Below are 144,179 nucleotides of genomic sequence, written 5' to 3' on the forward strand. Positions count from 1 at the left end.
ACTGACTTTCAGTTATTAAGACCGCTCTGAAGGAACTTCTTAAAACATTACTTGTGAACACTTATTATAAGAGAACTCTCTCGACGTTGCCAAAAGATCCAGCTAAAATACATCAATAATGACCTGGGCTTTCAAACACGGAAATGAACAGCTTAGTACAACAGGCTGTTCAGATTATAACTAATGACCGAGAAATGTAATTACAATCAGAAGATTGAACCGGTTAACAGAAAAATTAACCACAAGGTCCCTCTTTTGTTTAACGGCAACCTGTACCTCAGTACAATTATTCCGGCTGTATTTACGACCAAGAGCTGATTAATTAGAACATTAATGATCGGGAACAAACCAGAAATGAAAGGCAATATTATAGCGGGATAAATTTTCAAACGACAAGTAGTGTCTTAGTACAATACTATTGCCTTTATTTATGACCAAAGAGCCGACCAAGTAAAACTCTTAGGGTCGGGTATAAACCTGAAAATAATAAGTAGGGCAGGTAGACAATGAAACAAATCACCACGGGGATTATAGAATGTTACTCCCCTTTTATCAGCAAGCAGTTCCATGGATTGACGGTGCGTCGCTGCGGTTACTGATTGGTGCCGCTGAAAGCCAGGTAGAAGAGGGCAGCCAGGTCACAAGCAGTCGTCTGACACGAATGTTGCCAACCAACCGACAGGATGTCGGCCTGCTGCTTGTAGTCGACGCTGACCCCAGTGAAGTACTCTGGTATCTTGGCTCTGCGCAGGCTCTCCTTGCGCAGCTTGTGGCTTCAGCTGCTAGGACCTCGTGACCACCTCTTGTCGCGACGCTACCGCCAATCCCCAAACTTCGTGCCTCCCTTTCGGGCCAGCAAACCCTGTATATATATCGGCAAGCAAAGACCTTCTAAGGACACAACACAATGATACCAACTCTTCCTCATAGATATTGGCAATGGAGCCGCAAGAGGGATAGTCGATACTATACCTGAGCCAGTGGCGCTAGACAGGTGAGTCTACTAACCTAATGGCGCACGGTTCAGGAATCTCTGCTCGACCATGATGTATCTAACTGTATCTTCGTGCATTTTCCAAGTATACTACCTCCTCTTGTGATTCTTGACTGGAGTATTCATTGTCACTAGCTGAAATTTATTGCAGAACTCAATTAGTCTTTCTCCTCTCTCATCCCTCCTACCAAGCCCATATTCTCCTGCAACCCTCTCTTTTATTCCTTCCCTACAACCGCGTTCCAATCCTCTGTAACTACTGGATTTTTATCTCCCTTAACTTACTGAATTACCCATTTGAATACCTCACATACGAGGCACATTCAAGTTCTAAGGCCTCCGATTTTTTTTCTCTGGACTGGAAAGAGATAGAAACATATGCATTGTTTTAAAATGAGGCCGCGTTCATTGTCCATATGTCCCAGAGATGGCAGCACCGTACGGCAGATGGAATTTTACCGCCAGCGGCGAGAATGAGAACTGTTTTAAATACTTAAAATGGCGACGTTTTCCTTACTTGAACAGCGTGCAATCATTCGTTTTCTGAATTTGCGTGGTGTGAAACCAATTGAAATTCATCGATAGTTGAAGGAGACATGTGGTGATGGAGTTATGGATGTGTCGAAAGTGCGTTCGTGGGTGCGACAGTTTAATGAAGGCAGAACATCATGTGACAACAAACCGAAATAACCTCGGGCTCGCACATGCTGGTCTGATGACATGATCAAGAAAGTGGAGAGAATTGTTTTGGGGGATCACCGAATGACTGTTGAACAGATCGCCTCCAGATTTGGCATTTCTGTGGGTTCTGTGCACACAATCCTGCATGACCACCTGAAAATCCGAAAAGTGTCATCCAGGTGGGTGCCACTAATGCTGACGTACGACCACATGGCTGCCCGTGTGGCATGTTGTCAAGCAATGTTGATGCGCAACGACAGCATGAATGGGACTTTCTTTTCGTCTGTTGTGACAGTGGATGAGACATGGATGCCATTTTTCAATCCAGAAACAAAGCGCCAGTCAGCGCAATGGAAGCACACAGATTCACCACCACCAAAAAAATTTCGGGTAACCGCCAGTGCTGAAAAAATGATGGTGTCCATGTTCTGGGACAGCGAGGGCGTAATCCTTACCCATTGCATTCCAAAGGGCACTACAGTAACAAGTGCATCCTACGAAAATGTTTTGAAGAACAAATTCCTTCCTGCACTGCAACAAAAACGTCCGGGAAGGGCTGCACGTGTGCTGTTTCACCAAGACAACGCACCCGCACATCGAGCTAACGTTACGCAACAGTTTCTTCGTGATAACAACTTTGAAGTGATTCCTCATGCTCCCTACTCACCTGACCTGGCTCCTAGTGACTTTTGGCTTTTTCCGACAATGAAAGACACTCTCCGTGGCCGCACATTCACCAACCATGCTGCTATTGCCTCAGCGATTTTCCAGTGGTCAAAACAGACTCCTAAAGAAGCCTTCGCCGCTGCCGTGGAATCATGGCGTCAGCGTTGTAAAAAATGTGTACGTCTGCAGGGCGATTACGTCGAGAAGTAACGCCAGTTTCATCGATTTCGGGTGAGTAGTTAATTAGAAAAAAAATCGGAGGCCTTAGAACTTGAATGCACCTCATACTTTCTGCATCTCTTCATCTTCGGCTTGCGACGTCGGCATGTGCACCTAAACTATCATTATTATATCTATGGTGACACCATTTTTGATTCAGCAGCCATATGTTCACATGGCGTAAGAGGACTCAGAGCTCATTCACAATCGGGTATTGAAATATATCGAAAGGTGAGAAGTGAAAATTTGTGGGGGACCGGTTCTTGAACCCAAATTTCCTGCTTTACGTGAACAGTTGCCTTAAGCGCTTCGGCTATCCGAGCACGTCTCCCATCCAGCCCACATTCTCAACTTGTCACAGACCACAAACGTGGAGTCCACTGTCCATTACTTTCACTGCTCGCAACTTCACCAGATTCCAGAAAGAGTTCAGACGCAATGTGCATCCACACTGAAAACATTATTATTTGCCGTCAGGCACATACCTATTGTTATACGGTGTGTATTCTTTTGTACATGCCCCAGTCCTGGTACACAATGAAATCCCTATACCACAATATCGTAAAACAAAATGGCCCAGTCCCTTGGTAAAATTAAGTATTTCTTCATTTTAAGACGAACAGTGTTGCAATAATTATGCTTGTTTGGTAGAAGGACACACAAACAATGCAGCCTCACATGACATAGTGATTGTGTGGCGCAGGTTCTTCGAGTATGATCGGACGAACATGAATGACAAAGACCGTCTCTCTGCAAATCACCGGGAATCGCATGAGAAGTGTATCTCAGAGTGCCCAAACGCTGGAGTGTCACAGTCGAGATGATAGTGAAAAAAGTGGGAATACGTCATGGATCAGTTTTCAATATCTTTCACGACGTTTTGAATATGACGATGGCACCATTCAATGGTTCTACAACTGCTTACACCTACTTAAAAAGCTTAGCGGAATGAGAGAGCAGTGAAAATGTTGCAACTGTGTCAGGCCAATGCAGATGACTTTCTTAGTTGCCTAAGCACGACATAGAGAGTATGGAGCAGCAGGGGAAACATTTGGACTCACTACTGCTGAAAAAGGCGAAGATCCAAACATCACTAGACCTGTGCTAACATATTTTGATTGTAAGTAGCAAACCTTTACAAGAGCATATATCTAAATTCCGTTAGGAGATTATGGGAGGCTGTGAAAACGAAGCGTAATGAGAAACAGCTCTGGGGTTGTTTCTGCTCCATGACAGTGGTCAAGGCAGCTCATTACGGACAGGACACAGTCACACATGCTACTTCTTTGCGTTAACAACTTTTGCCTCAACACCATATTCTCCTGATGTGGCACCCAGTAACTTGTTCCTCTTTCTTAGGATCAAGAAAGGTAGGGCAGGCATTTCCAGAACGACAACGAGATGATTTTCGATGTAGAACATTTCCCGAACAGCTAAAATGCAGACTTCTGCAACCAAGGTCTCCACCAACATTGAGTGCCCACAGAAATTTATTCAGGAAGGGGGAGGCAAGAATCTAAAATTGCCATTTTTGATGTAAATGAGTTAATCAGTTTCGAGACGTATCATGCCACAAGAAATAAGTTTTATATATGACACGAAAAATTATATTATATCCCAAACAATCGATGGCTTTCTTCTGTTTATTACCGAGTGGTGCCACCAGCCAGAATTGACGTACAGACGTAGTAGTAACGACTGTTTGTGTATTGAAGTTGTGTCAGACCATACCGCGCAGAAGTGGCTATTAGTACTAAAGGACCTCTCAAGCACGTTGACGCATTGCGCTCTGAAATTAAGTGAATTTGATTTTGAAGTGGTAAATACGCAGAATTCAAAACAGTTTCTGTGGATAAATGTCCACTCGATTACAAACTGAAGTATCAGTCGTTGATGTTGCCCAGAACGTGCTCACAATGACAAAGCCCACGAAAACCGTAGTGGTGACAAAGAAGAGTAACAGCCCATCCCCAAGAGGCTGTGTTTCGTGGGTATTAAACTAATGAGCAGTAAGATAACTTGGTCCTATGAGACTAATGACCTCGGCGTAGACGAGACGTTAAACATTAGGAGTAGCGACATGGTCCTATGAGGCTGCGAGCTCGTAGACAGTCAAGATGCAGTTCCTGTGAAGCAGTGAGCGATACAGTCCCATGATGGTCTGAGCTCTCTAGGCAGTCAACAGGCAGGTCCAGTAAAGCGACGCTCTAGGGCGTGGCTGACGGAAGTCCTTTGTTGTACGATGCACTTGACGAGAACGAGACGACACTGCCGTATGAGGAACAGCTGCGGTAGATATTGAGTCATAGACATATAGTCAACTGAAACCGAGCGAGGTGGCGCAGTGGTTAGCACACTGGACTCGCATTCGGGAGGACGACGGTTCAAACCCGCGTCCAGCCATCCAGATGTAGGTTTTCTGTAATTTCCCTATATCGGTTCAGGCAAATGCCGGGGTGGATCCTTTGAAAGGACACGGCAGATTTCATTCCCCATCCTTCCCTAATCCGAGCTTGTGCTCCGTTGACCTCATTGTCGACGGAACGTTGAACATTAATCTCCTTCTCCTCCTCCTCCTCCATAGACTCGAGAATGGCTGACAGAATTCCAATAACCGGTGTGGACCCTGGATCATAACTGACCGAGCGGTAACGTGAATTCCTGTCATTGGAACCGGCAGGGGTGGCCGAGCGGTTCTAGGCGCTACAGTCTGGAACCGCGGGACCGCTACAGTCGCAGGTTCGAATCCTGCCTCGGGGATGGATGTGTGTGATGTCGTTAGGTTTAAGTAGTTCTAAGTTCTAGGGGACTGACGACCCCAGCAGTTAAGTCCCATAGTGCTCAGAGCCATTTGAACCTGTCAGTGGATGAAAACTGGTGCAGTGCCACTCGAACACGTCATCGCGTGTAACCTTCAAACATAGAGAAAATTTCTTATGTAACATCATTTTCTCGCGGTGATAATTAAAACTTAATCACTACTCTTCTTGTAAAGAAGGCTGCCCCAATCCGTTAAGTCAAAGATAGGAGCCCGTCGGCTAATGGGCTACATTTCCAATGTAGCTAATTCTGGAATTGTAATTTGAAAAAAATATAATGTGCCTTCATTATTCTGTGTTAATCACTTTTAATGTTAGGGAAGCAAATCGGCCATGCCTTTTCAAAATAACTACCCTGGCATTTGCCAGGAGCTATTTACTGAAATCATGAGAAACTTATTTCTGGACGGTCGAACACGGATTTGAATTTTTGTTTTCCTGAACCTGAGTCCATTGTGCTATCCACTGTGTCGTTGCGCTGCGTGTCCAAAGGCTACCCATGCCCCCTCACCAGCTTGAGTTTTACCGAATATTTTTATGTATTATTTCTAGTATGAGTTTTTTAAGGCGTACCTGGAGGAGGCCGCTAAGGTGGTATGCTGGAGGCTTTATATTGCTGATATCTTTGCTCTGTGTGGAGGCAGCAAGGAAGAACATGGTAAATGATATAACTAACTTAATATGAAACGTCCCCTTCAAAAATTATAAATGACTGTGCTGATAAACCTCTTACGTTATTTGATTTTCAAGCAGATGAGCAAAACTGAACGTAGGCCTACTCAGACATTTCTCTCTTTACTTTTTCTGATCATCACTAAACTGACACACAATATTTTTGGCGCAACCAAATCTGACTTTCAATAATCCCTACAAAAGAATGGCCCTGACTAACAACAACTTATACCTTTCATGAATCACTTACCTCACAAAAATCTTTGTTACTCGAACTACTGCAATACAGTGAGCGCCAATACTGCCAGCTAAATAAAAGATTCTAACTACTGATAGGCGTACTTCACAAATGAAAGATTTTGATAGAGAACAAACAATGTATTTACCTTAATAGTGTTCAAAAGTCATTATATATATATATATATCAGTTCATGACATCCAGTCTTACAAATTTACTCTTTCTGATGGACACACGTCCAGATTATGTGCTCTCAAAACTCCGCCATCTCTCTCCGCACATCCACCACTGCTGCCAACTCACCTCCAACTGTGCAACGCCACGCGCTGTTCACATACAACTGCCCAACACTACAATAGCAAATATTCCAACAATGCAAACCAGCCACAGACTGCACACGGCACAGTCAGTGATTTTCATACAGAGCGCTACATGGCATTACCAACATAAAAACCAAAACAGCCTACTTACATAGCCCCCACGCTCCCCACAAAAAATTTTACAAATTGTTTTGGGCATTGGCCAATATATATTTGTTAAAAAATTTTATATTAACACTAACAAATATATCAAATGCACACACTTATCAATACAATGTTGGTCAAAAGCAAAAATTTTCTCACAGTCCATAAAGACAGTCCTGATCATTCATCACAGTAGTAATTGCAGTTTTTTTTTCTTTTTTGAAGGTCTGGACAGTTGTCCTTCCAACAGAAAGACAGAGCTAACTCTTGACAAGCAGACAGATAATGGGTCACAACAGAGCAAACCCACTGCAGAGTCAGTCGAAGTTTTGAAGTAGATTGGTAGGTATGCCATCACAGAGCAGACCCACTGTAGTCCTGGTAGAGATTATGGTATTGGTGGGCCGTCAGAGGTGCAGACCCACTGCAGTTGTTGCAGAAATATGGTATTAGTGGGCCATCAAAGATGCAGACCCACTGTAGTCCTTGTAGAGATTATGGTATTGGTGGGCCATCAAAGGTGCAGACCCACTGTAGTCCTTGTAGAGATGGCTAGCAGCCATCCGTTGCGACTGTGTGGGTGCACAATCACCATCGAAGAGTCTTGCGGATAATATAGCGAGTCCATGAACCACCACTTGTGCAATCACGAATAATTTTTTTGAAATGTCCTTAAAACCAGCAATGCTGTTAACCAGTCCCTTGCTGAATTATCAACACACATGCAGACACTGATAGGTCTTCTTTTCTCACATATTGTCTTTGCACTATGACCAACAGAAATGTGTGCAGTGAAATGAAACTTAATTTGAAGAACTGGTGTCTATACGATTACAAATTTATGGCATAAGAATACAATTACAAAGATACAGAATACATCATTAAAGAACATAATAGTACAGATAACATTTGTAGTAATACAGGCTTTACAAAAGAATAGAAATAAACATATACATCAGTGTTACAGAAACTTTGACATAAGTAAATAAAATTTAAAAAATGAGAAGAGCTATTGAAAGATTAACTTCACACATGAGCATTAAAACAGAACAGAATAAATGATGTCTAAACATCTTTACAAAGTAAATAACATATTATTAGAAAAATTCTACAACATAACTCTTATCAGATAAACACATAAAGACAGGAAGAAACGCAAATACACAGGGTGCACAAACACATAGCGGAATAACACAAAAGGAAAGGACAGGGTTTGTTTTACTGCAGTATTTATAGTATTTGATTTGCAAATAAAACTTTCTTTACTTCTTGGAGATCTCCCTTCGTTCATTATTATTCCCAAAAAGTCCTATCTTTACCTGTTATCCCTAAACCCTACTGTTTTGTTCATATCCTCTTTCAAAATAATTATTTCCCATTGTACAATACTCATTTTGGCCCAAATCTTTTTCATATAACTTCTCAATGCATTTCCTCCAATTCATCACAACTCATTCTCTTATATAGCCTACCCCATCTTAAGCTAACTTTAATCTACTGAGCTCGGATATATATACTAAGGGACGAGGCAATGCAGCAGCACAAAACAATTAACACAAACAGCAATGACAAAAAAATGCAAATTGGCAAAGCAAGCAGCAGTATATCTAAATTAACAAAGTAAATACAACATTACAACTAATATGAGCCAATGTGCAGCAATAAGAAAAATAAATCAGTAGTAAAACTGGCATAATACAATCTAAAATTCAGTAGAACTATGCCTGGAAAATGGCAGCAGCAAATGCAATTACTTATACCTAAACATGATAAAGCTCAAGCAGAAAAAAAAATTCAGTTTAGATAGGTAATGTCTAATACCTACGTCAGATCTTAACACTAGAGTGATGCATCCCAAAAACTTACTCTACAAAACAAGTTACCGAATTGTTGAAAAAATTATATATGCAATTCCTGTGAAGGGAAATGTCTATTTGTGCTCCCTTTTTTAAGAAAGTAGATCATGAAATTATTATTTAATGGATCTGTAGGCATAAAATAGTGATATTAGTACATCTATTAATTTTTATTTTAACCAATGCTGCTGTGCAACTAGAAACTAGATATTAAACAAAATAGGAAAATATATACATAAAGCAAGGCATGAAACGTCATTCACTATCCATATGGCATCTCCTAAGACAGTAAAATATCTTTCAACTAGAAAGACATTAGTCAAAAAATGTTTCTCATCATTTCATTAGGCATTTCAGTAAATATCAGAAAGTACAAGCTCCAAACTGTAATCATATGTTTTCAAGTATGAGCGTGTCATATTTGCGATGCTTTCTACAAAGCAATGTAAATAGTAGGTTAATGGCCTCTTTTTTTTCCCCACATAATGGCTTTTTCTCCAGGCCACTGGCGCTGCTGGGCATCCACAACACATTACGTCAAGGTCACTTACCTTTCTCACTGAGACATTTACGACAGCTGTCCCTGCTACAGTGACAGTTTGATACCAATAAAATTTCACAGGTCGAAGAATTACAGTAGAAATGTGCAGAAACGAAATCTCATGAATAGCAGTGTTGTGATACATTCACGCATGTACACACGTTTCATAACTCTTAAAGTACGATTCTTGGTTTCCAACATCCTTTTTCATAAATCAGAGTCACTACTCATTATTCCTTACCTTATTGCATATATATGCATTCGTCACAACTTCTTCAATATTTCATCATAATAAATACTTAGCATAATCAAATCCCTCATATAGCATCAGCTTATTGATCATAAACATACCTCAACAACATAATAAACATAGTCGTCATAATAATAACATCATAACACCTCAATCAAATCTCGAAAATGTCATAGCTTTCTGCAATAATTTCAAAACCTACAAAAAATTCTCTGCTCATTCCAGTAGTGTCATCTACCTCAAACGTACTTTAAAAATCATGATCCCATACCAAATACAGCATTCAAAGTTCTCATAGTATCACAATGGTTCCGAAAAAATGTGAACAGTTCACAAAGTACAGACAAAATACAATTTCATAAGTGTGAAGTTATCCAACTGTGTAATTGTATAAACATGTGTCACTGACGTAGTAAAAAAAATGTTTGTCTCTCTCAGTTAAAAGATCAGATAGCTGTGTAATTCTGTGTTGGAGAAATATGGTACCAATGTGTAAAGTTGTATAAGCAAATACCATATTAGCTCGGGCTCCTAGCACTTGCCCCACACTTAGTGCACAAAGTAGGCATGTACCCCCTGAGAATAAATGTAATTATACCCTCAAATGTCACAGATTGCAGCAATGGAATGAAATGTATCACAGAAAACTTTCTTTGTATCTTTGTAATTCAAAAATCTTTAAAAATAAATGTTTTAAGTACAAAAATTAATCACTCAAATGCGTGTCCTCTAGCGCTACACTGTGCGTCTTGCTGTAAGATAATTCTGTGGAAGTGTCGTAATTATCGTCCTCCATAAGCAAAGTTCTGCAGAAGTCAATGTACTTACCTTATCATAAACAAAAGTGAAATGCTTTGCATATAGATATTGTAGTTATTACAATTATTGCCTTGATGAAGAAAGTACTGTACTGTAACGTACTGTTGTGCTACGGAAGAGGCTGTCTCATTGTAGCTATACCACAAAGTTACTACTAAAACATGTTTTACTTTTCAGAAGAATTCAGAAAAACTGTGCAGATATGAAACAGATACAGCGCAAAAGCAATAATATAAATTGTGTCACTCATTAGTAGCGTCATGATATAATCATGTAACTGTCAAATAAACTAATCACTGTGTCATCTGGTATTTCTCAGAAAGTACTTTAAATCCAGAATGTATTTACAAGTAAACCAAAATGTTGCATTAAAATCTCATTAGCAGTACCGGTATATGTTCTAAGTATGTAGGCCTTATAGTTGTTATGTACTAGTGCAATGAACAAGGAAGAATGTACACACAATAACACTGTGTCGTCTGTTCACAAAAAAAATGCATTCGGAATTACTGTCTAAATAATTTCCCTAGGTTCTTGCCTGTATAGTTGACTTCAAAACATTGTTGCATGTTAACAGTTTCTAAGCATGACAAAGCATATTAGTAACGTGAAGTCAAAAATTTTATGGCAAAGACTAAGTTAAAAAGCAGATTATCTCTCAATAAACAGTTTTACATGTGAAATGTGGTGCAATCCTTTCCTCTTCCTCGTACGCAGAGTTTCAACTTCAACGCAATTATCATGTGGTATACATCAGATTCATTGTAAATCAAAAAGAATTTGTGACGCCAGTGTTTCTTCTTATGTGTCAATGAATGAGCTTTAATGAGAACTTTCTGGCCAATATATAATTTCTTTGCATTTGCTTTACCCTGTAGTTTTCTCCTTTTGTCTGCAGCAGAATTTATGTTTTTAATAGCCAAATCAATTATGTCTTTGTGTCAAAGTTTATGTGTATTCGGATAAGGTACAAGCTCTCTGATTCATCTCATGTTTTGACAGTTTAAATAAGTAACTGTCATATTATTAAACATAGCTGAGTTAACCAGATTTGAAGCAAATTCTGTGCTCTTTTGTTTCTGTCCTAATTTTAGTCACTGACTAAATTAAGTTTGGAAAAGATTCATTACATATGTCATTTTAATTTTTTTTTTCCTTTGTGGTTATGCTACTGCAAAATACAGGGTGGTGCACGAAATGTGTTACAAATTGTTTCTTTCACAATTTACAATGCACATTAGATATACTGCTGGGATCTCTACAGCAGTACCAGCAGCGCTTGGAAAAACAAATGAGCTACAAAACGACGTGTAATTCACGATACTGCCGCTAAGGAGACTAGTAAGCAGCAACGGCTGACAATGGAAGACTGACGACACAGCAACGATTGGCAATTGTATTACTTTTTCATGAAATGAAAACCTTGTTCTGACTCAGAGGCATTTTCGACAACAGTTTAACACATGATGGGTCCCTTGCAAGAAGACCATCCACAGGTTGTATGATAAATTTGTACAGGAAGGAACAGTATTGGAAGTGAAGCGACCTCGGCCTAAGCCTGTTTGTTCGCCAGAGAATATTGAAGCGGTATGAGTTGCTGTAAGAGAAGTCCCGGGAAATCATGTAGAAAGGCAGCAGTGCAACTGGGAATATCCAGATGCTCCATTCAATGCATTCTTTAAAGTGACCTCCATATGTACCCATACAAGATGACCTGTGCACAGAAGCTCACTGAAGAACACAAGCAGCAGAGACTACTGTTTGCTCAGTGGGCGGAGGATAGGGAAGAAACTCTCAACAATATTTGGTTTTCAGACGAGGGGCATTTTCATTTAGACAGTGTGGTTAACAAACAAAATGTACACTTTTGGGTCACTGAAAACCCACAAGTGCTTCATGAACGACAACATTATGCTCTGGGGATTACAGTGTGGGCAGCAATTTCCAGTCACGGACTTATTAGACGCTTTTGCTTTGCAGAAACTGTGAACAGCGAGTGTTATTTGAGCATGCTTCACAATAGCTTCATTCCACAGCTTCTTGCTATTGCCTTGCCCTTCAACACGCAGTGGTTCATGCAAGATGGAGCAAGGCCACATACTGCAAACACTGCGTTGGAGTTTTTACATGAGCATTTTGACATGCGGATCATTTCACTCATGTTTCCAGGTCACTTCAGTGATGGACAAAATTGGCCCCCCAATAGTCCAGACCTCAATCCATGTGACTTTTTTCTTTGGGTGTACATAAAGGAAAAAAATTTCCCGAAACGTCCATGCGATTTAATGGAGTTCAGAAGACTTATTCTTCAAGCTTGCAGTGAAATTACAGAAGACATGTGCCATATGGTAATCACTAACTTCAGTGTTCGTTTGAAGGATGTCAGGAAATGAAATGGTGGACATATTGAGCATGTGCTGAGTTAGAACAAATCTCCATGGATGGCTCTTCATTGTAGTATATGTTCCTTTCAGATTGTATTGACAATAAAGTTTATATTCAAAAACAAAACGGTAACACATTTCGTGCACCACACTGTATATTTCACAAATACAAATGGGGTTAAGTGACACACTAGTTTTGAGGTTAACTGGTCAATGGTTCAATTAACCCCACTAAAAGATGCATTTTCTGTTATACGTCAACTGAAGCTTTATAAGCATAATAAGTAGGCATACTATGAATTACAGGCTTCATGTACTGTGAGTAAGACAGAACCACCAATCATTAAAATTATCCAGTAGAATTGCTGAAAGATGAAATTGGCTAATATATCCGTGAAAATATTTTTACAGAAATTACATAGAATCACAGGAATTTCTACATCAACCTGTCACGTCCCGGCACAGATCCACATTACCAATATAGTGTTGGTATGGCCTGCATGATGCAAGCAGCACGTTAACAATACTCTGAATGTATGATTACCTCAATGAACCTTCACAATGGAGACAAGAGGGAGTAGAATCTCCCTGTCTACTTGAGGTGGTGTAGGTACAGCTGACAAATTTTTGTAACAAGGCGATAACAACGGGATGTAGGCAGCGCAGGTCTCTTGAAGTACAACTTCTCCCTTAAACCAGTTTATTCGACTATTGACATAGAAGAATGTGAGATGTCATGCCCTTTATCTTTTCTTCGGTATACAGATTCCTACATGTCCTTACAGGTTCAGCCAGAAAATGTCTTCTCAGGGTGTTCCTCATACTTTATCACTATTAACAGAGACAAGTATCTGTAAAATTGAACATGAACAGTCACAGCCACAATAAACTTCTTTTTTTTATATACATACGGTTACCAGTTCCATTGGTGTTAGGCCATCTACAAACTTCACACCAGGCGCTACAACTCCACAAACGCTAACTGCATTTGAAGTGCTGGCTCTGTTCCCAGCCACCATCTAACATCATGGTATGTGGTCTGAAGATGGTTAAACCTTACCAAAACTGGTAACCTCAAACATAAAAACGAAGTTCATTGCAGTTGTGACTACTCATGTTTTTTTTTTTTTTTTTTTTTTTTTTTTTTTTTTTTTTTTTTTTTTAAAAAAAAAAAGAAAAAAAAGCTGTACTCCAAGAGAAATGTCCTCGAAAATTTCAAGTGTCTTTGCTGCAACTTGTTCTAGCAATTGAACCACTGGCCCCATGGCCTAACTATTCAATCACTGGCCCCTTGGCATAATTCACTCTAACTAGGAGACAAGTACTAAACAGTAACTGGTTCCTACCAACACCCAATAAAACTCTATACCACAACTACATGAGACAAAGACAAGCTGTCTCCATTCAGTACTATTCAGATGAAAAGGTAAAGTTATCTAAAAATTGCAGTTGCATCCACCCAAGTACCATCATCTTCTCATGGCTGAAGTCATTATCGTTCCATCTGTAGTGGCTGCTGCTCTCTCCCAGCTGGTCCTGGTTGCCCTTCATATATGCACTTTGAAGGTCTGTCCTGCTCGGACACAGCACTTTGCATCCACTTTCCGCTAGCTTATTTTTCCATCTTCCAGAATATTCCATTGCTCTGGGCCTACATTGGTGTCCTGTCTCTTGTAAAGATCCAGGGTGGAATATTCCTACTCACCCTACAAGGTGCGGAAGCTTCACTGCTCATAGCCTCCCTGACGTTTACCCATTTGTACTATTTACCACTGGCTACACTTTCCCTTGCCAAGCACTCACTTGGCAGTGATGTGCTGCCTGAGAATTACAGGCTGACCCTTTAAAATATGCTTTATTATATCTTTGTGATAGTTAAATAGTCTGGGGCATTGACAAACCCTTAAACAATACACAGGAAAGGTTTTTCCTTCTAAATTTGATAATATCAGTTTTAAGCTCGAATGAGCTCTTAACAAATGTGAAAGAAACAACTTCTAAGTATACGACTTCTTGATAAAATACCCTTTATAGCTTAACCATGAACTCTGCAATGATTGTACCATATTAATTTGCCTATGGAAATGGAAAATGTGTAACAAAGACTTGGCAAAGAGAGCATCTCAAGATGGGAATGGCTCAGTCACTTCTCTCAATTAAAAATTCTCTAGTTGACATGTTCAAAGCCAATGTATTTTAAAATTCTTTGCATTGACGAAGAGCTACCTTTGAAGCCAATTTGCTCCGGCATAACTGTAACAAGTTTTTATGATGTTGGGTATTCCCTTCTTATATGCATTTCAAACACGGAACACTTTAAAACATCATTATCAAAACCATCTGTTTGTGTTACAGGCTTCTTACGATTTCACTGATTTTCAGGCAACATGAAAACAAAATTTCCTGAGTTTTCTACAGCTCCAACGCTTTTGTTTATTATTCTCTGTACAGCTCCAACACTTTTGTTTACTAATCTCTGTACACTTCTCTTGCCAAAGCATGCTTCCACAGTTCGTTCTTGAGTATTGAAAATGTTAAAAATGGAAGTATTGCTTTCCGATTCAAATTTGAAGAAGTTATAAATGAGGGACATAAACCTCCTCAACTAGTTGTAAGGCATCTACATCTACATGATTACTCTGCAGTTCACAATTATGTATCTGGCAGAGCGTTCATAGAACCACTTTAAAGCTATTTCTCTACCGCTCCCCTCTTGAACAGTGTGCAGGAAACACAAATGCTTTTATCTTTCCTTGTGAACTCTAATTTCTGTTATTTTATTATGATGAACATTCCTCCCAATGTAGATGGGCGCCAACAAAGTATTTTCACACCTGAGGAGAAAGTTGGCCACTGAAATTTCATGAGAAAAGACTGCCACAACAAAAAATGCCATTGTTTTGATGATTTCCACCCCAATTCACCTATCATATCCATGGCAGTCTCTCCCCTATTTCACAAAGATTCAAAATGAGCTGCCCTTCTTTGAACTTTTTTGATCAATTCTGTCTGCTGTGGATACCACACCTAAGAGCAATACTCCAGAAGAAGGCGGGAAAGCATCGTGTAAGTAGAACCTATTGTATTTTCTTCTACCAATAAATTGCAGTCTTTGGTTTGCTTCTACATCTACATCTACATGGTTACTCTGTAATTCACACTTAAGTGCCTGGCAGAGAGTTCATCAAACTATTTTCATACTACTTCTCTACCATTCCACTCTCGAATGGTGCGTGGAAAAAAGGAACACCTAAATCGTTCTGTTCGAGCTCTGATTTCTCTTATTTTATTATGATGATGATTTCTCCCCACATAGGTGGGTGTCAACAAAATATATTCGCCTTCGGGAGAGAAAGTTGGTGATTGAAATTCTGTTAATAGATCTCACCACAAAGAAAACCACCTTTGTTTCAGTGACTGCCACCCCAACTTGCGTATAATATCAGTGACACACTCACCCCTATTGTGCGATAACACGAAATGAGCTGCCCTTCTTTGCACTTTTTCGATGTCCTCCATCAATCCTACCTGGTAAGGATCCCACACCGGGCAGCAATATTGCAGCAGAGGATGGACAAGTGTAATGTAGGCTGTCTCTTTAGGTTTGTTGCATCTTCTAAGTGTTCTACCAATAAAGCGCAGTCTTTGTTTCACCTTCCCCACAATATTATCTATGTGATCTTTCCAATTTAAGTTGCTTGTAATTGCATTTAGTCGAATTGACAGCCCTTAGATTTGTGCGATTTATCGTATACCCAAAATTTATCGGATTTCTTTTAGTACTCATGTGGCTGACCTCTCACTTTCCTTCATTTAGTGCCAATTGCCACTTTTTGCACCATACAGAAATTCTCTCTAGATCATTTTGTAATTGGAATTGATAGTCTGATGATTTTACTAGACAGTAAATTACAGCATCATCTGCAATCAGTCTAAAGGGGCTGCTCAGATTGTCACCTAGATCATTTATGTCAATCAGTAACAGCAGAGGGCCTATGACACTACCTTGCGGAAAGCCAGATATCACTTCTGTTCTACTCACTGATTTACCATCTGTCACTACAAACTGTGACCTCTCTGAGAGGAAATCACGAATCCAGTCACACAACTGAGATGATAATCCATATGCACACAATTTGATTAATAGTCGCTTGTGAGGAACAGTTTCATAAGCCTTCTGGAAATCTAGGAATACAGAATCGATCTGAGATCCCGTGTCGACAGCACTCATTACTTCATGGGAATAAAGAGTTATCTGAGTTGCACAAGAAAGATATTTTCTGAATTCGTGTTGGTTATGTATCAAGAAATCATTTTCTTCAAGGTGCTTCATAATGTTTGAGTATGCACAATGTTATCCATGTGATAGTTGCATTTTAAGTTATTTGTAATTATAATCCCTAAGTGTTTAGTTGAATTTACAGCCTTTAGCATCATGTGTTTTATCCAATGAACCAAATTTAGCAATTTCATTTTAGTAATCATGTGGATGGCTTCAGACTTTATTAGAGTCAATTGCCACTCTTCTCACCATACAGATATCTTCTCTAAGCCATTTTCTAATTTGTTTTAATCTCTGATGACTTTATAAGATGGTAAATCATAGCATCATCTGCAAACAGTCTGAAGTAATCAGTTCAGGTGTGAAATCAGCATAATTTGGCACAGAAGCAGAGGCAATATGCAGTAAAAACCATCTGGGATGCTAAGTTCTTAACATTAATTGTGGTATAATAGAAGTGCTTGGGTTCAGTGCAATCAGTATATGGAGATAACTATCTACCCATAGAAGTGTCATGATATAGTCTCTTCTAACATTAAGGAAATACAACTTTAAATGTAGTTGCCTGGATAGAATATCAAGCAATTTAATGGAATACAGTGACATAATAGTTTTTCTAAGTGATAATTTTGTTTAATCAGTAATGAGAGTTAAGTTTGCCTTAGCATAAGGATTTGTTCGCCTGGAATGTTTTTCAGCAGAATCAATTTTGTATTGGATAAGCAGAGCAGGTGTTTATTTACTAGATAATGAAGTAATAATGAAAAAATAAAACAATAACTCATGAAAGGGTCTTAATGGTTAGGGAGCCTGTCTTTGCAGTAGGGATATTTTTTGAGAATGCACTCCACTAGTTAACGAGGTAAGAAAAGTAAATAAAATGATAGAGCTGACAGACATGATTGAGTAATGAAAAAGATAACTGTATACAAACAAATGTGGTGTAACTGTATTGAGGATCTGAATTTTGAACTAGCAACATTGGGTACTGTGTATGTTGTGCAATTCATGACACTGCAGCTGGGTATAAGAGCGTTACAGAAAGAGTAATAGTTTAGTGAGGTACAAGTCATATAATGTTGCATCATTGGATCTAAAGGTTATCTGAAACTTCTATTGGTGTTCTGAGGAATTATGAGTTTAAAGTGGTAATACTAGAATGAGGAAAAGTAATTTTGCTGATTAACTTATAACTGTGGTGCTAGACTGATGTGAGTATTTCTGACAGGTCAACTATTTGGTAACATTTTGTGATTTTGTGAGGATTTAATTTTGTGGTTGAATGGGAGTAGTGCTGCAAGTTGAGTAGAGAAGTGGGGCAATGATTTGGTACAACTTCCATCCCCTTAATTTTGATTTAAGTAGTAATTAAGTTATGTGATGGTGACTCTGTTCTTTTCTCCTAACATAATGATTAGTAAATCTATGCTATTGCACATTTGCAAATGGGAAAGAGACCCAAATCTTTCAAGTTTAACCAGTTTCAGACAGTTATGACTAGAGTAACATTTTGTAGTGTAATGTGCATTTGATTTTAAGTTTTTACTAGTCCACACCCTTCGTACTATAGACAATTTTAGTGCTAATTATTGTGATGTTATGAGAACTATGTAATTTATCTATTTATGAAGTAATGACTATCATTTTTAGTGGGAAACATTTTTTCTTGGACTTAAATTAGAAGAAAAAATTAAGTGTATTAAAGTAGGATATTTTGTTTAATTTTTTCGTGTACAGTGGCAGAGGAGGACCACCTCCAAGGCAACTGATAGTAGTGCATTTCCTTACCAACTGCCATTTGGACCTGTTGAAGGTGTGGGCAACTTGGTGAGAAAATGTGTAAAAGCTCATTAAAAGTGTGAAAGTGCTTGCAAAAAAAAAACTCAACATTGAGCAAGTGAAATTTTCTGTCTAAAAAGTGAACTGCAATGCGCAGTGTAATTTAACTTTTTGCAGCCCATGAGGATATTGTTTAAGCAAGACAGGACTTGTATAAAGTGATATGTACCTTCGAATGTAATCCTTGTTTACCCATGTAACCCTTGTTTACCCAAAAGGGACAACACTTACGACAAAGATGCCTAAATTTTATTAAAAGTATAACTTGTGGATATTTTGTGCCATTGTACAATACACTGTATGTAAATATTTTGTGTGGGGATTTTCATATGGCCAGTTCATATATGTAGGAATTTGAAAAACAAATTTACTGTAGTTTTTGATGATGTAGTATGTTTTGTATGTAGAATGATAAACCCACTTTCTGGGGATCACTAGTGGTCATTGAATTGCCCAGTTAGCTATTTGCAACATCTATCTGGTCAGTTCAACATGGGGGTAATGTGACGAAGCAAGCTGAGATCTTTTTATTTCCTCTCTTGTTTTGCCATCTACCTCCTTAAATTCGTTGCTCCCCCCCCCCCCCCCTCACTTTTAACTGATTACCATTAACATATGTATGCATAATCTGCATTTTCATAAAAGAGGAAGGTTGGCCGTCAGTTTAAAAAAATATAGCACCAGATCTAATTTTGTGCTTAGTTTTATGTATTTAATTGAATTTCTAATTTATTTTGACTATTCCTAGTTAATATCTTTTGTTATAGGGTGAAATCAGTGATTGTTTTGTAGCTTATTCTATTGTTGAGTCGCAGGTTCGAATCCTGCCTCGGGCATGGATGTGTGTGATGTCCTTAGGTTAGTTAGGTTTAAGTAGTTCTAAGTTCTAGGGGACTGATGACCACAGATGTTAAGTCCCATAGTGCTCAGAGCCATTTGAACCATCTATTGTTGACTTATAAACAAATACAGATTCTGTACTAATTATAAACATTTGGAAAAAGAATCACTAGGATTTTTAAAGTATTTATTTGACTCTATTCGAAAACATGTTAGCAAATCCAGCCCTTAATTATTTCCAAAGTAATTACCAGCTTTGTCAAAAGTATAGTTTGTGTAACTATATCTGTTAATTTCATGATTTAAAAAATAATTCGGCTTAACCCTCGTGGTGGAAGAAACTGTTAAAAAGAACCAATTTTTTGATGTATTCAGTTAATTTAAAGAGTTATCTTTTAATTGTAATTTCTATAATTTAAACATCAAACAATGTATAGTTTCAGTACCTATTACCGTGATGATATGCGAGGGTTGGAATTTAAATAGTGGCAACTATTTACTTACAGCTCATACAAAAAAGATACGTGTTTCAAAGTTTTACTGACCTTCTAAGTAGTCACTAGCATTGTGTATAACCTATTGCCAGTGATGTGGAAGGTGTGGGATACTCTTAGCAGTGCCAGTTGTGTTGACAGTTTGCGCAGCGCAGTCTATTGCATGACAAATTTGTAGCAGTTCTGAAGCATATGCCATGAAGTGTTTCCTTCAGTTTAGAAATCAAGTTGAACTTACGAGGGCCTAAATCAGGGGAGTGCAGTAGGTGGTATAGCACTTAGCAGCCCCATCAGTCAAACAAATCAGTAACAGCTTGCATGGTACATGCTTGAGCATTGTCCTGCAAAATGATGATCAGGTGCTGCAGAAAGTGTCATCACTTCTGTCTCTAAGTTGGTCGTAGGTTGTGTTCCAAAAATGAACAGCATAGAGACAGAAGTGGTGACACTTTCTGCAGGACCTGACCATCATTTTGCAGGACAGTGCTCAAGCAAGTACAGGGCAAGCTGTTACTGATTTGTTTGACTGATGGGGCTGCTAAGTGCTATACCATCTACTGCCCTCCCCTAACTTAAGCCCTAGTAAGTTCAACTTGATTTCTAAACTGAAGGAAACACTTCACAGCATTCGCTTCAGAACTGCTACAAATTCGTCAGGCAATATACCGCGCTGCTCGAACTGTCAACACAACTGGCACTGCTAAGAGTATCCTACGACTTCCATATCACTGGCAATGGGTTATACACAATGCTGGTGACTACTTTGAAGGTGAGTAAAACTTTGAAACACTTATCTATTTTATACGAGCTGTAAATAAATAGTTGCCACTATTAAAGTTTCAACCCTTGTATAAAGGCCTGACAGTCAGTCCATGGCCTAGTTTCAGATGAGGAACCCATATCGATTAGATCAACAACAATGCATCAACTTAACTGTGAAATAAGTGTAACACAAGTAGGCCATGTGCTAAAACAATGACAGTGTCTGTTCCATATGTAAAATATTATTTTGCAAGATCTGTAAACTGTGTGGTTTAGTTTATAATGCTCACAGGTAATCAACAGTAAACTATTGTAGCAGTATGCTGATGTTTGCCTGCAACTTCTTAATGAGGCTTATCAAAATTTGCCAATAGTTGACTCGCCACATTAACTATGTAATATTGTGGGGTTGTGAACAGTGAAAGTAAAGAATGAAATGAAATGCAACTGTCAGCTGCATCATTTAAAGTAGTCAGTGTTGAACTTCCACCCCCTATTTGTCAGCCAGTATAGCAATGCAGTACGTCGATACCGAGGACAACTCATAAAGAAATAAAGCAAGCAAACGTCACATGGTCCATTTGGAAGATAAACGATTTTGAAAGTACATCAAAAGCTACACTGCATGTGCATCAACCAACTTGTACCTCCATGAACTACAACATATGCCTGAAGTGGCAACCATGAGTTTTATTGCACAAAGTACCTGCGAACAATGCTCACATGCACATGATCCAAAAGTCCTGGAGTGCCCTGAATGATCTCCATTGTAGCCATTACACAGGCAAGGAGATCATTCTGTGACTCCACAGGAGCCTCGTATACAATATTCTTCATGTAGTCTCAAGGAATAGGCCCAGAGTTGTTAAATTGGGCAATTGCGGTGGCCAATGAATAAGTCGATTGTGCTTTATCCACCCATTCTCGAATGTTTGGTGAAGGCGGTGATGGACATTGTGTGAAAAGTGGGCTGGTGTGTGTTTTCGTGCATGAACCACATTGTATGATGGATATACAATGGAACATCCTCCAAAGGCTGCACCTGTACATCTTGCAGGAAGGCCCATTGTTGGACGGTATGCTAGAGTACGTGGGGCAATCAGACAACCACAGATAATATCAGCCTACACATTAATACAAAAACAATGTTGAAATCCATGAGGACGTGTGACATGAGGGCTTTCCTCATCCCAAGTGTGGCTGTTAAGACAGTTGAGCAGACCCCCTTGTTCTGTGAAAGTCCAAAACATCAACACAGTGGTGTAGGATCCTTCCACAGTAATCAGCATGTAGTGCAAAATCAGCTTAACTCAATTCCTGCACCTTCTGGAGGAGGTATGAAGGAAGTTTCTGTTCATGGAGAACTCACCAAACACTGCACTGGGATACATCCTTAGTAGCTGATATGTTGCAGGTACTCATTGACAGGTTCTGGTTGACCAGCTGTAGGATTTCCTCTTCCTCTTCAACTGTGCAGTGCCTCTGGCACTGACCAAAATTGCCCCTATGAGTATTAGCCTTGAAAGTGATGGTTTCCAGAAGTTATTGTTCCAGTCTTGCCAAAATGGTATGTGATGCACGAGCGTGGCCTGGAAATTACAGGTGTTGTATTAATAGACCATTTCGTCCATTTTCACACTGAATCAGCAACATGCTGGTGTACTGAGAAAATGTGTACTCTGCCATTCTATAATGCACTGTCTTTCTTGATAACTCAGTGGCAGCTGATGCACATGTACTTCAGTTCATTGGATTGTTCTCTGATGACACATGATATGATGTCACACAAGACACCACATGACACAAGACATCGATGTCTGTCAATGTGTGTTGCCTTCCGTCACTCAAAGTCATTTATCTTCCCAATGGTGCATTTTCTGGACATGAGTTTATTACTAAATATTAAATATTGCCATCCCAATTTGCCTCTAAACAGCTACAACTTGTGTAACAGGAATTCTGAACCACCATGTATATCAGTGTTAAAATTAAGACATCTACTGCAATCAGAGTGAGCTACAGTGTATTTAAAATTAGTTGTGACTTTTGACATTTGGCTCAGTGGAAAAGGTGTGACGCTGTTGCCCAGGTAACACCAACGGAAAGGTGGCTTTCTCCACCATGCCACTAGCAGTTCGGTTGGTAAAGTGCTCCTGTTGACATGCCATGCATAAACAGTACCATGTGGCGTCGCGTATTAGATGCACCTATGTTCATTAGCTTCCCTTGTAAAGTGGTATTTTCTGGTGTTCAAGTGTTCTGCAGTAGTCAGGTATTGTGAACCAGTGTTCTACGTATGCGTTGCATTAACAATAACAGTGCAGCATGTCTATTCATCAGTCACAAAAAAAGTGGTTGTCCAAGAACATGTTCACCAGCAGTGAAGATAATGTTCTGCTGAAAAATATTCCTCCAAATTCAACGATAATAATGGAAAATGCATCATACCACTCCATTATGATGGATAAAGCTCCAACAATGCACAGAGGAAAGCGGATATTTTGCTCTGGGTACAAAGAAATGTTCACTGGCTAAATCTGAACCTGGCTTGTTTAAGGCAGAGCTAATGAAACTTTTGTACAAGCCAGAAATTCCACACTACCCAGTCGATGAAGTGGCTAATGCTAAAGGGCCTAGTTTAATCAGGCTTCCTCTGTATCATGCTCATTTAAATCCCACTGAGAATATATGAGCCTAGGTGAAAAGTAAGTGGCAAAAAAAAAACAAGAAATTTACACTTGATGAGGTTGAAGAAAAGCTGACGAAAGAAGCCATTGCAAATGTTGCACAGCAGGATTACGACCAATGAAAGAACAGAACTTTCCACGCTCAATATGATGAAAGAACAGAAAGTGTTCATTGCAAGATTGTCAAAATGTTGAGATGTTATGTAAACAGCCATGAAAACATTTTGGATGTATATCACCTGTAAATCACGTGAGCGTATAACTCTAAAGTACACAGCAGTGTTGGTCTCTCACCACAAAAAACTTGAGTAAAATGGGGCTTAGTAAAGAAATTTGCAAAAATATTATTCAGTATGTGGCACAAGGTGAAAAAAGCAGATACAAGAGCACCTGAGCAACAGGAAATGTGGGACAGTGTACATGAAGTGCTTATCTGCATAGATCACTTTTGTAAAATGATACAATGCAGTTTATTAAATGTTTTTGGGATAATGAAGTGGTGTTCCTCCAGGAGCATCCATGATGTCACAATTCCGGTGATTCAAAACATCTTTAGGGAAGAAGTATTGGACATGTTACAAAACCAGCCACTTGAAATGTGAGTTTTATTTTAAAGAAAAACAGATATCATACTAACTAGTTATTAGTGGACATTAAGTCTAACCTATAATACGTGGGAAGTGAGAAATGAGGTACAAATATTGCAGGCAACATTTGCGGGGCTGTGAAAAATAGAAGAAAAAGGGGGAGTGTTAGCAGAAGTACAAGGAAATATCAGGGTTATGAATTTCATACAAGAAGTTGAGACAGCAGTTACATCAGGTAATCAACTTAGCAGCTGAATGTCAAAGGGAAGGGCACCATAGTTTTTAGAAAGGGGTTGTGCGTTAGGTTTGCTCTTTTTTGTCTGGAAGTGTTGATGGTAAATTGTTGCAAGCAATGAAAGTTGAAGAGCAAGATGATGATGGAATTGCAGGATATCAAAATATTAATCAGTGGTATGATCTGTGCCAAAGCGAGTATGCCATTCCATCTCTTGGCTACTGTAACTGGAATAACTGCTGTAAATCTGATACAGCCTTTGTGGTATTGGCAGGAAGAGCCACAAGATGTGTTGCCAACCCAGAACCCAGCCTTTTTAAATGATACTCTGATACCAGACTTCCTACATTCGTTAGACGAATTCAAAGTGTCACAAAAGGGAGATATCACAGTGTAACAAATGTTTCAACACATATAGCAATATCATGAGAAGTGATGTCACGATATTATGAGTGTAAGTGTAACAGTTTCTATTGCTGTATTGGTTTTGATTGCATTTTGTGTAATCTACATCTACCATAAGTGCAGACCTGTACATCACCCCAAACTGCTGGTGCATCAGATACCAGATAAGTGGATAGTTTAAAGTCCCATCAACAACAAGGCCATTGGAGACAGAGCACAAGCTTGGATTAAGGAAAGATGGAGAAGGGAAGTGGCTGTGCCTGTTCAAAGGGATCATTTGCCTTATGCAATTTAGGAAAATCATGGGGAAACTAACTCAAGATGGCCAGATGCAAGTCTTAACCATCACCCTCCCAAATGCGAGTCCAGGAGCTAACCATTGTGGTACCCTGGACAATTAGAACAGCAGACTACCTGATAAGTGAGTAGGAGTGAGTAAAATTGTGAATTATACAGTGTTGTGACCTGTGTGGTGAAAAAATGATTTATCTAGTATGTAAGTAATGACTTGGAGAATATATGTTTCTCTGGGGATATGAGTTCTGTGGACAGAATGGAGAAAGCACTGTTTTAGGATTAAGAGCATAACTGATGAACCACCTGAGTCAAGCTAGGCCAGAGTAAGGGAGAAATGAAGAGCACTGTGTATAATTGTCAAGTCGTGTATGTATGGGAATAAGTTTCCAGAGACACCTTGAGCAAAATCCGAGGTGAATTTTTTGAAAGAGAGAGGAGTGTTTCTGCCTTGACATAATACACTGGTGCGCAAAACTTAAGAATCAAAGTAACTTTCACTTGATGTGTCACTGCCAAGTAACATAGCTCAGTGAAACACAGCTGGTACAAGTACACAAAAAGAACAGCTACAGTACAGTAAAGAAGGTAACTGAAAGAAACGCCCAACAAGACAAATATAAATGACACTTTTATTCAAAGACAATAATTACACTTAAGTCTCTGCAATACACAATGGCCCCTTGGACAGTAAAAGGTTCTCAATAGGATATGTGATCATCACAGACAGCAGTGCTTGCTTTGCAGTGTGCATCCATGTGGGCCACAAGATTGGTGTGGAGTTCTTGTGGTAGGGCATTTCATTCCTCCATCAACGTGGTTGACACTGTTGGATGGTCATCAGTGTATGTGGGCCTTCACAATGCATCCCACATAGGCTTGATGGGATTTAAGTCAGGTGAAAGGACAGGCTAGTCCATTTGCTGAACATCCTCTCGTTTCAAGACCTCCTCTGTCAGTGCTGATCAATGAGGTCATGCATAAAAATGATGTTAGCACTGAATACATCCCTTAAAAGACACTCAAGGGGAAGGAGTATGGTGTCACAATAATGCTGAGTTAAGTGTACCATGGTCAAAGATTTGGAGATAAATATGCTCATACAAAATTTTGCTTCCCCACATCATAACACTTAGACCACCAAAATGATCATCTTCGACAATGTTCCTGAGTGGGTTACGTGTTCTCACCTCTCGCATATGAGGGCACGTCCAGCATTGTCAAACATGATCATTTTGACACCGCTTGTATGGCTGTTGGCTGCCACTGGTAGAATAACTGATGCCTGCAGCCACCTTGCCTCCTCAGGAGCCTTGTGCCACTCCTATCATCAAATCAGTGTTCATCCAGACAATGCGCTTGCATTGGCATATCCCTGGTAGTGCATACAGTACTTCTATCTTGCTGCCACAGGCAATCTGGGGTGCCATCACATCATCTGTGTGTCGTTCAACAATAAATGTTTGTTTCTTTAACATTTTTTACTAATGTCTAGCATGCTTCAGACAGGCACCCACTCACCAAGCTACAGTTCACCCACATCCTGGGGTGGTAATCCAAGACGTCCTGATCTCAACTAACATACAATCTAACACCTGACCCCCAAGCATTATAGACTGTTCATTATAGTTAACAATAAGCTTGCTCACTCACTGAAGTCGATCACTGATGAAGCCACATGAGCGCCTCCCCTACTTTTTAAACACGGGGGGAACTGGCACTGGACTTGTCTCCCAATTCTCATGAAGCTGTTTGGTGCAGGTATGGGCAGCTCCTGTTCTGCAGGTGTCACTTTAGCATCCTCCATTAGTGCCAAGAGCTGGGCAAAACTGTCTGTAGAAGTGTCAGCCTCAATGTTGGAGTATGGTGTTCCGCACTGAGTAATGAATGCACCATCATACGTGTCGGCAGGTTTGAGCTGCTCTATTGAAACTGTCTCCCATTTATCATTCCTGTCAATTTTAAAATAATTTTTCCTTTGAGATTACCCTGAAGGGTCCAGAGTACTGTGGTGGCACTGCATCATCCCTGAGCCACATGTCTGACGTTTCCTGCAGATCTTTCTACATCTACATCTACATCCATACTCCGCAAGCCACCCGACAGTGTGTGGCGGAGGGTACCTTGAGTACCTCTATCAGTTCTCCCTTCTATTCCAGTCTCGTATCGTTCATGGAAAAAAGGAATGTTGGTATGCCTCTGTGTGGGCTCTAATCTCTCTGATTTTATCCGCAAGGTCTCTTCACGAGATATACGTAGGAGGGAGCAATATACTGCTTGACTTCTCGGTGAAGGTATGTTCTCGAAACTTCAACAAAAGCCCGTACCGAGCTACTGAGCGTCTCTCCTGCAGAGTCTTCCACTGGAGTTTATCTATCATCTCCGTAATGCTTTCGCGATTACTAAATGATCCTGTAACAAAGTGCGCTGCTCTCTGTGCTCTTTGTGCAAACACCCCCCCCCTCCCAGTGGCCATTTCTGAGAAGGGTCTGGATATTTCTCATTCCATTGCAGTATTGTGTGAACTGTGCATATACATCAGGAACAGCCTGCTGTAAAGAAGCTCACATGATTATTTCTCCTAGAACATGCAGCTCCTTACTGTACAACAATTCCTTCAGTCTTTCTCAATCCAAGTACGACGAGAGGCAGTACCTCAGACCCTGATGAATGGCTACATATTAGGGCAGTTTTGAGAATATGGTGCAACCCGTCTACCATCCTGTGTTGGGGGTATGGTAGCTTGTGATGCAGAGGTGATTGTAGCTGCACAGTAGTAAAGTTCGTGGAAAAGTTCATTAGCTTTCATATTGCCTCTCACAGTCTCTGACTATGTTTTGCGGCACACCAGACCTGGAGAACCATAGATGCACTAACATTCCCAACCCATTCAGTAGATTTGGCAGGGATTGTGGAGACTTCTGGCCACCTGGCAAAACAATCACTGATTGTGAGTAAATAGCAGTGTCCCAAGGAGAATGGTGACCACATGTATTTGCAAGATCCTTGCTGATGGCATTAGAAGGTGAGTGATCAGCATGATGACATGCCTAGTGATCTGTTACGCTGGCATATCAGGTATGCACTTGTCCATGCGTGACAGTTTTTTTGTACTCTGGGTCACACTGCTTTGTAAAAGGCTAACTTGGCTCAGATTTCTGGATGGGCTAGGTTATGCAATGCATTGAAAACCTCATGGTGATGATGTTCTGGTATGTAAGGTCACAGCTTACCTTTTGCTGCATCAAACCAAATTCTGTCTGGCACAATAGGAGCTGACATGCATCTGAGCTGGCACACCCTGTTATTGAAGGGAGTGGAAAAGTTGTACAGCTGTTCAAGTTGCTGTTCTACTGAAGTGGGGAATAGTAGAATGTCGTCCACATAGCAGAATACTCATCTATTCTATTGCCTGTAGTCAGACTTTCACACCGCTGTTGTTCCCACCTGAATGAACACAGCAGAGAAGACGAAGTAATACATAGCAGTTTACATATTAAGGTGCTATAACATGCACAAAATTAAGATTTTGTGTCTTCCATTATTTGCGACCAGGAATCGATGACACTTTACTTTTTGTTTCGTGTAGAGCACATGAGTGATACAACATTCCAGCAGCAACTTCTTCCCAGTAAAAGTTATATACATTGAGTCAGCCACTATCGCACAACATAAAAGACAGCCAATGCTAGAAGATCCTGCTGTTCAGTACCAAGGACCTCTATACTTACCATATTCAAATAGATTAGATGAACTTTGCAGTGTCTGTAATTGTAACAATAAGAAAAAATTAAATTATAATATTGTATCATGCTGCGTGTTCAGTTAAAGTTTAGTTATTTCTCTGTTTTCCACTGTTGACAGAAGATATACAGTCCATTACACATGCTGTATTTATATAAGTAATCAAAGTTAATAAATCAAGTTAAGACTGTGAATGTATGAAAAAAAAATATTCATTGATTAAACAATGGAAAACCCAGGATGGAATGTCACAATATTATGAGGAGAAAAGTTGCCTTAATGGCCGAAAGCTATAGTTGTGAGAGTCTTTTTATTGTGCCTATCTGTGACTCAGCATCTCAGATATTGGTGAGTAGCAGCTTTCCTTCTCATATTATTCATTGATTAATATATACAATCTTATTTACTGAAAAGGAAACATAGCTATGGGAAATTAATGCAGTTACAAATGTTGTTGAGTTTTGTGTTAGCTAATTATTGAGGAAGAGCATAATTTGTAATGAAAGCTGATAAGAACTGTAAGATGACCTTCAGGTTGACATGATGAAGCATTTAACAAGCACTGTCAGTCATTAAGTAGTAGCTGAAATTGCAAAAAATGTGAAGCCTCAGGGCCTAATGTAATCCGTGTTAGATTCTATGCAGAATATGTGGTTGAGGTAGCCTCTCATTTAATCGTAATATGCTGTAGATCCCGTGAACTAAACACTATGTCCAGTGGAAACCACAGGTATCACAAGAAGTTAGTGAAAGTGATCTAAATTATCATTCCACATCACTGACATCCATCAGCTGGAAAATCATAAAACTTATTCTGAGCTCAAACATAATGATATATTTCAAACAGAATGACCTACTCTATGCCAACCAGCATGTACTTTGAAAACATTGATCATGCAAAACCCAGCTCATGCTTTTCTCATGAACATCTTGAAAGCTGTGGATCTAGGTAATTACATTAATGTAATGTTTTTTTGACTTCCAGAAGGCATTTGATTCAGTACAACATTTATTTTTATTAAAAAAGATATCACCATATGGAGATTAAAACAAAATTTTATACTGGATAGAGGAATTCTCAGTCTGGAGGATGCAGCATGTTATCTTGTATTGCCATTCACTGCAGCAGTTGCATAGTCAGCACAGTACATTGCTAACCGAAGTGGCCCAGGTTTGATTCCCACCCAGGTCAGAGATTTTCTCTACCCTGGGACTGGGTGTTATACTGTCCTCACATTAATATTGTCATAACCGACATTCCATTTCTGAGGTGGCTGTATGGGCATGTCCCAAAAGCAAAAAAACAAATCTTGTGTGGAGATCCATTGACAAATGAAGTAATTGACATGTTGACTGCCATGTGGTCAGCTATCACTGTGTGCCGTGCCTGGTTTGATGGTGAAACATCCATCATTAAGTAATCAACATGTTACAGGAGTGCCCCAGGAAAGTTTATTGGAACTCTTGCTGCTAATGTTGTATATTAATGAACTGGCAGACAATATTAATAATAACCTCAGACTTTTTGCAGATAATGTCATTATCTCTAACAAAATACTGTGTGAAAACAGGCTGCCCAAATATTTAGTCAGAATTTGGTAGGATTTCAAAGTGGAGCAAAGAACTTGCTTTGAATTCTTGGTATATAAAACAGTGCACATCACAAAATGCAAAACTGTAGTGTCAAAGAACAGAAAATCTGGTCTCAAATACTGACAGTATGCCCAGGATAGATTGCTACTCACCATGTACAGGAGTCACACTGAAAAGCATAATTGCTCTCTCTCTCTCTCTCTCTCTCTCTCTCTCTCTCTCTCTCACACACACACACACACACACACACACACAAACACACAAACACACAAACACTCACTCACTCACTCACCTCCTGGGGGTGAGGCCTCAAGGCCTGGAGAAAATGGGCCATGTATGTGCAAGTTGTGCATGTGTGGATGGATATTTGACTGAGTGCCCACATCAACTACCACTGTAATTTTAGATGGTTGTATTTATTTCTTCACTTTTTTGACAATTCAGTAATAGACTGGCATAAGAAGCTGAAGATAGAGCAACAACTATGTTGTTGTGACCTAACTGGTTTTTGTTTCTCACAAGACTACCTGTAGAAGATCTTAAGGTCAGACAGCCTCTACAGTGCCCATCTTACTCTTAAATTCATCATCAAGATTAGGAGAATTGCTTAACTACCGGTCTCAGATATGATAATTAAGTGGTAGGCACATGATCAACATGCTAAGTCTCCTCTGTTTCCATACATATTAAAATGGCCATTAGAAAAACCAGAAGGGAAAAAATGGGAAAAAGGGATAATATTGAAAATTGCAGGTCAATTTCCTAGCTAACAGTGTTTTCAAATGTCTTTGAGAAAGCAATATACAGGGTGTTGCAGAAGTGATGCTTAATATTCAGAGATATGACAGGAATGATCATTCTAAACAAAAATGTCAAGTAAACATGGGCTCCAAAATGCATACCTTATGAGCTATGAGCAATTCTTGATATTCAATACTGTGAAACAACTCTTCTACTGCAAGCTCTTTGCTTTCCATATTTTGGGAAGTGGTACTATGGACCAAAACAAGAAAAAAATATCCAGTGAACATGTGCTCTAAAATGCATATCTTAAAAGTTATAAGCATATGTTCATCTCCACTACTTTGAAACACAACTCTTCGAATGAACAATTACTCATAACTCTTAAAGTATGCATTTTAGAGCACATGTTTACTGGACATTTTTTCTTGTTTTGCTCCATACCACCACTTCCCAAAATATGGAGAGCAAGGAGCTTGCAGTAGACGAGATTTGTTTCACAGCATCAAAGATCAAGAATTGCTCATAACTTTTAAGGTATGCATTTTGGACCCCATGTTTACTTGGCTTTTTTTGTTTCAAATGATCATTCCTGTCATACCCCTGAGTATTCACCATTAGTTCTGAAACACCCTGTATATTATCTCATTAAATGTAATTTGGCCGACAGACAGTTTGGATTAAGGAAGAGAGTATCAGCAGGTGCCCCCCAGAGGTAAGTGAACAATGAAAGGAGGTATCTTTTTTTATTACAAGAGGGAAAAAAAAAAAAAAAAAACGGTTGGGTGGCCAGGGAAAATTTTTGTCTAAGTTGGATTATTGTGGACTTGGGGGGAGCTCAAAAATAGCTCCTTTTTCAGCTAGCATTCACTTGACTGATTTGTTCTATATATTCCAGTCTCTGTCTTGTACTGTACTTTTTACCCTCTCTGAAGTACTATGGAAGTAATACTCAGATATCATGACTGGTCCCTTCTTCTAATGTTCTTTCATTGCTGATTCTGCAGAGAACCACATCATTTCTTGTCTTGTAAGTCCAGTTAATTTTTAGCACATTTCTGTAACACCATATCTCACATGTTTCAATTCTTGTCTCTTTCATTTTTCCCACAGCTCATGATCCACTTTTAAACAAGGCTGTAATCCAGACATAGATTATCTGAAAATGCTCACTCAAATTAAGGCCTATGTTTGACACTAGTGGATTTATTGTGGCGCAGTTGGCAGAAGTGTCCATGTTAAGTACACAGAATGTAATGTAAATGATTCAGATAATACGAGGGTTGTTTTTTAAGTAAGGCCCGTTTTTATTTTTAAAAAAAGATACAAATACTTTTGTAAAAAAACTTTTATTTTCTGATTCTACACATTTTTACCTATTTTTCTACATAGTTGCCTTGTTTATTTAAGCACTTGTCATACCGTACAACTAAGTTTTTGATTCCCTCTTCAAAGAATTCGGCCGCCTGCTCCAACAGCCAAGAGTTCACGGCCACTTTCACTTCATCGTCATCATTGAAGCGCTGCCTGCCAAGATAGTGTTTCAGGTACCGGAAAAGGTGAAAATCGCTAGGAGCAAGGTCGGGGCTGTATGGTGCATGGTCCAAAACTTCCCAGACAAAAGAATCAATCAAATCCCGAGTCTTTTGAGAGGTGTGAGGCCTAACATTATCGTGCAGGAGCAAAACTCCTTTTGTCAGCATGCCGCACCTTTTGTTTTGAATTGCTCTGCGGAGCTTCTTTAGAGTTGCACAGTAGGCATCTGAGTTGATTGTCGTTCCTCGTGGCATAACGTCCACTAGCAAAACACCGCGCCGGTCCCAGAACACAGTTGCCATAATCTTGCGCTTTGACAGCGTCTGTTTGGCTTTGACCTTGACGGGTGAGGTTGTATGTCGCCATTCCATCGATTGTCGCTTGCTTTCGGGAGTGATATGGGATACCCATGTTTCATCTCCAGTGACAATTTGGCTTAACATGTCATCCCCTTCTTCCTCGAAACGAATCAAAAAGTCCAATGAAGTGGCAAATCTCTTCCCTTTGTTGTCCTCTGTGAGGAGTCTGGGTACCCACCGAGAACACAGTTTCTTAAAGTTTAGGTTTTCAGACACAATTTTGTACAAAACCGATCATGAAACTTGTGGAAATTCCAAAGAAAGAGTGGAAATTGTGAATCTTCTGTCCTCAAGAATCTTTGTTTCGACTGCAGCCACCAAATCATCAGTGATCACAGAGGGCCGGCCTGAGCGTTCTTCGTCATGGACGTTTTGACGGCCATTTTTAAACTCTCTAACTCCATTGACACACTTTACCTTCACTCATTGCATTCAAGCCATAAACTTCTGTTAACTGACGATGAATTTCTGCAGCTGATAGGCTTATCGCGGTCAAAAATCGTATCACTGACCATATCTCACATGCGGCGGGCGATTCAATAATCGTAAACATTATAAAGTAGCACAGTGATGCATACACGTCAGCTACAGAGCTGCAACTTGCATCAGTGTGAACAGGAAGGATGCCGGCAAGTGGCGCGGTGGCTTGTTGCGGCGTCCTCGCGAACTACGGGACTATATGCGCGAACGGGCCTTACTTAAAAAACAACCCTCATAGGTTAGTGGATAACAGCAGATCGTGGTTAATACTTCACAGCAACAAAGTGTACACAGTTTTTGACATGAAACTCTCATAAAAATGGAATGTTTTCATCATGGGCTACTCAAATTATCAATAAAGTTGAATGTTTTTAATGTGCAACTGGTGGAAGTTGACAAACTTTCTGTATCCAATTCAGAATCTTATGCAGAAATTGAATATAAGTATCACTGTTGTCACTGACATTGAAAAATGAAAGCTTGTTTCCTGTCTATTATGGTATCTCCTATGACACATTTTGTGGCAACTGTGCCTCTGAATTCTGGCTCTGTCTTTCCTGTGCATATAGGCCTTCTTGGAATTTCTGATTAATAATACAACCTCAATGAAACTGCATTGTAGCATTCACTCTCAGAACACTCAATACAAAGTCCACTTAGATAACACTTTCTTAATACAATATATTTGATCAGGTGAACATCCGCATTTGAAGAACGTATTTACGGAATAAAAATCTGCTGCAGTTGCTAGTAATTTTCTTAATTTATTCCACGACCAGTTTCGAAGCTTAAAGTTGCATCTTCAGGTGCCACAAAATAATTATGAAAACATGAGTGTGTGGCAGTTGGATCAGTCAGTCATTGGGGATAACACCCACATCAAGCCACTCTATAAAAAGTGAGAAAAGCATAACGTAGACAATTATAGACCTATTTCTATGCCATCATTGTTTGCTAAAGTTATTGAAAAGTCTGTGTATGTAAGGATAATTGATCATTTTATATCATATGATTTGTTATCAAATGTACAGTTCAGCTTTACAAGTCGTTTAACAACTGAAAATGCTATATTCTCTTTTCTCTGTGAGGTGCTGGATGGGTTAAACAAAAGGTTTCAAATGTTGGGCATATTTTTTGATTTAACTAAGGTATTTGATTGTGTTGATCACAAAATATTGCTCCAGAAGTTGAACCATTACGGAATACAGGAAGTAGCTCACAATTGGTTCATCTCTTACTTTAGCAATAGACAGCAAAAGATCATTACTCATTGGCCCAGTTTCAAATAGTGTAGTTCATGACCTACATTCATGGCTTGTAGAAAATAAACTAATGCAAAATCACAGTAAGACTCAGTTTTTACAGTTTCTAACACACAATTCAACAAAATCTGACGTTTTAATTTCACAGAATGGGCATATGATTAGTGAAACTGAACAGTTCAAATTTCTAGGTGTTCAGATAGATAGTAAACTGTCATGGAAAGCCCATGTTCAGGATCTTGTTCAAAGACTTAATGCTGAAATTTTCACTACTCAAACAGTATCTGAAGTGAGCGATCACTCGACATGAAAATTAGTCTACTTTGCTTATTTTCATTCGCTTATGTCCTATGGTATTATATTTTGGGGTAACTCTTCCCTTTGTAAAAGGGTATTTTTGGCTCAGAAATGGGCGGTTCGGGCAATAAGTGATGTACGTTCATGAACCTCTTGTCAATCCCTGTTCATGAATCTGGGTATTCTGACATTGGCCTTTCAATATATATATTCCTTACTGTCAATTCTTGTTAACAATATTAGCTTATTCATAAGAACGAGTGGCTTTCACTCAGTTAATACTAAGCAGAAATCAAACCTGCATTTAGATCGGACTTCCGTAACTTTTTTGCAGGAAGGTGTGTAGTATACTGCTGCATCCATTTTCAATAAGCTACTGTCCAAATTCAAAAATCTTCGCAGTAATCCAAGTGCTTTCAAATCATAACTGAAGAGTTTCCTCATTGGTCACTCCTTCTATTCTGTCGAGAAGTTCCTTGAAAAATTAAGCGATTCTTGTTGTATTGTTGATGACTTTTTTCGGGTTCATACAGATTTTATTTTTATCTGTTATTACTTTTATGTTGTAATTTTATGTACTGACATGTTCTACGACCTTGGAGATTTGTTCCTCAATTTGGTCCTACGGGATTTGATGTGTAAATAAAATAAAATAAAGAAAATGCATGGAAGTGTAGGACCAGCAACTGCAGCACCCACCTGGTCAGCACAACACACACATCCATGTCATGCTGTCCAGGCAGTCACTGTGATTGTTGGTCTTACACTCTTATGTTAGTTTGATCCCCAATGACTGACTGGACTGACCACCATAAATTCATGTTTTCATAATTATTTGGTGGCACCTTAAGATGAAGCTTTAAGCTTCAAAATCAGTTATAGAATAAATTAACAAAATTATTAGCAACTGAAGGGGATTTTTATTCTATAAATATTTTCTTAACAAAAGCATGGACAGGTTCTGTTTGCAAGAAGTTCTGTGTAAAACTGAAAATTATCACAGGATTATCACCAGTTTTCAAAACTAAATTGCAAAGCCATGTTGTAGCATATTTAATTTAAATATTGTGAGTAGCTCCGAGCTTTTCACTGTAATGTGAACTTTAGCTCACAGTCACACAGGAAGTAAGGATAAAATATCAAACACGTCTCCTGTTAAAACCAAGATACAGATAGTTTGAAAGCCAGAAACACTAAGGGAAATATTATTACAAAAGACAAACACAATGTACACGATGTGCATTCTAGATGGAGTCAGGCAGGTGGCTGAGATCAATCCAGAAGCAACTCAAATGTGATATGCAGAGGCATGAAGAAACCTGGACAAGTTGGCATCTACCCACGTGAAGGGATTTGAGGACAACTGTCAGTCCATGTTTATATTCAGTCAACAACTACAGCACATCCAGAACTATGTCAAGTATAAAAGCCAGAGGCTTCGTCACTCACTGTGTTATGCTCTTGGTGTCAGATTACTTTACTTGCTCTATCAGGCGTTTTTTTTTTTTTTTGGTTTTTTTTTTCCTTCCCCCCCCCCCCCCCCCCACACACACACACACACACACACACACACACACTGGTGGAGAATACTGATGGCTGATTGTGAGAGGAGCACATATTTCTGACATTCTAGTGCAAGAAAAATAAAGAATAAATTGCTGCTACATAGAAGAACTAAAAGATCAGACCACAGATTGTATATGAAAGATGAGCATCACATTACCTGTAGTTAAGCTGCCACAGAATTCACTGTTCGAGAACAGAGCATTCTGAGATAACACTGAAGATTCAGATGGCTCCACAAAGTAACACAACCTACAGAATCTCTACAGCCTGGGTCTAAAATATGTTTGTTTTATTTTTTAAAAGTAGCTTAATCACACAAAGATATTTTAGCCCATTGAATATTATCAGGATTTACTAGGTCTATTCAAAATTCCAAAAGTTTGTTCTCACATTTTTTCTATGTTTACCTTTCTCTTATTGTGCTTGGTGTCCTTCAAAATACTCTCCTCCACAATTGATACACCACTCCCAATGCCATTTCCACTTCCGGAAGCAGTCTTGGTACACCCTTTGCTGGATTGCATGAAGCACCATCTGCAAATTTTATTTTATCTCATCTATTGTTGCAAATCTTCATTCTTTCAATGGGGTTTTCAACTTCAGAAATAAAAAAAAAAAAAGTCTGCGGGGACCAGGTCTAAAGAGTATGGAAGATGAGGCAGCACAGTCATTTTGGTTTCTGCACAACAGTCACACACCAAGGGATGAATATGCAGGTGCGTTGTCGTGATGCAGGAGCCATGAATTATCTTGCCACATTTCAGGCCATTTCCTTCTCACATTTTCTTGCAGGCATCGCAACATATCCCAATAATACCATCGATTAACAGTTTATGACTGTGACACAAATTCATGATGAACTAATTCTTCAAAGTCAAAGAAAACTATCAGCATGGCTTTGACATCTGACCTGACCTGATGAGTTTTTTTGTCTTGCAGAACCTTTCCCAATCCATTATGAAGACATCATAACTGTAGACCTACATCTCATCAACAGTTATGCTTCTAGTAAGGAACATCTCATTCTCATTTGTTCAATCCAAAAGCTCTTCACGGATTGCAAAGCAATGATCTTTCTGGTCTTGACTCATGATCCATGGAACGAACTTGGCAGCAACACGATGCATTCCAAGAGGCTGTGTCAGGATTTCATGGCATGATCCAACTGAAATGTTACATTCTTCTACAATCTCTCGGACAGTCAGTCTTCGATAGGTACACACTATTTTGTTTGTTTTCCTGACATCAGCATCATCGGTAGACGTCAAGGGACATCCTGAACTAAGGTCATCTTTAGCTTCCATCTGGCCGTTTTTAAACCGAGTGAACCATTCATAACATCAAGTGTGGCTTAAGCACTCATCACTATAGGCTTCCTGCATCATTTGGTGTATCTCTGTAAACATTTTCTCGAGTTTCATACAAAATTCAATGCAGATGTGTTGCTCCTCTACTCCAACTCCGCCATCTCGATATTCGCAAACTGTGCGACACAACGTTCTACTCAATACTGCACTGAACAATTTACAACAATGAAACATCCACCAGTTGCACATTAAGCATAGGGGTGTGCACAGATGCCAACCACATTTTGCTCCAACACACCATTGGTGTGAAATTATGAATGTTCTAGAAGTTTTTGAACAGACCTTTTGTGTGTCCCACAATAGGTTATCACAGAACCAACTGTAATTTGTTGCTTGTTATTGCTGTGTGTCAGTGTTCCACCAGTAAAGGGAAGCCTGCTAACAGATAGCAGAATGCCTACAACTACAGATTGCACGTGTAGGTTGTGCTGTCCTCACGTTTCATTGTCAACCCTTGTCTCCATATTGTCACATCAAATTAGTTCGCACCTGCAGACAGGCAACCCAATTACCAGATTCACAAAGCAAATTGCCTTCAAGCTTTCATGGACACATCATGTAAACAACTTGCACTTGACACATCACAAATGAAGCCCATGTTGAACACCTGGAGTGCAAGCTACAAACTTGGAAAGATGCTATGTTCACTGATGTGCGAGTGCTTTCAGTACGTCTTGTACATTTTGCACCATTGTCTTCTGAAACCCTGAAGGTATTTATGAGTAATCCTGTAAGTCCTATCCCTCCCCCTTTGAAAAACGAAATGTGAAAAGACAGAAATATTCTCTTTATCTTATTACTTCTTACAAAGACTTAATTAAGATACGCATACATTATTTTTTTTAAAAATAAAACTGGTATTCAAGGAGTTGAAATGTGTGTTCTAAATCCTTTGAGCAGAAACAATTCAGATGCTTGACACTTTTAGAGGGTCAGGAGTGACAGTTTTAAGCACTGTGCCACCTGACTTCACTCAATCCCATAGTGACTTACACTTGGAATGGCTTCTTTTTTGAACAGATAGTCAATTTTTTTTTAAATTCTGGACCCTTTAAGAAGCCAAGTCCCTGATTAACTCCACCCTTAGCATAAAACAAATATTTTTCAAAATTTCTGAAATATGGCCTCATTGCTCATGGACAATTACAGGAAACTCACTACATGGGAAATCAAGCAACAGTATTAAATGAAGGTGTTTGGAGTGCAAAATACATTTTTCATTCTTGTCAGACTTTGAGTGGTTACTGTTTAACGTGAAGTGGATGCTCACCAGCTTCAGTGCAGAGGTGGATGCATGTATGTCAGCTGCATAATCTTCTGGTCTACAGTGAAATCTGGATACCCCACTTACTCTTTATATCAGAGTTCCCCAATTTTAGTTCTGGAAGATTAAAAGCTCTACAGAAATGGTCAAAATACAATACACTCAAACTTTCTTTAAATTCAGTTCTTAGGGTCCTGTCATCTGTAGCTGGCGTCTACTTGCTGCAAGACTAGACAGTGAACTGAAAATTGAAGTAGTTGGACAAGGCAGACTGAGTATTTTGTGTCACTTTTCATTAAATTATTTTTATGTAAATGGTACACCGTGACAATTTTTATATACATTTTGAAGAGAGGAAGTGAATTATCAAATAAAAGATACAAAGTGCTATTTAAGAAAGATGCACTGCTGTTGATATCTTTGCAATGAACAAAGTTACAAGAAAGGAAATCGTGCTGTTTAATGTCTTCCTGTTACTAAACATTTTCTCGATACTTTTTTTATTTTGCTTCTGGATAAAAAGTTATCCGGGGCAGTAAAGATAAATGAGATACCCTGTACTAAAGTGTTGACAGCAAGCATATTGTCTATGAATAGAAATCTGACACTATGAGAATGCTTTCTTTTGAAAAACTTTCAACAACCTTTGGATGCATAATTATTTACCCTTTTATTGGTTAGTTTTAAAAGGGTTGAAGTACAGTTTTTTTGTCTTTTTTCTTCAGTATTGGAATCAAGTGAAATGTGGGACATCAAGAAATGTAATATAATTGATAGATACAAGTTCATATAAATGTCTGCTTGTGTCTGTGTATGTGCGGATGGATATGTGTGCGAGTGTGCGCGCGCGCGCGCGCGCGCGCGCGCGCGCGCGCGCGCGCGCGCGCGCGCGCGCGCGCGAGCGAGTGTATACGTGTCCTTTTTCCCCCTAAGGTAAATCTTTCCGCTCCCGGGATTGGAATGACTCCTTACCCTCTCCCTTAAAACCCACATCCTTTCGTCTTTCCCTCTCCTTTCCTCTTTCCTGACAAAGCAACCATTGGTTGCGAAAGCTAGAATATTGTGTGTATGTATGTGTCTGTTTGTGTTTCTATCGACCTGCCAGCGCTTTCGTATGGTAAGTCACATCATCTTTCTTTTTAAACCGTTGGTTGCGAAAGCTAGAATTTTACCTTGTGTGCATGTTTGTGTGTATCGACGTGCCAGCGCTTTCGTTTGGTAAGTCACATCATCTTTGTTTTATATATATATATATATATATATATATATATATATATATATAATAGAGGGGAACATTCCACATAGGAAATATATATCTAAAAACAAAGATGATGTGACTTACCAAATGAAAGTGCTGGCAGGTCGACAGACACACAAACAAACACAAACATACACACAAAATGCAAGCTTTCGCAACAAACTGTTGCCTCATCAGGAAAGAGGGAAGGAGAGGGAAAGACAAAAGGATGTGGGTTTTAAGGGAGAGGGTAAGGAGTCATTCCAATCCCGGGAGCGGAAAGACTTACCTTAGGGGGAAAAAAGGACGGGTATACACTCGCACGCACACACACACACACACACACACACACACACACACATATCCATCCACACATATACAGACACAAGCAGATGGATATGTGTGGGTGTGCACGAGTGTATACCCGTCCTTTTTTCTCCCTAAGGTAAGTCTTTCCGCTCCCGGGATTGGAATGACTCCTTACCCTCTCCCTTAAAACCCACATCCTTTCGTCTTTCCCTCTCCTTCCCTCTTTCCTGATGAGGCAACAGTTTGTTGCGAAAGCTTGAATTTTGTGTGTGTGTTTGTGTGTCTGTCGACCTGCCAGCACTTTCATTTGGTAAGTCACATCATCTTTGTTATATATATATATATATATATATATATATATATATATATATATATATAATGGAAGGAAACATTCCACGTGGCAAAAATTATATATAAAAACAAAGATGAGGTGACTTACCGAACAAAAGCGTTGGCAGGTCGATAGACACACAAACAAACACAAACACACACACAAAATTCAAGCTTTCGCAACAAACTGTTGCCTCATCAGGAAAGAGGGAAGGAGAGGGGAAGACGAAAGGAAGTGGGTTTTAAGGGAGAGGGTAAGGAGTCATTCCAATCCCGGGAGCGGAAAGACTTACCTTAGGGGGGAAAAAGGACAGGTATACACTCGCACACACGCACATATCCATCCACACATACAGACACAAGCAGACATATTTAAAGACAAAGAGTTTGGGCAGAGATGTCAGTCGAGGCAGAAGTGTAGAGGCAAAGAAGTTGTTGAAAGACAGGTGAGGTATGAGTGGCGGCAACTTGAAATTAGCGGAGATTGAGGCCTGGCGGATGACGAGAAGAGAGGATATACTGAAGGGCAAGTTCCCATCTCCGGAGTTCGGACAGGTTGGTGTTGGTGGGAAGTATCCAGATAACCCGGACGGTGTAACACTGCGCCAAGATGTGCTGGCTGTGCACCAAGGCATCCCTGAATCATTACACCAACAACCTGAAAACAGCTTTCGCATCCCGCAACTACCCTCCCGACCTGGTACAGAAGCAAATAACCAGAGCCACTTCCTCGTCCCCTCAAACCCAGAATCCCCCACAGAAGAACCACAAAAGTGCCCCACTTGTGACAGGATACTTTCTGGGACTGGACCAGACTCTGAATGTGGCTCTCCAGCAGGGATACGACTTCCTCAAATCCTGCCCTGAAATGAGATCCATCCTTCATGAAATCCTCCCCACTCCGCCAAGAGTGTCTTTCCGCCGTCCACCTAACCTTCGTAACCTGTTAGTTCATCCCTATGAAATCCCCAAACCACCTTCCCTACCCTCTGGCTCCTATCCTTGTAACCGCCCCCGATGCAAAACCTGTCCCATGCACCCTCCCACCACCACCTACTCCAGTCCTGTAACCCGGAAGGTGTACACGATCAGAGGCAGAGCCACGTGTGAAAGCACCCACGTGATTTACCAACTGACCTGCCTACACTGTGATGCATTCTATGTGGGAATGACCAGCAACGAACTGTCCATTCGCATGAACGGACACAGGCAGACAGTGTTTGTTGGTAATGAGGATCACCCTGTGGCTAAACATGCCTTGGTGCACAGCCAGCACATCTTGGCACAGTGTTACACCGTCCGGGTTATCTGGATACTTCCCACCAACACCAACCTGTCCGAACTCCGGAGATGGGAACTTGCCCTTCAGTATATCCTCTCTTCTCGTCATCCGCCAGGCCTCAATCTCCGCTAATTTCAAGTTGCCGCCACTCATACCTCACCTGTCTTTCAACAACTTCTTTGCCTCTACACTTCTGCCTCGACTGACATCTCTGCCCAAACTCTTTGTCTTTAAATATGTCTGCTTGTGTCTGTATGTGTGGATGGATATGTGCGTGTGTGCGAGTGTATACCTGTCCTTTTTCCCCCCTAAGGTAAGTCTTTCCGCTCCCGGGATTGGAATGACTCCTTACCCTCTCCCTTAAAACCCACTTCCTTTCGTCTTCCCCTCTCCTTCCCTCTTTCCTGATGAGGCAACAGTTTGTTGCGAAAGCTTGAATTTTGTGTGTGTGTTTGTGTGTCTATCGACCTGCCAACGCTTTTGTTCGGTAAGTCACCTCATCTTTTTTTTTTATATATATATATATATATATATATATATATATATATATATATATATATATATATATATATATATCGGAGCAGTTAGTAGGCCCGCAAACGAGCGCCTCCCCAGGTGGCGGATAGGGGAATGCCTCCTAGATATAGGTGGTACCGAGGAAATGAAATACTCGGGGCGGACCAAAACTACTAGTAGCGTCTGTTCCCACAGTGGGCGGCTACAAAAGGCGTCTGCTCCACATGTCAGTGGCGGCCTCAACCAACCTCCTGATCTGGAAAGTCAGGTTGTACTCGGCAGCATGCCATACATCCAACTACTAAACATCATGATGGTACAACGAGAAAAATCTCATTACTCCGGGCCCCAGTCAATAGACTGGGATTGTCGTGAGCATCGGATTCCGGGGGCTAACGGACATCATGAGAAGAATCGGAGCTTCTCAAACTCCCTCAAGACCAAACGCAAACACTACATCGGCACACTCAACGTGAACACACTGATGAAGACAGGAAAGATGAAACAACTGACAGACACTCTCGAAAAATTTCAAATCAAAATATGTGCACTGCAAGAAACACGATTCACAGACGAAGACCATTTCAACACGGAGAATTTCAGAATATACAAAGGAAAACCATCGAGACAACTGAAAAACCTAAGGCTTTTTGGCACAGGATTTGCAGTACACAGGTCCATCACGGACAGCATAATCTACTTTTCGTCACCAAACGAAAGAATCAGCACCATCACAGTGAAATCAGCCAATAAGTCCTACACAATAATCAACGCACATGCACCAACTAATGACTACAACAGGAAAAACCCGGACGAAATTGATGACTTCTGGACGACAATGGAAGAAACTATCAGAAAAATTCCTGCACATAGAGTCAAAATAATACTGGGAGACTTCAACGCCAAACTCGGAAAAGAAAAGATATACAGACATACCACAGGAAAACATACTCCACACAAGGACACCAACAAAAACGGAAAACATCTGATAGACTACTGCAAAAGCCACGACCTCGCCATTATGTCAACAAAATTCAAGAAACCAACACGAAAACTTCCCACATGGAAATTCCCCAGCGGAAAGCAAGAACTACAAATCGACCACGTAATAGTGCAGAAAGACTCACAAAAAGAAATTTTGAACATAGACACCCGTAAAGGCTACTTTGACTCAGACCACCACCTACTACAGATCAGGATTCGTCCTTTGCCCAAGAAAAAGCTCCAGAAGAACAAAATTGTTAGACCAGATCCAGAATACGTTACTTTAAACCAGACACAAATATTACACAAAATTAAAATGGAGAAAACGACAGACTGGACACAACTTTCACGAAGAATCCGAGAGGCCATGAAACTAGCACAAGCACCACGAACACGGAAACACCGTTGGTGGAACCACACATGTGACCAAGCTATTGACCAACGAATCAGTGCATGGAAAAAATTTAGTTGCCATAAATCCCAAGAGAATTGGATGAACTTCTTGAAAACACAGAAGTAATCAAGCAAAATCATTCGCAGTGAAAAACGACAGTATGACAAACGGCGACTGACAGAGATCGAATCAGACTTCATGAAGAACAATACAAGAAACTTCTACAGAACGTTCAGAGAAAATATGACTGGATATCAACCACCCAACTTGTGCTTCAGAAGACCAGATGGAACCCTAGAAACCAATACCAAAAACAATTGTGACATTCTGGCAAAGTACTTTGAAAAACTGCTCAACACGGACCCCCCCATGGAAGAAATGATGACAGAAACGAGCACATACAATCCAGATAGTGAACCTCCAACTCTAGAAGAAGTTAAAGAAATAATAAAGTCACTCAAGAATCGTAGAGCACCAGGAGAAGATGGCATCATCGCGGAAATCTGAAGTTACAAGACCCAGAACTCACCAAAGACATCCACAGGATCTTGGAAGACATCTGGAAGACCATGAAAATTCCTGACGACTGGAAAACTGCCCTGATACACCCACTACACAAAAAAGGTGACAAGACTAACCCGAACAACTACAGAGGAATATCCCTACTACCAGTCACATACAAGATCCTCTCTAAAGCTTTACTGAACAGACTAGAATGCCAAACCGACCACTTGATTGGGGAATACCAAGCAGGCTTCCGTAAAGGGCGGTCTTGTGCGGAACAAATTTGGAACCTGAAAATGATTTTACAACACAAACAGAACCTGATCATTACCTTTGTTGACTTCAAAAAGGCGTACGACTCTATCGACCGGAAAACTCTCTTCAAAATTCTAGCAGAATACAAAGTAGACAACAAAACACGGGCTATCATAGAGCAAACTTTAACCAACACGACCTCCAAAGTAAAGTTCTGTGGGGAACTATCAGAGCCCTTTGAAATTCGCACAGGTGTCCGACAAGGCGATGGCCTCTCACCTCTCCTTTTCAATCTGTTGTTAGATAAGGTCATAAAAGAATGGGAAACATCACAACAGGGGATAACCTTAGGAAACCTACAGATTAAATGCCTGGCTTTTGCAGACGATTTGGTGATTGTCACGAAAGGTATAAAGGAAACAAAAGACGCTATTGAAAAACTGCACGAAATCGCTTCCAAAACTGGACTACAGATCTCTTACGAAAAGACACAGTTTATGAGCACAAAGAAACTCTCATCTCTTAACACAAAGTATGGCACGATTTACAAAACAGCAAACTTCAAATACCTCGGTGAAACACTACAAATGAGTGGACATAACAGAGACTCAAATGAAGAAAGAAAGACTAAACTGGACAAGGCATACAAAGTAGTGTGGAATCATTACAACAAGAAGTCTATCTCACAAAAAGCCAAATTACGCCATTACGACACGGTGGTGCTCCCCGAGGCACTATATGCAGCAGAGACCACACTAATCCGAGGGCATACACGTATCAGACAATTAGAAAAAGTAGAACGGAAAATACTTAGGAAAATATTTGGCGCAACTAACAACAATGGAATATGGATCAAGAAACCTACAGAGGAACTGTACAAACATACAGAGACAATCACAGAAAAGATTAGAAAACGCAGACTACAATTCTATGGACACCTATACAGAATGCCATCACACAGGCTGACCAAACAGATCTTTGACTGGGTAACCACTAGAAACAACAAATGGGTGGCAGAGGTAGAAAACGACCTGAACCAGCTCAACATAACAGCAGACACAATAAACGACAGAATAAAGTTCAGAAACATCATTAAGAAAAGTAAACTACATGAGATACAATGCGACAAACGAACAGGCATAAAATGGACCGAAGAACGCAAGCAAGATCACAGCCAGAAGATGAAAGAAATATGGGCAACCAAAAAGGCAATCAAGATGAAGCCGAAGACACGAAGCCGACAAGAAGCATGGACAGAGGACCGGAAACAGAAACACAGCGAGCGAATGAGGGAAGTTAGGGCAGCAAGGAAGGCAGCAAAAGGAACTGGCCATGTAGTTTAGTCCAAATGCGCTCTTTAAGGGCAAAACACCAATAATATATATATATATATATATATATATATATATATATATATATATATATATATATATATATATATATATATATATATAACAGTGTGGTAAGACCAAAATGGTCAGAAGATAACTAAAACTGGCTGAAAATAACCCTGCATTGGGCAACAAATGTAATACTGAAATTGGAAAAAAAATGAAATCATTTTTTCCTGTACCTACCTATTTGCTAAATCATTTTACATTATATTCTGTATAATAAGAGCAACACTGAATCTAGATTCAACACCTGTGCTTACTTCGCCTCCTCCCACACCAGAACACAAGTCTGATTCAAGCAAATAGGGCATGAGCATCAGATTGCAACAGGTGAAGAGAGCTGTACTTGCCATAAGACATCAACTCCTTGCCAACAAAGGCTTCAATTTGAGAGAGAAATTTCTGAGACTGTGTGTCCGTATGAAAGTGAGTGACGAACTGTGGGAAAACTGGAAAAGAATATATTCGAAGGCCACTGAAAATTAATTGGACTGATAAGACAATAAATGAGGTGGTTCTCCACAATATCAGTTATGAAAGAAATGTGTGGGACATACTGATCAGAAGAAGGGGCAGGGAATGTGTTTTCTGGGAATAACTTCATGGTATTTCAGGAAGCTGTAATCAGCAATAATCTTAAGGGTAGACAGAGACTAGTACATGCAACAGCTATCTGAGGGTATCTGAATCCTCCCAGAGTTAAGGGGAATGTGTCAGGAAATCATCCAGTTTCCCATATTAAGTTAAAAACTTCAAGGATGATTCACTTTTCAGTCACACTGAGATTCTGCAACTTGCTATAACAAATTTTGTCATGGCCTTGTGCTGTGGCACATTCTGCAGTTACTGATGAATCCCACTCCCACATAGAACAGTCAGCTATAAACTTGACTTTTGATGGAATTTAATTCTCAATTGCTCACCTCAACTAGCACTTTGTAGTGACAAAAATCTGATCCTGGTTAAACATTGGAGGTGAACAGAGTGAGTGAATGCACTGCACAATGTCTCACTTACTGGTACAACATACATTAATAGTGCTTCTCCCACCTCTCCTTGAATACTCGTATTAGCTTTCCGGTTATGGAGGTGTTTAATAAGACAGTTGATTGAGCATGCAAACTGTTTCCAGGGTATCGTTTTACTCTCTCATATTTATGAAAGATTTTAGCCCTTGCACCTGAAAGGCTGTGATGTTCTCAATAAACAAACTTCACTTCTCTGCAGTTGCACACCTGTTCCTAATTCATTATCCTTCCTATGGCGACAGTAATCCTTGAAGACAGGGGAACTAGTTTCTCAGAGATATCTCTTAGAAGCAAACACATGGGCCTCTCTTGTGCCACCTGTTTTAATTCCTCCACATAAATTACTAATACAATGATGTCCCACTGGATTGTGGAACACACATTAATGAGGTTTTCCTGCCTAGGCTATAAGCGTTATTAAGTGTATTGTCATTCAACGACAACTGGGTGTTAACTTAATTACAGTAGCTGATCTGGTTATTTAGCTATCAATGTTTCTATTAGAAGCATTCCATTCCAAAGGTATTTAATGGGCTTCAAATTTGTAGTAATCACTTCTAAAGCATTTTGTACATAAAGGGGGAGGAGGGGTATCTTGTTGAAACTTTTCCTTCCTCCCATTTAATGGCAACACACAGAAAACTGAATTTTTTTTGCTGCCAATACAGACTGCTCTGGACGACTAGCCTGTAGAGTTCTCTGGATGTTCAAACAAAGAGGACGATTTTTGGTTTAGTCATGAGCATTTTTGGTCCCACGAGAAGTTAGGGAAGTAAATACTCATCCAAACACAGCCTTCTGTAGGCAATAATACAACTTGAGTGTGAAAAGTGACTCAGAGATTCCTCACTCACAGCTGCTTTGCCTCAACAGCCATCTACCTGATCAACAGTTTTTTTAGGTCCAGTTTTAAGTGCATTGTAATATACTAACAATCCAGGTGATTATATCAAGATCCCCACTAACTCATTTTTTTACACCTTTTCTAAAAAAAAGTACCCCATTTTTGGCCACATGCAGACAACGAGACATTGGACTGCACTACTCGTGACAGAAAAGCACACCACTGGTAGTAAGCATGCACAAATTTTTGAGGCAATGGATTATACCTTTATTCAGAGGTACCAAGCTCTCATCAACTTTATAAGAAAATTTATTTCAGAAACATTTTTTCTATAACAAATATGCTGTACAATCTATAAATTTCAAGTGTTATAAAACAAATATAACACCAATGATCAGGTACAATTTAAGATGTTACAAACTGTATCAGACTGCATTAACAAAAAAACAAAGTAACAAAAGTAAATAAAAATAGTGAACTACAAATAGTTTTCCAGATGTTGCTACCTCGTAGCCTTTGTATAGTGCAAGTTGTACTCAGTACATTCTTCTATATTCTCTTGATTCAGTTTTCTCACCTTTAGGAAGTGTGTGACAGAAGTTACGTAATTTAGCCTGCCAGCAGGACACAATTCCATCAAGGGTGTATAAATCAATATCATAAAAAACTATATTAACAGTAATACATTCAGTATTCTCAGATAATTTGTGAATTACTTCAACATTAAAAAGTTTTTCAGTGCAACTACAACTGTAAAACACTTCTCAGAACAAAATCAAATTATGCAATTACATTAATTATGACATATTTAAAAAGACTTACAATTAGCCTATACCATTTAGAAATAAATTTCATTCTGGGTTAATGATGATAAATAATGATATTCTGAGTGAGAAAGTTGCATGTCTGCTCTTCATCAATAATGAAGGACATTTACCAGTCTTAAATATTGATTTTCAAATATTAACATTAATTATGTTAATATTTTTATATCATTCTCTACTGTACATTATTATTTCTTTCCTGAAAAGTAACGAGCTTTCTTTGGCTTATATGTACACAAATTCGATTTATCTCTTGCTTTAAAATAAATAAGATAAATGTAAAAATAATACAAGGCCCCAAAAAGTGACCATTCAGGTCAATATTAATGACATTCTACCACAAAACATAATAATCAATGTACATCAAGATAAGGGTAAGTTAGATGAAGAAAATGACTGGAAAGTTATAATTAATATGGAAGAGTAATTAAGCGCTAACTCAAACTTGAGTTATCTGCAAACTCTTTAAGTCTCAAAACTGATTTTTCTTATAGGCATATCAGAGCAGTAAACTCTACATATAAAATATTTCCTTACAATACACAACACAGTACACATCATAGTCATCACTTCAGTGGTCTTACATTTGAATGTATCATGTGAACAACAGCTATTATTTGTTCCAGGCCATCTCAACATGAAGACTGCCGATTCCAGAAATGTAAGACTTGTCAAGCACATTCTCATACTTTACACATAAATCATTTAACTGTTCTTTTATAACTTAAGTTATGCCATGAAAAGTTTACATGTATTCCTCTCTAATAATGAACACTTCTTTTATGTAAAGAGATACACTTCGACTACTTTCCATGCATCATATTGCATAACAATATCCAGAACTAACTCTCACATTTTTCCATTTCTGAATTCACAGAATATTTCTGATACAATTTCAGATAATATATACAACAAAGATAAAATTATCCCAGATAAAGGGCATTTTAGGTACTGACTTAGCCAGTATTGAAAATTGAAATTTCTTCAATTAGTCACCCAGTTTCTTTGCAAGATTAAGTAAATTGGAAACACCTGTGAATAAAATCAGTCTATCCCTCTGTGGTGTCATGAATAAACTGCTACAGACAGAAACAAAATATCAACAACATAGTCAAACAGTTCAATTCACTGTGGGGCAAGGGGTGATATACCAACATTAGTATTTGCACCAACAATAGTGACAGGTCCTGCTTCAAGATTTTTCAGCAGTTGTGTCAACCAGTGTTTTGTTGACTTGTCATCCTGTAGGCAATTTGAGAATGTGGTGTCCCTCAACTGATCAGGCAGACACTGTCGTAGTGCCTCTCTTGCCCTGTAACACAGCTTACATTAATGCACATTTGTAACACAGTACATTCACAATAGCACCTAGAAAAACAATACTGAAAGTAAAGACAAAAGGTCTACAACAGAATGCAGCAGTTTGAAACACACATCTATTCACCTTATCTACTTTACATCATATTTTGAACTGTGATTACTTTTTCAGAATACAGGACATAATAATGGATATTGTACTTCTGCAGTTAAAGCTACGTCTTTTTGTGAATTTGATTCATTCCATTGATATCCAGACATTCCTATAGATACCAACAACTTCCATAAGGTTTTAAAAGTCTTTACATTACTCCCACATCACCCAACACTGTCATGTAATGGTTACAATACCCTACTCTTATTTACTAGGAGTGGGCTTCCAATGTCCATTTGATCATCCTGAATAAAGAATTTCACTGTTTCTCTAAAACACTCCAAACTTTACTTCCAGAATGGCGAAGTGAATGACATAAAAAACTCAGAGTTCTGCCGACATTAAAGTACTCAATCTCTACACAATAATAAAAACTGATTCCAGTTCCTACACTGACTATAACAAAGAAAGGAGTAATGTGCTAATGGTCTTCAACTGGATCAAGTAATTAGTACACTCAAATAACTAGGCAACTAAGCTGCTGATCGACCTCAAAGGGAGCCTCTATTTTCTCATGGTTAAGTTACCGACAACTTTAACGTGTTCCACACCTCACAGTTAACAGTAATTTATTGAAAGTAAAACAACTACACAAATTACCTTATAATCTTTATAATGAGAAAATTAAAAATAATTTTAATGTTTCAAAACAATACACATATAATAGTGGCACTAGCATTATCTTATTTAGAACTTACCTAGGGTTGTCAGAGAGGCGGAGGTAGCATCTCACAACATGTTTAAGCAGCCTTGCTGAAGGATCTTTTGCCAGAGACAATACCATTTTTCCCTAAAATATAATTTCCACAGGTATAAAACAGAAAATTTAAGCTTCAACGTGTAATACATCAATAAGCAATGTTATGCAAACAGAATTTCTGGTGGGTGAAATTATTGCAAAAACAGTGCACTGATCAATTTAAATGAGTCAGGTGAAATATAACTCAGCATACAGCTATTAAGACACTTACAAGGATCATAGCAACATGTGAGAATCTGTCATAAGTCTGACAAATGTATGAGAGGCCACTGTCATCAAGAAGTATCTTCTGTAATATGAAGGTAGCCACAGTCTTTGATAGTTCTGATCCACTTTCCATTATTCGCAGACACAGTGGGATTATCTCAGTTGTCAGAAGGAATGTAATGACCTCTTGTTCATCAGTCTGTGAAAATATCACCATAAAAAATGTGATAATCTGCATTTTGTGTCTAAAGATCTAGATTTTATGTTAAGCACACAAGATTCTTTCAACACACAACATTGAATGGCAAAGTTACACCAAAAATTTTACAATCTGATATGACAAGGACATTGAAATATTCTAATTGGTACAGCACAATTTTTTTTTGTGCATTGCTTTGTCTTGTACGTTTTCCACACTGCCTGGCAGCTATCAGATGCATTTTACAGCTAACTTATAGATAATAAGCACAGAAAATTGTGCTTATTTAAAGGAAACTGTGACTGTCACGGTGCCTGTGAAAACTAGCTAACAAATTATATTTGAAATGAACGATCAAAATTTTGAAGTTAAACTCTTTCCAATCACACTTCATTGGTCTAATTAATCTAGTGTTGCAATGTAGTCACAAGTGCAAATGTAACTCCAGCTCCATATGAGAATGAAGGATATGGGATCTGCACGAAGACTCTTGAAGTGACTCAGTAACATTCTGTATGTTCCTTTATATTTTCACTTTGCCTTTTTGTTTAATTCCTTTACTTCTATGTTTCTCTCTGCCCTTCAAGGTACCCTCACTCAAGCCTTCTTATTAACAGCTATGGACACCAAACTCTTTCCAAAAACTGGAATACATTATCTCTGTGGCAATTCAGAATTCATTTGCTGCCTGCTAAAGAAAATATATATCAAGCCTATGCACTTACGATTTACTATACCTGCACTACTTATTCAGACACTCTTTCATATTTCTTACCCATGGAAGACAACTTTGATTCTGTTGATGACTCAATTTGAGTTTCTATTTGTATTTATGTCTATAACAATTTGCTAACTCCTGAAAATTTCATTATACATGAATAAATCTCCACTTATATGTTCAAATATTCACTGCTGCCATTAACTTTCCATGTTCAGAAAAGTCTTTGAATCCAGCAACCTAAATACAAATTTTTGTATGTTCTTTCACTAGTTAAATCATTTTACAATGTTGCAACTGGGGTTCTTAGTATAACTAACATTAATTGACTAGAAGGGGACACACACACACACACACACACACACACACACACACACACACACACACAGAGTGAGAGAGAGAGAGAGATTTCTTTGACACTTCTTTCTCCTATGTTTGCATTATTGCATTATAACAATTACTGAGTGGTTATAATTACAGTGGAGCTACTCACAGAGGTCCAGTGTCGGCTATAACTATCATATGTATGTATTCCAATGCGTTAATTTTTGCCACCAGGTGTAAATCTGGAACTGTGAATGTAAGAAAGATGTATAGAAATGTTTTCAAATTTACTGGACTCTGGATGGGATGTGAGTAGAAAAGGTCAGACACACGAGAAAGGCATAATGCTGATTTTACTATTGACCGCTACTTACACAGCATGTTCAATATGAGCACTTGAGACATCGACAAAGTGCTGTATCCCTAAAACGACGTGATCAACAGTTGCTTGCAGCAGTTCTGTTGGAAATGGAGGAATGTGATTCCTTATAGTGGCCTTCAGATAAGGTAGACTGAATGTGTCCCTGGTAAACATGTTCCCTTAGATCTACCCCAGAGCTAAAAGTCACATGGATTCAGATCAGTTGATCTTTCAGGCCATGTGTCTGGAAAACCTCTGGAGGTAACAGGTTCATGTAAGGACACATTATTAAGCATTATTTACCGGGCGAGTGACACGAGATGCTGCCCTATCTTGCATGAAAACTGGGGTTTCCACACAGTTATGCTCTTCCAAAGCAGGATTCACATGCCGTACATGGAGGTCTTGATAACATGCACACGCCACTTTACACTTGACAGGCCCTCTGTGTGTATTCTCTTCAAATAATGAATAGAGAATACAGATGCTTGAGAATCCACATAACACAGTCACATGCAGCAACTGCAATGGCTCTTTGTGCACAACATGGTGTTTAATAATACCCCAAATTCGGTAGGCCTGTGTATTCGCTGCACCCTGCAGTGTAAAAATGTGCCTTGTCACCCCATAGAATATTGCTTAGCCACATGTCATCAACTTCAATCTGTGCCAGAAGCCGAAGAGCAAATTCAGAGCATTGCTATGAATCATGAAGCTTAAGTTAATACACCTTCTGTATTTTGTACAGGCACCAGAGTAAGATAGGGTGCAAAATTTTCCATACTGTTGATCATGGGATGGGCAATTCTTGGGACACTGCACAAGCACTAGCGCTACCTGGGGCACGTGTTCCATGGCTAGTTACAGCAATAACAACCTCGTCAATAACTTCCACTGGCATCGGACGGCTTCCTCTTCTAGATGCCACACCAAGCTCACCTGTGTTTTCAAATTTCATTATCTTCTTCTTTAAAACATTTAATGACAGTGGGCCTCTCCTCAGATCTTTTAGTTGACAACAGTTTCTCAATAGAGCACTGTAATTGATGCCCTTCACAAAAGACAGCACTCGGTCTCTCTTCTCGATTACCATCCTATTCACTCACATTATTGCTTTTCAAATGACAGTGTGGATGTCATATCATCATAAGAACAGTGTACAGCACAAGATCTGCACCCGTTAGTCGCAACTGGAACTAATTTGTTTTCCAGCATAAATTGGTTCCATATAACACATTAGCATATCTACCAACTTTTGCTGTAATATGATAATTACAGCTCACACTGGACCTCTGTGAGTAGCTGTACTTTAATTATAACCACTGTGTATTACTTGAGAAAGCATCAGAAAGCAAACTCGGCTGTAACAGAAACTAACTCATTCAAACGGTTTCCTGTAGACAAAAATCCAGTGAAAGACAGTACACATTGTCGTCTTGCAGTCCAAGCAGGGAACGTCAGCAGAAAATATCTTCACTAGCAGCTGTGAAAGCACGCTGTTAACATCATTACATTTAGGAAATACAAATTACTACAGCTTATGTTTGCGATGAAAAAAATGGGAAACACATAACCTGGTTACAAGACAAGTATTTATCTTCAAAACTAATGAAATCTAGCTAAATTGGCATCTTATACAACTTCACTGTTAAGTGCAACAGGAAGAAAAATACTGGAAACATACTGAAGCAAGATATAATATTAACAACACTGCTTTCTAAAAAATGAAAGCACTTTAAAAGCAAATGTGGCCTCAACTTGTATGGCATTTACAAACCAAGCAAGTTCTTGAGAAATGGAAACAAACTAGACGCTTCAATTGCAGCATACAATACATACAAAACACGAAAAATACAAAATATGAAACTAAGGATGACAAAGACGTCTGATTAAAAGGAACATGAAAGAACTGCAGTTCAAATATAAATAGGCAATGAAGCAGTTTCAGCATCCTACCAAACTGCCCATTTGAAAACTGCTTCTGGATCGAGGATCCGGCGTGACCTAAGATGGAATCCATCCTGTGGATTAACAATGAGAGCCTGTGTGCTGGAAGCCTGGATGTGCTTTTTACGCTGTTTGCCACCTCCAGCCAGGTGGATACTGGATTTATGAACATTTAGAAAATGTTCGCACCCGTACACTTGAGAACACTACATGATGATACAGACGCTTTTTCTCCCCCCTATCACCCCCCCCCCCCCCCCCCACACACACACACACAGAGAAAGAGAGACAGACACACTAACATTGCCAAATACCGTAATTAACATGCTAACCCTGTAAAGTTACAGGATAAAGGGCAGCAAAAAGAAAAAGATTATCATTCTGCAGCCAAGAAAGAATTCACTATATGGAATATTACATGGAACAAACTGAGATGAATTAAGTATCAATTTTGGACAAAGTAGAAAAATGTGAATATCTATTTAGAGAGCAAAATCATACGAGGTAACTTAAATACCGGGAAGAAAAATTCAAGGATGGAAAATCCAGGATGGAATGTAACAATGTAAGTGTGGCCTCAGCAGTCAGTGTGTGTGTGTGTGTGTGTGTGTGTGTGTGTGTGGGGGGGGGGGGGGGGGGGGGGGGGGGGGGGCTATCTCTGATGAAGGCCTTGTTGGCTGAAAGCTCATTTTCTGACAGTCTTTTTTGTGGTGCCTATCTGTGACTCAGCATCTCAACTTAATATTGTTAAATACTGGAGTCACACATAACCAATACAGCATGGAAAGGAGAATAATGTTCTACTAAAGATACAGTGTTTTATAATTATATACCACACTGTGACAAAAATGAAATCCAGAAGAGGAGGTTTATAAAAGATTCTCAAATGTGACAGTAAAACTAGTTTATACACTATTGAACAATAATATAAGACATTTTTACAAAATTTTAATGAAAGTGATACCTGTGTAGCATTCTGACACATGGGTATGGAGTACATTGATAGCTATCATCACAGGATAATACACATGAGAGTAATGCAAATTTCCCATACACTACTGCAGTCACAAACCAATTGACCAGTACCTTTAAACCTGACCGACTGAGGTCATTACAGATAGAGCTCTGGACAGGCATGTTGCAGGTTGAAGAAATGATTCCACCATTCATTTAAAGTAATTTAGAAAAACCATGGAATGCATAGTTTGAAGAGTGACGTTTCCACCGTCAACTTTGGTTAAAATAAGTAATGTATTTAGCACTAATGGCTGGTTTCGAGCTTTAACTAGTCATGAAGTGCATGAATGGATGTTGACACTTTCCTCAGTCAGATACTTATGAGGTGGATATGTTTACATTCATTCATACATTTGAAAATGAGCTAAAGCTCGGAACTGGCCAGTTATGCTAAATCAAGTGAGTTCACTTGTTTTATAGGCTACTTAGTGATTTATTACTTGGTCATTAGGTTGTGGACTACTTTTCTGTGCCTACATTTCACCTCCTAATGCTGCAGAAATCTTTAGAGGCCCAACAAAGCAGTTTGTTAATTCTCAAATTTTAGAATCTCAGCTGAACACTTCATAAGTAAAATGCAACAACTAGGCTTGACACCTGACCACTAACTAAATTTCGTTGAACTGTGTGGAGATTATTTATTGTGCTGCAATTCCTAAGGTTTTCCTGGACAGGAGTTACATTTATAGTTTCCAAGCCAAATTTACAACACCAGTTTTCTGCAAAATGATTTGATGACTAAGTTATATGCTTCAAGTAATGGTCTCAGCCACTCTCCCACCATTTGAGGTAAATGACTAGGATACTCTTGAAAATATTGTATGGATGACTGTTGTTATTGTCCACGTGGAGGGAGAAAAATATACCTTTCCACTTCTTGAAATGTTACTCCATGCTGCAGTGGATCATGTCCAACCCAAGAGCAGTAACATGATTCACATAAACTGTGTTTTACATAAAAACTGTATATAGGTATCATTGACGGAAGTGGGATTAATCCTCTTGTCCACAGCTTCACAATACACTTCTATCCTGAAAGTTCTCACTGCTAGTAAAATATTGTGATCACAGTGCACAACTGCTAGAGCTATTCATTCTGGTGAAGTTCTTGAGAAAAACACTTGTTATCTGTGATCAGTGTTCATAATATCCTATTTTGCCACCAATCTACTCTACTGACACTCAAATTTTGTTGACAGGTGTGAAACCATTAATGAGGGCTTAGAAGTCTCCCATCATGAACTTCCTCCTGAATGATTGTGAATTTTAGCCCTTGCAATCTGATATTAGCAGTAGATGGACTGTTCTTGAATGTATTGTGGCCACTAATCCCATGTGTTATTCCAACGATCAGATATTTCATTCTACACTAATTCATCAACCAAAATGAGCACCCATTTGGGGAGCATTGTTTCTACCACTTCATTGGGAATGTGTGTGTGTGTGTGTGTGTGTGTGTGTGTGTGTGTGTGTGTGTGTGTGTGTGTGCGCGCGCGCGCGCGCACACACACTAGATAGTTATGGTTCTCTGTTTAGTTTCTAGGTAAAAAATTATTTATAAAAACAATGATTGTTCTGTCATTTACACATGTTGTCCAATGAAATAACACTACAATACCCATATTTTCAGCTACGTATGGAAAAGGAGCAAAGTACAAGAGCAATGGCAGTTCTTATAATTTAAGTGCAGGTATTTTTTTATATTTAATCTTGACTGCAGTGGAGAACATTACGGCTACAGTAAGTTGTTAGTTAGTAAACTCCATCGTGCTCACAATCAACTTACAAATTATGGTATTTTTGTGGAGTTAGATAACATCTATGGGTTATAATGATAGAAATCTTGAAAATAAAGGGGCAATGTGCTGAAACTACATCCACAAAAATCAGGTTTCGAGAGGGGGAGAGGTGGTAACAAAAGCAGAAAAATCAACACACATTCATGTTAAGAAGGAATGAGCAATATATCAACAATATTAATAAACTTTTATGTTGAAGAACCAGAGATGGGAATTTAGAAAAAAAAAAAAATATTGACAGTATAAATGCAAGAAGAAGAGATACTCATAAGAGAATCAAATACAATGAACTTTCTTAACAGAAAATAATGAAGAATTTGAATAACTGATGAATGGAATGAACAGCAAATCTTCAGTCTCAGAACATTTTCTAGAGTGTTAATAGAGTTGTTTCTAGAGTAGCCAAGGAGAAAGTTCCATACAACACACTGTCTGTGATGAAGAGATAAATGATATGCAAGGTGCAGGTCCCACCTTCATTCAACAAAGTAGCCACAATACCTATGCCTTTGCAGTTTTTCTCGAGTTTCTACCCCTCAGTGTGAGTAATGAAAGTACTAATCCAAGAGGCCTTAATAATAATAATAATAATAATAATAATAATAATAATAATAATGCCTGAGAAAGACAAGAAACTAATTTGCCACTCATTACAACACAGATAGGTATAAATGTGAAATGAAACAAGGCATTCAGCTGTGGATACTACTGTGATATTGCACAAAGTGTTACATATTTAATCACTATGATTGACAGTAACAAGACATTTATAACACCAATAGCCTGAAGTCTTCCAACTTCTACAGATTCAGAGCTAGGGAGGTGAGTGCACTAGAAAGTACAGATTATAACTTTGTTTATATCTAACTCAAATTGTACACTAAGTTGAAGGTAATAAGTACTGCAAAGGAGATGACAAATTTGCTAAATATCCAAATTCAACAAGAGATAGCAGTAGAATTTCAAAACTTCTGTTTCCTAGCAAACAATATTACACAATATATGAGAAATGAAATAAATGCACAGCAACGGTGTAGTGCAAACTGTTCAGATATATAGTGACAACTGACAATTTGTGCCAGACCAGGACGGGAAACGAGATTTCCTGCTTAGCATGAGAAGTTTCCTCAACAATTAGTCAACCTGACTTGACCAAAACTTCCATTATCACTGATGTTACCACAGGTTCTCGCAAGTGAAAAAATATTGAAACTCTAAATCAGGCCACTAGAAGTACTCAGACAGCCTAATGCAACTGCTAGTTGGAAGCCGGAAATTTGAATTTGAGTCCCAGTCTAGCACAAATTTTCAGTTGACACCACATTTTCGTAATATTACACAAAACAACCAAAGTGAGGGAAACATCAGAAATACAGATGCTAGTAAACACATCTTTCACAGAAAAAGCTTCACTGGTATCACATACTGATATGGAACTGAGGAAGTGTTTCCCAGAAACTGTGTCCACATATTTGCATGGAAGTGAGGCATCGACAGTGTAAAAATCATGAAGCACTTTAAATGTGTTACAAAAGAATGTAAGAAAATTACAGGACAGAATGAATAAAATGAAGATACGCAGGAAAAAGAATGCAACGAAAATTTCTGAAAATTTCTATTGGAAATTTTAAGCAGAAGATTAAAAGCAAATTTTGTAAAGTGTTCAGGATATTTAACATCAAAATGGAAAATACAGAGGAGAGGGAAAATTGGAAGGATATGCAAATATCAGACCATGAAGAACGAACAGTGTGTGTCAGGTATAGCAGATATGCATACGTGAAAACAAAAGATATAACAAAAAAACTTCAGTCAGTGACAACAACAGGAAAGTTCAATAACAGCATAGAAGTGACATTAAACTCGGGGTACTCTATAAATTGGTGAAAATTGTTCTAGCACTTCATATATTTTAAATATTTCCTTCAGACAATTTGAAACAAAATCTTATTGTACTACACTGAAAATCCCATGTGAATATCAATACAGCACATCAAATTATGAAATTTCTTTAGAATACTAATGAAATTTTGAAGTCCACGTCTTACAATAACAGAGTGTGTATGAAGACAAGGAAAAAAAAATTCCTGGATTTCCTGCTTTTAATACACTTCTTCCCAGGTTAAAATACACTTTCTTTGCGTTATGACAGTATATTTTCCCTCAGAATGTTAAAACTTATCAATCCTTTGAATGGTAAAAGTTTTATTCACTGGTGCGGAGCTTCCCTGCTCATTAGGAAACACTACCCAGCATAAAAATAACGTGTTTCGGAAAGATCTTTGGTGTGCAGCAACACACACGCTGCATATCTTTGTAATAACAAAGTATAAATACGTTCGTTTTGGAAGCACTGAAATCGAGATTGTGACGCGCATTTCTCAGCCAATCATAGCTCACATCATGTTATCTCAACCACACCTGTAACCATTCGTGCTGCCCCTCTCTGTACACATTCAATATACCTTGTTAGTTCTATCTGGTATAGATCACACACACTTGAGCAATATTCTAGAAAAGGTCGCATGAGTAATTTGTAAGCAATCTCCTTTGTAGACTGTTTGCACTTCCTCAGTATTCAACCAGTAAACTTAAGTCAATCACCTGCTTTACCCATGATTTGACCTATGTGATCATTCCATTTCATATCCCTACTAAGTGTTACACCTAGGTATTTGTACAAGTTGGCAGATTCCAACAGTGACTCATTCATATTACAGTCACAGGATACAATGTTTTTTCGCTTTCTGAAGTGTAAAATTTTAAATTTCTGGCAAGTTGCCAATCTCTGCACCACATTAAAATCTTGTCAAGATCTGGCTGCATATTTATACATCTTCTATCAGATAGTACTTCATTATAGATAATTACATCATCTGCAAAAAAATCTGATTTTATTATTAATACTTTCTGCGAGGTTATTAATATAGACCAAGAACAGCAAGGGTCCCAACACACTTCCCTGGGGCATACTTGAAGTTACCCAAGGTAACTTGCTGTGTCCTCCATACGAAATAGTCCTCAATCCAGTCACAAATTTCACTTGACACGCGATATGATTGTATTTTTAACAATAAACGTAAGCGCATTACCAAGTCAAATGTTTTTCGGAAATCAAGAAATACTGCACCTATCTGGTTGCCATGATCCAAAGCTTTCAGTATTTCATGTGAGAAAAGCAAAGTTGGGTTTCACATAATTGATGTTTTCGAAATCCATGCTGGTTGGCATTGAGAGGTCATTCTGTTCAAGATACTTAATTATATTTGAGTCCAGAATATGTTCTACAATTCTACAACAAACTGATGTCAAGGATATGGCACAGTAGATCTGTGGATCACTTCAACTACCTTTCTTGTAGACAGTTGTGACCTGGCCTTTTTCCAAGAACTGGCCGCAGTTTTTTGATTGGGGGATCTACAATACCTTATAGTTAGAAGAGGGGCTAACTCAGCCACAAATTCAGTATAGAATCTGACAGGGATTCCATCATGTCCCGGAGCTTTGTTCAATTTTAATGATTTCAGCTGTTTCTCAGCACCACTGACACTAGTACTTATTTCATTCATCTTTTCAGTGGTATTAGGATTAAATGGGGGCCAATTCTCCTGCGTTTTCCATTTTAAATTAACACTTGAAAACTGAGTTAAGCATTTCTGCTTCTGCTTTGCCATCCTCAATTTCAGTTCCTATCTCATTCACTAGGGACTGGGCAGTAGCTTTGCTCCCTCTAACAGTCTTTATGTAGGACCAGAATTTCTTGGGGTTCTGTGATAAATCACTTGACAATATTCTGCTACAATGATCACTGAAGGCATCACACACTGCCCTCTTAACAGGAACGCGTGTTTCATTCAGCATCTATCTATAGCACTACGCTTTATTTTATACCTGTTATTCAGTGGTCTCTGTTTCTTTAGAAGTTTCTTTACAGTGACTGTATACCATGTAGGTTCCCTTCCACTATGAACTGTTCTACTGGGTACATCTATCAAGTGCATGGTCAACTATTCTTTTAAACTTGAGCCATAGTTGCTCTACATGCTACTGCCCTGTGCTGGGAGCTTCACATCCATTGAGATATGACACTACTGATTTTTTATCCAGTTTATTGTACATGTATATCTTTCTGCTTGTTTTAGTTGTACTTTGCTAATCATTGCTGTCATAACTACATCATGTTCACTGATAACAGTTTCGATGTGGACATCCTCAATGAGTCCAGATCTATATGTTGCCAATAGGTCCAATGTATTTCCATCGTAAGTGGGGTTCCTAACTATCCATCCTAGGTTGGTTGGTTGCTTGGTGGGGATCAAACAGCAAGGTCATCAGCCCATCTAATTAGGGAAGGAAGGGGAAGGACGTTGGCCCTGCCCCTGAAGCAATGTAGGGAAATCATGAAAAACCTAAATCAGGATGGCCGGACATGGGTTTGAACTGTCGTCCTCCCGAATGCGAATCCAGTGTGCTAATCAATGTGCCACCTTGCTTGGTATCTGTTCTACATAGTTTTCAGGGAAGACATTTAGTAAAGTTTCACAGGGTATCTTTTCATGCCTATGTCTAACAGAATTGTAATTTTCCCAATTGATTGCTAGATGATTAACATTTTCACTGATGATTACAGTTTGATTGGGGAACTTACTTACAAGTGAACCGAGGTTTTCTCTCAAGTTTCCAGTTAGATCAGGAGATGCATCTGGCAGGAGGTAGAAGGATCCAGTCATTTTATGCCCACCCCTAATACTGAGTCTTACCCAAACAATCTCACACGTAGCTTCAATTTCTGTCTTGGTGGATTTGAATTCCTTGTCTACTGCGACAAATACATCACCTCCATTTCCCATTTGCCTATCCTTTTGATATAGGCTTAAATTTTCCCAAAAAATCTCACTACTGATAATTTCAGGTTCCAACAAGCTTTCTGTACCTAGCATTATGTGAGCTTCACTGCTTTTCATGAGCACTTCAAACTCTGCCCCTTTGCTGCAAATGCTTCAACAGTTTACCATTAGGATTTTAATACTCTCACCTGTGGGGGGGGGGGGGGGGGGGGAGAGACACTTTTTCCTACATTACACTGATACTGCTGGGTTTCCTACAGCTATCACTATCTGGACTCAATGGAGAGTCACCTCATCTAAAAAACCCTTGTGTGCACCCCACACACAGTCCGCTAACTGAGTAGCAGCCTCTGATGTGTAGTACACATCTGAACTGTTTAGAGGGACCCTGCAGTCGTCAAACATACGGTGCAAGTCCAGAAAGTCACAGCCTAGCTTGTCACAGAACCTTCGAAGTCTCTGGTTCAGTCATTCCATTTGACTCAAAACCAAAGGGCCACAATCAGTTCTGGGGATAATGCTGCAAATTTAAAGCTTCATTGAAACTCCACATGCAAGGCTGGTTTTCTCAATCTTCTCCACCAGATGTTGGAGTGACTCAAGAATGACCTCAGAGCTCAGACAACAGGCATCATTTGTTCCAATGTGCACCACAATCTGGAGTTGTTGCAGCCTCTTCCCTCAATGGCTGCCAGAATAGCCTCATCATCATGTTGAATGAGGCACCCAGGCATACACAATGAGTACACCTGGTCTCCTTCCCTGTCCCTTGCTGCCATTTCCATAAGGGGTACCGCCATTCATTGTATGTTTGAACTGCCAATGATTGATAGACCCCTACCATTCTTGTATGTGCCTCCTCCTGACACCAAATGAAACAGGTTTCCCAGAACAGATGAAGTGAGTCCCATTGGTTCAGTTTCAGTGAAAGACAGCATCTCAAACATTTTGGTTAGGGGAACTGGTAGAACACCGAGTCCTCCCTGGTCGCCTCCACCTGGTACAGGATGCCTAGGTCTGCCATTGACATGCCATCTGCAGACACATGGATGGATAGTGACAGATCCCTTACTTTCTGCAGGGGATACAGGATCCACAAAAGAGGATAGCAGTTGAGGCACCTTTGGTACAAGTATCACAGGTACACTACTCTCAGAGCTCCTCCAACACACAGATTCACAACAGCTAATTCCCTATAGGAATTGAAAAAAATACACAAAATGACATATCTATTGAGGCAACACAAAAACCTGTGGCAAAAATTTCTAGTTTCCTGAAACAGTTTGATGTTAATTATTGTTGTCAGCAAACTCAAAAACATAATTAATTCACAATAAATGCAGATAATACATAGGGCTACTCCTCTTTAAGGGAAAACTAGATGTAACACAATATGTTAGTTACTAAATCTGCTACAGTAACTGAAACACAAACGCCAATTTGCTACAAACTGCTCGTGGGTTATGCAAAGGACAATGGGAGCTTCTGAAAATTCTCAAAAATGTATGTTTGCTTGCCAGTGACATTTTAAATGATAGCATAAATGTCTGGTCTTCCAGTCCCAAAATTTTTCTGCATGGCTGGTCCTCAAAGCGTTGTTTTGAATGCAAGTCAAACACACTGTGATTTGAGATTTACCACATATTCTCACATGTAACATAATTCATCTTGTGTGAAAGGAAATTTACTTTGAAAGTAACACTTCTCAAACCACCATTTGCAATATTTTCCCATGACCTGTTAGAAATTTTGACAGTTCTTATGCCATGCTCATCAAAAGAAGTTTTTTGTTAAGAAGCATTGCCCATCTTCACCCTAAGGCCTTTGGCAAATTTTGCCACTGGCAAACACTTGTGTGTGCACTATGTTTTGTTGTTGTAAATGGCACATTTTCCTTGCAACTTAAGCTTTATGTTGATGTTTCTCTCTTGTTTATGTTTTATTGCTGCAGTATTATTCTGCAGTGGCAGGTCAAAGTAAAACTCTATGTAACTTAAGTATGTATTAGTTCATACCATCAAAATTACAAAAATTTAACTCATAACTAAAACAATGAAAAATTCCCAGAATTCTAAGGAAATCTTAAGTTTTTCCCATTTTTCTCTTGGATAATAAAATTCCCAGGTTTTTCCAGAATTTCCCAGTTACCCTTGGGTGTATGCATCATGAATATATACATTTGTTATTTTTATAGTTTAATATTGATGACTTTTGTGTAGATTTAAATAACTCTAGACATAGTAGGGTAAACAAAACGACTGTATCAAAAATTACTTCCCGGATATAACACACTTCTCTCTAATCTAACACTATTCCACTGAACCACCACAATACAGTACACATGCAGTTCACAGAGATTGCACAATGTGTGACATGATATATTGCTATTGTAATATAGATCATAAGGCATAACACTTATTGGTGCAACACTCTCATTCCCTGTGGGATGTGATACACAGTGTGATTTGCAATGCAACTCACTGTATGACAAGGAACAAGGCAGCATGAATCATGTTTCTGCTTCAGTTGCAAATCATGAGCTCTTCTAAAGAGGATGTTGCTGTACCTTACTATTTATAGGTCAAAAAATTGAAAAACGAAAGGAAGTACTTGGCGTACCCATGCAGTGCTACAAATATTCAACACACTTCAGCTGTGGTTTCTCGCGGAGCTCTCCCAACGTACCACAAATTCCACAAAGGAGACCGCACAGATTCCACTTCGTGGAACAATAAGTTGTGCGAAGAAACGAGCACTCAGCGTTTTACTACTATTGTCCCAGAATGAACCAGTTAAGTGGCTTCTACTAAGTTTCTATGCACTCTGCCAATGTGGGCTGCTTCTGCATCGTATCTCGGGTTGTATCACATATTGTATCACCTCAGTGAAAACCATGCCTAACACATATCTTTGTTCAATGTAAATAAATGAGATGTGACTTATAGATATAATGCATATTACCTTACAATAATTTTTAATTACAAACATTTAGCATTTCAGTGGTCTGGGCAGCTTCAAGAAGCTTTTGGTATCATAGGCAACACTCCTTGGGTGAAAAATAGAAGAGAAGAGGAAAGCAGATATTACTAAATTTTTACTAGCCTTTAGCTACTTTAAAAACATTTGTCTTTCTCTTTTTCTTTGTTATCTGCGGCAGTAATGGCCAATTGAATGAGCATAATGGTACAGACTTCAGTCAGTGTAGCATACTGCAACATACATGTTTTGCACAGTAGAAGTACCTCTTGTACATATAGATATGTGTTAGAAACATTTTTCGCTTTCATATAATGTGAGCTTTCTTGACATTACTTCACTGGATCTGATAATACTTTTTGGTACAAATCTGCATGCACACAAGAAAAAAGAAAAACAGAAATGGTCATTACACTTTTTACCTGCCTTTTTTAAAATTTTGAAATGTTTAACTTAACTGACAAAATTAAACAATTATTACACTGAATTATTAGTTTTGGTTGTCTAAGCATCTGCTTTCAGATTATGTTACTGTCACAACAAGATACTATTACATTACTGCATGTTCACATACATGAGATGCCAAAACTGAGCAGTACAGTTTTGACATAACGTCTATTTGATCGTGCACTATGTGATAATTTGTTGGGACAGTACCATGGCAATAATATGATCTGAAAAATGGTTGCTATGACAACTGAAATTGGTAACAGATTTTAACTGTGTTATATGGTCATCCACAGAATAAACATATTTTTTAAGAACAAAACATGACAGACTTTTTCATAAGGCTTAATGATTTCTGTACTGCCACAATAAATGTGCAATGATATGAAAGTACAGTTTTATATCTGCCACATACCTGGACAAAACTTATATCTTGCAGCTGCACCTAAGACTGTCACACACATAATGTCCCACAAGAAGAAAATTTCATGCAGTTTCACACATCAGAACAGATTAGAACCAAATCTATAATTTTCACACAATTAAAGCAGTCAACATAATAACAGTTAAATACAGTCACCAGACCACTTAATAAAATACTATTAAATAAAAGCAAACAATTAATCAGCTGCTTTTCAATACATCTAAGCACATACTTAATAATGACTTTATTATATCATTACTGTAAACCTACTAGAATACCAAGACTTGTGGTAATTTAAATTAATGAAATGATCGGTCAGTATCACATGACTGCTAGGTGCAAAGTTCTCTGACATGGAGAGAGATGGCATTGCTATCAACTAAATTTTGCTATTACTGTATCTATACGTACTGCACAATAATGTAATTATAGTGCCACCCTCATTTGTAGAAATGCTCATTTATGAACTTCTTAGATTAGTTGTAGTGCATATGTTATGTCAAAATGAGTAAACAGGAATACTGGTCCCATGCCATCATAAATCTCGGTTTTGGACAGTATGCAGACAACAGAATTTCATCCAAAGGTGGTGAAGGTTTATAAAACATCTACTCCATAATTTTCTACATTAATAAACCAACGAGGTTCAAACATGACAACTCATCTTGCAGATGATAAATGCAAAGGACATTCTAAAACAAGCAGCAAATGAAAATCTAGAGGAACTGCACATTGTATGATCCAGTAATTTACAAGGTTACTGCCATTTGGCCACTGCTAGCCACAGCAGGCAGCTCTGCTGTGCCACCATTGCCTTTGTTGCAGTCAATGTGTTAAAGGTGTGTGGAATATCTGAACCACTGGCACATCTACAGGAATATTGACTTAAGGACTGACTATAAGAAAGCTCTAAGTAAGATGCATATCAATTTTTTTAATACCTAGTGGTTATAATTACAGTCCAGCAACTCTAAGAGTTCCAGTGTGGGTTGTAATTATCAAATGGCAGCGAAACTTTGTACATATTTGAATGCATTTATGTAGAGCTAATTTACGCTGGGGGGGGGGGGGGGGGTGTATAGTTCCAATTTTGGCCACTAGGTGCAAATCTGGCACTGTAAATGCAAGAAAGATGTACAGAAATGTTTCCACACGTAATGGATTATGATCAGCACATGACTAGTAACAGTCAAACAAGTGAGAAATGCATAATACTGATTTTATTATTAACTGCCACTTACACAATTTGTTCAATATGAGCACCAGAGACATCGAGGATATGCTGTACAGCGCCAGATTTACACCAAGTGGTTAAACTTGGAAGAATTTTTTTTTTTATCATGAATCCATTCAGCATTAACGCATTAGCATATCTACCAAGTTTCACTACCATAACGAAATTAAAGCCCACACTGGACAAATGTAACTGCACTTTCATTATAACCATGCAACAGTGACCACATGCTAATGTGAAAATGACTGCCAAAAACGAAATGACAATCAAAGTAGTGGTGGAGGCCTGTGAAACCGCACAAGAAAGGCGGAGTCAGTTTCCATTTACATCTATATTTATACTCTGCAAATCACTCTGTTGTGTATGGCAGAGGGGTACATCCCACTGAACCAGTTATTAGGGTTTATTCCCTGTTCCATTCATGTACAGAGCACAGGAAAAAGGACTGTTTAAATGCCTATGTGCCTGCTGTAATCAATCTAATCTTGTCCTCATGATCCTCATGTAGGGGGTTCTAGTATATTCCTAGAGTCCTCATTTAATGCCAGATCTTAATTTTGTTAGCAAACTTGCTCTGGGCAGTTTCCATCTACCTTAAAGAGTTTGCATGTTCACTTCTTTCAACATCTCTGTGATACTCTCCCATAGGTCGAACAAACCTGTGACCATTCGTGCTGCTCTTCTTTGTTTATGATTAACACCCCTGTCAGTACTATTACGCGTGGGTCACACGAACTTGAGTAGTATTCTAGAATGGGTTGCATGAAAGATTTGTACGCAATCTCCTTTGTAGACTGATTGCATTTCTCAAGTACTCTACGAATAAACCAAAGTCTATCGACTGCTTTACCCATGACTGAACTTCTGTAATTGTTCCATTTCATATCCCTACAAAGTATTACAGCCAGGAATTTAGAAGAGCTGGCAGATTCCTTTGTGATTCACTGGTATTATGATCACAGGACATGGCTTTTTTTTCATTTATTTTGGCAATGCAAAATTTTAAATTTCTGAACATTTAACCCTAATTGCTAATCCTTGCACCACTTTGAAATCTTAAGATCTGACTAGACATTTACACAGTTTCTGTCAGACAATACTTCATTACAGATAACTGCATGATCTGCAAAAAGTCTGAGATTACTATTAATATTGTCTGAAAGGTCAGTAATATACAGAGTCTGTCAAAACGACCTCCCATATTTCGAGAGGCCACTCAGTGAATTGTGGTGGGGATACCGACATGGAGCGGGTATCGATCGAAGGCAATGCACATGCACAGTGGCTCTGCTACATGAGCATCACATTTGTTGTGGAGGAGTTTGTGATGTGGTTCTGCGATTACTACTTAGTAACCATTTCACATTCGGTTGGACCTTTGCCAACTTTATTTTGTTCTTGAATAGAAACAGCTATTCGAGTTTGGGTATTTGTCTTTAGAGCATTAGTTTCTGTACTGAAAAGAAAATGTATTGGCTGACTTCGGGCTATAACAATGGTGGAAAATGTGGCACGTCAGAGTGCCTATCCAGCAATCGCCAAAGCGTTCAGCACTTAAACATGCAGCTGTCCTGGAATAGGCCGAGAGGAGTGTAACAAGTATCCTTCACAGAAATCTTCACATATGCCCATACAAAATGTTGGTTACTCAAGAATTAAGTGAGAGAGCTTCTGAAACTTGCAGACCTGTATGGAAGGAAATTGTGTAAAACATTCCCCCTGATGCTGTTTTGATTTCTTCTGATAAAGTCCCACTGGCACTTGTCATGTAATTTAAACAAACAAATCTTCCACTACTGGGCAGCTGAAAACTATCAGGAAATTCACCAGTGATGTAGGATCCGCATTTTTTCAAAGAACGTGGTGTAACATTAATGATCACTGTCACATGATAAACATCTTCCTTTGACCTATGTTAAATCCATTTGTTGGGGACCATGAACAGGGGGTAGTTTGGTTCTAACCAGACGGAGTCACTGCTCACATCTCTCAGTGTTCTCTGGAAATTTTGAGGTAGTTGTTTCCTGGATGGCCCCTCTCATCACGAGGAGAAATCGCCTGGTCCCCAAGATTACTCGATTTATTAGGTTGTGATTTTTTTCTTTGGGGACAGTTACAGGATGAAGTGTAAAAACATTGTGCCACACTCCTACAAGCTCTTAAGGAGGCAATCACCCAGGCAGTGGCTGCTATACCACCAGAAATGGCACGAATAACTACGGAATCTTCCGGGAAAGGCTTCGCCAATGTATCAACAATGGAGGACGCCACTTACTGGACGTAATTTTTAAAACCAGCTACTGTAAGATGGTGTAGTACTTTTTGTTCACAAATAGAAGTCTCTTCTCTGTATCTTGTAGTTTGTTAGTAACTACCTTTTGAAACACAGGGAGTCTTTTCGCTGGACCCTGTATGACATGAACAGTGAAGTTACTGACACACTCCCTTACGGAACACCCAAAGTTATTTCTACATGTATTGATGACTCTCCATCCAACATGCTGTGTCCTTGCTACGAAAAAATCCTCAATCAAATTACAAATTTCGCTTGAGATCCCATACACTTTTTTAATAATAAGTGTAGATGTGGAACTCAACTGATTTTCAGAAATCAAGAAATACCGCGTCTACCTATCTTCAACCAAAGCTTTCAGTACGTCACGTGAGGAAGCTTAGAGTTGAGTTTTACATGATCGATGTTTGAGATATTTCATTATGTTTGAGCTCAGAATGTGTTCTAAGATTCTACATCAAATCGATATTGCACAGTAGTTTTGTGGATCACTTCTACTACCCTTCTTGCAAATAGGTGTGACCCGTGCTTCTTTCAAAAACTGGGCAAAGTTTTTTGTTCACAGGATCTACTATGGATTATAGTTAAAAGAAGGGCTTACTCAGCTACAAATTCAGTATAGAATCTGATTCCATTCCCCCTAGTGGTTTGTTCAATTTTAAAGATTTCAGCTGTTGCTCAACACCACTGATACCAAATTTATTTCACTAAACTTTTCAGTTGAATGAAGATTAAATTGGGGCAATTCTCCTGAGTTTTCCTTTGTAAAGGACTATGAAAAACCAAGTTACAGATTTCTGCTTTTGCTTTGCTAACATCAATTTCAGTTCCCGTTTCATTCTCGAGTGACTGGGCATTAACTTTGTTGCCACTGCCAGCCTTTATATATGATGAGAATCTCTTTCTGGTTCTGTGAAAGATCATTTGGCCATATTCTGCAAAAGAAATCGCCAAAGGCTTCACACATTACTCTCATGACAGTCAAATGCATTTCATTCAGTACCTCTCTAACTGTAGCCCTATGCTTTTACACCTATTATGCAGTAGTCAGTCTTTCTTTGAACGTTTCTGTACAGAGACTTTATACAATGGAGGACCCCCTCCTATAATGAACTGTTTTAGCGAGTAAATATTTATCCCCATTGCCTGATCAACTATTCTTTTAAACTTGAGCCAGAGTTCCTCTACGTGCTCCTGTCCTGTGCTAAATGTTTCAAGTTTCTAATTGAGATATGACACTACTGCTTTTTTTTATCTAGTTTACTGAAATCATGCAACTTTCTACTTGCTTTAGTTGTCCTTTGTACCTAGTTAATCATTGTTACTAGAGCTGCCTCACTGTCACTGACACCAGTTTCAATGTGAACATCATCAAAGAGGTCAGGTACATTTGTTGTCAACAGATGTAACATATTTCCACCATGAGTGGGGTTCCAATCAATCTGCGAAGTTTTCAGAGAAGATATTTAGTAATGGTTCACAAAATGCCTTGTGCCCATCACTAACAAAACTGTAATTTTCCAAATTGACTGTTGGATGCTTAAAAGTCTTCAATAATGATTGCAGTATGACTGTGGAACTTACTTAGAAGCGAACAGAGATCTTCTCTAACATTTTTGGTTACATTAGATGGCGAGTCTAGTAGTCAACAGAAGGCTCCAATTACCATTTTATGCCCACTGCTGATACTGAATCTTGTCCACACAATCTTGCACATTACTTCAATTTCTGTCTGTGAATTTGAGTGTGTTTTCTGGTGCGACAACTACACCATCTTAATTTCCAACCAGCCTATCCTTTCGACATACAGTTAAATTTTCTCCTAAACTCTCACTGCTATCTTCTTCAGGATTTAACCAGCTTTCTGTGGCTAGTTTTACATGAGGTTCACTCATCTTCAGGAGTGCTTAAAACCCCGGTACTCTGTTGTGAATGCTTCAGCAGTGAACAACTAGGATTTTAATACTGCTGCATAGATTACGATCAGTGTTATCTCACATGCATAAGGGGTTATTTTTCTTGATTGAAATGCTGAGGTATAATGGAGGACATCATGCTAGTTTTCTGAATAGAAAAATATGAGACTACAAGGATTGAACTATCTTTCATGATGATAATTCACCTGTCCATGATTTACATGGTAAAGAGAAGTATCTGCACAATGAATTGGTGGCATATCCATCCTACTTACCAGATTACGGACACTCTGATTTCAAACTAGTCCCATATCTAAATTAATTACTTGTGGCTGGGAAATAGGAGTCAACTGACAAGACTAAAGTAGCAGAAATGGTACTATTTTAAGACCTCCCAGATTAGCAGTTGAAATGTAACCCAATTACTCGAAAAGAAACAAAGTGCAATGACTTAAACAGGGATTACATAACATAACAAGTGAATTTTTTAAATTAAAAACAGTCATTTGAAATCAGGCTGAGAACTCTTTCCACTGACTTCTTCACAACAGAACACTGCAATCACCAGAATCGTTACCGACAATGTAGATGGTACTGAGTAGGTGACTGCCACACAACATGCCTACACCAAGTAAAATACGCTAGTTTCACTACTCACCCTGCATATATACAGTTCTGTATTAATGAACATGTTTAGTAGTTACCTAAAAGTATGTGTGTGCATCTTCCCAACATACAACACATAAATGACACTTTTTTTTCTCTTTGCAATGCTAAAGATTGTTAAATGAAGCTCTAACCATCTGCAATAGAAACTATACTCACTAGCATAATCACTAATGAACACACAACTACATTCACAAAAAATTTATATACATAGATACACAGCTGTGATGTCACTGTCAGTACTGAAACAAATGACTATCTCAAGGTGTCTGCCTGGCACACAAAAAAGGTCAGTTAAAGAAATAAACAGAAATACTACAAGCATTTTATGTCTTCTGGTGAAATTTTACAAGAGCATATTGTCTATTTAGAGCTGTCAGTTCATAGCAATTGTCCACAACATACTCAACTTAAAGAAAATGTTCAAAATATCCTCTGCTTCTACTCATATGAACTCACCAGATCATGAGCAGTTGCTTACATAAAAAAAGGCAAATTTTAATGTTAAGAAAACACCTGCAGCTGTTATTTTAAGAGCTTTTGTGAAGCCGTGACCCGTCTCGTTCAGTGCTGCATATTGATGTGTGTCCAACACATACTGCTGACTGTGCTTAAATCAAGCCAGATTGTTGGGCTATGCTTTCGTCAGACTTGTTACACCATAAGTTGTTCAGCCTATCACTTGGTTTGAATAAGAATCTATGAACTTTTTTTCCAACACAGCTTCAAGGAGTCTGGTAGTGGTGTTCTGTGGAAAGTTTTCTCAAAGGTTTGGACTGGATACACTGATCCTACCACTAAATTCATTCGATAGGTAGCTTTGATATCATTTGCATCACAAAACTTTGTGCATCCTACACTGCACCACCACTTACGGTGAGGAATGCTCAGGCTTGACTTTATGAACATCCAGAAAAAATTCTAAAACTTACTTATGGAACCAATGGTGACGTGTGTCAGTGCTCAAGACCTAATAGTTATTTTTTTCCTCAGTGATTCCATTTCATTTACACTAGTCGTAATTACACTCCTACTTCTGTCTGCTTCTTATTCATTCATTTTCCAGTCTGTCTTAATAATTCTCAATTTGCATCTCTTCACCGTTCTCTGAGCCTCATCATATTCTGAATGGTTTTAAAATTAAAAGTTTATGTCTCACTTATAAATCAAAACTGGAAATAAACACTAATTGTGGACCATATTAATCTTCTGATTTTCATGGTGGTTGTCATAAAGGTAAAACTTCTGGGCGATTAGGCCACATCACGTTCCTCTTCAAAAATTTTCAATATTCAATGCACTGACTGCTCTGTTGGGATCATCTTCATCTTCAGGAGTCTTTCGGTGTCCTTGCACTTGGCTGAACACTACCAAAAATCACACCTGTATTCACTCCCCCAAGCTGGAATTTTTACAGAAAATTTGGAACAGGAAGGAGTAATGTGGATAACATTTGTTATATGTCTGCACAGGAAAGAAGACTGGACAAAATAATCCACAAGCATACTTCTGATTCTGCAAAGAGCATAATATTTTGGTGATTGATCCAGCCACCATCATCAGGAACTCCCACTAACAGCAGCAACAGGAGCAGTGCTCCCAGTAATAAAAGCAACAGAATCAATCGTCAAAATATTATGCCTTTACGCACATCAACAGCTAGCAGTACATCCATAGATTTTTTTTTTTTTTTTACCACAAAATAAGAAATTGAAGAACAACAATTAATTTGAGTGCTACAAACTTTGGTCTTCGATGTGGAATGGATCTAATAGGAACGTAATGGAGTGCGGCAAGATTGGCAACAATTATCCCTATAACAACACAGTAGATCTAAGTTAAGCAACAGTCTACTATGAACAATTTCAATATTTTGTATGAAGGGCTGAAAATCAGCTAGAAGCTAAATACAAACACTGCTATTTTCCATCAATATGTTCTTTGTATACACAACAATCCCAAAATCATCATCATCTTGAAGCTAGAGCGAGAAATATATCTTTCATTCCTAGATGTGTTGATCTATAGAAGACCTGACAATACTCCCAGACAATAGAGTGTAAAGGAAGCCTACAGATTCAAATAGTATTTAGACAGCAACTTGCACCACCACCCAGCCCAAAAAATAGCAGTGCTCAGCACACTTTCCTGACGTGCCTTCCACAGCAGTGACAATTACAGATTGGAATCAAATCTGAATTTCTTAAAAGAAACATTGATGGCCAACAGCTATGATCGCTTTTTCACTGATAGGACCAAGAAACAAAATTATATTAACATTGTGAAAAAAAGGTAATTAGTAACCTCCATCCCACTCAAAGATTACCATTAATTAGTAGAGTAACTGCATAAATAAAATCCTTTCGAAAAATGGTACTGAGACTAAATTTTTCAGCCAGTAGAAAATATAAGACTCACTCTGGTTTACACTGTGGGAGTCTGAGAAATAGCACTGTGTATGCTCATCGCACTCCTAGTGAATAAGTTAATAAATGAAAATATTGAAGGACAGCAATATCATTTGCAATCATAGGTATATGTATGAAGGATTTTATTAGAGTAAGTTTGCTGAAACAGCATCATGATCAGAGTGGTAGATCACGAGATACTTCAATTTTAACTAAGCATGAAATTGAAATTTGTGGGACGCTGTGAAGGCAGAAAGCTAACATTGTCATGTTAGTGGGATGGCAATGCACTATGCCCAAGGGCGCCACATTATCATGGAAGGCTGGAGTACCTGGTTACAAAAGATGTCTGAGGGCTGGCATATGGATACAAATGAGAAGTAAGATGCAATTTTCGAGGGCACTCACCATTTGCAATCAACAAATGGACAAGTCCAAGGAGGGGATGAATGATGAAACAGACCATTCAGAAAACACTTTTTATAAGGATAAGAACAAAGTGATATTTATTTCAAAGTGTGTTTCTAAAAAGTCTTCAATGGAGGAACCAACAGATGACATTTCAATTTTCTTAGAAAAACTATCAAAATTGCTTGTCCAACATCACAGTACACTCAAAAGTTATAAGTAGGACTGATAGACCATTGCGTAGAGGAGAATGCATGGGGGCTTGACTGAGGTTGGACCTATGTCAAATGACAGTCAACCATGGTTACAAAAAAAAAGCTATGTATTAGTTTATTTGATGTTAAACAAATCCGAATTCATTCACTCACACAAGCAGTGCTTTTAATTAGTGTTTAAGAGTGTATTTTTGCTGGTGACAGTATCTGCAGACTTAAATGAAGATAGTTTAATTGAACAAAGTTTATGGCACATCATATGTCATCATTCACTCAACTGTTGATAAGGGGGACACTGCTAACTATTCAGTGGTGTACTGGCTCGCTGTTGCTATTGATTGTCAATAATAGCCATGTGGTCAAGACTAGAGGGATTAGCAGATTCCAACTCTATCTTGGTGTTGTGTGTGTAAGGCCCATGTGGTAGAAGAGCAAAGTAATAGTAAATTTATGTTCAAGTAGATAAATTTTGGTGCTACTGTAAACTTTGCATAAATGCTGTGAATTCTGTGCACCAATTTACGTGGAGGGCAAAGAGCTTAGAGAATTAGCCATTTCTACCTATCAGTTTGTTCTTTATTTAATGGTGTACATACTCCTTTCCAAGTGTTATTGTAGGCACGCAAGATTCAATTAAGTAGACAGATGGGAGTGAGGAGTATCTACAACTGCATCATAGGTAAGGACAGGTGGGTTTAATAGGTCAAAATTGTGCAGCTGGACTTCATGGATGCAGTATCAGGAGGTAGGTCTGAGTCAAAATTAAGTTTTGTATCCCTGTTAGATCATCGTTTACCGCCACAATTTTAATTGCACTGCTAATAGCAAAAGAAAGACCACAGACCTTTTTAGACAAGGAAACTGCTCCACAATAAAAGATATGTCATCTATCTTCATGCTAATCATAGCTTAAGAATGCAACACGTAAGGTGTAACCTAGAACAGATACGAAGAACCTAATCAAATATAAATGAATTTTTGTGACAAATAATGGCTACTCACGGGAAGCTGTGAACCTATTTTAAAAAACACCAATAATAAATAGTTCTTACACAAGAAATGGTGAGTGCTTGACCCACAGCATACCATGAACAGACAACTCGGGAGTAACACGCGGAAATATCGTCCTGTTGCACATGCACAGCATGGTGCGCCCGCCTCAGCCAAGTCATAGCTACCATAGTCATAAGATGCGAAGAAGGGAGAGTTTCATCTAAATTAAAAATTTTAAGTGCCTGCCAGCAAATAAGGTAGAGGAACATCTGTCCTGTAGGCCGGAACACTTGGTGTGCATTCTCTCATCACTGCTGTAAGCACTATTTTTGCACCATGTCCTCAACCTCCCTTGAGTAACTTATCTATCACCGGGGTTAATTTATATTGTATTGGGTTCTTAGTATCCCTGTTTGTTCTAAGTTACATCTTGCACACAGACCAATGTCAGGTTTTTTGGCAGTTGCTTTTTTACATTATGATCAGCATGAAGGTAGGGGACATCCATGTTTTATTGAACGATGGCTTCCATGTCTGAAAAGGTCTGCTGTCTTTCTTTCATTATTTTAATGCAATTAAAATTGTGTTATACAGGGTGTTTCAGAAGTGATGGTCAATATTTAGGTACATGACAGGAATGATCATTCGAAACAAAAATGTTGAGTAAACATAGTCTCTAAAACACATACCTTAAGAGCTTTGAGCAATTCTTTATCTTCGATACTGTGTAAAAATGGTTCAAATGGCTCTGAGCACTATGCGACTTAACTTCTGAGGTCATCAGTTGCCTAGAACTGAGAACTAATTAAACCTAACTAACCTAAGGACGTCACACACATCCATGCCCGAGGCAGGATTCGAACCTGCGACCGTAGCAGTCGCTCAGTTCCAGACTGTAGTGCCTAGAACCGCACAGCCACTCCAGCCGGCAATACTGTGTAACAAATCTCTCTTACTGCAAGCTCTTTGCTTTCCATATTTTGGGAAGTGGTGTAGTATGGACCAAAATAAGAAAAAAAAGTCCAGTAAACACGAGCTCTAAAATGCATACCTTAAAAGTTATGAGCACTTGTTCATTAGAAGGACTGTGTTTGAAAGTAGAGAAAATGAACAAATGCTCGTAAGTCTTAAGGTGTGCCTTTTAGAGCACATGTTTACTGGACTTTTTTTTCTTGTTTTGGTCCATACTATCACTTCCCAAAATATGAAAAGCAAAGAACTTGTAGTAGAAGAGATTTGTTTCACAATATGAGAGATAAAGATTTGCTCATATGTACGCATTTTAGAGCCTATGTTTACTTGAGTACTTTGTTTCGAATGATTATTCCTGTCATATCCCTGAATACTGACCATCACTTCTGAAGCACCCTGTATCGTTTAACGTACGTAAGACAACAGAAGTTTTTGTGTCTTATTTATGTCAACTGTTTGGCACTTCAGGATCTGACTCTATAGTCACAAAACTTGTTGTGAACCCACAGATCAATAAATCTTCTCACATTGTCTGTTGCATTTATTTATTATTCAAAAGGATTCCTACAGCTGTAGCTGCCCCATTCACCAAGCAATCTGGAAAGAACATACAAAGAGGACACTGAAAGAACAGATCAAAAAGCATGGGCACCACACTTGTATAAAACAAGGGGTGAAATACGTGAGACACCACACCAGTAGGACTGCAACCACAATACACATTACGATATTGTACTTGTGCTACCCAAAAAATGTAAAATTTACAGAAGGAAAGTTTGAATAGTTGAAATCTCCAAGAACAAATATAATTTCAATAGAGACCATGGCAATTAGCTTTCAACTTAGTGGCTCCACACCATCACTGAGCCACAATGTGCAAGGAGTACAAACAACCAACAGGAAGCCACCTCGGTGGCACATCTACATCTACATTTACATCTACGTGATTACTCTGCTAATCACAATAAAGTGCCTGGGACAGGGTTCAATGAACCACCTTCATGCTGTCTCTCTACTGTTCCACTCTCTAACGCCACGCGGGAAAAATGAGCACTTAAAATTTTTCCGTGCGAGCCCTTATTTCTCTTATTTTATTGTGATGATAAACAACCAATATTTTGGTAAATAATCTTTCATCTTCTTTCACTACTGACTGTTGCTGCATATCCCTTTATGATGGCCCACCAATGCCAGCCTGATGAATGTTATCCAATAACCCTGCTTGCTTGGTTTGCTACACTGTCCAGCCACGTGAAGACGCCTACAGAAGGCCCCAGCAGATGGAGTTGCAAAGTCTACAATTTAATAGATGACTGAATCACCCATATTTGACCTTCAATGATCACACACTGTTTATTCCATACACATAGTAGATAATGTTTAGAAAACTTTTTTTTTTTTTTTGCTCATATGTTTGATGCAGTGCACCCAACAGTTTTTACCCTCTACAGTTCTCCCAAGTATCTTGAGGTTATTCCTTGATGCCATAACACTTGTTCTATCATTCTGTCCCTTCTTCATGTTAACATTTTCCATATGCTCCTCTCCTCACTGAGTCTGAAGAATCTCCTTTTACCAATCCACCTAATTTTCAACATCTTTCTGTAACACTTACATCCCAAACACTTTGATTCTCTTCTTTTTCTGTTTTCTGACAGTCCACGATTCACATCCATATGGTGCTTTGCTCCAGAACTACACACCCAGAATTTTTTTTCCCCCCTCAAATTAATCACGATGACTAAAAATAGTAACCTTCTTTTGTTCAATGAAGTCCTCTTCACCTATGATAGCCTCCTTTGTATGTCATCCTTGCTTCATCTGCCATATCATTTGGTTTCCAAGAAAGCAGAATTCTTTCACTTCATCTACTTCACAGACAACCAATATTGAGGTTAATTTCATTACTAATCTCATTTCTGCTAAACCTTTTCACTTTTTTCCTTAGTTTTACGTTAAATCCATATTATATAGACAGCTCATTCCAATCAGTAGATTCTGTAATTCTTCCTCACTTTCACATCACATCAGCAAATCTTTTCACTGATATCCTTTCACTCTGTATTTCAAGCCCACTTCTGAAACTTTCTTCTATTTCCATTACTACTTCTTCAATCTATAGATTGAACAGTAGGGGCAAAAAAACTGAATCCCACTTTACACCTTTTCAATTGGGGTTCTCCATTCTTTATCCTCCATCCTTATTGTTTTCTTTTGGTTTTTGTATGCAATGTTTTGTATATTGCCTGGCTTCAGATGCTTACACCAATTTTCCTGAGAATTTCAAACATTTTGCACCATTATACATTATCAAATGCTTTTTGTAGATTCACAAATCCTATGAATGTCTCTACATATTTGTCAAGTCTTGCTTCAATTACCAAGTATGTCAGAACTGCCTCTCTGGTGCCTTTGCCTTTCCTATATCCAAATTCCCCCCCATGAACCATGGACCTTGCCGTTGGTGGGGAGGCTTGCGTGCCTCAGCGATACAGATAGCCGTACCGTAGGTACAACCACAACGGAGGGGTATCTGTTGAGAGGCCAGACAAACTTGTGGTTCCTGAAGAGGGGCAGCAGCCTTTTCAGTAGTTGCAAGGGCAACAGTCTGGATGATTGACTGATATGGCCTTGTAACAATAACCATAACGGCCTTGCTGTTCTGGTACTGCGAACGGCTGAAAGCAAGGGGTAACTACGGCCGTAATTTTTCCCGAGGGCATGCAGCTTTACTGTATGATTAAATGATGATGGCGCCCTCTTGGGTAAAATATTCCGGAGGTAAAATAGTCCCCCATTCGGATCTCTGGGCGGGGACTATCAGAATTAGTGAAGTTCGGTGGCAGGAGGAACAAGACTTTTGGTCAGGTGACTACAGGGTTATAAACACAAAGTCAAATAGGGGTAATGCAGGAGTAGGTTTAATAATGAATAGGAAAATAGGAATGCGGGTAAGCTACTACAAACAGCATAGTGAACGCATTATTGTGGCCAAGATAGATATGAAGCCCACAGCTACTACAGTAGTACAAGTTTATATGCCAACTAGCTCTGCAGGTGACGAAGATATTGAAGAAATGTATGCTGAAATAAAAGAAATTATTCAGATAGTGAAGGAAGACGAAAATTTAATAGTCATGGGTGACTGGAATTCGAGTGTAGGAAAAGGGAGAGAAGGAAACGTAGTAGGTGAATATGGATTGGGGCTAAGAAATGAAAGAGGAAGCCGCCTGGTAGAATTTTGCACAGAGCATAACTTAATCATAGCTAACACTTGGTTTAAGAATCATGATAGAAGGTTGTATACATGGAAGAACCCTGGAGATACTAAAAGGTATCAGATAGATTATATAATGGTAAGACAGAGATTTAGGAACCAGGTTTTAAATTGTAAGACATTTCCAGGGGCAGATGTGGACTCTGACCACAATCTATTGGTTATGACCTGTAGATTAAAACTGAAGAAACTGCAAAAAGGTGGGAATTTAAGGAGATGGGACCTGGATAAACTGAAAGAACCAGAGGTTGTACAGAGTCTCAGGGAGAGCATAAGAGAACAATTGACAGAAATGGGGGAAAGAAATACAGTAGAAGAAGAATGGGTAGCTTTGAGGGATGAAGTAGTGAAGGCAGCAGAGGATCAAGTAGGTAAAAAGACGAGGGCTAGTAGAAATCCTTGGGTAACAGAAGAAATATTGAATTTAATTGATGAAAGGAGAAAATATAAAAATGCAGTAAATGAAGAAGGCAAAAAGGAATACAAAAGACTCAAAAATGAGATCGACAGGAAGTGCAAAATGGCTAAGCAGGGATGGCTAGAGGACAAATGTAAGGATGTAGAGGCTTATCTCACTAGGGGTAAGATAGATACTGCCTACAGGAAAATTAAAGAGACCTTTGGAGATAAGAGAAACACTTGTATGAACATCAAGAGCTCAGATGGAAACCCAGTTCTAAGCAAAGAAGGGAAAGCAGAAAGGTGGAAGGAGTATATAGAGGGTCTATACAGGGGCGGTGTACTTGAGGACAATATTATGGAAATGGAAGAGGATGTAGATGAAGATGAAATGGGAAATACGATTCTGCGTGAAGAGTTTGACAGAGCACTGAAAGACCTGAGTCAAAACAAGGCCCTCGGAGTAGACAACATTCCATTGGAACTACTGACGGCCTCGGGAGAGCCAGTCCTGACAACTCTCTACCATCTAGTGAGCAAAATGTATGAAACAGGTGAAATACCCTCAGACTTCAAGAAGAATATAATAATTCCAATCCCAAAGAAAGCAGATGTTGACAGATGCGAAAATTACTGAACAATCAGTTTAATAAGCCACAGCTGCAAAATACTAACACGAATTCTTTACAGACGAATGGAAAAACTAGTAGAAGCCGACCTCGGGGAAGATCAGTTTGGATTCCGTAGAAATACTGGAACACGTGAGGCAATACTGACCTTACGACTTATCTTAGAAGAAAGATTAAGGAAAGGAAAACCTACATTTCTAGCATTTGTAGACTTAGAGAAAGCTTTTGACAATGTTGACTGGAATACTCTCTTTCAAATTCTAAAGGTGGCAGGGGTAAAATACAGGGAGCGAAAGGCTATTTACAATTTGTACAGAAACCAGATGGCAGTTATAAGAGTCGAGGGACAAGAAAGGGAAGCAGTGGTTGGGAAGGGAGTGAGACAGGGTTGTAGCCTATCCCCGATGCTATTCAATCTGTGTATTGAGCAAGCAGTAAAGGAAACAAAAGAAAAATTCGGAGTAGGTATTAAAATCCATGGAGAAGAAATAAAAATGTTGAGGTTCGCCAATGACACTGTAATTCTGTCAGAGACAGCAAAGGACTTGGAAGAGCAGTTGAACGGAATGGATGGTGTCTTGAAGGGAGGATATAAGATGAACATCAACAAAAGCAAAACGAGGATAATGGAATGTAGTCTAATTAAGTCGGGTGATGTTGAGGGTATTAGATTAGGAAATGAGACACTTAAAGTAGTAAAGGAGTTTTGTTATTTGGGGAGCAAAATAACTTATGATGGTCGAAGTAGAGAGGATATAAAATGTAGACTGGCAATGGCAAGGAAAGCGTTTCTGAAGAAGAGAAATTTGTTAACATCGAGTATAGATTTAAGTGCCAGGAAGTCATTTCTGAAAGTATTTGTATGGAGTGTAGCCATGTATGGAAGTGAAACATGGACGGTTAATAGTTTGGACAAGAAGAGAATAGAAGCTTTCGAAATGTGGTGCTACAGAAGAATGCTGAAGATTAGATGGGTAGGTCACATAACTAATGAGGAAGTATTGAATAGGATTGGGGAGAAGAGAAGTTTGTGGCACAACGTGACGAGAAGAAGGGATCGGTTGGTAGGACATGTTCTGAGGCATCGAGGGATCACCAATTTAGTATTAGAGGGCAGCGTGGAGGGTAAAAATCGTAGGGGGAGACCAAGAGATGAATACACAAAGCAGATTCAGAAGGATGTAGGTTGCAGTAGGTACTGGGAGATGAAGAAGCTTGCACAGGATAGAGTACCATGGAGAGCTGCATCAAACCAGTCTCGGGACTGAAGACCACAACAACAACAACATATCCAAATTAATCTAAATCAAAAATACCCTCAATTTTCTTGTTCGTTCCTCCGTATATCGTTCATACAGAAACTTTCACACAGGAGTGTACAGCTGATTGTATGATAGTTTTTTCACTTATCTTCCCTTGCTACCATCTGTAGTGTGAGGATGACATTTTCCCAGAACTGTATCTACAGTCACATAGATTCCACAAATCAACTTGGAAAGTTGTTGGTTGCCACTTTTTTCCCAACGATTTTAAAAGTTCCGAAGGAATGTTTTATTTATGTCCCTTGCCTTTCTGATCTAAAGTTTTCCAGGGCTCTATTAAATTGTGATCCAAATGCTCGACACCCTATATCTTATATCCAGAGGCCTGTGTAGATGCAGATATCTGCAGTAATGGTTACTTTGTGGATAAAAGTGTGTACTGTTGCAGTTATCCGTGGGTTATCTGCAAATGTCCACAGCAAGAAATGTTTTGTAGTTTTAAAGAACAGTATAAATTTTATTATCAGTGTTTGTCAAATTGTGGTACCTGTCGTTACTGCTTGAATTATTACTGCTCTTCTGTTGTGATGTTAGCTGAAAACTTTAAATCTGTGGGCCCAAGTAAAGCAGAAGTCTGATCCCACCTTTACCTTCTAGCTACAGTCACTTCAGCTGCACCCAAAGGACCTGCACCTATGACTATACGCATTGCCACAACTTTATCTTTCACCCAATCCTTTAAACTCATTCTGGATTACAACCCTGGCCACTGGCTACCAGACAAGTGCAAGCTTTCAAGTTTCTGCTGCCTTCAGTCAACACTTTATACAGGCTGAGTGAATATGTAACAAATGTGTCTGAGTAAACATTAGCGAGGTTGCTTTAACAAAATGAGTACCACGGACATCATTTCATGTAAGGTGAAATAACATTACTGCCAGAAGCCCATTTGAAATCACTGATTTGGAAGAAATTTGCTTATGTATTTGATGGCAATGAGAAAATCGAAGATGTTGTGGTTTGTTTTTTGGGTAGAAAAATGTGTTCTTACAACGGACGCAAAACTGGGACTTCAAATTTGTTGAAACATGCATGTGAGGCTGGACAAAGTAGTGTAATTACTTTCTTAAATACTAATAAAAACATAAAAGTTTTTGAAGTCCCACTGAATTTTAAGGTAGTTGTACCAAAAAGCTTGTCTTCTTGTCAGCAAAGACATTTTATCTTCAGATGGATGGAGACGGATTTCTCAAGACAGTGCAGTTTGTTTTTTATGTGAGGGCCAAGTACAGTGTAGAGTGTGCTAAGGAATTACTACTTAATCCAACCAGCACTTCAAGAATTTTGAAGGAAACCACAAATCGTCTATGAGAAGCTGTTTCTAGAGGTGAAGAAATGTTTCCAGATATGGAGGAGGGGCATAGGATGATTCATATCACAAAACAAACTACTTGGCAATAACTGCCCATCACATTAACAGTGAAGAAGGAAAACTTGAGGATTGTATATTGTGCACCAGATATTTCAAGAGTGATATTTTTAAAAAATCTTAAGAAAATACTGAACATGAACTGATAAAGATATCACAGTTGTTCTATTTTTTAAACACTGTGCGAACCATGTTTGTTGCTGATAGTGGCCCAAACACTGTAGTTGCACTTCTCCAATGTTAAGATACTCTCATGCTCAGCGCACATCTTAAATACTGTGCTGGAGTACACAAATCAAGGAGATATCAATGGTGATACGTATGGTGTACAAAGGTTAATAAATTCTTGTCAATCTGTCAACTTTTTTAAAATGATCAGGTATTCATAAATGCCTGCAAAGATACTGAAACGGGATGTGGACACTCAATGGGACAGCAAACTAGACATGCCTGAGACAATTAACATGCAGTCGTTCGAACTTCTAGCAATTCTGTGCTGTGTCGTCTGAACAAGACACAGCCAGCACTAAAGCACCACTGGTGCAAAGATGCGAGCTGGTGTCAGTGCCATAGAGACTCACCACTTGCGTGCATTCCACCAGTGCCACGGGAGCGTTGAGTATGAAGATATTGACTTCGCTTCGGCCATCTGCCACCCGAGTGCAATCTGCTCATGACTGGACAACAACGGACAGAAGCCTACTCGGAAGATGGAAGAACAGCTCTCGCCGACTTGGTTATACATTATTGTCCAGGGCTGACTTAAGCAGGGGACCTCGTCTAGTGAACTCTTAGAAGCGAGCAGACAGTTGTTGTAAATTTCATTTGCTATGTACTGTGAAGTATTCCTATGATTATTTGCACCTAGCCATTGAGGGTCTTTTGTTGTGTTATATTGCATGCAGTGTTGGAGACTTCCTTATTCAACTAGTCACAAAGATAAGTAAATCTTTTTAACTCATTTGTGTGACTGTTACTAACTTTTCCAAGTATACCTCAAACTCTTTTGATCTCTGACCAATTCATTCACTTTTACTATCTGAAATTTACTGTAAAACTCTATTAGTCTTTCTCCTCTCTCATTCCTATTGGTGAGCCCATATGCTTCCAGAACTCTTTCTTCTATTTACTCATATATCATAGCATTCAAATTACCCATGATGTCCACATATACAGGGTGTCTATAATTAAAGTTCCAGTTCCAAAACACTGTAGAAAGAGAACCACTGCCAAGAATGATGTCAAAATTGAACAGCAGATTATTGACACAGGGAGAAACGTCATGGAACAAAGAAAATTTGACCAAGATATGACCAATAGATGGCACTGTAAGCATCAGGATGTGAACACCAACAGACATGTGGCACATGGGTCTTCCTCAGTTTGGGATGCCCAATATGACTGTCTCAATCAAGGATCATGCACTGCTGATAAAGCTCTTTTACGAGAACAGTGACTGCACGCCACTAGCCCTGCAGAAATTCTGAACACTTGGAGAAACTGATTACAAAATTTGAAAAGACAGGTTCTTTTGAAGTTCAATATGGCAGAGAGAGGAAAGCAGTTGATCCGATGTCTATCGAAGATGTGGCCACAGCATTGCAGGAGGGGTCCAGTGGTGGTGTGCAAACATACAGAGCACATGCAACTGCCTGAATGTTGGACATGCCTACAAGCACAGTGCATAAAATCCTGTGAAACATCTTCCATTGCTATCCCTACAAAATCACCCATGTTCAGGAGTTCCTTCCTGCTACACCGCCAGCAAGATGAACATTCACTTTGTTAATTTCTTGCTCGCATGGAAGTGGACAATGAATGGCCAATGAAAGTTCTGTGGGCAGATGAGGCTCATTTCCATCTGCAAGGACATGTGGACATGCAGAATTGCAGAATATGGGCAACAGAATATCCACATGTACATCAGCCAGTATCACTTTATCCTGCAAAGGTGACTGTTTAGTGTGGGTTGACAGCACTGTTTATCGTAGGGCTATAGAAGGGGTTCTGTTACTTTTACAGTCATTGGTAAACACTATGAGAGTCTTTTGTGCACTGTCATTGCAACCTTTCAACAGTGTGGATGCAAGGGTAGGACCATTTTCATGCAAGATGGCACTCCTCCACACATTACGCAGCCCCAGTGAATCAGATGCTGCACACGAATTTCAGCATTGCTAGAAATATCAGCCACCATTTCCCTACAGCCTGGTCATCTAGATCATCTGATCTTAATCCATGTGATGTCTTGCTGTGGGATTATCTGAAAGATGATGCGTTCAGTGCTTCAACTACAGATGTAGCTGAGTTGAAAGCACACATTGCATAACACATTCTGAGCATGACCCCCCCCCCCCCACCAAGACAATCCAATTTGTTCTGTAACAACAGCATACTGAACATATCTTGCGCCAGTCTCACGACAGTTAGAAACAGATGTCACTGTGCTTTTTATGTGGTTTTGGGCATGAGGACAATTAAAATTTGATGCCATTTTACTTTATATGTATTGTTTGGCCTCAGGATCATTAAAAACTGACAAATTTCTGCTATGTGGTTTTTCAATTCAGGATAGTTAAAAACCAATGTCTCTCTTCCAATGTGGCACAACTCGCCTTGGTGGATGGGCTTACCTAAACAACAGTGTCACAACTGTTGGCTGCTGAACTTGTGCAGTCATGCACACTGAACATCATGCATGGTGCAATGGGTAACTTAAATCAAAGCTGTTGTATTGCAATTCATCTGTCATTTGTAGGCAACCCCCTTTATGTTAAGATGTTTACAAATGCTGCTAACAAAATTTTTGTTAAATTTCCTTTTGTTCAAAGACTTAGCCCAGTGTCAATAATATGTTGTCCAAATTGGGCATCTTTCTGAGCAGTGGTTCTCTTTCTATAGTGTTTTGAAACTAGAACTATAGCTATCGCCATATCTCCCTCCCTCCATCCATCCATCCATCCATCCCTCCTCCTCCTCACATGTGTACCTGAACTACTGTTGTTGACACTAATTTATTGTTGGTTCTGATGAAAATATATTCCAATCACTGAAATGTTCACTGTGACTCATTCTCTGTCTTCTTATTCATAATAAATCATACTTCCTTTACACCATTTTCTGCTGCTGTTGATATGAACCTACACTCGTGTGGGGGGAAAAAAATCCTAATTTTCTTTTGATTTCACTTCATGGACACACACTATAACTAGACTGATCATCTGCATTTTCCTTTTCAGGTTTTCTGGCTTCACAATTATAAAAAGTACCCAAGACAATTTTTACTCATCTATTTATATCTTCTGTTGTCTATCCATTCACTGTCTTCAGCTGTCCTAAATAAAAAATTCAACTGGTTCTATAAATGTATTGTTAGTTAGAACAATTTTTTCTTCAGTTTTTTGATTATATATTATTTTACTCTTACCGTATGTAAGTTTTCAGATCTACTTTCAAGCTTTCTCTGATAAAATTTTCCATTCACTGTGATGTTTGTTTATCTGCACTAGAGAGGAACTTAACAACTGATCAGCTAAATGTGTGTGATGCAAAAATCTTCATTTACCATACGTTCTTTCATTGTTTCCTCACTCAAGTATCTGAAAGTTTCATCTATGATTTCAGAGAATAGTTTTGGTGGGAAAGATTCTTCTTGTCTATCATAACTTTAATTCTCCAATATTCTGACAAAGTCAAACGGAAGGTGCAGCATTGATGTGCATGTCCTTCAGGAACAACTTCGCATATCTATATGATGTAGCAGCAGACTAAGCCCATAGCCAAAACAGTAAAATATGGAGTGAGGAAACTTTTTATCACAGTATCCCACTGGTAAGAGCAGTTTTCTTACTGTGTTCACAGCAGAGGAGCAAAGTTTTTCGTATCTACTTCTGCCAAGAACTTATTTTCAAATTTTGGATCCATTTATACACAGATGAAGACGAAGCTGGAAGATAAATGGCACATAAAAATTTATTTTTATTACTTAACTGAGTAATCCACAAATAAAAAAGAAAAAAAGCACTACTTCTTGGCTGATAAGTAAATTGATCTTTTAACATTTAAGGCAAGAATGCAACAAGACTCTGTATTTCAACAAAGAGTGGCAGTGCAGAGGACTCTGTTGTGGAATGAGGAACTAATACAGAAACTTATTCGAAACAGAATTGTAGCAACACAAAATGACTGTAAGCAAGGAAATACAATGATTTTAAATATAGAAAATAACACTTTCAGAGGCTGAAGATGCACGAGAAGGAATTGAAAATAATAAATTAAGTACAAAATCTAATGAGATAGCCACACTGGTATAAAAACAAACAGAAATATTAAAAATAAAATTTAGAAAATATGTACCCATTATTTCAAAGATTAGTGTAGAAATAAATCACTTTACCAAGAAATGGCCTCCTCATAACCTCAACACCACCCAAAAAATAATAGTTAATCTTCAGAATTTCATAATTACTTTTCAAGGAAGCAGGAAGTCTAATACCATTAAAATTACAGTGGAAGCAACACAGATTGAAGAAGTTAGAAACCATTAAAACTATATGGAAGCAATACAGATTAAAGAAGTTGCAGAGACAGAGATTGTATTAATGGTGTGTAAAGAGCGAAAACATCCGTTACTACACATGAATGAGAAGCATTCAAAAACTCTGTGTCAAAACTGGAGAAGCTGAAACTGAATACCAAATATCTATATATAGATATATTTTTCCCACGTAGAAAGATATATTTTTCCCACGTGGAATGTTTCCCTCTATTATATATATATATATATATATATATATATATATATATATATATATATATATATATATATATATATATATATAAAAATAATAATAATATTTGCAATGCTGTCCACAAGTGATGATGTGCATGCGCGTGTATGGAAAAAGTGTTGCTACTGTTAGTCAAAGTCAGTAGCAAGGTGCTAAGCACTGGCAATAAGCAGTCATTACATATATATATCTTCCGAAAGCCACATTATGTAACATGGCTGAAGGTATGTTATACTAATATTAGTGACGTCCAATCCTATTCCAATTTGTGTACAGACTGAGGAAAAAATTATTATCCATCTGCCTAAGTACACATCCCAATACTACTTTCATGATCTTTATGCACGATATACACAATGGGCAAAATAAAACTGACCAGAAAAACATTTACAATAAACACTGACACTTGACTGACCCTTGTCACAAAAGATGTTGGAAATGGCCACCAATGATATTGATGCAGCACTGTGCTAGATTTGAGACATGTATAGCAGCTCTGGTTGAGGAATAGCAGTAATTGCTTTTTCAATGTTCTGCTGTTTCTCTTCCAGCATGTGAGGGTTATTTGAGTACACCTGATCCTTCAATTTGGTGTACACGACAAAATCACAAAGAGATCAGGCAATCAAGGTGGCCCTGAGATTGCACTGTCTTTGTTGACTGTCCTCTTTTCATTGAACACTTCATGCACTCTTGACTGGGTTATCTAGGTGGTGTGTTGTTGCTTCATCTCACTAGAACTATCAATACACTCATTCATCTTCTATGAGTTGATTGACATACGGATTGAACCGTTTCCACACATACTGGTAGGCATTAACAATGTGATGAAAAATCTTACGCTGTAGACACCAGACACTGAGCACCAAACGCCAATTTCTAGATTATGCAACAACTCTTCAAAGCACTCACGGGTATTTTCTGATGGCATAATGGCACATTTTCTATTGGTTCACATACCATGACAGAATGAGTCACACCTCATCTGAAGAAGTGAAAAACTGAGGATCCAAAAGTCCAATTCCACTTCACTCAGAAACCACAGGCAAAACTCAACATGATAGTTTGTCAGTATGCTTTAATTTTGGCAAGAAAGAAAATCTAAGGATACAGATGCAGGTCATGTTTGGAAATCTTTCAACAAGATTATCTCTTAATTTACTACTACAAAGATAAATGAAGTCGACATTTCACCAGATTTTGTTCTAGGTTTTCCTTCAATCTAGCAATACAAGGGTGGTTTGAAAAGTTCTCGCGATCACAACGAGAGGTCAGTGCTAGTGCAACGAGTTGTTCACATGATATTCATTGGCCTGTTGCCTGTAAATACGTATCATGTCAGTGGTCTTGCGAGAGGGCTGTGGCTTTGTTGTTGTTCCCACCTAGTGATTTGTGAAGATGGAAAGGGGGAGGAGGGGGGGGGGGGAATTTCGAGATTTGAGCAGTGATTAAGTACTTCATAAAGGAAGGTATGAAAGCAAGGGACATTCATGCCAATTTCCAGAATACACTGGGAGACTCTGATCCTTCATATTCTACTGTTGCCAAGTGGACAACTGAATTTAAATTTGGTCAGGAGAGCTTAGATGATGATCCATGCAGTTGTCAGCCAAGATGTGTCACTTCTCCAGAAATCATTGCAAAAGTGCAAAAATGGTCATGGAGTATCACCAATTGAAAGTGTGTCGAATTGCTCATGCTTGCCAGATATCATCTGAAAGGCTATATCACATTTCAACTTAAGAATTAGAAATGAAAAAATTATCTGCAAGATGGATGCCGCGACTCTTGAGGCTGGATCAAAAATGCATTAGAATGGACATATCAGAACAATATTTTGTCATTTCTTGGAGAAACGAACAAAATTTTTTGCACCAGTTTGTGACCACAGATGAAACTCGGGTGCACTACTATAGCCCAGAGACAAAAAAACAGTCAAAGCAGTGGAAACACGCTGATTCTCCACCATCAAAGAAAGCGAAGACAATTCCTTCAGTGGGAAAGGCCATGGCAACAGTGTTGTGGGATGCAAAGGGGATTGTTTGTAGATTATCTCCCCACTTGGCAAACAATTACTGGAGAATACTATGCTAACATCCAGGACAAATTGCAACAACAGGTACACAAAGAAAGGCTAGGGTTGGCAAGGAAGAAAGTCATCTTCCATCAAGACAATGAGCACCCCACACGTGCTGTCGCCAGGACAAAATTACACGAACTAAGGTATGAATGGTGGCCACACCCATTTATTCACCTCATATGGCTCTGTCAGACTTCGATCTCTTTCCAAAACTGAATATTTTTCTTTGTGCATGAAGATTCACTTCAAACGAAGAACTGATAGCCAGAGTTGACAACTATTTTGCAGAACTGGAGGAAACTCATTTTCGAGATGGGATCAAGGCACTCAAACATAATTGGACCAAGCGCATTAATCTACAAGGATACTACATTGAAAAATTAAAAAAAAAAGTCAGTGATTTAAGTACTTTTTTCCGTTCTGAGAACTTTTCAAGCCACCCTCATATTTTCCAGTGTTCAAACTCTTTTTGAATAGTTCACCGTTACTGTTTTAATTTGCTACAGAGCCTGTTTCACATCATTTTGCCATTAACATTTGCACTACAGACTTTGCTGGAAGTTTTGCTAAAACAGTTCCAGTCAAGCTCTTGTGCAATCGGTTCCGCATGTTTCCCAAGAATTACATATGACAGTGAACATATGCTGTTTTACCATGAGCACCATTTTGTGTTGCATTCAATTAGTCATTGAACATGTTTGCTCCTTAGTCACCCAAACACAATGAAATGGTGAGGGCAGAGAATGCAGAAGATGTGCATGGCACATGGCACAGGCATGTAACAGCAACCGATTCCTGGATCTCAGTCATAGTTTCCAGCATTTTCTGTGATTGACAGTTCTCCTGTTCATTAGTAAGAGTTGATTATGCATTGGTCTCATGAATATTATCCGGACCAATTTCATTGTGCCCATTCTATATAGGTAAAACCTTGCACCATATCCTCAGATACTGGTTATCTGAATCCCCACCCCAGACTTACACAAGGTGCTTCAAGGTTTGTATGTACTCTAAACAATATTTATTATCCTGCAACAAAAGTTGTGAACAAAAATCTAAGTCCCATGTGGCAAAACAGTACACACAATGAATTAGAGTAGCTGTGTTGCTATGATGTGTTATCCTATGCAGCAGTGCCCTTACTGGTCATATGCTGAGTGGGCTTAATCATTTGATTTCACCTGTAAAGGTCGTCTGACTGTGATAAAGGGTAAGTGATGTTGATGTACCTTCTGCATATGAATCACCATTGAACAGCCACAAAGTTCTGTTGTACACGATTAAGTAATACTGTCTTATTGAACTTATGCAAATGGTGAAACAACAGCAGCATATTAGGTAAACTGTGGCATATTGGTGCTTCATTAACTTATCAGTGGTTGTACTGTCACAGAGTAGGTGGTTTGCACTGAACATATGTAACTATGATGTGAGCACTTTCATACACGACACTGTTAGTACTGACAACATGGACATTGACATATGAACCCACAAATTAATGGTATCACCAAAATTCACATACAATAACCCATTCTCATTAAGGAGAAACTCACATGGGCATATTTGCAATCCAAACCCAAGTGTTTTTCTACAAACGAAAACTTGCCTTTAAAATGTGCCCTTCTTGACACAATTTGCAAGTCAGCCAATTGCTACAATCATAAAACAAATATGATATGCCACCTACCACATGAAACTGCCAACCCATACAATTTTTTTTATACACTATGTCGTACTATTGTCTTTACAGCCATAATATGTGCACTATAATTAAGATTTTATTAACAGTAACAATTCATGCACCTCCATGAACTACTAATTATCAATTTTTCATTTTTAGACACTACCACAATAGCTACTTTTGTCCACCACAAAAGCAATTTTTTCTAGGAAAGAGAATAAGGGGGCAGCAAATTTGGCCACTTTCAGACAGCCTATCAATTCTTTTGAATGACCTAAAAGCTAAATAATAAATAAACCACATCTCTCCCTCTAAATGCATATTAGCAGAAATTTAACCTGGGAACAATGTTCAGTTTCAGTGAGTGTTATACAGACAATCTTTTAACAGTATGTGGCACAAGACGAAAGATCACCAAATTTACTGAAGTATTTTAATCCTTACTTCAGTTATATAAGATCTATGAGAAATAAAGAAATGTTCATGATTAAAATGTTAGTGCTGGCACACAAAACCAATCATTCCATTAGTTCACTCAACTTTTCACAAAATTAAAATTTTCTTTCTAATTGAAACTTCTGATCAAAGGACACCACTATGATCACAAACGACATCATTTCTGAGAAAGACTGGTGTCAGGTCTAAAGAGACTGTTTCAAAAAGATTTCTTTCACAAGGTGAGCAATCACTGGCAAAAATATATCATTAAGCAAGTCCACTACACAGAGAGTATGTAACATCTAATATCAGATTTATAGATAGTTGTCTCACTCACATACATTCTGATCTTTCAATACTGTATATTTTGAGAGTATTAACTACAACAATAACATACCCTTAATTCATAAATGAAAAGCAAGCAAGTTGGATGATTTAAATATTAATTTGAATGTGTCAGTAAAGATAGAGTCCGTGTAAAAACCTTGGCCACTAGATGCCCAGACAGCAGGGCACATGTGGGGAGAGCAGTAGTAGTGGGAGTTATGGGCAAGCATTTTAGCGGAAATGTGGAGTGCTGGAGTAGAAGTGCCGTTCTAAACTAAAGCCTACATCCACATCTTTTGCAAATATTAAATGGAGTCCCTCCATGCCCACACTTGCATGGTGACCATCCAAAAAGATCTGTCACCTTTGTTATGGTTAGTATCTAAAAAGCATTCGGCCGAAAATGCAGGTATTTATTTTCACCTGGCTTGTTAACCATTTGTAACTTTCAGAGAATTCATGAGTGGCGAATTTTGAGTAAAACCTATCCATTTCTTTGGTTGCCATGTTAAAATGTGCTTCTTTTGCCAGAACACAGCACATTTTATGCAGTCTCATTTCATAAACATGTTGTGTAGACAATTTCAACAGAATTCTGAAACAGTGGTTTATTAAGTTTGTTAAGAGAGGAACTGAGGAAAAGCAAGGTCAGAAGCTCATGAAAAAGCACATCCTCGGTACAAAAAATGTGTAATGTCTTCACTTTTGTTCCAAAACCCACAGCATTTCTTGTTTCACCAGCTTAAAAATTACATCCTTTCATCGAACAAGTCTGTAGTTAGTGAAATAATACAGCTGACAATGATGTGGCAAAATACCCCCCCTCTTTTTGTGCTATCAATTGCCAAATCGCATTTCAATATCTGAAACCGTCGACGAAATATGATAAATGTTGTGAATATTTCACTCTCGCTTTATAGCTAGCATGGCGTGATAATACAAGTGTGCTGCATCAGATCAGTTTTCTCGGGATTGGTGACAAACACTTTTACCCAAGTCTAAAGAAAAATTCAATGTGTCAGCTAAATTTCATATGCAGCAACATATTATGTAATAAGCACCAAAAGTAAAATCATAGCAATTCATTGTAAACTTTTCTGAATTTTGCACAGCGTCTTACCACCACATAAATATCACAATAACTATGACCATTAATTAAATAATGGGCGCATCATCAGGAACCTGACACACAAAGCTGTCTGACACACAAAGCTGTAAGTACAGCAAAAATGAAATAATTATACCAATAGTTTCTGTAAAACTGTTTGAGAAAGATTGCAGGGTATGTGCCTCACTTTTGTCATTGCCTGCTGGCCGAAAGGTGGCAAACACTTGTCGGCCTCCCCTTCTGAACAAAAGAATGAACTCGCCTGGCACTTTTGGACAAAAATTGGTCACTGTGCATTGGCCACCGTATCCCGTGTGGTCTCTAAAGCTGTTTACCACGTGAAGGTTGGTGTAAACAGCACAATGCTTTATTTGGCATGATCCTATTACAGGTGATATGCCCTTGTCTTCTTTCAACTTCTAAATTGACTTACTCAGCCAGTTCTACAGGCATGTATAGTGTAATGTGAAGTCCTGGACATCTGTGCAACTTTGCTTGTTTCACACAAATAAATCTTTGTCAGAGGTGAAAGAACCAATAAATTACATAAAAATCCCAAAACTAACTGAAAATTGATTCCAGGCCTATTGGATGCTCACTCATGTGACCACAGAGTCATAGCGAACACCCAATAATCTTCACTGAATTGATAGGCATAAGCATAAAACTGACTCTCTCAAACTATTAACAAGCTGTCATGTCACATAAATCAGCAAACATAAAGAGAATGTACACAATTAGCCCTTTGAAAGTACTTGCAGAAATCATTCCCTCCAAATATGTTAATATGTACAGAAAACTAAAACTAATGAATGTTCATGTGAAATACATATATCCAAGAAGATGATTGAATACTTGGGTGTAGTTCCTTTACAGCTAGCTCAACTACACCTCAAATAAGGTGCCAAGGTATCACTTTTTGCTCAATTTTTTTGCCACAATGATGAGCACAACATTTTATTAACTATGTGAAGATGTGCAATCTTTTCTGTTGAATTGTGCAGATGAACCCTAGACACCCTAAGATGGGAATACAAGAATTTCATTTAAACGATCTGAAGCTTCCCTTGGATTTCACATGAAGATCCCAATATGCCATGCAATATACCATTTGAACCCAGTGTAGTACTGCTAACAGCAAACAGAAGAGATTCCATTTCTTAAATGCAGAAAGGGAAGTTTTACTGTTCAGAGCAGTCTGAACAAACATCCCATTAGCACTTCTCTTTAAGAACATCCTCCTCTGAACTGCTTGATCCTGGCTAGTGTAGTTGTTGACAGCAGCAAAACATGCTGCTATTATCTTTGGTACGTCTTGTAGCCAAGAGACATAAGCTTTTGAGGGCAGCTCTTTTTGGGCACCTTTTGCATTTTCCGGAAATCCTCCTGACTGACTCCCGTACTGAGGTTGACGGCGTGGAACTGTTTATGGTGTTGTTCGGTAATTCCTGCAACGGACTATTGCATGGGATTTGTTAAGAGTGACAGTAATACACTATGAGTCACTTCACATTTCTGCAAGGTAAGATTTGAAAATGTAATATGTATATGCATACATACCTTGACAAGAGCTCCAATGACACCAAGTGAAGTGAGACGTAAGTACTCAAATGGCCTCGTCTTGCTCACAGTGTGTAAAAACGGATACAGGAAAAGAGGAACATGTGCTGAAAGGAATGCTGAGCGGGTTTCTGGGTGAGATGCAACACACTGCAGCAAGGCTAGTGCATTGCAAACCCTGTTGGACTGGTGGGCTGTAAGTGATGCAGGGTTAATTGCGGGATAGATATTCACAATTTCCTGGAGAAGGGCTGCAATTGTGCCAAATGAATGCCAAAGCATAGGAGCCAGATCTGGTACAACTTCACGTTTTTTGCTGTAACAAAATAACATACCCTCAAAAGACATTCTTATGTATTAAGTAATTTGACAACACTGAAAAATTAAAAGAATACAACAAATACTTAAACAGAAAAGAGTGTGTGTGTGTGTGTGTGTGTGTGTGTGTGTGTGTGTGTGTGTGTGTGTGTTTTCAGATTTAATGGTACCAACACACTTAAAATGTTATCTGCACAAAAGTAAAATCTTAATAGCATCAATAAGCTTTCTCAAAGCCAATCACTGCATCTCAAAGTTTTGGGTCTATCAGTTCTTACTCAGCAGAAAAATAGCCCAACTTAAGACAGAAAGGGTACTCCAAAAATATTGGGGCAACCAATATGACTTACGCGTTCCTCTAAACTGTCTCAATGCTAAATCAAAATTCTCCGAAAGATAGATTTACATTACAAGATTAAACAATGGAAAATATGGGATGGAATAACAACCAATATAAAAGGACAGATTATACTCACAACACACACAATGCACATAATCTATATTCTGATACTGTTACTCAAGTGATAATTGTTGGCCATTGCCATTCTGCAGACAGAGAAACAAGTGACTATAAAACTCTTAGACAGCCTAAACATTGAAATAACATGCTTGAGTCAGCCGAAGTTTTTTCAAATGTAGATTGAAAGAGGTTTATCCTTAACAATTTATTCTATACCACAGATGAATTTTTGACAAAAAACAGTCATTTATACAGAAAAATCACTATATAATGAGCATACACATTCCCCATCATAACATTTATCATAAACAATTAATCAGATAAAGGACAAGAGATCAACAGAGGAAAAAAGAACATTAAAGGCAATGCTACAGTGTGTTCATTAACCCCAGTTCCATGTCTCTAATGGTTATACAACACGCAATCCAAGTGAATATCCATAACACTATCGGACTGATGTTTCTCAAGGAAAAGAGTTCTCTTTTAAATAACTAGCATATGTTCAGGAAACACCATTTATGTTAAAACTGATTGCTTTTCACCATACATGATAACCTGCAAATAGTACTGTCATGTGAACATGTACAGGGTTATTACAAATGATTGAAGCGATTTCACAGCTCTACAATAACTTTATTATTTGAGATATTTTCACAATGCTTTGCACACACATACAAAAACTCAAAAAGTTTTTTTAGGCATTCACAAATGTTCGATATGTGCCCCTTTAGTGATTCGGCAGACATCAAGCCGATAATCAAGTTCCTCCCACACTCGGCACAGCATGTCCCCATCAATGAGTTCGAAAGCATCGTTGATGCGAGCTCGCAGTTCTGGCACGTTTCTTGGTAGAGGAGGTTTAAACACTGAATCTTTCACATAACCCCACAGAAAGAAATCGCATGGGGTTAAGTCGGGAGAGCGTAGAGGCCATGACATGAATTGCTGATCATGATCTCCACCACGACCGATCCATCGGTTTTCCAATCTCCTGTTTAAGAAATGCCGAACATCATGATGGAAGTGCGGTGGAGCACCATCCTGTTGAAAGATGAAGTCGGCACTGTCGGTCTCCAGTTGTGGCATGAGCCAATTTTCCAGCATGTCCAGATACACGTGTCCTGTAACGTTTTTTTCGGAGAAGAAAAAGGGGCCGTAAACTTTAAACCGTGAGATTGCACAAAACACGTTAACTTTTGGTGAATCGCAAATATGCTGCACAAATGCGTGAGGATTCTCTACCGCCCAGATTCGCACATTGTCTGTTCACTTCACCGTTAAGAAAAAATGTTGCTTCATCACTGAAAACAAGTTTCGCACTGAACGCATCCTCTTCCATGAGCTGTTGCAACCGCGCCGAAAATTCAAAGCGTTTGACTTTGTCGTCGGGTGTCAGGGCTTGTAGCAATTGTAAACGGTAAGGCTTCTGCTTTAGCCTTTACCGTTAGATTTTCCAAACCGTCGGCTGCGGTACGTTTAGCTCCCTGCTTGCTTTGTTCGTAGACTTCTGCGGGCTACGTGTGAAACTTGCCCGCACGCGTTCAACCGTTTCTTCGCTCACTGCAGGCCAACCCGTTGATTTCCCCTTACAGAGACATCCAGAAGCTTTAAACTGTGCATACCATCGCCGAATGGAGTTAGCAGTTGGTGGATCTTTGTTGAACTTTGTCCTGAAGTGTCGTTGCACTGTTATGACTGACTGATGTGAGTGCATTTCAAGCACGACATACGCTTTCTCGGCTCCTGTCGCCATTTTGTCTCACTGCGCTCTCGAGCGCTCTGGCGGCAGAAACCTGAAGTGCGGCTTCAGCCGAACAAAACTTTATGAGTTTTTCTACGTATCTGTAGTGTGTCGTGACCATATGTCAATGAATGGAGCTACAGTGAATTAATGAAATCGCTTCAATCATTTGTAATAGCCCTGTAGATAATATATCTCTAGACCTCTGAAGAGCGTTTTCTCACTGCACAGCACTACATAATTAATCAGTATCCAAAATATCGTCATACAAAGCAAAGTCATTGGCTTATAGTAAATATCACTGAAAATCCAGTGCACTACAGTTGACGCCCAAATTCTCAGTAGAAGTGTGAGTTACATTAACTGTAGCCCTTTGAAGTACTGTGAGACCACTAATATCATTATATTTAGAAGTAGAGAAGGAGATATATTGGCATCAGGACCTCCAGCCAGGACAATACACTGCGTGCATATTTATGAAAAATACCAGTACACTGTAAATATTTGTGAAACCTCTGCTGAGCAGAAGGCTGCTTTAATAAGCCTTATGCGCCCACATGGCCCAGCAAATTCATTTTATGTGCCACCAAGGAGTGACAAGTGCTGGGACTGGAATAGCTCATTACTGTAGTTATTACAACATCATTAGAGACATCATATGGCCGGCAGTATATTTTTCCTCATGATAACAGTAAATTAACGTAACATATTAAAATTCAAGTAGCTTGAAGTAAACGCAAGCTGATGATCCTACAAGACCTCTTCTAGCTTTGGCCTCTGACACTTAAATCTATCATCAGGCTTGGAAACCTGTAGTAACGAAACCCACAAGTGGCTGCTGTTGCACAGTTATTCTGCGTGGCGCTTGTGGCGATGTGGATGCCGGGTTTCTCACTGTGAAAGAAACCAGTTGTGGATAAGCCACCATGGACCCTAGCAGCACGTTTATACAATTTTTCATTAGGACACTTACATTCAACATAAATTGCCAACTTTCGCAAACAGAAAATATGCTATACCTTAAACACAAAAAAAGAAAGACATACTCAAAATTCTCTATAACATGAATCCTTTCCAAAAAATGAGCTTCGCCTTTTACACAAAGTAATAACAATTTAAAACTTGAAGGCAGTTTATTCTGTGTGTCTTGCAACTGTTATGCAATAATTTTAGTGTCCCGATCTCCAATGCCTTAGTAATGTACAATTACATTATCAAGTTTATAGCTTCCTTGATTCTGTAGTTTATATAGCAGAAAAAAAAGACTTAAATATGTCACGAGGAGCCGCAACAAGGAAAACTCCTTTTTCAGTTCTTGTATCTCCCTTCATATTCAGGGGTGCACTGTTGAAAGCTAATCTATGGGGTCAAATGAATTACTGTGCCTCCACAAGTATCACATAGGCAAAAATAAAATTTTACTTGATGTTCATTACGTTATTTGTAGTGAACTTCTGGACCCTCCCACATTGTTGTAGAAGCAAGGAATAACACTAAAAACTGTCATAAATAAAAAAGACTGCGTGAAAGAAAAGCTTGAAATGCAAATGGAAAACTTCTATTCATTGGGAAAAGTCTAGGAAAGAAGCGTATTTCTGTTTTCGATACCGCACACAAGGCGTATGACCTACCCAGCTGCAGGCTTTTGGAATAGTCATCAAATGAAAAATAGGGTCAAGGATAGCATCTTTGACTACTAAACCAGAGAATATTAGTTTTAAGTTTAATGCCAGCCACTGGTTAGATTTTAAATGAAAAAAAAAAAAAAAAAAAAAAAAAAAAAAAAATTATACTTCAAGTCTGCCAATGGCCTTGCCAAAAGAGGGCTGAGAACGGGATTAGAGTTCAGAAACCCTCACAATCTTTGGATGGGAAACTGCTCATAAAGACAGAAGGAACTCCAGTGATCAATGGCAGGAGATTCAGAAGGCTTCAAAAATCATTGCATTAAAGATAACAAGTATCCACAGGAAATATGGACTGTAACTGACAAGTATTATAATGATCTTTGAATTGGTAAAAGATTCTTGGTTAGTCTCCCACTTGGATGTCCAGGAGGGGACTGCCACAAGGCTGGGGGGCAAGGGGGGGGGGGGGGCTGATAATGCGAAAAATATAATTACCAATGAAAGGTTAACATTCTTTACATTAGAGCATGGGATGTAAGATGTTTAATATGACAGGGAAACAATTAAATCTCAAAAATAAATGTAAATGCTGAAACCTGATGTAGTAGAGACGATTGAAGTGAAGAAGACAAATGTAGGGTAATATCAACAGCAGTAAAAAATGATATAAAAGGAGAAGAATTCATTTTGAGTGGAAATGTACGACAGAATGAGTTACTCTGAACAGTTTGACAACAAGATTATTCTACACCGAATCACAATCAAAATAATGCTAACAGCTATAATTCAGGCATACATGTTAATGTCACAAGTAGAAAATAACAAAATAAGAATAAATGAGGGAACTCAATAAGTAATTCTGAATTCGAAGGGCATGAAATTAATAACTCTGGGGATTGCTATACAATATGACAACAGTATAGTATTACTAATTACAGGAGAACAAAGGAGCAGCAATTGGATTGAGAGAGAAGAAAGGCTTCTTGTGTTTTAAAGTAAATTTCAGTTAGTAATCATGAATATACTGATCAAGAATCACAAAAGGAGGAGAAAGATGTACACTAAAAGTAAGAAGATCAAACTGTACGAATGTTTATCTTGAGCATTGCAATGAACGGAAGTGAATCATTGGCTGTGGAAAAACAATAAAATAAGAGAATCAAAGAACTTTACACATGGTGTCACAGAACAATGCTGAAACTTAAGTGGATTGGTACTGCAAGAACAAAACCATTCAGACATCATCAGATCATAACACATTAGTAAGACTGATATGGAAATGCAACAGACAAGCACAGGAAATTCATATGGGGAGGCAGTATTTTGTTGAATGATGATGATTCTATACAACTCTGTTACACAAATTATGAAAACCGATATTTTCAAGTACAGTGTGCAACAGTTCTACGCCTTCTACTTATCTCCCACCTGGGGATCATGGGAACTATTCATCACTTGGTTTTGCAGCTCTTCCAGTAGTCCTACTTGCAGACAATATTTACTCAATATCATGTTGCCTGTTACACAAACAATAGTTTTTCATATACACTCAAACATGTTTCATCATCTTCCTGCCTCAGTGAGTATTCTTTAGTCAGTTCAAGAAAATATAAAATGATTTAGGTAATAATTATTGTAACCAAATTAAGTCTGAAAGCAGCTTTTGTAATTACCTTATTAGGGGTTATTATTGGGTTATGGAGGATCTCCTGTACATTATTCAATAATGGCAGCATGTAATCAGCAGTTAAATGATTTTACAATGAGTTACTTTTTTACACATATGCAAAACTATTTCACGCTATATTCTGCGATTACTTACAGTTAGTCTTATAAAATCATTTGCTGCTGCTGCTGAAGTGTGTGTGTGGGGGGGGGGGGGGGGGGGGGAGGGGGGGGGGATGGGCATGCGCATGCCTGCACTCTTAAGCACAATTTTCTTACTGCGTAGGATAATGCACCACTGCATAGTGTAGTGAAGTCATTTATCATCTGCTTTCCTTCAGCTAGTGCCTTCTGTATATGGAAGTGTTTTTTAAGTACAGGCAGTGGCTGAATTATCATATTTTTAAATAGGTTTCTATTTTCCTTGAGTGATAGTCATTTGCTCTTAAGTGGTCAGCAAATATGCTATAGGAGCAGTTACTTTTAAGAGCTCTGAATTGTTCTGAATATCTTATTTTAAAGCTCCTGCATGTTTGTCTGATGTATGCTGACTGGCAAGAGTTGCATGTCAGTTGATGTATGCTTGAGGTGTTGAATTTATGTGTGGGTTTTTTTGTGTTCCAAGTCTCTTCCACGTTGTGTCGTCTCTTCTGTGTCCCACTTGAAGTCACAGATTCTTTAAAATGTTGCCTATTCTGTGGACTACTTTATTATATAGTATATTACTATGTGTGTGGTTTCATGCTCTGTTGTGTCCTGTGAATGACTACTGTCTGTGCGTTCCATTCTTCAGTATCACTGTGCAAAATCTTACGTGAATGTCGCCTGTTCATTCCTCGTCTGTTAACATATTTTTTGGTTTCACTATCATATAGGTATCATAACCATTCTCCACTATTATCTGTTTTATTATATTTAGCTTGTATGTAAATCTGTTTGTTTATGAGTGTTCTGTTAGTGGAGCTTTAACCTGAAGCTTACTTGCTTGCGTGTAAGTGGGTGGTGTGATTGATTATGAAAATTGTTGCTTATGGTTATAGGGTCCCTGATAGTGTGAAATCATATACACTCCTGGAAATTGAAATAAGAACACCGTGAATTCATTGTCCCAGGAAGGGGAAACTTTATTGGCACATTCCTGGGGTCAGATACATCACATGATCACACTGACAGAACCACAGGCACATAGACACAGGCAACAGGGCATGCACAATGTCGGCACTAGTACAGTGTATATCCACCTTTCGCAGCAATGCAGGCTGCTATTCTCCCATGGAGACAATCGTAGAGATGCTGGATGTAGTCCTGTGGAACGGCTTGCCATGCCATTTCCACCTGGCGCCTCAGTTGGACCAGCGTTCGTGCTGGACGTGCAGACCGCGTGAGACGACGCTTCATCCAGTCCCAAACATGCTCAATGGGGGACAGATCCGGAGATCTTGCTGGCCAGGGTAGTTGACTTACACCTTCTAGAGCACGTTGGGTGGCACGGGATACATGCGGACGTGCATTGTCCTGTTGGAACAGCAAGTTCCCTTGCCGGTCTAGGAATGGTAGAACGATGGGTTCGATGACGGTTTGGATGTACCGTGCACTATTCAGTGTCCCCTCGACGATCACCAGTGGTGTACGGCCAGTGTAGGAGATCGCTCCCCACACCATGATGCCGGGTGTTGGCCCTGTGTGCCTCGGTCGTATGCAGTCCTGATTGTGGCGCTCACCTGCACGGCGCCAAACACGCATACGACCATCATTGGCACCAAGGCAGAAGCGACTCTCATCGCTGAAGACGACACGTCTCCATTCGTCCCTCCATTCACGCCTGTCGTGACACCACTGGAGGCGGGCTGCACGATGTTGGGGCGTGAGCGGAAGACGGCCTAACGGTGTGCGGGACCGTAGCCCAGCTTCATGGAGACGGTTGCGAATGGTCCTCGCCGATACCCCAGGAGCAACAGTGTCCCTAATTTGCTGGGAAGTGGCGGTGCGGTCCCCTACGGCACTGCGTAGGATCCTACGGTCTTGGCGTGCATCCGTGCGTCGCTGCGGTCCGGTCCCAGGTCGACGGGCACGTGCACCTTCCGCCGACCACTGGCGACAACATCGATGTACTGTGGAGACCTCACGCCCCACGTGTTGAGCAATTCGGCGGTACGTCCACCCGGCCTCCCGCATGCACACTATACGCCCTCGCTCAAAGTCCGTCAACTGCACATACGGTTCACGTCCACGCTGTCGCGGCATGCTACCAGTGTTACAGACTGCGATGGAGCTCCGTATGCCACGGCAAACTGGCTGACACTGACGGCGGCGGTGCACAAATGCTGCGCAGCTAGCGCCATTCGACGGCCAACACCGCGGTTCCTGGTGTGTCCGCTGTGCCGTGCGTGTGATCATTGCTTGTACAGCCCTCTCGCAGTGTCCGGAGCAAGTATGGTGGGTCTGACACACCGGTGTCAATGTGTTCTTTTTTCCATTTCCAGGAGTGTATTTTGTTTATTCTTTGTATGATGAGATACAGAAAATTTAGTGTTTTGACTGTTTCTAATATGAATTTTTACATTTAAAGTGTTTATTTAATGGTGTTGCTGTTTTATGTGTGTACATGGTTCATCAGCCAGGTATAATATGGTACTGTCATAACAGAACCCAGAATGAAGTGCTGGCCTCTTGGCAAAGATATTCATGAACAACTTAAAGAAAATATGAAGTTACATACTGATACCATTGTGTCTCACTATACAACAAATAAACAATACACACGATTTTTGCAACATTCAGGAAACCTGGAATATGAGCACCACCATTCACAATCCATCAAACCATCCACTTACACACAACCAAGCAACCTTCAGATTTATGACAAACACAACACATCATAAACGAACAGAATCACACACAGAAGCTTTAAAAAAAAAAAAATAAATAAATAAAAAAAGTGGGGTGGGGGGGGGGGGGTTTATGATACCCATATGACAGCAAAACTAAACCAAAACATATGTAAACAAACAATGAACAAGCCATACACGTACAGGGTCTTGCACAGTAATACTGAAGAACCCAACACACAGACAATGGCCACGTAAGACACAATAAGAGCATGAACACACACACACACACACACACACACACACACACACACACACACACACACACACACACACACATTTACTACAGTAAAATAGTTCACAGAACAGGCAATATTTTAAAGAAACAAGGACTTCAAATAGGATACAGAACAGACAATGCAACACAGAAGAGACTCAGAACACATGAAACACCCACAGATAAATTCAACAGATCAAATATGTGCAAACTTACATGCAACTCCTGCCAGTCAGCATACATAGGACAAACCTGCAGGAACTTTAAAACAGATATTCAGAATAACTTCGAGCTCTAAAAAGTAACAGCCCCCATTCAACAAAACCTGATGTTTCAATTTCACAGAATGGTCATTGATTAGTGAAACTGAACAGTTCAAGTTTCTAAGTGTTCAGATAGATAGTAATCTGTCGTGGGAAGCCAACGTTCAGGATCTTGTTCAAAGACTTAATGCTGCCATTTTTACTATTTGAACAGTATGAAGTGAGTGATCGTTCAACACGAAAATCAGTCTACTTCGCTCACTTTCATTCACTTATGTTGTATGGTATTATATTGTCAGTTCGGGCAATAAGTGTTGCAAGTTCATGAACCTCTTGCCAACCCCTGTTCACGAGTCTGGGTATTTTGACATTGGCTCCTCAATATATATTCCTTACTGTCATTTCTTACTAACAGTATTAGCTTATTCCCAAGAATAAGCAGCTTTCACTCAGTTAATACTTGGCAGAAATCAAACCTGTAATTGGATCAGACTTCCCTAACTCTTGAACAGTGCAGTAAACTTCTGCATCCATTTTCAATAAGCTACTGCTCAAATTAAAAAATCTTAGCAGTAATCCACGTGCTTTCAAATCGAAACAATCATTTCCTCATGGGCCACTCCTCCTATTCTGTCTAGGAGTTCCTTGAAAAATTAAGCTGATTCTTGTTGTATTGTTGACTGTTTTACTTAAACTTATGGATTGACTTTTTTCGGGTTCATAAACATTTTATTTTTATGTGTTATTACTTTTATGTTGTAATTTCATGTACTGACGTGTTCCATGACCTTAGAGATTTGCTCCTCAATTTGGTCCTATGGAACTTGACTTGTAAATAAATAAATAAACAAGCATATTTCCTGACCACTTAACAGCACACAAGCATCAACCAACAAAAACAGAGAGAAATTTAGAAATATAAAAATCCAGCCACAGCCTGTGCTATCAAGTACAATAGAAGAAATCTTCCACATACAGAAGGCCAGAAGGCATGAGTAAATGGGAAGTAGATTGTGAATGGCCTACACAATGCAATAGCACACCATTCTACAGATTAAAAAACTGTACAGGAAAGATGACAGAGACAAACACATGTGTGCGCGCGCATACGGACCATTCACAAACTGGCCCCAAGTGTTAAATGCAGGTAAAATAACAGAAAGTACATTAATTGAGATGTTGTACACAATATCACCCAGTGATACACTGTTCTAAGTATCTCCTAAATATCAATTTCCAAATAGCACACACACACACACACACACACACACACACACACACACACACACACACAAAGCAACATTAACATTGTGTTTGTTAATGTGTTATTTGCAAGTGAAGTGCAACAAATTATGTACAATATTTGAGTGTGCACATCAACACAACAGAATGCAGATGACAAAGAGTATTTTGAAACTAACTCTTAAGTAAATGCAATACGTAGTAAATATTTTCGCACAACAAAATTACTGTTAGAAATATTTTGGCAAAACAAAATTACAATTAGAGATGAAATGATGTGTTAACGTACCAACCAAACTCACAGTAACATTTAATTGCAAATGACAAATTACCAATATCGAATAAGGTAGATAGTGTCCTACACACCCCAATAATGTAGAAAAATTAATGGTAATGACAATAAACAAAAACTATTTTCAGGCCAGATTTTGTTAGGGTAATCATTACTTAAACATGTTTACATTTTACAGAACTGTATAAGGAATACCCATTATGATGGCACAAAGATGAGATGGGAGCATTTGGGTGAACGCATGTGGAGACATGAACTAATTTTTTACTCTGTTGCTAAAAGAGAACAACAGGGAATGGATATTCATGGTTCAGAGTACCCTACACCATTAAACTGTATATAAACTTACAAATTACATAAGTCTAAGGTACACAGGAACTGTAGTGCAGCTACAGAACAGACTGTTTAATAATAGTCACTTAAAATACCTTGTTTCAGAACACAGTCTGAAAGTACTAAATCTATAGCAAAAATGACCAAAAATATTTCATCCACACTAAGTGCCTGTTGTGGACCTGAAATTAACTTTTTAGTCAAAGGCAAGTTGTGAATGTCTGGTGCACATGTGTCTGATCAACGATAAGGGATACCAGCAAATGTGGGACAGAAGAAATACCATTTTGTCTCCCAGAAGACAAGAGATGCTTATCAGTCTTCACAAAGGGTTGGTACAAGGATGTCTGTCATCACTGTAATCAATTTATGGTTAGCATCTCTGACTTTTTTATGTATGAGGGCCTCAATGACTGTAGCCTGTATAACTATGAACTAGCTATGATCTCACAAATCTATATGAAATTAGAGCTGAAAAATTATTCACTCTCCACGAGTTGTACCACAGACACTTTGATATAGTCAATGTTTTGACGACTCTAGTTTTCGGTTTAAGTCAATTGTTGAAACCCATGTAGCAGTAATGAGCTCTATCCAGGCTGGCATTGCTGGTAATCTACAAAAAACATTTCTTCAATGTCTTCAGGTGTGATAATCACTCTCCACTTCCTCATTCCAATGCCACTGCCAGCCTGTTATATTTGCCCCATACCCTCCTGATGAGCTCTGACAATTTTGTTCAGTTAGTGAATAAGTGGAAGAATCCAGAAACATTCACCCATAGTACTGCTTGTTCTATTTAATAACTCATTATGTCTTAATCCAAGCAACTGTAATTGCTGTGAACATCACCGCAGCTGGTCAGAGTGGAATGCTGCACTGCTGCAACCAGATTGCAAAGGAGCACTCTTAGTTCCATCAATACGAAGACTGTACTGTATAACCATGTGAAGGCTTTGGGGTGATCTGATAAAACAATGAACATGACCTGGCAGCATTCAGAAATATCAAGTATGCAATTGAGAGTATAATCTTAATACAGTTCAGTTGACAATCTTTGCAGTTTCTTATCAGAGATGGCTCTGCCTTGCAGGTGGACCAGACTGGAAAGAATCACTTAGGTGAAGATCATTGGAAAATATCAACCATTCACAATTCAGAACGATAGCAGTGCAAAATAAGATTATGGCAACAACATTGACTTCTAGTGGTGTTGGTGTGCATCTCATACCAAGTACTGATCACATATAGATCCTGAAGTGGCACAAGGCTCAAGCCAAATCCTCCAGAAGCAATATTATTTTGACTCTGTGGATTTTTCATACATAAAGCATGTCTCAATCTACAACATACTTATCTAACAGAAAACATTAAATATATTTTTAAATCATGATCATCTGAATTTTTGTTGTGATCTTCACTTTATCGCTAAACCAAAATTCAAGTAAAGGGGATTTATAAAAAGCTGCATACGGACCATTCACAAACTGGCCCCAAGTGTTAAGTGCAGGTAAAATAACAGAAAGTACATTAATTGAGATGTTGTACACAATATCACCCAGTGATACACTGTTCTAAGTATCTCCTAAATATCAATTTCCAAATAGCAGCAATTTTATGAAAACAGTGGACAGTAGCAGATAAAAAAGAAAGTTGCCATAGAAGTTGAAATGCATCGTGGAGAGAAATATAATAGAATATTTTCAACCCAGAAGTCATCATCATAGCCAGCATGAACACACGTACACTAATAAATAAGTGCTATGTCACTGAAATTATAAAAGAGTATGGTTTGGGTGAAAAGACCAAAAAAAGGTCGTTTTTGGTGTTCAGAGAAGGGCCCAATAGCTAAGAAGAACAAGATAATCAGAAATAATAGTCCAGGAGTTAAAAGGGAGAAGGTTGGGATAAGTAACAGAAGTCTGGTGTTTCTGAGAAACCAAATGGTAGGACACACAGTACCTTCACTGTGGTATCTCTCTATGGCTTGATACCTTTCCCTACATACTTTTATTGACAGACCTATCTCGCTATCCTCAGCCCGATATTTGTGAAATATCATTTTATGACTAACACTTCATCTCCTATTGCAGAAGAAATCCTCAAAGTTTATAGATGTGGAGTTAGTCAATTCTCCAGTGTTAAGTTCTTCAGCTATCCAAAACTGTCAAACTGTCTATTCATAACCATGTACTGATTGAGTACAGAGAAGTCAATGAGAATTAAGAAATGCAGGATTGACATCAGAGTTGTGGGCCCCAAGGCTAAATAAAGCTAAGTGCACCATCTCGTGTAATATGAAAACTTTCTAACACAAGTCAGCTTAATTCTGTGATCTTTGGCAAATCTCAGATGACATCACAAAATGACCAATGTATGGTTTTGAATGAAAGGCCTGGCAGTTTCCAATAGCTGTGATGATGAATCTATTAACTACATCTACTCTAAGGATGTTTCCTGCAGTAGGAGACGTTATGTCAGGCACAAAATTATACCTTAGATCACAGTCTAAACCAGAGAAAACTCATGTCACCAACTGTACAAAAGGTAGTCATGGACATCTATAGGGGAGAAACAGAAGTTTTATGGGTCATCACCATACTTAAATTCCCTTATAAGTTCTAAAAATAAAGAGATAAACAATTTTAAGATAAAATTCAATCACCCTTTTCCCTGTGATACAATAGGTTTCTCAAGAAACAAAACTATTTTTCAACTACTGTCCTCTTCTCCAATTTCTACAGTGAACTCACTCGCTGAATTCCACTATCTTTCTTCACAAAACAGACGCAAGACTCAATAACTAGATAATACACTATCTGCAAACTATTTCTTACAAACTTGGCTCCCTAAATCAGAAGCAGTACAAAGTGAAATACTTCACACTGCTATGTTTCATATTCAGCCACTACCACCCTTAGTAGTTAATACAATACTATAGTCAGTAGAACTCTAGTAGCCATCAGTGAATGTATCATTTTCATTAACTGATTGTGATTTGTATCAATAAATATTACTGTATATCTCAATAAAGCACTATCAATTTTGAATACATGAAATATTTAATTATTAATTGTGTTTGCATTCACTACTTTCATGGGTGCTTGGTATAACACACAGGTACATTGGCAACACTTCATGAGGAAGGAACAACTTTCTCTGACTGAATTACTCCTGTTTGAGTCCATGTACTCAGCTGGAGCTTACTTCTTACTCTCACTGCATCCCCACTTTGTTTCCGCATTACAACAACTGCAATGGTTTCTCTGTCCCCCAACACACATTATATATCCTCCACTGCTAGTGCTGCCACCAGCAGTCTGCACGTGGTTATTGCCCATTGATGTGACACAAAAGTGCAACACACTTTATATGCTACAACTAGCCGTCTGTGAGCAGTTACTGCATACCGGTGTCCAAAAAAGATGGTCACATTAATGTGACTGGACCATGTGCTTTGAAAAGCTATTGAATTGTGGAAAACTGACCAAGCGACTGGAACGCAAGGATAATATTCCAAACAAAAATTCAAAACCACCCAACATTGATATGACTAAAAGTTATATCAAACAATTAAAATCCAACCAAGTCCCAAAACGAATATGGCCTCACAGCAACAATTCTTAAAGCTGGAGGAGTGCTAGGTATCACAATTATGAAAGAAATACTACGTTAAGATCTAGGGAAAGGAAAGTTTACATTAACTGTCCCACTTCATAGAAAGGGAACAAAATAGATAACAATAACTACAAAGGAACTTCATTATTGCCCTTAAAATACAAAATCTTGTCAAAAGCTCTTATAAACATATTAAGTCTACAATAAGATTTAACAAACTGGAGAGTATCTCGCTGGATTTAGGAGAAACACATCCTGTCCAGTGCAAATTCTAAACCTTAAACAAATTCTCTAGTGTTTTAAAATACCAAATAAAAAAATAATGCTAATATCTGTTGATTTTAAAAAGGAATACGATTCAAGAGACAGAGACTCCCTCCTCAAAACCCTGGAGGAGTTTGCAGTAGATATGGAAACTCTGGAAATAACTACACAAACTCTCACAAACAAAGTACCTGAAGTTAAATTTCTTGAAACAACTAGTCCCTTCCAAATTTTATCAGGAGTCACATAGAAGGCACTTTGTGACAACTGTTATTCAACTGTGGGATGGAAAAAGTTAAGAGAATAGAAAACAGACTAAGAGAAACAAAAGTTAATAACGACATAATGTTTGGTAGATCAATGAAAGAAACAGCCAAGAAGTCAGGTCTATAAATATCTTTTAAGAAAACAGAATACATGACCAATGAAAGCAGCTAACCAAGAATTTTAAAAATCAAGTACAGCAACATCAAAAAAACAGTAAACTTTAAATATCTGAGTGAAAATATAAACAAAAGGTGAAAAAGCAGTAATTAAAATCAGGACTGAAAAAAGGAAGAGTAAACAAAAGTGAAAACTCTACACAATACAAAATGTTTTTCTGAAAATGTAAAATTAAGGCATAATTATACAGTTGTAAAACCATAAATACTCAATGGGTCAGAAACAGTCCTTTTATCCAAGTGAAAAAGAGCATCATAAGATTTGCAGAAGATAGAAGTATCCTGGAAAAAATATTAGGTCCACTCAAGAAATAAGATGGAAATTAGGTTTAGAGACCTAATGAGGAAATATACTCATTCTGCACTAAAATGACAAAGGAAATCGGGAAAAGAAGTGTTACACTCTATGGCATTGAGAAAGAACCAATAATGTGGAGACAGGATCTGATTGCTGGTGACACTTCGACCCATTTCTCGGACACATGCTGTCGAAGAGTAATGAATGCTGGCATTCTGAAAATCCTCATTAGTTACATCAAGAGAGTGAAACAGGGTCATATGATGCTGACGTATTGTGTGCAGTTAGTGTAACATCAGTTACTGGATCGATCTTTTTGCACCTAACTACAACTTATGATGGGTTTATTAACAATATCTTGCAACAATTTCTTTAGAGAATGAACAGTTAACAAAAGACCTATGGATATATCATGGAGGACAATGTAAGAAGGGACACATCACAAATGCAAGTATGATACTATTATGCAGTTATTTCTTTTCATCGGAAACACCTCGCAGTACTGTGTTACTAGGGAAGTTCCTACAATCGAAAACATCTCGTAATACTGCCATACACGCATTGGTGGTGTGTGCTTTTACATTGTAATGCAGTCAACCACCACAGTTCTTTTTGTTAATTGTCATTCTCTGAGAAAATGGTTGCAGTAAATTGTTCACAAAGAAGTTGTTAGGTGTAAAAGATCGGTCCAGTACCTGGTGTTGCACTAATTGCACACCAGAAGCCACCATCACACTCTCCTGTTTCACACTCTTGATGTAACTAATGAAGATTTTCAGAACACCCATGTTCATTCTTCTTTGAGAGCATGTTGACATACCGAGAAAAAAAAGGATCTTTCAGGATCAAAATCTCCATCTTGGACAGTCAGTTGCAGTACGAAAGTTGTGCAACAATGTGGGAATTGGTCAGTCTATGCACTACCAGCATTTTTAAGTTTTCAGTCAAGTGTTTGTGTATATCTGTGAGCAGCTAAATCTAATATGCCACCTGCTAGTGTCCGAGGAAAAAGCCAAAGCACCAGTGGTGATCGGAACCTTCCTCCCCATCACTGGTCCTCTTGCATCACCTGTGAAACACCCTGTACTTGTTATGTGACATTCACGGCAGAATGCATGTTTCTCATGGCACTGCTTGAAAACTGCAAATTAGCTTTTGTGGTGCATTGGCAAAAGCAGAGAGTTCACATGTGACACTGAATGCTGTTACTGAAGAAACCAAGCTTCAAAACACAAAGTCCCAACTAACAAGAAATTTTAATCAGACTATACATTTGTTTAACAAGAACCGCGGCGAATCTTACTCATTATGGCCAGATGGGGTTTGAACCCTAATCTTCTTAACAACTGTGGCACATCATTTGGCAACTACTTTGGCCTGTACATTACAAATCTGGAATATTACCAACTCTTTGTGCACCACTACTCCTTTCTACCTCTGCATTAAGTGATCTCTTATTTGTGAACCCTACCCACATCACTTTGATCTCCCTTCAACTATCATTAAAATTTTTTGAGCTATAACCCTTTTCAGTGAGAAAGTCTTATGCAATGACTGTGTAGCTTCTATCATCTAACTAAGCACTACACTAGGCTTTAAAATGAAATTTTGACCTGATAGTTTCCACCTCATCTGGTCTCATCATTCATGAAGCTGCTGAACTTTTCTTTGCTTACAGGTTACTCAACAGTGGTCATCTTATAATTTTATCACTGAAGTGGCTGTATGTTTTATTGACACAGAACTTCATACCAAAACGTCACTACGATTTGCTGAGTAGCATGTACTTCATAACACTTGTGCTACACAGACTGGGAACCTACAGCAAAAAAATAAAGCACCTCCTAATCTGGCTTGGTCTTGTCAAGGGAGGAATGACACTACCAGCAATACTGTACTAATTATTAAAGTATGAACTGTGTTACATGACTCCCTTTTCATTTCATTCTGTATAATCTGCAGCAACTGAAATGGGCTTCCACAATATTTCCATTTCACTCTTGTGCTGGGTGACTGGCACAGCCAAAAGAAAGGATTAAGTCACAATTTGATAGCTTGTCCATATCAAATTCATATTTCATGCAGAATGTTCACATCTGTACAAAACAATATATAAATACTTTGGATGACTAGGTAACACTTGTTTCTAACAGTATTAACGTCTATTTGCAAGTCGCCACAACTTTTAGAAGTACTTGTACCACATTCATTCATAGCAACCTCCATGGAGCAACATGTTCTTAATTATACAGTCCAGTTAAGTCATCTGCATTACCTCTTATTTTTATTTCTTTAATGACAATAAAAAATAAAGACAAAGTACACAAACTCAGCCCAGCTCCTGTAGAAAATGAAATATGTGCTAAATTATGTCATCCAAACATAAATAGGGCCTATTCACAATAAATATGACTATGATAATACAGATGCATTAACATATTCACAAAATAAATATCTGTAAATAAGGTACCTCAGTTCCAATAGAGCATTTTCCCTCAGCTCTGGATTTGAAAGCTCTACGATCCATTGGTAAATTTTCTCTCTGTCAACACCACTCTGAAGTGTAGCTGGACTCTGCTGTGAGCTCATCTGAACCTGAGGTTAAAAGAAATGAAACAAAATTAGGCCTATAGAGATATCACAAAAAGTGAGTTGCATTGTGCACTATCACATAAATTTAACTGACAGGTACATACATTAATGCATAACAACAAACAACTCTTCTTTTACAGTGTAAGGTAAGTACAATTAGAAACAATAAACATGTCAATCTTCACTAATCTGTTTCTGATCTCAAGTTTTGTGTTACATATCTGTTCCAACAGTATACCAGAACACTACAAGAATTGATTCACACTTATAAAACAATAATGAATACCTGTTTCGAAAATATATTGCTTAGTCAATGAAAGCAATATTTATCCGGAAAATGAGATTTTGTGTGGATATCAGACACTTTATAACACAACCTTGTATATTGTGCTCTACTCGATATCACTACAAAAAGTGATCAAATTTTGAAAAATTAGTCTCTTTCTAACAAATCACATCTGGTAACATTAATTCAATTTAAAAACACAAAACGATGAACCTTGTGAGTTAAACAAATTGAGTCACAGAAGGAGTGTACATAGATTAAGTAAAATACTGTGGGTGAGAACCAAAGGGATGTGACTTTTGAAAACTACCCGAGGTCAGGCTGAAACTGGTACCAAGTGAACAATGCAGCAGAGGTCTACAAAACAATCACTGCACACAATAAAGGAATAGAATGTTTCAGCTGATGAAAAGTTCATTTCTTAGGCATGTACATCGCACAAGAGTTAAAGTAGGTCTTTTGTTACAACCAACACGTAGCTGAGAAGCTTTCTCACAACGTAAAAACAGTTACTATTTTACAAAGTATTTAAAAGTTGCAGAGTTATATGCAGCACATGCAGAAAATTCACACAAGTATACTAATATCCTTCCAGAATGTGTGTGTGCCAAACCAGAGTCTCAAAAGAAAACGTTTCCTACAGCCATATGACATGGATACGTAACCATGATTAATACGTAGTCTGTAGCTATGAAGAATTCCACCGGAACCTTTATTTGTGTATAATTCCTTCAATTTATCTCTTTTACTATCTCATAGAAATTTCTAAACGCCGCTGTGCACTGTTTTATTTCAAATTGCACTACCGCTAATATGTAACCTTGCGCGCTATAGACGTCTAATTTTTTAGTATTAGATGTATTCCGTCTTTACCATCCTATCACCTTCGCCGACGTAATTCTTACAGAGGAACCAAGTGTTTATTATTAGATAAAACTGTTTCATGTGCGTAAGGTAACAGAAACGAGCACACAGGCATACTTTAAACACACCCAAACCAGGACCACAAAATGAAATACGAATATCTTAATATTGGACAGGAAATCTTGAGGCAGTTCGTCCATTAGAGGTAAACATACCATTTATGAAACTGCTTCACACAACAGACGCTTTACACCTACACTAAACAAATCACCGTATGTCATGAACTTTCAGCCGGTACACAAATCACAATGTCAGAGATATTACTACGTGAAGTGTCCTGTAGTGGTGGGCAGGAAATCGCGTATCTGTTAGAAATCACAGTGACTGAGAAGCCACAGATATCACAGTAGCAACTTTACAAAATCTAACTGCGATTTCAGTCACAGTTAGCAGTCGCAAGTAGTATTTCACATTCAAAGACGTGAGCCATCTATTGGTCGAATTTAGCACTGCTTTCTGCGATTTCAGTGACAAGTCGCAACTAAGAGTCGCAAGTAGCAACTAAAAAGCGCGGTTAACAGTGGCATCTGTTGGCCAAAGTTCGTACTACGTCCATCTCTGCGGTACGCTATGGAGTCCAACTGCGATTTCCGTGACAAGTCGCAACTAAGAGTCGCAAGTAGCAACTAGAAAGCGCGGTTAACAGTGCCATCTGTTGGCCAAAGTTCGTACTACGTCCATCTCTGCGATACGGTATCGAGTAGTGATGGGCTAAATTGCGATTTTCCGATATCAGTGATTTCTGTGAATGCTACTTTTAAATAGCTGTTATTCTTAACTGTGATTTATCGCAGTGAAGGAAGCCAGGTCTTGTATCCCTCCGCGCTCTACCACTGCTACCAGACCAACCAGTCACAAAAAAAGTCAGGGGATTGAGATTTCTGATGGCACTACTCAGTTTTTAAAATTAATCATTAAATGGTGGACAGCTTCTAATATACAGCATCCCACGAAAGGCAAATACACATCAGACGATAATTCTAGCCCAATCACTGGACCTACTGACTCCGAACTTCTGTTTCTTGAAAATTTGAAAACGTATCTTGACATCTAGCATGCATTGCCTACTCATGGAAAATTAACCAATGAAACATATACTGCTTCTCTCACACACTTGCAACAACAGTTCAGTTATGCAGATACATTTTAACACTTGCAACTGGTCCTACATTCTTACAGCAAAATTACACCCTGATGCTTTAGAATTGGAGATTATAGAAGAAGAAGTGGCTGCACATGCAATGTTTCAGTCGAGCAAATCTTGGAATCTGAGAGGAAACTCAAAGTAATAAGTCTACTAAAGCTCAGATCTACTAAACATGGTGAATTTACATTAAATGATTTTGCAGCAAAAGCAAATTACAATATAAAACACCAAATGAATGAAAATTTAGATAAATTAGAACCTGCTCTAGACGAATTATCAAACGTTCCCATGATGGATGAAGATTTGAAAGTCTCAGTTTGTATTGCTAGCTACACCAGCAAGACAGTGCTTGAAAAGCTGCGAAAAGCTGGAAAATGTTCAGGTTGTGAAGAAATGTTACAGACAGAGGATGAAATTTTATTGCAGTGTGAAACTAAAGAACTCTTTTCCTATTTCAACCAACTGAATCGTGGGGGCTGATGTGTCTTTCTTCTATAATGAGTTCCGTGTGTTGTAATCTATATAAACTTTTTCAAGTTCTGATTAGCAGTACATATGAATCAGATTTTCTCAAACTTGAAAATCAAAGCGATGCACTACTTGCCTTAGGAACTGAATTGTGTGAAAATCCCGATAGTAACCTCAGTGATGTGTGCAAATGTGGCATTCCTTTAAAGACAATAATCAAGAAATGTATTAAAGTGCTTTCAAATATTTTTATTAATAATTACACAAAACTCTTGAATGAAAAGTGTGTTTCATAGGAAATTGCTCGAACAATAGTAAAACAAAAAAGAGGAACTCATGAAGACATTGCAGCAAAAACAACAAAATGCAAAGTGGCCAAGCTGAGCAGCAAATAAATCCAACAGGTACTCAAAATCGAACCACTTCTATCATATTACATAATGAAAGTGACTAGAATTAACTGCATATTGTTTAATACAATTTTGTGCTTTAGTTAAATGCTTCACTTATTATTGCTACGTAGCTTCTATTTTGCAAATTATTATGAGAGTCCAAATATGCCATTTAATGTGTTGTGTAGTAGTTGTTTGGATTTGATTTTGAGTTGCATCTCCAAATTTTACTTCGTCATAGTACTTATTAGGTTCTTTGTGACTTTCGTTACAACTTTTTATTTAAGTTTGAATATAGAAAACTACCTAACAATACGACATTTCTTACGCAATTTAGAATCTACTTTCCATTTATGAAGTTTGTATATAATTCGTATTAGAGTACCGCTGAAATACTTGGTCTAAGACTACCGCCATCTTGGTTTCTGTCTTTTGGTCTTGCACTGCTACTTCTGCGATTTCTGCAACTTAACACTACATGAAAAAGTTACACTTGTTCACACAGAAAATTGCATCTCAACAAAACTCTCATTAGTATGTTTTCGATTTAGTCTTCTGTTGGCTTTACTTTTGTATTAAAGAACTGTGAAAATATTAATAGGTAATTAATATGTGGGTAACTATACAGTACCGTAATAGTTCGTGTACAGAAAACGAATTCTAATGTATTGTTATGTTCACAGGTACCCGAACTACATTTCAGTCATTCAGTAAAGTGATAATTCAAAATAGCATTTTCAACAGATCTGGAGAAATTTCCTCTGCATCTTTAGACTGTCTTCGTCAGACGAGAGATTAGTTTCTAAGTGTTTGCTGAACTTAATTACTTAAATGAGATCGTTCTTGCAAATTTGAAACATGCCCCATTGAGTGGCCTTCATTACAGCAAATGTTAGTAATACTACTCTGTCATTTACATTGCTTGTAATTAGTGACAGCAAGAATGTTTAATGATCATTGTGATTTTGCAGAGGCAGTTCAGACTCTGATTACTGGTTGCTGTACGTATCTATCCACATCAAGGCTCTTGAGAGAGAATGGTGAAGATTCAAGACAGCTCTCAGAGGATTTGCAGTTTAAAAGTGCCATAATTATGAAATAAGTGTGCAGAATGAGTGACTGAACTGTGTTTAACTGAAGTTGTTATGCGATTTTAAAGGAATAATAAATGTTAAATACAGAGCGAATAATGAAAATCTCATTTTCCGCATGTTAATCCGTCCTATACCTGTAAATTTTCCGCCATTTAATGATTAGTAAACACTTGTTGGAGAGTGACATGCCGCCCTCCCCCCGTTTCCCCACAACCTTGCTATGACACTGACCTGTAACATAGCCTGAGGTCTAGAGTTTGCATTTTGAGTCTTTTGATATGAAAATGGGAAGTACAGATGTTATAGTTACGTTAGGAATAGTTTACGTGCAGTACTTGAAGGTAACCCAGGAAAAGCTTACTTATGCAGCCGGCTGTAGTGTCGACAAAAAGTTCTTGTGTGTGTAGTTGCCATGTAAAAAACCAGGTGTAAAAGTTTTCTGCCGAGTCTTGAACTGTGTCGGAACAAAAGTGAGGCATTCATGTGACTCAATACTACTGTTTTCTTTTCATTACATTTATACAGATGTGTGAGTTCTGCTGTGTTAACTTTGCAAAGTCCTGTAGGCATGTGGAGTATTAACCACAACTGTCATATTGGAAGCAGAATCGAACATATTTTTTAGGTTACTTGTCTCTAAATGATGTTTTCAGGAGAAAAAGGGAATGTTGCTTGTTATTGATATAATACATTCAGAGTCACAGCTGTGTTTGACCAACCATAACTAGTGCTGAATGTGCATGTCATCACACACACAGTACATCGATCTCGTGAGGCACAAGGGTCTTGTAACGAAGTACGAAAGTCGGTCAACAGATGGCACTAGGAAAACGATGTTAACTGCGCATTTAGTTGCTACTTGACTACTTGCGACTTCGAGTTGCGATTTGTCACAGAAATCGCTGTTGGACTAATAGCGAATCGCAGAGAAAGAGCGTAGTACAAACTTTGGCCAACATATGGCACTGTTAACTGTACTTTTTAGTTGCTACTTGCGACTTCTAGCCGCGAGTTGTCACTGAAATCACAGAAAGTAGTACGAAATTCGGCCAACAGATGGCTCGCGGCGTTGAATGTGAAATGCTGCTTCCTACTGCTAATTGTGACTGAAATCGCAGTTAGATTCTGTAAAGTTGTTATTGTGATATCAGTGGCTTCTCAATCACTGTGACTTCTAACAGATGCGCGATTTGCTGCCTCAGTGCCTACCACTAGTTACAAGTGACGTATAGAAAATACTGTGATTCAATTGTAATCTGTTGTTACAACACATTAAACAATCGAAACTCCGATGGCTGTACGTTAAGGCGTGGGCTCATGACAGATTTTGTTTGGTTTCATTTTAAGAATTTGGTACTTTTAATAACATACCACATATTTTTAATTACCAATGAAAAGTATGGTAATTGGAATTGGGACTGTTAGAAACATCTTTCACACTGTGCAAAGTGTTTTAACACCACATTGAACACACACGAAACAGTGGGAAACTTAGTCTACAGTTTTTACTTAAGTACCGGTATCCAAAATGACTTTTTGTTGTGTTTTTTCACCGTAGTTGAGGATTTTGTTCCATTGACCAAAAGGTGAAGAGAAGCAATTGTATAACCCATTTTGTAAGTCAGAGTGACTAGAAATACTTTCAGTAAATTTGCTGTAGCTTTATTGAGTAAATAAATGAGTTCGAAGAAACAATTTAAAATCATATTTAATGACTGACAGCCAAGCAGGCCTAATGAAAAATCAATAATTAGTAGATTGTTTAACCTCCTCGTTTACTGCTAGAGGAAAAAATCGGTGAAGTAACGACGACAGGAGAAATAAGTAGGCTATGATAGGTCACAAATTATATCTTCATGGCAGATAATTTATTCTTGATATATTGCTGCGATCAGTATTATCATCTGACAGCCAAGACAACCAGAAGATACATTTTGATAAATACTTAGATCTCATCTACAGCAAAGCATCAAGTTTAAAGTGTAGTATTGGGAGGATTAGTATGACTCTGTGCAAAGAAATAACCATCTTCATACATTGAAAAAATGATCTCTTGGCCACTACCTTGAATAAGAGTTCACAGCACTTCTTTGAGTACAAATCCTTCTTCCCTTTTTTCAGTCTTTTCTGTTTGTAGACAGTAAAATTTTGTGTACAGGCAGTCTATGGCAGTCATTTTCTGATATAGTCCAAATAACTGTATCAGCACGAATGCTTTATATACCTATCAATACTTTCGCTGGCTGAGTATCAATATTTGTACGTTTCTTGAAAGGTTTGCAAATTTCACCTTTCTCAAATATCACAACAGTTCTGTAAAGGTATTTTCAATTGATTCAACACTAACTGCCAGTTCTTCGGCTTTCATAATGTAGTTGACAACAAGCAGCATTCTCAAGACTGGATCTCTATCTGTAGGCACAGTACCATCTATTAAGCCAGAAGCATTTTGTTGCTCATATTTTTTGAAGGATGCCTGAAATATTGTTCTTGGTGATGAGTGATTCAAGAAGTTGAGACATTTTTAGCTGCATTGGAGGAGGGATCCAGTGGTGGTGTGCAAACATGCAGTGTACACGGAATTGCTTCTGAGTCTGGTGCATAAATCCTACAAGACATTCTGCTATCCACACAAAATGACACATGTTCAGGAGTGCTTCCTACTGACCTGCCAGCAAGACAAATGTTTCCTCTAGAATATCTCGCTTACCTGGAAGTGGAAAATGAATCATCACGAAACATACTGTGGACAGTCTAAGCCCATTTTCTTCTGTAGAATATGGGCAATAGAAAATGTGCATGCGTATCAACCGGTACCACTTCATTCTGCAAAGGTGACTGTGTGGTGTGGGTTGGCATCATTTATCATAGTGCCATATTTTTTCTATAACATGAGTCACAAGACTTGTAGAGTCTGTTGTGCACCAGCGCCATTCCAGCCCTCCAACAGCGTGGATGTGTTGGTAGAACCATTTTTATGCAAGATGATGCTCCTCCACACACCGCACAACCAGTGAAGCGGCTGCTGCAGAGGCGTTTGGGAAATGCTAGGACTATCACCTGATCATAATCTGTATGACTTCTGGCTGTGGAATTATCTGAAAGATGTTGCATTTAGTGTTCCGATTACAAATGTAGCTAGACTGGAGGTATACATTGCGCAACACATTCTAAATGTAGCCCCCTTAGACACACTGTTCTGTTGTGTAACATGCTGTTTCTCAATTTCGGTTGTGGCAGAAAATGGTGGACAGCATATTGGACATGTCTTGCACCAATCCCATGACAATTAGAAACTGATGTCAGTTTAAAATTTATGCAATTTTAGATGCGAGGACAATTAAAAACTGATGTCATTTTGGTTTTTATATAGTTTTTGGCCTCAAGGCAATTAAAAACTGATTTTTCCCTTCCAAAGCTGTACAGCCTTTCTGAGGTGGATGGACTTAACTATCTTATGGTGCTACAACTCCTGACCACCTAACTTGTGCAGCCACGCAAGGTTAAGGAATGTGTCCGATTCCAGATGATATTGTGTTTACCAGATTTTGGAGAGTTTTGTGTTGTCGGTTTTTTTCGTCGTTTTGTATGGGGGTGGGTGTCTAAATTTGTTTATATTTAGTTTGTCCCCACCCAAAACCCCCAATTTCCCGCGCTTGTCCCGTTAGTGTCATTAGGCTTTTTGTGGAACGTGTGTGTGTGTGTGTGTGTGTGTGTGTGTGTGTGTGTGTGTGTGTGTGTGTGTTGGTTTTTTTTACGTATTTTCGTCTTTATAATGTGTACATAACGACTTTATATGCGCCATATTGGAATCGTGGTTTATGATCGTTTCCGCCATATTTGTGACGTCATGGGTCAAAGCAGATGGGTGGGATCGGACGCTTCCGTATTTCCGCCACGCACATTGAACAGTGTGGATAGTGTAATTTGCAACTCAAGCCATAGCTCTCGAATTGCGGTTCATGTTATTTGCACCCAACTCCATTTATGTTATGACACTTTCAGCACCATCTATTGGAAAAAAGTTCGTTCTTATTTTTTTTTAATTACATGACATTTCCCTATTTGTCAATAATATGCTGTTCAAATCTGACATCATTCTGAGCAGAAGTTCTTTTTCTATGGCGTTTTAAAACTGAGACTTTAACTTTACTCACTCTACATATTCCTACGTTCCTCAATTAATACTGTTTATTGAAACTATTAAAGTAGGCTTTTTGGCATAGTTTGGGTCTATATTCAAGAATATGTTGTTCAGGTTTTTCAGCATCTCAGTAACACTGTCCGATGGATCAGACATTTGACCATCTGTGGTACCCTTCTTTGTATACATTCAGTATACCGTGTTAACCGTATTTAATACTGGCAACATAAAAGGAAAAGCTGTCATTAACTTATATGTTAGTTTGAACACTATAGTGCTTTACCAGGTATTGTAGTCGCCTTCTGCCAACCTTTAACTAGCTTGGGGGTCTATGAATTGCAAACCACAGGAAGCTTAGCATTTATCACATAACAAATACTGTCAGTGGTGAAAGAAGTGAAAAGTACTAGATAAAAATCTTAGGATATACTAGGAATCAAACCAAAGGCTGTAGAGTCTGTAATCTACCACTTTACCACTGAGCCACATTAAATAACATACACGTCAGCAATATTCTAGAATATGTCACATAGTAAACAAACTCCGTTATAGACATATTGCATTTTTCCAGTAACCCAACAATGAACTTGTGGGAAATTCCTTTCTCTTTAACCTTGTGCTTGAGTTCCGATGGCACACTAGAACGAATGGTGGTCAGTGAAAGACAAAGTGAACAGGATATGGAAACTACTCTTGATTTTTCGGTTGCTTTATTAGAACAGGACACAATTGCACAAGAATTAACATGGGACATTAACACAACAAAATCACTTAGCAATTAAAATGGACACAGTGTGAATAATTCCCATAGCACACAGTAGCCTTAAAGAACTAAAGCTTCCAGTTAGTGGCTAGTAATGAATTGTAAATGTCAAAAATTATACACAGCTGTTCCATACCTAGTAAATACCAGTAAAGCAAACTTGCAGGCATGCATATGGTAGACTACACAATCAGGCGACACACAGCACACTATCCATTGTGACACAGTAATTATTAAAAATTACTTGATGTGGAAGAAGCCCACTAACCCTCTGAAATGGCCAGGCACAGCATGGAAAACGTCAATCTAAAGCTGTTCTGTATGAAAAAAATTCTAATGCTCTTCCACTTGTACTCAGGGAGTTTTTTTTGCAGATGTTTGCAAACACTCTTCAGCCAAAGCATTTGATACAGAATCACCATCGGCATCTTCCCTGCAACTGCACATGTCCATGATATCATCACTGTACCTCGTAGCAAGTCCCATTTTCACATCCACACAGCACAAAAGACACACACTATATCACTAACTTACTCAAGCAAGTACGTCAATCGTTTGGTGTTGGTGCAGGGAGCGGTGGCCAGGGAGCTCTTTTGTTACATGCTTCTCTCCAGAAAATACCTGGGGCTGCCAGAAGGCAGCACATGGTGGATAGAGAGTCCATTACTTCAGTGTGCTTTGCTTGTGGCTGATCCGTCTCATCTGCTGTTGTCATCTGTTGAAGCAGACAGGTGGCAAGTACATCTGTACTGTAACACATTGTCACAAACTGCAATTAACCAACTGTTATGCCTCCAATTGGGTCTATATGAGCACTACATTTCATATCCCTACAAATTGTTCCACACAGATAACTGTATGTGCTGTTACCAACTATGACTCATGGATATTGTAGTTGCAGGATACTACAATTTAGCATTAATGAAGACCACAATTTTACATTTTTGGACTTTTGAAGCAATATGTCAAATTATGCATCACTTTCAAATCTTATCAAGATATCATTAAATATGTCTGCAGTTTTTTGATGACAGTAATTCTTTATAGGTAATGACATCAATTCTGAGGTTACTATTAATATTAGTTGACAGGTCATTACTATGCAGCTTGAACAACAAGGATCCTGAAACATTTCCCTGGAGCTCATCTGGAGTTACTTCTACATCGATCAATAACTCTCCTTCAAAGATAACATGCTGCATCCTCTGTACCAAGAAATCCGCATGTGTGTTACTAACTGCATTTGATATCTCATATAAAAATAATGAGCATTGGTGTCGTACTGAATCAAATGTTTTTCAGAAGTCAAGAAATGTTGTATATAACTGACAGCCTTGATCCATGTCTTTCACAGTATCATGTGAGTTGGGTTTTATATGGTTGCTGTTTCCAAAATCCATGCTTATTGGCTTGCAAGGGCTCATTCTGTTCCAGATATCTCACTATGTTTAAGCTCAGAATATGTTCTAAGATTCTACAACACTTAGTTGTCAAAGATATTAGACAATAGAGTTGTGGATTGCTTCTGCTTGCCTTTCTTCCTAAAAGAATATTTGAAAATGGCGTTCAGCATTTCTGCCATCACTTTGTTACATTACAAACAGTTCCTGTGTCTACCATGGGCATCTGCACACAAAATTTGGCAGCACCATGAACAAACCAGTAATTATCCCAATAAATTGACAGGTGCTTAATCTCTTCCAGTGATGATAGTGTGGCTATGGAAGACATATACTAACTAGTTTTAGGTTATATCTGGAGGTGCCTCTGGTGGTCAATAAGAGAATTCAGTTATAAATTTGTGACCAACCTTGATACTGAGTCTTGTCCAAACGATCTTGCATGCAGCATCAAATTCAATATCAGTAGATTTGAGTCTCTTGTCTACTACAATAGACACACCACCTCCATTTCCCATTAGCCTATCCTATTGATATCCACTAAGCTTTCACTTAAAAATATCACTGCAGGCAATTTCAGGGTTTAGACTGCTTTCTCTGTCGAGTGTTCTGTAGGTGCCATTGTCTTATAGGAACATCTCAGTTCATTTAGCAGTTGATCACTAGGATTTAAATTGTCTCATCCATGGGGAACATTTATTTGGACATACTAATACTTAGGAATCTACTACAACTGTTATTATGTGGGCTAGATGGAGAATCGCCTAATCTAATAAAAAAAAGACTTCTGTGGATCCCACATACAGTCAGTTACCTGGGTAGCAGCTTCTGATGTGTAGTGGACCCTTGACCCATTCATGGAGGCCCATCAGTTCTCTGGCCTATGGTACAATCTAGAAAGTCACAGCTTAGCTTTTTACAGAGTCTTAGACATCTCAGGTTGAAACCCTCAACTCAGCTCAGGACAAGTCAGTTCCAGAGGCTATGCTGAAGGTCATGAGTTTCATTGAAATTCCTTGAAAGAGGCTGCTTTTTTCAGCCCTCTCAGCTAATTCCTGGAATGATCTGATAACTACTCTGAGGCTTGCTGTCAGGCATTGTTCATTCCAACATGCACCACAATATTCAGTTTATTGCATCCTTTTCCCTCAATGGTTGCTGGAACAGCCTCTTAATGTGTTCAATGAGCCCTCCCCCCCCCCCCCCCACACACACAGACATATGTACACACATATGCTGAGAGCATGTGGTAATTCTATCTGAGAATTTTTGGATGCTTACAACTGTTGTGTGTAATGTATCCTGTAGTGCACTGTGAAGTACAACTGCGTATTCTGTAAACTTTCACACCAATATCTTTTAAGAAAATCATTTGCCTCTTATTGCACTCTAAATACTTATGTGATTAGTGGATTGCTTCAGATTTTTTTTCTGTTCATTGACCTGTTTCTTCTAAATTAGTGTTTTATGATCATAGCATAAACTTAGCTCTTCTCTATACCAATGTCCTCATTTGGGTTTGTCTTAATTTCTGTAAATAAATATAGCTAAATGGAAGGATAGTTCCTTCTCAAGTTAGTGGAATATCTCAACTCTGTTGTTGTCCACCTTAGGTTGTCTTGTCTGATCCTACCATGACATGCTGTCATATCATTACTTCTCAATTCCTCTCTGGTATTGTGGATGTCTTATTGAGTTTGGCAATTTTACTTCCTGGTTCTGATGTGCTTAGGTTTATTTGCATTGGAGGTAAAATCAGTCCTTAACACAGCCAATGGGTTGATGGCTGGGCCATAAGAAAATTTTCTTCTTAATATTTTGGTGCAATCTGTCATTTGAGTAACATTATTTTAATAATCAGTGTTTGAGAGATATAAAGTGACTGCTAGATATTAGTAAATATCACCTTGATCTAAGCAATGAAATTTTGAGATTATGCCTGTTGATTGAAGAATCATCTGACATTAAGTGCTATAGGGAAACATAGAAAGTAGGAACAGTTGATAGGTGAGAGCAGTGATTACTTAACAGCTATTCTGCATGCATCTATAAACTGCCAATCACTATAAAATAAGTGACAGATGATAGTTTCCTTACATTTTTGCTATGGTTTATTTTCCTATAATTCACAAGTCGATTGTGGGAATAAATAGTACTCGTTTTTGTTTGTGTAGTTTTATTATTATTGTTATTACATGATTAATTAATACAAAGACCAATTAATAACAATATTTAGCTGTGTTCCTGTACATTTTGCCAAGCCTTAAGGACATCCTCCTTACATACGCCACATTGCTCCATTGTTTTGTTGATGTGCTCATTCCAAGACATTGTGGTCTGTCAACTTTATGACTGCCAGCTGATTTCCATTCAAAACTTTTAATGGGCCAGCAATGACCTTGCATTTTTTACAAATGCCCATCCACTTTAATGACTGTATTCCAGTTCTATACCTGTCTCGTTTGCTCACATTTTAGCTCTTACTTCATAACTATTTGCTGTTAGTAAAAGAAAAGAAATAAAAATAAAAAAATCAGTCCTAAGTTGCAGAAAGCTCTTTATTGGCTCCAAAATGACACGTTTCACCTGAGTAGGGCGTCATCTGGTGTTCTGCAAGTACAATAAAAAATGGACATGTAACTAGCTGGGTGTATTTATATTGTGAACTGGTATACTCAAAAGCGAAAACCAAAAACGTAAATATGTAAGACATGTAGAGAAATGTTATTATTACTACCAAAAAGCATTCATCAAATATGCCTAAAATAGCTGGTAAATGAATATGAAAAACACCGTAAGAGGTGATACAAAAATCATGGAGAATAAACTTACAGAGAAATACTTACAAAGTGTAATCAACAGTTTACCTAATGCAATGTGGGTCATCAGTCATAGCAGCACAGAAAAAAGCCATGCTCAAAAATTGTAAATATGGCCCCAGAGCAAATTACTGAAGGCCGATCCACAATCATACAGAGTATAACTAGTATTGATAGAAACAGAAGCAATTGATGGCACTAGTAAAGATAACCATCACTAGGTGGTGTCAAAAGCAGGTATAAAGCCATAAATGTAAATCATTATAGTACAGAGAGAAATTCTCATATGTGAGCTACAAACACATTGTATAGGAAATAAATTGTATGAATGTTATAACAGAATCCTTTCCAGTACCTGAGGCAGACGTTCAAGTATGTGAACATCTTACAATGAAACAGCAAAGATTTAGAAACAGGAAGAATAAATGTGGCAGAGGTGCATAATATAGTAAAGAGAATGGAGAAGCTGACAGACAATAAGAAGATAAAGTAAAAACAATTATGCAGTACAACAACCAAACCTAAAATACCTAAGTGGGAGAGATTATCAGAAAAAAAATTGAAATTTTTGCACACAGTGACTAAAACTAAAAGAGTGCCAAAAATTGTCAAGAGCCTACAACCCAAAACACAGTCAGTTGTAATCCTAAAACTGGGATATACTTCTGCTGTCATAAAGAGGAACTTACAGTATAAAATAAGACAAAACTGCTAACCTCAGCTTCCCTACCGCTTTATTGTATTAGACACCTCTGCCACATTCTTTCTTCCTGTTTCTAAATCTATTCTATTTCATTATAATAAATTCACATAGTGGAACCCCATGCCTCAGGTATTTCACAGGATTGTATAATAATATCACATAGAAGAAGGTGTAATTAGACAAATGACAAACACTAACTTCCCTTAACAAAGGTTTATTCAGCACTTGCACATACAAGAGCAGGAGTGAAGATCCAGCCAGAACTCATACAGTATATAGACAGCTACAGAACATTCCAGTACAGTGATACTTGATATTTGTGGATACTTCTAGAATCTACTCGAACAGAATATAGAAATTAAAATTGTACAGTCGAGGTGAGTTTCGAACTCACGACGCTCCAAGCGCCCGGCTAGTACCATAGCCACTACACCACACAGCTACTCAGCATGTTCCATCACATTGCTCCCTCCTTAAGTGAACACCATTTTAGTGTTACGTTCTCCTAGTCCGGGAACGAGTCACCGGTCAGGCACACTCTGACTCCTGATGACCGATTGTCGCCTTGGCGGTTATCTTCTTTGTTCTTCTTTTGCCGCTACGCTCTTCGTCACCTTTCCGATTGTTGCCTGTTGCTGGAGCTTCGAATTTACCCTGGGTTGCAGGATCCTTACAGGGCTCATTCGAAGGACGTGGACTGTATCTCTGATCTTTCTTCGTCTCGTGTCGGGGTCGAAATCTTCATCTTCATGAGTAACATCAGACAACTGTCTTACACTCTTATAAGGTCCAAAGCAGAGCCTGAGGAGCTTCTCAGAGAGACCAACTTTCAGAACAGGAGTGAAGATCCAGACGAGGTCACCAGGCTGGTAGATGACAGGGCGGTGGCTCGCGTCATACCTTCGGCGATCGTTTTCTTGAGCCTGCAGCGTGCGGAGTCGAGCTAACTGCCGAGTTTCCTCAGCTCTGGTTAACACCTGGCTGATGTAGCCGTCGTCTACGTCATCAGGATGTAACAGAAACACAGTGTCCATCGTCATCATCACCTCACGCCCATGCACCAGGAAAAATGGCGTAAATTCTGTGGTGTCTTGTTTGGCGGTGGTGTAGGCAAACGTCACGAAAGGTAGCACCTCATCCCAGTTGCTCTGCTCAACGTTGGTGAAGATTGATAGCATGTCGGCCAAGGTCTTATTAAGGCGTTCAGTAAGCCTGTTAATTTGCGGATGGTAGGCAGTCGTCATGTGATGAGTAATGTTGCATCGACGGCTTATCTCTGTCACAAGATTCCGTTGAAAAACTTTCCCTCAATCCATAATTAACGACCTCGGGGCACCGTGTTTTAATACAATGTCTTCCACGATGAATTTGGCTACCTCAGATGCTTTGGCTGTTAACACAGCTTTTGTAATGGCATAGCATGTCAGATAATCAGTGCAAACAATAAACCTTTTATTGCCACTACCAGACATTGGAAATAGTCTGAGGAGGTCAATCCCAAAAAACTGGAAAGGCGTTTCGGTTGGTGGAATTGGTATGAGTCGGCCAGGTGGTTTCTGAGGAACTGCCTTTCTCCTCTGACACTCTCGTGATGGACACTCCTAAATAAAACTATCCAGAAAAATCTCTTCCAGATTCTATCGTATGTCTTAATAAATCCTAGATGTCCAGCCTCAGGTGTATCACGGAATTTCTGGAGAATACATAAGCACATGTGTTTAGGAATCACTGGTAGCCACCTCTTTCCAAACAGATCAAAGTTTTTCTTGCAAAGTAATCCATTAACTACCTTAAATTGTCCTTTCACATCGTCTGACTGATTTAAGGCAAGCATAATTTGAGATATCGTGGCGTCCTTCTGCTCAGCAGAGAGATCCTGGAGTGCAGTGAGTCAGTCACCATCTTCATCAAAGTCTTGATGGTCTTGCACAGGGTTTCTTGAGAGACAGTCGGCATATAGGCGTTTTCTTCCACAGGCGAGTCATCCTGTTGGATCCTTAAGACCTGTCAACCAACAAAGTAAATGATGGTTTATAACAAATGTGAATGGCCTTCCATAGAGATACTGTTCAAATTTGCACAGCAAGACATTCTCTTTCTGTAGTTGAGTAGTTTCTCTCGGCTTTTGTAAGTGTCCTAAGTGTCTCTTTCCCATCCGAAATTTGCACCAGAACAGCGCCAATCCCATACGCACTGGCTTCTCTGTGTGTAGTTCTGTAGGTGCTCTCTCATCATACAGACCAAGTACAGGGTCAGTCATCAGAGCTTTTCACAGCACATCGAAAGAATCTGTTTGAGCACCATCTCAGATAAACTGAGCATCAGCTTTTAACAACTCTTGGAGTGTCCTGGCTTTGATACAAAAGTCTTTGATAAAACGACTGTAATAAGAACATAATATAAGCAAGCTTCTCACATCTCTAATACTTTTAGGAATAGGAAATTACGTTACAGATCTCACCTTTTCTGGGTCTGGCCGCACACCTTCATTTGACGCAAGGTGTCCAAGTATTTTGATTTGTTTTGCTCCAAAGAGACACTTTCTTAGATTACGTTTCAGTCCGCCTTGTTGGAGACACTTAAGAACAGCCCTCAGTCTTTTCATATGTTCATCAAATGTCTCTGAGAACACTATAATGTCATCTAAATAACAAAGACACATCGTCCACTTCAGGTGCCTTAGAAGATTATCCATCATCCTTTCAAAAGTTGCTGGTGGATTGCATAAACAAAACGGCATTACCTTAAACTCATACAGGCCCTCACTATCAGCCTCATCTACTTCGATTTGCCAGTATCCCGAGTACATGTCCACGGTTGAGAAAAACTTAGCCCCCTTCAGACAATCTAGTGTATCGTCAATTAGTAGAAGAGGGTAAACGTCCTTTTTAGTTATCTTATTAAGCTTCCTGCAATCAACACAAAAGCGCCAACTGCCATCTTTCTTCGTGACGAGGACCACTGGTGACAACCATGGACTGTGCGAAGGCTGAATGATGTCATTCTTCATCGTTTTCTCTATCTCAACGCGAATTATTCGACGTTCCGCTGCTGACACATGGTATGCTCTCTGGCTTATTGGTTGATGGTCTCCAGTGCTAATCTGGTGCTTCATCATCGATTTGTCTAATTTGCTCTTCACTTGTGGACTGAAGCGTTCAATGAACTCTTGAAGAATGACAAGTTGCTTCTTCTGTTGTTCCTTAGTGAGATCTGGTGATAGTCGAGCTAGAAGATCTTGTCTCGTAGTGGTAGCCAATTTTGCCCACAGACTTGGCATGGGAGGTTTCTGTGACGCTCAGATGTTCTTTAATTAACGGCTCAGCATTTGCTTCGCACATGCGTCTCGGAAGGATCTTCGGTTCTCGGCGACAGTTAACTATCCACAATTCACCGAATCCATTCTTAAACGAGACGACAGAGGCTGGGATGACCAAGTTATTCTTCAGTGGTATGCTTCTCTTACATTCCACTACAAGATCCATGGGTTGATGCACAGCATGCCACATGGCAGTTACCTTTCTAGCGCTGACAGCAGGAATGATCACTTCACCCAGCACACATAGTCTCCACACACTCGGATGCGCATCTTCCTGTCCACAATATCTCATCTCGTCTAGCATAATCTTCGAGCGACCATAATCTATAATTACTTGAGAAGCTTTCAAAAAGTCCCATCCGAGAATGACGGCAATCTTGTAAGAAGATGAATTCAAAGGGCTGTGTATGGCCCCTTATACCCACACAAATGGTACATCTTTCTGTAGGTTTTACATATTTCCCATAAGCCACCTTCAGCAGAGATGTTTTGCTGTCAACGAATACGGTTTTCCGCAAGTGGCGACGGTACTTCTCGGAAATGACTGAATATGATTCTCCAGAGTCCGCAATAGCTTGGGCAGGTTCGCCATGCAAGAGGATATTGACGTAGTTTCCTATCATTTTTGTAGTGATCGACGGTGGAGGATTTTTCTCTTCGGCGGCCTCACCTCCGGGGAAAGTCGCACCCTTTAGTTTTCCAGGTTGCAGCGGCTAGGTGATCGGCTGGACCTTCTAAACCGCAATGGAGACCTTGATCGGTGTGTTGGGGAGCGTCCTCTCCAGAGGCTAGTTTGTGGCGATGGTGACATACGTCGTCCTGCACCCACATCTTCTTGTTCATCTTCGTCGTCCCGGAGTCAGTGTCAGCTAAGATCGGTCTGCTGTCATCATTGGCTGGTGCAGGTCTCATCAAATATCCGCCGCCTTTCTCGACAATAGCGCACCACATGTCCATGTCCCAGTCGTCCGCAGTGGAAACATACTGGTTGGTTATCCTCGGTCCTCCAGATATCAGTCTTCCTTGGTGCCCAAACAGCTTCCACATGCGGTGTTATTGGAACATAACTCCGCATGGGTTTCGACTTTTTCACCATTTTAAAGGGAAATGAAGGACGAGAGGTGGGGTTCAATATCTGTTCCACTTCCTCCCTTATGACCTCTTGAAGTGTCTCGGTTTTTTGCTACCCGTGCAATCCAAATGCCTTCTGAACTTCCTCTCTCATTATCTGATGAAGGACACTTGCGAAATCAGTTGCTCCCTCCATCACAGACATCAATATGACATCTGGGACGGGTTCAAACTTCTTGCATGTAATTCTTTTTTGATGCATTGTCTCGATATACTGGCACCATTTTATGAAGTCGTCTGCTGTCGAAACCTCCTTCAGGAGTAGGGCTTGATATATGTCCTCAGCAACACCCTGAATGAGATGTGCACCTTATCTTCCTCCTTCATTTAGGATCCACTATTTTACACAGCTCCAAGATGTCTTGAATGTAGGATGCTGTAGTTTCTCCTGGATGCTGTGCTTTGCACTTCTGTCATTGTGTGTGTTGCTCTGAAATAGTTACGCAGTTCTGCCTGGAATACTTCCCAGTTTGTGAACTTCTCCTCATTGTTTTCATACCATTGATTGGCAGTGCCCTCCATGTAGAAAAATACAGTAGCCAAACACACAGTGTCATCCGATTTGTTAAATTTGGCTATACACTCACGAACCTTCAGTCGATTGTTTGGATCTTGGCCATCGTCACCAGAGAACCCGGAAGGATGTCTCATGTGGTGGCACACAGTTGCTGGCATCCTAACGTCCTCTTCTTCTTCTATCTCCGATAGATAGCGATCCATTGAATGTGGCTCAAACTCGGGTTTCTCGCCATGTAAACAGCGGCTCTGTCGTGGCCTGATGGGAGCCACTGTGTCGTCGATAATGTGCGCTACCACAAGTTCCAATACCCAGCGCTGCACCAGAATAATGTCACATAGAAGAAGGTGTAATTAGACGAATGACGACCACTAATTCACTTAACGAAGGTTTATTCAGCAATTGCACATACAAGAGCGCGGAGCGAACTGTCTCAGGCCAAAACTCGAACAGTATATATACAGCTACGGAACATTCCAGTACAATGATACTTGACATTTTCGGACACATCTAGAATGTACTTGAACCGAATATAGAAATTAAAATTGTACAGTCCAGGTGAGTTTTGATCGCTCGACTCGCCAGGAAACAGCTTAGTATCATAGCCACTACGCCACAGAGCTACTCAGTGTATCTTGCGACAATATTTATACAATTTATTTCCTATTCAAGTTAGCTTGCTTATGAGAAGAATGAGATTTTCACTCTGCAGCGGAGTGTGCGCTGATATGAAACTTCCTGGCAGATTAAAACTGTGTGCCCGACCGAGACTCGAACTCGGGACCTTCTGTAAAGTTTGGAAGGTAGGAGACGAGATACTGGCAGAAGTAAAGCTGTGAGTACTGGGCGTGAGTCGTGCTTCGGTAGCTCAGATGGTAGAGCACTTGCCCGCGAAAGGCAAAGGTCCCGAGTTCGAGTCTCGGTCGGGCACACAGTTTTAATCTGCCAGGATGCTTATGAGAAGTTTTTCTCTCTAATATAGTAATTTTTCATTGACAGCATTGTATCTACTTGCTTCCAGCAATTTACACTGGCCTCACCTTTTATTTTTATTTATTTTATTTTATTTATTTATTTACATCCTAAATCTTCGAGGTACATATATCATACCTTAGATGTTGAACAAAATGACATTACATTAATATACTGTTACATTGATTGTATACATTACATTTATAAATTGTTACATTGTTATATTGCTGCTATATTGTTACATTACATTTTTATATTGTTACAACCGAAATTAACTTATTTTTCAAGATACTGTGTTACTGAGTAAAAACAGTTTTCCAAGAGATATGAAGTTACAGATTTTTTAAAGCTATGGATTTTGTTTATGGCCTTTAAGTTACTTGGCAGTTTATTAAACAAATGCAAACCTGAGTGATGTACACCTTTCTTGCATAGTGTGGTATGACAATGATATCTGTGTATGTCACTATTTGCCCTTGTATGGTGTTCATGTACAGGTTTATTTGGAATAAATACATTTCCATTTTTTAGCATGCTTTTTTTTAGGTACATTACAACTTCTAGTATATAGATACATGGTAGGGGTAGAATCCCCAGTTCTTTAAAGAATGGTTTGCATGATTTTCGGCTGTTAGCATTTTTCATTATCCTCACAATCTTTTTTTGTTTCCAGAATGGGGTTATGCTATGAGGAGAATTTCCTCAGAGTATGATGCCATATCTCAATAGGGAGTGTATGCAAGCGTAATACACTGCTCTAACTATTTCAGGACTTGTGTTGTTCCATATAATCCTCATCGTATAAGTCATTTTCGATAGTTTAGAATTTAATGATGTGATGTGGAAATTTCATTTAAGATTGTCTTGTAAGTAGATGCCAAGAAATTTTGTTTCAGTGACACTGTTAATTCTTTGGTTTTCCATGGACATGTTTGGGTTTAATGGGTTTTTATTTTGTTGTGTATGCAAGTGTAAGACGAGTGTTTTTTGAGGGTTTATCAGTAATATATTCCTCATAAACCACTCTGTGACATTTTCATTTGTGACTTTAGCATTTAAACTTAGAGCCATTTCGTTTTCACCTTGAATTAATATGCTTGTGTCATCTGCAAATAACACTGGTTCAGAGTGTTGAACGTGTAGGCGGATGTCGTTTATGACAATTAAGAAGAGAAAGGGACCTAAAATTGAGCCTTGTGGTACACCGTGGGGTAATGTGGAAGGTTTCGATTGATAAGCTTGGAGTTCGTTTTTTCCCATGTGTTTTACCTCTGTTATCTGAGAGCGATTTTCTAGGTACGATTTCAGCCACTCATGTGGCAGGCCTCTTACACGATACCACTCTGACTTTCTTAGGAGAATTTCATGGTCTATTAAATCAAATGCTTTTGTTAAATCCAGGTAAATCCCCGACACACTTTGGTGATTATGCACTGAATTTAAAATACGATATATCAGGCTAAAAGTGGCTGTTTCAGTACTGCACTGAGGCCTGAAGCCATGCTGACGTCCTGAGATCATATTTTTGGTTAAATAAATCAGTTGATTGTAGCAGAGCTAGTTTTTCAATGATTTTTGAAAAACCTGAGAGGAGTGACATAGACCTATAGTTGACCATCTGCTGCCGATCGCCCTTTTTGTAAAGGGGTACAACTTTTGCAGTTTTTAACTCTTGTGGGAAAATACCACTTGATAGAGAAGAATTGCATATGTCTAGCAGTGGTGCGAGTATCTGTTCAGCTGATACTTTTATAATAAAGTCTGGCACATCGCCAACTCCGGCTGAATATTTATTTTTTAATGACTTTATGCCGTTTAACAGTTCTTCCCTACTTATTGGTCGAAGGAACATGGATGTATTTGTTACACTATTTCCAGAAATTTCCTGTAATATTTTGTTTGATGTTTTTCCCATTTGTTCCTTCACTAGCTCACCAGCAATATTGGTGTAGTAAGTATTGAAGTGGTTAGCAATTAATTTTGGCTCAGTGATCTTGCTGCCTACCATTGACAATACAATATTTTTGTGTGTTTCCACCTTTCCAGTAAGTATCTGTACCGTGTCCCACATTGTCTTAGCTTTGTTTGATAATTCCATAATAAGTTTGTCATTTTCCCTTAATTTTGCTTCCCTTATTACACAACTCAGAGTTAACTTGTATTTTTTGAAGTAGTGAGCAAAATTCGGGGCTACTATCTGTTATTGATAGTGCTAAAAATTCTCTTTTTTCTTCTACATGATACTATGTCCTTGATGTAATCCAAGTTTTGGGTTTGCTGGGACCTTTACAAATTATTTTCTTTATTTGGAAATGCAGTTTCGAAAAAATGCCTGTAAATTTCCATGAAATTATCCTTCTTTTCATCTGTGTTGTAACTGTTGTAGATTTTATTCCACGAGTGGGTACTTAGCATATATTTGAAGTGCTCAATATTTTGCATGCTGAATTTTCTCTTGTAGATAGCTCTTTCATTCCTAGACATACCAATACTTCTGCATACGGAAAGTAGCTGTGCATTGTGGTCACTGTAGCCGGTATTAAAGTTTTCTGAAGGAAGTTTTCTCCTTGGGGGCTGTGTGTTAAGAGGTCAATATTAAAATCACCACACAGAACTATAGTTTTGCAAGTATTTTTAAGTTTCCCTAGTGCAAGGTCAAGTTTTTTAAAGAAAATGTTTACATTGCTGTTGGGTGATCTGTAAACACAGATCATCCTGATGTTATTTCAATAGCTGAGGCTTCAAAGTGTTTTTCGCTTTCTAAGTGAGTTACACAGTCTATTATCTTATAGTGTATGTTTTCTTTTACATAAATGCAGCTTCCTCCAAGCTTTGATATTGATCTGCAAAAGTAGTTTGCCAGAGTGAAACCGGTTATGTTTGAACACTGTAAATGGTCCTTCTCTAGCCAGTGCACACAAAAACATAAAATTGATACCTCTTTTCACTCATTGCTATGAAGCACATTTATTTCATCAAGTTTGTTTGGTAGGGACTGTATGTTTGGGTGAACGACTTTTAAAGTGTATGTATAAGTTTGTTCTGTAACAAACTGCATATGTGGCACCCTCAGCTACTCTAAAAAACGTCTATCTGTCCCTTTGTGTATATTTCTTCCCAGCCATTTATCCAATGTGTTTTGAACCATTTTTGTGTTATTCGTTCTATCCTTGGGTTTCATCCTTCCTTGTGAGTCAATTTGGACCCCTTTAACATGTTCTGCTTTGTTTTTTGCCTGTTATGAGCCAATTATCCAACTTACTGGTAAGTTTTCTAGTGTAATGTTTTACAAAATTATATATTTCCTCTGTTAGATATTGTTTACCAGCATAGTTTAGATGAAGCCCGTGTCTGGCGTGCATGGATTTTTCAAGAGTGCTTACATCTATTAGATTTGCATGCTCAAATTTTCCACAAACATCCTTTATGTTAGAGTTTATCTTAATCACTAATTGATTCACACATGACCAGGGAGGTGGTTGGTTAATAACTAACACATTCGTGTGGACTGTCTGCTGCAGTACACATGTAAGAGCTATTTTTATTTCGTTGCCTTGAGCCCTCGCAACATTGTTCGCACCTCCAAAAATTACCACGTAATCTGATGGTCCAAAGTTTTCACAAGAGTTTTCAACTGGTTTTGTTACTTCCGAAAAACGAGCTCATGGTTTCGCGAAACCTAAGACATTGTAGCTTGGTAAAAGGCATGACGCTCTTTCTCCAATTTGACGACCATGACTGTCGGCGAGTATAAAGACCTGTCGATCTTTTTTGCACAGTCTCAGCTGGTCTATATTGTTTTGTTCTGTGTTGTTTTTCATAGCGGTACCCGAAATGCATGTTTCTGTATATTTTTTATAGTTTGAAACAGATGGGCATTTTTAGGTGATGCTATTTATTGACATACCGCGATCTGGACAGTTTTCACTACACATCACTGACTGTTCTTTACTGCTTGAAGAAAGTTAACGTTTTTTAGTTACAATATTTGCGGTCTTATCTTGGGAAATGTAGTTTTTTGCAACACTTACGTTCAAGTTAGATTTTGAACTCGTTTTCCCTACGTGGACTCTGTTCTTCTGATCATTATTTACGTTACAGTTGGCAGGTTGCTTGAGGTCATGGTCTTCACTTGTCCCATTGATGACTTCTTTCTCTCGCAGTTCTTGCAGTTGACTTCTTAAGGCGACGACTAACTTCTTAGTTCGTTGATTTCACTGCTTTTTACCGTTAACATGCGGCCATAATCGACACATTGGTCACAAGGATGAATAAGTCGCGTGTTTGCATCTGTGACTGTTTTGCTGTTCGATTTTGACATAGTTACGATTTCGTTGGCATTTTTAACTTTCACCTAACAACGGTTGCACATTTCAGGATTCTCTAAACTAACTTTTACACATTCTTCACACGGAACATTTTCGTTATCGACATAATTTACAGAGCGAAAAATTCGCGAACCTTTTATTTTCACCATATTGACTTAATAAAACAATACTCTGCACTGCTAAGGCTGATGACCCACATTGGACAAGGTAAACTGATGGTTACACTTTGTAAGTGTTCCTCTTCTTTATCAGCAGAAAAACCATCTCTTATAGTGTTTTTCATGTTCATTTACTGGCTATTTTAGGTGTATTTGATGAATGCTTTTTGGCAGTAATTATAATATTTTTCATATGATTTCCCATTCTTTATGCCTTACATATTTACATTTTTGATAATATAATGTAAATGGATAGATAAAACATCTACTCACCAAGCGGCAGTAGCGGAACACGCACTTTTACAAGCTTTTGGAGCTAGTGGCTTCTTCTTCTAGCAGAAGAGCTGAAGGACATGTTGTAGTGCTAGTTCCCGCCTGAAGGAATTTCAGTCCATTGACAACAGTTGCTCATGAGCTGCATTATTCCTTTCTTCAAATAGTGTCCTCCAGTTTTCAGTAATTCCACAGGAGTATTCCCAGGACTGGGTGATCGGCCATTCTTCATTTTAACTGATGCACTATGCACTTATTCTATTGTAATGGTCATATTTCGAACAGTTTCTTCAGTCTTACCTTCTTCCTCATTATGTAATGGGGTCTGTCTTCAATTAGAAGGTCTGCATAACGCTTTTTCGATTCTCTTAAGGGTTTTCGTTCACATAATTTTACCTTCATGGTTTGTATGAAAGCAAGGCACCTGAAAATCAGTTTTAGGAATTTTCTGATTTTTGTAAGACATTGCTCATCTTTATGAGAGTGACTACCACTTTTGATATAGCCATATTACTATTACTCTCTTCTGAAAAAGTAAGAAGCTTGTGATCATTAGTCCTCTTGTTCTGTGTACATACACTATGTCCTCTGCTAGTCTGCCCCATGAGGTTGACCAGTATTTCAGTATGAGCTGTAAGGGTTTTGTGGGCAGTCTCATTCCCAGATAAACCACAGATTATCAAAATTTGAGCAATAAATCAAAAACTATAATTTTATTTGTCTACATTGGACTTATGTAACTGTTTCACACTACATTTCAATATATTGTTACTATAAGATATTGTATTATTTTAGTGAACCTATTTGTTAATAATTTATCTATGTAAGTTCCAGGTGATTCTGATATATTCCATTATGTGTCTAAACTACGGGAAGCAAAGTGCTGTAGAGCATTTTATTATTTAGCTGTATATAGTCAATGAGTTGGTTCTTTTCTTCACTGGAAAAGTTCCAAAGAGTGTACTTGCATGAAGTACGAGTTATCCTTACAAGACGAATGCAGGTATCTTGTATTATTCTTCAGTATTATTCTTTACGTTAAGAAAGACCAAAGTTACCGTTAAAATGAGCGCAGCACAAATTCTGCAGATTAAAAGACTTATTGGTCACGAAAACTATGCAGTATGGAAATTTGCAGTAGAAGCGTATTTACGTTTGAATGACCTATGGGATGTGATGCATGGGACAATGAAATCCACAGATCAGAATTATTCAAGTAAGGATAGGAAGGCAAAATTAACGTTGATATTACTGGATGACTCAGTGAATTATGTTCACATTGCAAAAGCTCCAACAGCAAAAGAAGTGTGGGACAAATTAAGAAGTGCATTTGAGGATGGAGGTCTTATAAGGAAAGTAGGATTATTACGTGAGTTAATTACTACTCAGCTGGACAAATGCAAGAGTGTAGACGAATATGTCAACAAAATAATAGCCATGTCGAACCGACTGAGAAACATTGGATTTGAGATCAGTGATGAATGGATAGGGACACTACTGTTGACAGGACTGCCCAAAAGGAATGTGCCTATGATTACAGGGCTGGAAAGCTCAGGTATACTGGTCTTGGGTGACAGTGTTAAAGTGAATATGCTAAAGGATGTAAAGAGTACTTCAAGCTGTCATATACTGGAGAAGGGAACTGCATCTGCTCTTGATTCAAAAAACAAAAGGAATTAATCAGTGAGGTGCTACAGATGTCAGAAGAAGGGGCATATTGCATCTCAGTGCAGAGAAAAAGTAAACCCAAGGTCAGACACGCAGCAAAATAGGTATGTCACTGATGGCCCAGAGAGAGGGACCAGTAATAAAGGTAGGGCACTCTCATGTTTTTATTCTTTTAGAGATGTGGATAATTGTCAACTGGAATGGATTTTAGACTCAGGTGCATCTGTGCATATCGTTAAAGACAAATCTCTTCTTTGTGATGTTAAAGATAAAACTCATATGGGAATATCTAGTGTTGATGGCAGCAAGCTCCAATGTCATTTGGCTGGGAAACTAGATCTACATGTAAGTGTAAATGGTGAACCCAATATGGTTACAGCACATGATGTTCATTGTGTAGAAAATGTTGTGACAACCTACTGTCTGTAGGGGAAATTGTCAAGAAGGGAAATACTGTCACTTCTGACATGCACAGAGCAAGAGTAATCAACGAAAATGGTGCAGCTATAACTACAGCAAGTAATGAAAGGGGTATTTTTAAGTTGGATACCACTGACAGTAAACAGAGAAATGTTAGTCGTTTGGTATAATCAGTTGAAGGTTTTTTATGGCACCGCAGACTTAGACACTAAATAGAAAAAGTATGTCTTTTACAGGGTTATAAATGCAAAATCAAATAGAGGTAATGCAGGAGTAGGTTTAATAATGAATAAAAAAATAGGAGCGCGGGTAAGCTACTACAAACAGCATAGTGAACGCATTATTGTGGTCAAGATAGACATGAAGCCCACGCCTACTACAGTAGTACAGGTTTATATGCCAACTAGCTCTGCAGATGATGAAGAAATTGATGAAATGTATAATGAGATATAAGAAATTATTCAGGTAGTGAAGGGAGACGAAAATTTAATAGTCATGGGTGACTGGAATTCGAGAGTAGGAAAAGGGAGAGAAGGAAACGTAGTAGGTGAATATGGATTGGGGGTAAGAAATGAAAGAGGAAGCTGTCTGGTAGAATTTTGCACAGAGCGTATCTTAATCATAGCTAAGACTTGGTTCAAGAATCATAAAAGAAGGTTGTATACATGGAAGAATCCTGGAGATACTAGAAGGTATCAGATAGATTATATAATGGTAAGACAGAGATTTACGAACCAGGTTTTAAACTGTAAGACATTTCCAGGGGCAGATGTGGACTCTAGCCACAATCTATTGGTTATGAATTGTAGATTAAAACTGAAGAAACTGCAAAAAGGTGGGAATTTAAGGAGATGGGACCTGGATAAACTGACTAACCCAGAGGTTGTACAGAGTTTCAGGGAGAGAATAAGGGAACAATTGACAGGAATGGGGGAAAGAAATACAGTAGAAGAAGAATGGGGAGCTCTGTGGGATGAAGTAGTGAATGCAGCAGAGGATCAAGTAGGTAAAAAGAGGAGGGCTAGTAGAAATCCTTGGGTAACAGAAGAAATATTGAATTTAATTGATGAAAGGAGAAAATATAAAAATGCAGTAAATGGAAGCGGGCAAAAAGGAATACAACCGTCTCAAAAATGAGATCGACAGGAAGTGCAAAATGGCTAAGCAGGGATGGCTAGAGGACAAATGTAAGGATGTAGTGACTTATCTCACTAAGGGTAAGATAGATAATGCCTACAGGAAAATTAAAGAGATCTTTGGAGAAAAGAGAACCACTTGTATGAATATCAAGAGCTCAGATGGAAACCCAGTTTTAAACAAAGAAGGGAAATCAGAATGATGGAAGGAGTATATAGAGGGTGTATACAAGGGCGATGTACTTGAGGACAATATTATGGAAATGGAAGAGAATACAGATGAAGATAAAATGGGAGATACGAAGGTCGTTGTAGCTAGGCTCAATACCGTTTCTTCCAAATCCACCAGAAACAAACACAAAATAATTTTATTTAAAAAAGCGGATAAAGTGTCACTAGAAGCCGTCCTAAGAGACAATCTCCATTCCTTCCGAACTAACTATGCAAATGTAGACGAGATGTGGCTCAAATTCAAAGATATAGTAGCAACAGCATTTGAGAGATTCATACCTCATAAATTGGTAAGAGATGGAACTGATCCCCCATGGTACACAAAACAGGTCCGAACGCTGTTGCAGAGGCAACGGAAAAAGCATGCGAAGTTCAGAAGAACGCGAAATCCCGAAGATTAGCTAACATTTATAGACGCGCGAAATTTGGCACGGACTTCTATGCGAGATGCCTTTAGTAGGTTCCACAACGAAACATTGTCTCGAAATTTGGTAGAAAATACGAAGAAATTCTGGTCGTATGTAAAGTACACAAGCGGCAAGACGCAGTCAATACCTTCGCTGCGCAGTGCCGATGGTACTGTTACCGACGACTGTGCCACTAAAGCGGAGTTATTGAACGTAGTTTTCCGAAATCCCTTCACCAGGGAAGATGAATGGAATATTCCAGAATTTGAAACACGAACAGCTGCTAGCATGAGTTTCTTAGAAGTAGATACCTCAGGGATTACGAAAGAACTCAAATCGCTTGATACGGGCAAGTCTTCAGGTCCAGATTGTATATCGGTTAGGTTCCTTTCAGATTACACTGATACAATAGCTCCCTACTTAGCAATCATATACAACCGCTCGCTCACCGATAGATCTGTACATACAGATTGGAAAATTGCACAGGTCGCACCAGT

At 38.8% G+C, this 144,179-nt stretch overlaps 1 protein-coding gene across 2 annotated transcripts; it reads right to left on the reverse strand.

The window, feature by feature from the left end:
• Positions 1-48,605: 48,605 nt before the first annotated feature.
• Positions 48,606-116,497, reverse strand: LOC124789634 (CCR4-NOT transcription complex subunit 9). Of its 2 annotated transcripts, XM_047257060.1 has the most exons (7): positions 116,348-116,497; positions 114,861-114,985; positions 96,721-97,036; positions 96,523-96,618; positions 51,581-51,775; positions 51,308-51,399; positions 48,606-50,450 (listed from the first exon to the last, which is right to left on the reverse strand). In XM_047257060.1, exons 1-7 carry the CDS (start codon positions 116,348-116,350, stop codon positions 50,264-50,266), a joined length of 1,014 nt encoding a protein of 337 aa, XP_047113016.1. In that variant the 5' UTR covers positions 116,351-116,497; the 3' UTR covers positions 48,606-50,263. The 2 variants fall into 2 exon arrangements, with proteins under 2 accessions (XP_047113016.1, XP_047113017.1); XM_047257061.1 differs by lacking the exon at positions 96,523-96,618.
• Between the last annotated feature and the right edge of the window lie 27,682 nt (positions 116,498-144,179).

Source organism: Schistocerca piceifrons, chromosome 3 (genome assembly GCF_021461385.2).
Source record: "Schistocerca piceifrons isolate TAMUIC-IGC-003096 chromosome 3, iqSchPice1.1, whole genome shotgun sequence".
In the NCBI taxonomy this organism is placed as follows: Eukaryota; Metazoa; Arthropoda; class Insecta; order Orthoptera; family Acrididae; genus Schistocerca; species Schistocerca piceifrons.

Excerpts from the sequence above, each read along its gene's own strand:
- LOC124789634 (XM_047257060.1), bottom strand. Across the intron at positions 96,619-96,720 it reads TCATTGGAGCTCTTGTCAAG|TCCGTTGCAGGAATTACCGA; the intron begins GTATGTATGCAT and ends CCCATGCAATAG. Across the intron at positions 51,400-51,580 it reads CACATGTTGCTATGATCCTT|GGAAAAATGGTATTGTCTCT; the intron begins GTAAGTGTCTTA and ends ATTATATTTTAG.